At 35.0% G+C, this 144,179-nt stretch overlaps 5 protein-coding genes across 10 annotated transcripts in view; 4 read left to right on the top strand and 1 right to left on the bottom strand.

Annotated features, from left to right (window-relative positions):
- Positions 1-2,820, top strand: part of LOC127877872 (uncharacterized) — a 7,558-nt gene extending 4,738 nt beyond the window's left edge. For 2 of the 3 annotated variants that reach the window (XM_052424174.1, XM_052424176.1), the window contains 6 exons: positions 1-171; positions 398-496; positions 989-1,025; positions 1,176-1,234; positions 1,397-1,458; positions 1,762-2,820. The exon at positions 1-171 is cut by the window's left edge and continues 117 nt beyond it. In XM_052424174.1, the coding sequence (XP_052280134.1) occupies positions 1-171; positions 398-496; positions 989-1,025; positions 1,176-1,234; positions 1,397-1,458; positions 1,762-1,848 (515 nt within the window). In that variant the 3' untranslated portion in view covers positions 1,849-2,820. The remainder of the gene's footprint in view (positions 172-397; positions 497-988; positions 1,026-1,175; positions 1,235-1,396; positions 1,459-1,761) is intronic. The other variant, XM_052424175.1, reaches the window with a different exon arrangement.
- A 26,354-nt stretch (positions 2,821-29,174) lies between these two features.
- On the top strand, positions 29,175-46,230 carry LOC127877877 (3-hydroxyacyl-thioester dehydratase X-like). 2 transcript variants are annotated; one of them, XM_052424190.1, is made up of 7 exons: positions 29,175-29,506; positions 29,752-29,900; positions 30,436-30,532; positions 36,957-37,096; positions 43,191-43,394; positions 44,472-44,757; positions 44,821-46,230. In XM_052424190.1, exons 1-7 carry the CDS (start codon positions 29,217-29,219, stop codon positions 45,005-45,007), a joined length of 1,353 nt encoding a protein of 450 aa, XP_052280150.1. In that variant the 5' UTR covers positions 29,175-29,216; the 3' UTR covers positions 45,008-46,230. The 2 variants fall into 2 exon arrangements, with proteins under 2 accessions (XP_052280150.1, XP_052280149.1); XM_052424189.1 differs by having other exon boundaries at positions 29,176-29,506; positions 44,472-46,230.
- A 2,279-nt stretch (positions 46,231-48,509) lies between these two features.
- On the top strand, positions 48,510-58,583 carry LOC127877889 (uncharacterized). Its single transcript, XM_052424210.1, has 6 exons — positions 48,510-48,719; positions 48,915-49,042; positions 55,251-55,428; positions 55,912-56,094; positions 57,005-57,139; positions 58,266-58,583. The coding sequence occupies exons 2-6, from the start codon at positions 48,935-48,937 to the stop codon at positions 58,364-58,366; spliced, it is 705 nt and encodes a 234-aa protein (XP_052280170.1). The 5' UTR covers positions 48,510-48,719; positions 48,915-48,934; the 3' UTR covers positions 58,367-58,583.
- A 7,563-nt stretch (positions 58,584-66,146) lies between these two features.
- Positions 66,147-67,608, bottom strand: LOC127877888 (uncharacterized). The gene is made up of 2 exons (XM_052424209.1): positions 67,554-67,608; positions 66,147-67,242 (listed from the first exon to the last, which is right to left on the bottom strand). Exons 1-2 carry the CDS (start codon positions 67,554-67,556, stop codon positions 66,496-66,498), a joined length of 750 nt encoding a protein of 249 aa, XP_052280169.1. The 5' UTR covers positions 67,557-67,608; the 3' UTR covers positions 66,147-66,495.
- Positions 67,609-72,348: 4,740 nt separating this feature from the next.
- LOC127877892 (thioredoxin-like) lies at positions 72,349-103,737 on the top strand. 3 transcript variants are annotated; one of them, XM_052424218.1, is made up of 5 exons: positions 72,349-72,624; positions 97,300-97,404; positions 100,371-100,430; positions 101,607-101,672; positions 103,398-103,737. In XM_052424218.1, exons 1-5 carry the CDS (start codon positions 72,601-72,603, stop codon positions 103,458-103,460), a joined length of 318 nt encoding a protein of 105 aa, XP_052280178.1. In that variant the 5' UTR covers positions 72,349-72,600; the 3' UTR covers positions 103,461-103,737. The 3 variants fall into 3 exon arrangements, with proteins under 3 accessions (XP_052280178.1, XP_052280177.1, XP_052280176.1); XM_052424217.1 differs by lacking the exons at positions 97,300-97,404; positions 100,371-100,430; positions 101,607-101,672; positions 103,398-103,737 and adding exons at positions 75,392-75,496; positions 77,600-77,659; positions 78,940-79,005; positions 80,692-81,031 and having other exon boundaries at positions 72,366-72,624; XM_052424216.1 differs by lacking the exon at positions 72,349-72,624 and adding an exon at positions 93,071-93,393.
- The last annotated feature ends 40,442 nt before the right edge of the window (positions 103,738-144,179 follow it).

Raw genomic sequence — 144,179 nt, forward strand, 5'->3', positions numbered from 1 at the left:
CCGAAAATGGAAATAAGGAATACGCCGTCTGCACTTTGACTTCAGAATGCGTGATTCAGATTAATGCATCTGTTGTTGAAAGACAGAACACATTTGAATGTGTAGCAGTCAATATTTACGGGGAAAGTAGAAACAGTATAACAGTTGCTGCAAGTGATACTTTTACCACAGGTATTGATTCGACAATTAATTTGTCGCTCATTAATAAAGCATAAGTGTTATATATAATACAATATATTCAAATATTTACAGTCATGTATTGGGAATCAAATGTTTTTATATTGACTCATAAACAGTTATATGTAATTCACAAAAATAGCTCTTAAACACATCGGTTTCTGTATTGATTTTTATATAGCAAGTTACGTCCCATACTTGAAGCACAAATTTAATTTAGTTACAGCACTCACGCTGCCATGGATGTACATTGCGGCTGGTCTAGGCGCTGTAGTAATACTGGGATGTCTGGTCATAGCAATCGTTGTCGGCATGAAGCGTATGTATATGTAAACATAATCATAACAATCTTAATAGTTTAAAAACGTCTTTCGAATGCATTTGTTTTCAACAAAACAATATAATCATATGTAAATATCTTACTGTGATGTAACTATTACGTACGTTGAATCAGAACTGCAAATGAATAATGGTGCTTTCTGTTTAAATGTTTAATTGCTCGCAACGTTTAGTAAACGATATGCACCGACATGTTTATACGAACATTGGAAAAGGACAAGCGCAGAAGCGCTTGAAGTCTGTTTTCATATCTGACCACCGTATCAATGCAGGGTTGTTAAACTATTCCTTTTAATTGGATGTTGCAAATGGTCATTTTTGTACTAAAAAGTCTCCATACCCAAAAAATAGGTGCCTTGTCGAAGATCTGAGATTTAAACGAACGTTTAAAGCTTACAACAAATGGAAATAAAGGATTTATTTACTAACATTATTTAACAGAAAAGGCAAACGATCACTATTCTGATTTCAGGTGTCTCCAAACCCAAAAGAAAACACCCGCTAAATAAGTAAGATGATAGAATGTTAGAAATATATTTACTGTTACAGTTAACATAAAATTCTCTATGCTCGACACAAATATAATTTACTAAATGTAAATAGTATAACAATTTAGCTAATTATAATGAAGCTATTAACGAAATTGTAATTACATTTAGGGTTGGTGATCAAGATGCAATGGTATTGAATGACATCCCAGATCACAGTTACAGACCAGGTTTGTTTTATTTCAATTCCATTTCTTTGCATTATTGTATACTTTGCAAGACTGTTTTGTCTCGGTTAAAAAAATCAATTTAAGATATATTCAATTTTGAAGTAAGTTATTGTATTTATATATACTATGTTGAACTTCTACTCGCACTCTTTGAATGACCAGAAGCTGAATACGATGAAATCGACGATCCTTTGAGTACCCTACAGGCGGAGGTATTTGTAGAGGTAGGGTTTGTAGTGTATTTGATCAATTTAAGACTAATTCATAAATTAAAAGTTACATAAGGTGGAAAGATTTAAGCTACTGCGACATTAACATTGACGCTTATACTTTCATGAGAACTGTACATTTAAACAAATATTTATTACGTTTTATCGATCTTGTGGATACATTTGATTATATTAGAAAAAGATTATTTAACGGTATGGAAAGGTGAAACGCGATCATCTTCTCAAAGGCTTTTTTCATCAACACAAGATAGCACAAACTCGAAAAAAAGGAAAAAATAAATACGCTTTGTGTTACAGACAAGAAGTCATCCAGTCCTTAAAACATACGAGGATCTTCGAAGATCGAGCAGTGATAAGACAGAGCAATATACGAGCGTAAAATGAATGTGTTCAATATGTAAAGAGATGTTGATAATACATTTCTCCGTTATAATTATGTCTATATTCGAACACATTTGTTTAAAATAAACATTTATAAATTATGTTTCAATCGCAAATTAAAGCCCAACGTATATGAAACAATGTTCTTATACGTACCGTATTGAAAGTGTGTGGCGTATATCTACGTATGATCAACGAAAAACTTTATGAACGGCTTGTATCTTGCGTACTTTGTGTGTATTTAATGATTGTGAACGTAGTTAAGCTCGTTACCCTTTCGTCTTGGTAAAGACAATATGTCCTTTAATGCTAATTTAAGTATATTGTTCATTTGCATTCTTTTGCATAAATCACTATATGTTCACTGGAACGACAGCTGATGGATTGCAATGTAAATAACTAACGTATTAATTTTCATAAGCAGTATTTTTAATGTTAAAACATGTTTAACATGACAACCCTCAGTAAATGTTGTACTTCAGTGATATACCAGTTTGCCAGTGATTTTGAAATTACTAAAAAAATATTTTATGGCTGGATACAAAGCTGTAGCTGTGCCTGGAACAGGGACATCCTATCATCAGTACGATGCTCAAAATTTAAAATTTAAAAACACAATTTAACGTTATCTCGACATATCAAATCAGCACATATATACGGTTACACCTCTTTAATACTTTCATTCAAAGAACTGGTGGTTTACGCCTATTTACATTGGCCGAACTTCAAGCTGTTCCCAGATTTATTAACACAATATTTCATGTTCAGCTTGACCGAATTGTTAAAGAATTCATACCAAACAGCAATAATATAATTTTCATTCAAATTTAAGTATCGTATAAGGTTTTAACGGTCCTATATATACCACAATTGTATGGATTGTATTGAAATTGTATAAGTACAATCTTACCGACATCATATGCATATGTATATTGTTCAATACTATCGAATTTGTTTTAATAAAGATTAAATATTTGAATTTGGTAATGGTTTTATTTGAAATAAGATCCAATGTTTCTACGTGTTTTAAAGTGGATGTGTAAAGCATTTCTCTCCTGATGCATGCTTTTCACGTTTCATAAATTATGTGCTTTTGTCTTCAAACATTCTGTCTGTTAAGCTTTCCTCGACCTTAAGTTCTATCGCGGCATTACTTTGATTTTTCCAAAACTATTGAAACGTATGTTCGCATATTTTTAGCTATTTGTACCACTTCAAATGATGGAGTGGTCTAATAGAAACAATAAATTGAGCTTTTAAGCGTTAAAACAGCCTGTAATCTGCTCCCAAAATATTAACGACATATTGAGATCTTGGTTTGATTTTGTACGCAGTGTACGTTTAGAGAAAATGCCTGGCACAGTGGTAGTGCGTAAAGATTGTCCACAAAAAGTACCAGGTTGAGAATCGCGATCAAAGCATAACATGTTTCCACGCTTGATATAGTAATTATTTTAAATCATGCCGGACTAAGTTTTAATTTGTCCTTAAACAAAATTTAATTAGTATTTATTTCATTTGTATTACTTGAGGATTGCACAACCCGAACCAATAAGCAGTTGCTTTACTTATCGTTGTGCTGCTCTTAGACTTTCAATCTCACATCAATCACGATATTCATATCAGCTCGATATTCTCTATTCAATGTAATTCTTTTCAACAGCGCTGGTCGCAAAATTCAGACTGAATATTTTCAATTTCGATCTTAGAGCTATAACTATATTTGTACTAGCTAATTTGACATTTGACTTTTAAGTGTGACATTGCACTTTAAGATTACACAAGTTTAGTGCCACACGTGTCACATTGTCTTGAGATGGTTTACATGTGTGCAAAGGTAATTAAGAAATCGGTCAATACAAGGGAAATAGATAGCTGAGACAGGAATTGTCAAGCTGCTTAATAACACATTTGACTTTAAAATTTGGCCTTGACATACAATCGTGGGATACCAGTGTGACACTCAAAACGTCGTCTTATGATGATTTACTTGTTGGTCAAGCTATTTTAATAAACTTCCTGTCATATTTACGTTTGGTTGTCACACAATACACATCTGCAAGCCAAGCAGAAGTGTATATTTTCTTTTATAAAGAGTAAAACGTTACACGATTGAAACAATTTATTGTTTTTTCGTCTTTCCTAACCGTTTCTTGTCGTTTTCTTTACTAATAGTTACTTTTCGGCCTATAAATTCATTTATGTATTGTCCTCGGTGGTAATGAAAAGGTCATAGACCGGACGGACTCGTATGACTTGAAAGAAAGAACAAACACAATATTGTTGATTGAAAACGGGCATTTATTATAAAATGCCATAAAAAAGATAAAAATAGAACAGATTCTTTCCAGAAAGGCATAATGGGTGGTAAAAACACGCCACGCGTATATACACATACAAAAACATGAATTTGAATGAGATGACGGCGGGAAAAACACGCCCAAAATAAGTATAAAAGAAAAATATTTGATGCGTATAACAGTAAAATAAGAAACAAATGTGTTTTACACACAGGTAAAAACATACATAGTACGGGAGTCAAAACCTTATGGCGGAGAAGGGGTGGAGGTGGGTTGTTAATTTCGACCATATTGGATTCCTCGTTAGTCTAAAAGGATACAAAGGGCCACAATGGCCAACACTGAATTTGATTGGTCAAAAGAGCCCATGTGACCGCACACTGAGGTTATACGCAAGTAATTAAATATAAGGCTTGAACCAATATAATGTTCAACAATTAAGAAATCGTACAATGACATAAAATATTTTATGTGTGCATAAAATATTATTTATGTATTGTCCTCGGTGGTAATGAAAAGGTCATAGACCGGACGGACTCGTATGACTTGAAGGAAAGAACAAACACAATATTGTTGATTGAAAACGGGCATTTATTATAAAATGCCATAAAAAAGATAAAAATAGAACAGATTCTTTCCAGAAAGGCATAATGGGTGGTAAAAACACGCCACAAAGGGGACCGGAACGGGAACCCCGAATTAAAATTGATAGATATTACACTTATGAAGCATTAATGAAAGTATAATAATGGAAAATAGTTTGATAAATAAAAATGTAGAAAGAAACTTCAGCAAGTTTTTGGCATCATAAAGACACGCTTTTTCATTAACTGAAGGATACGTGAAAGGATATTTCTGTTCTCTGGCTCGGGCTGGGGGATTCTGCAGCTACCGGTCACCTTTACGGACACTCCTTGGGTATAACCTTATGTGAACTATTGTGACTACAAGTCACAAATAGACTGACCAGATGTGACTACAAGACAAAACTTGAAGGTTAAAATTACATTGTGACTATAAGACACACCACACCACATACAAATAAGATATATATATATATATATGAATATGAAGCTTTTAAGAATATTAAAATTACTTATAGTTTTTAGTAGTTACAGACTTAACAAGGATATGTTAATGAAAATATTACGACCAAATAATTGCCATAAAGAAAACATGAACAACAATAGCACAACAAAACACATCACAAGAATTTTAAAATACACACGTTGACCATATAAATGAGGTATGGTAATATAGACTAAAATGAAAGGGTGTTTCATTGTTTATTTCATAAAAACGTGAAGACATCTGTTAATGTGACAGTGGGAAACCCAGCTAAACTGACAATACAAATGTGTCGTAAATATTCATAAAGTATAAGCCCAGGCTGAACTTTAAATTAAATAAGACAATAATAAATATACAAGATATATAGAGCTGACCCGAATTGATCATCATTCTTAAAAAGGCAGAAAAAATAATAATTTAAACAGCCAGAACTTAAAGTCAGGCACAAATGTTAACACGATATTTGAATACTTATCTGAACTGAATCAGTATGACTGATACAGGGCAGCGACAACTGTGTAGCTGATCAGCATAAAAAAAGTGACTGGCGATATGCGCTAATTACGCTGTGGGCGCCGCCATCTTGGAAACCTTTCACGGTAGACTGCGTATACGTCGCAAAGTTTTCTGCACACGGCACTGATAGTGATAAGCATGTGTACTCGTTCAACTGCCCTTTAAACTTAGTATCACACGGGATAACACCATTGGTGTAAGTCTTCGTACAACGAGAGATAATCCTTCACATAAACGGAATGAAACGGCATCATATCCTATTAAAATTCATCCTTGGAAGTATCGCCTAAGAGCGTAATTGTTAATTTCGACCATATTGGATTCCTCGTTAGTCTAAAAGGATACAAAGGGCCACAATGGCCAACACTGAATTTGATTGGTCAAAAGAGCCCATGTGACCGCACACTGAGGTTATACGCAAGTAATTAAATATAAGGCTTGAACCAATATAATGTTCAACAATTAAGAAATCGTACAATGACATAAAATCTTTTATGTGTGCATAAAATATTATTTATGTTTTAAATCAAATGCAGAAACAAAAAGCGGTAAAAGAATCAATATTTTACTGACTTCGTAACATTGAGTACGATTTTTGTGTTAAAAAAATATCCAACATATTTAAATATAACATATTACAGGATATAGCAATCGAGCTGGTGTATTTATAGTGTCAAGTGTTTCAGAAAGAATATGAGAATCTGCGAAAGTCGCTAACTATTGCGCAATACCTATTTTGTTAAATATATTGTCGTGTTAACTCCAGAACGTTTTTATCCGTTAAAGATGTCGTGTAACTAGCCATCTACAGGTAACTTAAATGCGTAATACCAGGCTAACAGTGATTTAATAACATCATACAACAAAGCCAACAAATCTTGATTTGGCGTTTTATCACTCGTTTAGACAATGTGCTGACATCTACGGATGGCGCCGTTTGCAAGTCTCTGAAAAATTGTTTTCTTCAATTTACAGGCAAAAACTTGTTGCACGAAGGGGAAATGCAACTGTAGTCATGGGTGAACAATATCAATATTGGCAATGGAGCGTATATTTAACTACTCATGTGCACGTAACTTTGAGCTCCCCAGAAGATTTAGCATCATGGTTAAATCATATTTCTTTTTAAGCGACTTGTTCACAGATGTTGCCATGTTTTAAATTTTGTCAGTTAACTCTTTAAATTGATAAAACTAGAATAACATTAAAGAAAGAAAAAATGAGCCATACCTGACCCGAACCACAGACCCTATGGGACAAAGTAACGCGCTTAAACAAGCCGGTTTAGCGTGAATTTCGCGCAATCGTGAATAGTGTCAGATAAACCGGGAGTCTGAATATACTCACAGTACCCCTGTGCATTTGTTCAGATCAGTGGTCGTGAAATATGTCAGATCGATGCACATTAATAATTTAAGTATTTGTTTTCTAATACAAGTCGATTACGCGAATAACAAAGTGTAATTATGATCTTGTAGTTATTTTCGGATATCTGTACGTTTTGGACGTTGAACCTTAAAACGTTTTGGCAACAAAAATAACAACCACGACAATAGTTATAACTATATGCAAACCCCAATGAGATTTAAACGAATTTCGTGTGACATTTTATGAACTCGATGGTATATCTGTGTTTTATTGTAAATACATATTTTAATTCGTCATTTACAGTGTATTAGTGTTTACATAAACGTATCTTCAGCCAAATTAGTTTATCATTATTTAATTATTTATTACTTGCAGATATACACATACACGGCCGTTAATCACGGATACAACCTCTTTTTTGCGAAGTATTAATACATGACCCAATTCTACTTTCAAAGTGGCGCTTAGGACTGGACCTTTTGAAATTTCACGGATAATTTTTCAGGGCAGGTGTGTTTTATATGTTTTTTCCAACATATTTTCCATTATTTAAAACAAAATCGGGCGATGTAGTGCGATTCAGCGTTAATTAATTCATCCACACATTTGCAGGAAAAAAAAAGTAATACATACAATACTTATTGAGGTTATTCCGTTGGTGTCATGTATGACAAGCACAAATGATCACATTATTATTATTAAGAATCTCCAGTGTGGTACGTATTTATTACTGGCACTTTAATATAAACATGTCCATTATTTTTGCCAAAAAGTGTGTTTAGCAATTTTAAGACAAACTTTATTTCTTGGCGCACAGATCAGCATTATTGTTGTGGATAAGATTTTATATAAAATATAATGATTGAAGTACCTGAAATAATTGGTGTTGCTGTATTTATGGCTTGCACAATGATTTACATTTGTGTTACACTTTTTCATGAGATTTTCGGAATATGTACGAACTACTTACATATTTGTTTCATTAGTTTAAGGCCAAGAAGGATCATATAAGTATTTTATGGAGTTCACTCATTATTGACGAGGGATAAAAACAATTTTCCAGCAAAAGGTTAATAACAAATATCAATGATATACCTTTCTTTTATTAAGACATCAACAATATCAAGCAGATGCAAACATTCATTAATTTAGAAATGCTCAAGTTGTTTTATACTTTCAAAAAAATGTGTCATTGTTTTTGAAATGAATGAAACTGTATTTTACTTCAATATCAAGATCTGTTTCATATCACGGTATACATGTAGAACGAATACTAAATGCTTATACATTATACCGGTACTGTTCTGTTCCTGTTACAGCTACAATTATTTTTCTGTTCCCATTATCCTTTCTATAAACATATACTTTTTATAACAGTGACTCACAAATGTGTACCCTAATAACATATTGTTATTACCAATGTATGTTGCATGACGATTTATTTTTTATATTTTTCCTGAACATCTATTAAGAACAGTTGAAAATCAGAAATGCATTTCTCGTTTGTATCACACAATGTTTTAAAACACATCATTTGAATAAAATTATAAATAGAGAATAAAACAGTTGAAAACAAATAACTGTGCCTGTGTGTGGGGTGTCTCACATTTATACATTTCGCATATAGGACAATTTTAAACATACTTACCGGATATTACATATTATTAATATACGGGTATCATCATTTGCCTTCGATTCAATCTTTCTTGAATAGTTTTTTTTAATTAAATCACAATTTCACAAAAACACTCAATTATTACACATTATTAGTATTGTACATTCAAGTCGTATGTATAAACCTTGACATCAACTAAATGTCGGAATCAATATCTTCTTAAAAACCATACATATTCAGCAAGATTGAGTGTAAACACAAAAGAAGAGTTACCCAATATGCATATCAATACCATGAACCCAGTTTCTAACATTTGATAAGTTGTTCTATAATTTAAGTAATTTATAATTTAAATAATTGTGAAATCCCAAACCCTGTTCACAGCTTTGCAACGTACGCACACAATATCGGCCCCCTTACAAACATTTTTTTTTCTTTATAGTACAAGTAATCTTGATCTTATTGGTTCACACTAAGCCAAGCTAGGTAATCGTGCAAGCAACCAATACTAAAAGTAAGCACGATACCACCTTCAAAACTCAAGTTATTGAGTTCAAATACTTTCATGTTCAAGTTAAAAAAGAACTAATCACAGATTTGCTTATTTTTATAAAATGTTCAGAAATATATTTACTAATAAATCTATAATGTGATGAGTAGTTTTAACTTACCTTAATACAAAGGAAAAAATGTTGATTACACATTTTTGGCATCCCAAAGATATGAACCAACGGAAAACATTAAAGATATCTTATATGTGTATTTTACAAACTATCAAGGCAAAGCATTGTTATTTGAACGACTATGAATGATGATCATCCATTAATGAATTAATATTTTAAAAACATATAATTTTTACAAGCATACGAAACTATGACAATAATTTTGAAAAATAATAATTTTACCAAACTGTGAGGGAGTCCATTAAATTCTGTCTTTCTTTTACATTGCAACTATAACGTGCAATTCAATGATCGCACACAAATCAATCGTGTGATTTAGGGTATGAGATGCAGACCATATGGCGCCAAGCGTGTCACAGGATACCCAGCATATTGTACTGTGAAGATTTTTGCAGTTGACTAAGAAACAAACATATGGTTGATGCCTCAATAAACAAGAAGTCTGCATTTCACATACTCCCGAAATAATCTCACCTGTGGTTGTCTCGATATTGTGAGGTCAAACATTTCAACACACTGGAAACAATAAATTAAAATTCATAATAAATTTAAAGAAAACAACAAGGTAGGGTTATGATAACTAAAAAAGAACAACTATTTGTATAGGCAATAGGTTTAAGAGTGAAACGTATAAATGTATTATGCATAATAAGTATACCATAACAGTATGACACTAACGAAACTTTTACTACAAAATAATTGAATGGAGAAAGGAGAATGCTTTATTTCATTATATGACACATACATTTATTTCACATGTAAACTCGTTCTGTTTTACCTGATTTTCAAGGCCAGTTGACAAAGTGGTACTCCATAACACAAATCAATTCGTTTCTGTTCATGTTATGGTGATTTATATCATGCTTTATATATAATATGAAAATGTCAGGCTCTTAAAACCTATGCATGAACTGAACGGTATATTGACAATGCTCACACATTTCCCAATTATTGTGTTAAATTAAATTGAAGTCATTGAAGATCTTCAGATATAATAAAAATATACTTATCAGTTTCAGGTTAATTTATTACCAGCAAAGCAAATTCCCATTGCGCTGTCTGTTGCTATGTGATGATTTTGACTCCGATGTGTTCAAGAAATCTTCAACAAAATTTGCCCTGTTACGCATGAACATGCTATTTTGTTGGATAAATCCGACTAATGTTCTTACCGAAGTTCACGAAGATTAGACAAAGTAAGTTACTTCGAGAGTATTTACATGCTTATTTCATTTAACCTAGTGACCATTTTATGTTAGCTCGATTGTCAGCATAGAAATGATAGTGACAAATGTTCAAACCAAGTTTCGTTAAATTTGGCAATTACCAGCAGTGCTTTTACAAGGTTTCACCATAGCCATGTCAGCAAATATGCACCCCTGGCAGCCATGTTTTCCGAGAAAATGGAACCATTTTTGGAATTTCAGACAAGGTATATATAGAACTAATTACCTGACCAAGTTTCATGAAGATTGGAATGAAAATGTGATCAGAGTGTACTAGAAGTCACACTGACAGTCCAATCTTCTATTCTTTATTATAGCCATATGACGAAAACTGCCCCAACCCCTGGCAGCAATCGTTTTTAATGGACCCCAACCATTTTTAACTAGGCCCAGATATAATTAAACCAAGCCAATTCGTTGAATTGATATTCCCCACCATATACACTTTTTGGATCGGTGCATATCCCTTGATATACAGTAGAATCATTAAGTTTAGGGTTATAATTAATAGGTAATACTTAAGTGCAGGGTAATTGTTATTATGAATTACAAGTCACCTCATTATTGTCTACTCTACCACGAAGTATCATGTTGAAATCGTGTATTGTACCTGAGATAAACTTGAAAAGTTACGTTTTGGTTCCAAAACCAGCATGTTACATAGCGTATGTAGTAGTCACGACTAGTCCGCTGGGTGTCGCGATCGGTACGTCCGACTCGAACAACGTTACTGTAGCGGTGTCGTCTGTGATCGTCGGTCGTCTCTCGGTTGTCGAGGCGGCGTGGTAGACGCAGTTGCGTTTGTTCACGTTGTCTCGTCTAGTCTTTGAATATAATCTTGGTCAACTGCGCAAAATCGTTTTTTCCTGCTGTGTTGCCACTTGTCATTGGCTAAGAACAGTGCCCTTATCGCGTTCGATTAGGTTGGTAATTGTGTACTTCGTAGAATATTGAAAATGTTTATTTGTTATAAATTACATTGCATAGCTTAGTGTAAGTCATAAAGCGTTCGTTTTCATGACTGGGTTGATTACTGTTGACATGTATATGCTTTTGGCAGATAGTATATTGAAGGAAAACAACGATCAATAATGTTGAAATCGTTCTAGTTTGTTCCCCGTATGAACTTTATTACACATATATAAAATGCCCATTCGCATTCTAAGCTACTAAAACTAAAATGTTTTATGAACTTACATGAAGATCATATTTATATAAATATATGTTTTATTAATCAACACGATATTAACGTTATATCATAAAGACAAAACTACAAAGGCACAAAATAAACTGAATCTTATCTTACGTTGTAATATAGTCGTTTTGTTTTAATTCCCTATTTCGACACAGGAAATAGTCCTTAGCATTTCTATAACAAAATATTGCTATCTTGCTCGATGTATAAACATTACAAGTGTCAAACCTTGAGATCGATAAAATCGATGCCTTTTTAAAACATCATCATCCTTTATAATATAAAAACAATAGTTCTGATAAGCAGGTATTTCTTTATGCATAGTGTATCTACAAAAACGTCTTTTTTTTAACTCGATGTTATGACTGGAAAATTAAAATAAAAGCCGCTTTTTTTGTGAATGCCGTTTCAATATGCCAAAAAGGCTTTTACGAAAAAGGAGAAAATGGATTGTTTATACAGACAATTTAAGCGTTCCTTATATTTTATAACAAAAGTTGGAATATGTGTGTATGATTCATTATTCTTTGATTTGCGTGTATGTATTCGTATGTTAAATATTATCAATATGGTTATCTGTTAACAATTGGATTTTTTAAGTTTTGCAAAGCTATTTCATGCTTGGAATGTCGATTGTTCAAAATGATAAGTTAAAACAAGTTAAAAGCATTTTACAAAGAGGATGCGTTTTTAGTTTAGATAAATGAAATTCTCGAAACCCCTCTTCTCGTTTTAGCATACTCCACCCACTATTCAAGTTATACAGCATCAGTAATGACCACGTAAACTTTTGAAATTTACTCCGAAGTATGTTAGAACAAACTTTATTTTAACCAGAAAATACACACTTTTATGTCAAACAGATAACAAGTTAAAACTGCTTGCATCAAATGATATAATTGGCGAATTTTGTTGTCCTCAAAGCATCCAAGGTAACGGACATCTTTTAGGCAGAGAACTTTGAGAAGCATTTATCCCAACTCTCTCCTTCATTAAATTGTAACGTTAATTCTTAGTTGCATTAATACATTTTATAGTGTTTCGGTCTTTTACATTTATTTGGTCGGGCTAATACCTAAATGGAACGGTGGTATATCAACGCAACTTTGTTGCAATTTTATTCATGATATGTGTTGATTCCATATTCGTTCAAATATTTAATATATGAATCTGAATAAAACAATGTTTGTCTTATGTATTCCTTGAATAATAAACAAAATATTATTTTCAATATACTTTTTATGTAGCATTAAGTATAAAAACCACACGTGTAACTTCCGTTAGCTTTAAATAATCGCGATAAGGTAATATCAATTATATATATTAGTACGCTATATGTCAAAGGCGATTTCTACTCATGTGCTTGGCAGCATTGTTGTTTTACCCAGTTTTTGACAAACAATCAAAAGACGTAATTTTAACTTCTGACTATAAGTACTTAAATCAGGTAAGTTCATATTTTAATTTTGTTGCGAAAACAATTTTATCAAACTTGATTTTGCACTGTTAAAGTCCTAAATACACGATTTAGAATTTTATTCTATTATCACATTATATGCGATTATAAATGAATAGTTGTACACGTATTTGTGAATCAACTTCTTTTAAACCACATTCCCTGATTTAAGTCTCCTCTCACAGAACGGTACGCTACATAAAAGAACCTCAATGACGTCAATGACTTACGATTCTGGCAGAAACGTCCGTCATATCCTGGTGCACATGTGCAGACAACGTCTACACAAAAGACGACATCAGTACAATGTTCTCCATTTAGGCAAGGATTAGGTACACAACCAGCCAACACACTGATCACGATGCAGGATGCAACGATAACGTGAACAAAAATCTTGAAACTGAAATACAATCCGTACATTGAAATGTATAGTTTTATTTTTTAGTATCTAAAATAAACATTGTATGCTCACACACAATCTCTTTATGTTGTTGTCTTAACGATAAAGATGTTATTTCAAAATGTCTTACATTTACTATAACATTGGTCGAAGATTTCAAATCGAAAAGAGTAAACGTTAAGAATAATAAATTAATGAACGATATTTTAATAAGTAGTTTCAAATAAAACACCACTTACCTTATTACTTCATAAGTAACGCAAAAGAGTGTACATTAGTCTTATTGATGACTGGCAATATATACTCGTCGATAGTGTTGCGTAAGTGTGTTTTACATAACACATTTTTATCGATTTTACGATTATTTTATGTTTTACAAACGTGAATACAATCAGCTAAATTAAAGTGGATTCACATTTTTGAAATATGTAGTTCACGAGTGGCACAAATAAACACGAACTGTGTAACAGCATTTCAATTAGAAAATATGTCCCGTTAAATCCGCTTTAAAAGAATGGTTGGTCAAGTGTATAGTGTGTTTGGTCAAAAGCTGTTTTATTATATCAAGGCCTCTACCCATTTCATCCTAACGCGGTTCAAAAAACCTACCATAGTTCTAACATGGCTTACAGAGAGGCAAAGGTCGCAGTAATTTTCGGGACTTGCATTTCGTCTTCATATGTATTTGAGTGTTAACGTTAAACGTGTCACGGTTATAATGCCTTATTTTATTACTTTTAGGTCGCTCTGATCTCATCCCTCATCTTCGCTCTTTCGGGCGTCTCTGTTCTGTGCGTGTCTCTTAAGATGTCGACACGTCTTACCCATCTGCTTTGCATCGCATCCAGGTCATGGCGCCTTGTTTTTCTACACCCTTTTCTCTTCCTTTTTTCTTTGGGGCTCCAGGTGAGGGATTTCTTTACGTATTAAATACAAACCTGCTCAGGTTGTGACATATCCATCACCAAAGTCTTAAAGCGGGTATATACGATTTTTATATGTGCTGAATTGTAAAATATTGATACAAATATGTTATAATAACACACAATATGCAAGAAAAATGATACATTTAAGACGAATTTCATAAAATACAGCAAATACAAATTAGCGCCCCGAGCCGATTGTGACGAAGATAATTCGTAATTATTTTCCTACAATAACCGATGCATTCGTCTTTTTAGTAAGTGTTCGTGTGTCGTATGAATCGATATCGCCGCAGGAATTTCAAATGAACCGTTAAACTAAATTTAGATTCACATCGTACATGCATGATATACATGCTGGCGAATTCGGCTGTACAGCCTTTTTCGATTTCAGAATTAAATATCTGGCTTATTTAGCATTTTTCGACACATGTTCTTCTTAACTTTTATTTTAGTTTATATTGAAATATATGTATAATAAGTTTTTACACATTTTATATTAATAAATAAATATTTGACAAGATCGTATATACCCGCTTTAAAATGTAAACTTCTTCAGCGCGCTGCTTTTTAAAAATAATTCTTCGTTGGCTATCTATTCTGGCCCGTAGATCTCAATGATCTTTCAACTTTGTGGTTTTCTAAGTCGCTGCTCTCTGCCTCACGATGCTATTAATTTTGATGGTTATTCCTATCGCTGGATCTCCAGATATTCTTCAGCTGATACAGACTGCCCTCGCTTTACCGGTCCTGGTTCTGACGTCCCTTACTTCATGGTTGTCCAGATGGCTGTCAAGATTGGTGAAGCTTTCACATCTTCCAGCATCTCGCCTTGGTCTGAGATAGTAGGGCTCGGTCCAACTGAGATGTCCGCAACCATATGTGTAAGGTGCTACATCGGTTGTTTGGTGTTAGAGAGAAGAGCCAGTGTCCACTCGATTCCGATTGGCTTCTTGTCTGTAGAGGACTGCAGTATCTAGTCTATGGCCAGGAGAAACAGGACAGGTGCGATTAAGCAGCCTCGCTTCAATCCGTTTCATACTTCGAAGGTGTCGGCGAGCTCTCTGCCACAAACGATTCTGCGGGTAATCTCTTCATAAGACTTCATGATAATGTGTGTTATCTTCTTCTTGCAGTACGCGGTATCTAAATAAAAGTAACTCCAGAGAAACTGCAGGTCTAGGCTGTCAATTGCCTTCCCATAGTCGACTCCAGGGATTGTTCAAGAATGACGTGCAGGGTTGTGAGCCGATTCATCAATACTTTCAAATTTCGGAAGCTTGCTGGCCACGGATATGACAGACTAAACCGTCTTTCATTCGGTATAGCAGAACGCGTTAAAACACCTTTTCCTGTGTGGACAACCGCGTTATCTCTATCTCCAGCGCTTCTACCGGTATGCTTTCAGGTCATGCAGACTTACCGTTTTTAAATTGCTCGATAGCTATGTGGATAACTTCCTTCGTGGTCATGTAGAACGTTATTGGCATATACATGTAGCTTGTCTGTATCCCCGATGGGGTCGCAGGAGTTCGCCTGTCAAGTAGCTCCGGAAACTGCTTGATGCGCCTTTTCTTTTTCTTCGTTATATTTTATCACCCCTACGTTCTTGTCCATTTGGCTTTCCAAACATTCCTGCTCTTTTATTGGTGGTTAAGTACGGATCCGTGGTAGCTGTTGGTCTGCCTCTTCTGCTTTAGATCCGTTTTTTACATAAAACATCCAGTTCATGGACCAACAAATTACGCCTCATTATTTAAGGACAGTGGCAATTTAACCATAATTGTATAATAGGCCAGTACTTTTTTAGCACAAAATTCTATCAGTTAACAAAACAATAAAAGTTTTTTCAGTTGTTGATCTATTTGTGCTTTGTTCAATTTTCAAACGTTTCATTAAATTCCCCAAGGAATTAGATATGTATCAATTTTCAAAATGTTCTCACCGTTTGTAGGTTTTGCGGGCCTTTGTGTGAATATTTAGTGTGCTCAAAACAAACTGTAAACGGGCATTTGGAGCAGTTTCGATCAGTTCAAATTTTACCCATTATATTGGCATAGGAAGACGTTTTAAGTATTTTCAAATATTGTTTACAGATAAAGAGGTATATGCACATGCACAAAAGAGGTCGATTTAATTTTAACCACAATACATAATGCCATGAATTTATGTATTTTTATATGTGTACACTTAAGACGAATTTCCATGAAATGCCCCAAGGAATTAGATATGTATCAATTTTCAAAATGTTCTCACCGTCTGTAGGTTTTGCGGGCCTTTGTGTGAATATTGAGTGTGCTCAAAACAAACTGTAAACGGGCATTTGGAGCAGTATCGATCAGTTTTAATTTTACCCAATATATTGGCATAGGAAGACGTTTTAAGTATTTTAATATATTGTTTACAGATAAAGAGGTATATGCACATGCACAAAAGAGGTCGACTTAATTTTTACCACAATACATAATCCCATGAATTCATGTATTTTTATATTTGTACACTTAACACAAATTTCCAAATAAGAACTGTTGTGTTTATGTTAAGGTCAGAAAAAAAAAAAAAATAGTTTCATATAACCAAATAACTGGCATACGTTATTCAACTGAGCCAACATGTAAATCGAACACGTAAATAGATCAGAAATTGTTTTAATGGGTGATCTTTCAAACGCCCCGGGTCACCTCACATTACCTACATTGTAGCAACCTTTGTGTTCTGTCTTTATACAGGTAACAGGGGTTTCGCATGTATATATTTCAAACATTGTATTTGTTGGGAAATTATTATGATGATCGTTTTAAATATGTGCTTTACGGGTCGAGCAGATCTTGCTTTATCCAAAAAAGTTAGGAAACGAGTGATGCTATGCAGTGTCAATTCACTAAATAATTTCATCGCAGCCTTGTTTATGCGACCGGTTAAAGAAAGATCGCTCAACATGCATAACGTATACAGTACTGTTTCGATTTGCTGATCAATTCATTATAGAAAATATAGTATGTTTCGATGTATTTCTGTTCACATCAGTTCACACTTTGTGTAGTTAACTATGAGTTAACTACAATATTTTTTTAATGATCCGTTAATCTGCGAACTGTTCCTTACTTACATAAAAAGAGTCACGTGGCTGTATCAAAGTAAGCAACGATGTAGACGTGTGTGTCTTTTCATGTGCATCGCCGCGTAGCTTCATTGCATAACCATACGTAATTTTTAAAAGGGATAATACTCGATTCGTTTGACTGAATCGAGTTCAGGGAACTGTGCGCGCATCCGTACGGGCTTGAATTGTTGCCTTCATCATTGTTGTTGCCCTTTTCGTATATCAGCGTGCGCTCCTGAAATCTCGTGAAGTTAAAGATGTTATGAAGAGTCAAATAAAGAATAAGTTTATATACGTTTTGCAGATGTAGTTCACATAAATTTTGAACGCACAAGCACCGACGATTGGCGAAGGTCGGATTTTTAAGCTCACCTGTAAGTGAATAATATGTGGTATGAACAGACCGTGCTTTGTAAAAATCTTCAAGTTTAATCGGAGACGCCTTCATGGTGTTCTCAAAAAGCTTAGCATAGTTCAGATTAATTGTGTAGATACACATGGCTACCACTTTCAGTGTTAACGTTCACGGATTGACCACTACGTCAGTGTAGGTCCAAGAGAGAAGAGTATGTTTATTTTGGACGTAAGATGCGCCCTAATGCCAGACAGGAAGCTCTTTGTGTGGGTGAGGGCGTGATCGACACTTCGCCGTCCATTCACGGTTTTCGCGTAGCTCGTCGTCCGTTCGACCGTTCACCGTTGACCTGTGGATGATTGTCTTTGATCATGAATACTTCCTCGTCTACAATAGTATCAGAATGGTAAATTAATAATTTGTATTACCGTTAAACGCAAGCTTGTTATGCACTTTAGTGTAGTCTTTAAATATACTAGAAACACGTTAGAATCCGAAAATGTAATATATTTCATCTGATGTTACTTATTACGTTATCATTTTAAAAATGACTTGTTCCATGCTGCTGTTCAATTATGTAGAGAGTGATAATGACAAAACATGTCTCATTAATAAACATTTAGCACATGTCATATCAGTCCATAGCAGGACATGTCTCATTTGTTCCCGTTAAACACATGATTCGTTATTTCATGTTATGGAGATGCCCCATAAGTACATATTTAGCACTTGTCTCATTAGTTAATATCTATTATTTTACTCGTTATTTGATATTAAGGACTTGTCTTATTAATTATTTTTTCTACATAAATGCATTCGATCATATTTAGGACATGTCTCATTGGTTCATATATAGAACATATCGCATACATTCATAACCAGGACATGTCTCATGAGGTTTTTTCTAAATGTCTCATAAGTTAATATTAAGGACATTCCTTATTAGTTCATATTTTTGACATGGCTCAAGTTTTTTAGTTAACCTGTTGCAAACTACTGTTTTCCGTGTAATTCGGTTTGTTTACGTTTGTTAGTAAAAATCTGTACCGTGTAGTAATTTGATGATAAATCCAGATGTTTATAAATACTACTGCTATCCACTTCAATAGTTGCCGATGACGTCACTCGAGTACCTTTGGTGCGATAATTATCATTGACTTTCGGTTAGGCTTCGCTGTCACCATCGGCGGGCTTTCGCGGCTCTTTGTCGTTCTTCTCTACGTTCGGAATACGACCAAGATCAAGAAATAATTAACACACATTAAAATATATCTGTAGTTTTAAATTTTGGGGAGAAATTGTGGTACCGGAGAAAATAAACAACAGTAAAAACATAAGTCGAAAGTATGTTGTTAAGACAAAAAGGAAAACAAACTTGTGTAATATATCGTGGCTTATATTAAGATGCTGAATCTTTTTAATAAAAGCCTTGTTTAATTTTGCAAAGATATGCATTATAAAGTACTACTGGGCATAGTAACACGAGCAAACGCAAGTCGATTTTTGTCTCTACTTTTTTGCTTAATGTTTGAGATGAGTGTCAATACCTTGTCAAACCCTGAGTTTGAGCAAACAAAATATGAGACAACGTTAAACAATTGTAATATGCCTCAGGTTCTGAAGCAAAGCTCAAACATGGCCACTTATGATGAGCGCATTCAACGTGTGCGAAGGCGTCAGCCGATTGAACGCGTTCTTATTTTCGAACGGCAGAAACCCAATTGTAAAAAAAATCAGGTGAAGAAGTACAACAGAGAAATCGATTTCACAGTAGATTTTTAATTAAATTGTTGGATTTCCGATTCATGAATTTGTTTATCTGACACTATTCACGGTCTTACATAATTCACGCTACACCGGCTATCGGTTCTAATATAGTAATAAGTGTATTTTATACTTTATATAAGTAATTCTCGTAATGTCACAAAATATTCCGATTACCACAAAACGCTTCAAATTATTCAAACGTTTTGCGTGCGGAATGCTTTTTATCCCACTTTTACAGCGAATTCGGTTGATTAAAGCCCCGTTGATTAAATTTCATCTATAATCAACGGCACGGCTATAATCAATGGCACGAAATGACGTCATCAACTGCCGAACCGGGACTACTTTTTCCCACGCACCTCGTCACCTGTATTTGCCAAGTGCATCAATAATAAAAACACTCAAAAGTTTGTCAATCTTAATGACCTTAAAACAAAGAAAAGTAGCAAAAAAACGTGTTTTTTTTGTCATTTATTTTTATTAAAACCTCTAGTATTAGGTAAATTTAACAATATGCAAATAGGTTCTGTTGTTGTAGCTCCCCTTTGAAGAAGTCAGTTCGAGTTGCTCCCCTTTGACCGTAGAAAACAATCGTCTGGACCAAGAAATCCTGTGTTAATTTACAAGCTGTACTCGGATATGTGTCCATCTGATTTTTCTTCAAAGAATCTTTCCAATCTGGCAATACGCACAAATGACACTGCATCCCAGTGGTTCTTGCGTCAACAATTGGGGTGTCAACAAGCTAGGTCAGATGCTGAAGGCCATGGCAAAAGACGCCGGCTTTCTCAAGCACAAGAGAATAACGAACCACTCAGTTCGCAAATTCCTGGTCAAAAAACTTCGAAATGCAAACATTCCACCCACTGAAACCATGGCCATAATAGGGCAAAAAATGTCCAGTCCATAACCAATTATTCCAACATATCTGTTGAACAGAAGCAAAAGTGTTCATTCTTGCTCAGTCCAGTAAATGTAACAATCCAACAGATTCCTCTTGTTCACCTTCATGCACCGAAACTATGGCCATAATGCAGCCTAGACAACCACTGTCTACCGTCGAACAAGTTGATCTTGATGTTCGCCCCACCCAGTCACTTCACCAGCAAATGTCTTTCTCTAGTTCGAACAACTTTGCCTCACAATTCTTTGGTGCCACTTTCAACATTCAAAATGTATATAATTAGCTTAAATCCAAGTAATCTTTGTTATTTCGTCACGAAATAACCAATATTATAACAAAGAAGCAAATAGTGTGCACCTCGTGATCGACTTGATGGTTTGTTATCGAAAGTGAATTGTGTGTGGTGTTAGGCTACGTTGTAAACAAATGTAGTTCCTTGTATATAACAACCTAATGTCATATTGATATCATAAAACTTTAAGATTTGCAATTCAATATGATTAAAATTGTAATTAATAACCCTCGACACTTTGTTACAGAACGATATTCTGATTTAAAAAAAGATTATTTGATCAGCGGTTATTTTTTGAACGCGGAGTAATACACTCGCCTTGGTTACACTACAGTCATTATCAAAGTACGACAAACACTCATGAAAACTTATTTTGTTTAAATAAAAAAAGTTTACTGAATAAAAAGTGGGATAAATAGAATAATAGGTCAGTGTTGATTATAGATCAGGTTTATCATGCTTGGCACAAACGAAAAAGCACTCGCCAAGGCTCGTGCTTTGTGTTTTCTAAGCCTCGCATGATAAACCTGATCTATAATCAACACTAACCTATTATTCTCTATATAATTGACGGGTTTTAAATCGTTAAAAAAGGCGTAAAATGGGTATTTTAGAGCTTGGTAAATGTTCAGTTTGTACTTTCAACAACAAGTGGTTGGTTTCGAGCCTGGTTTTCCGGCAGTAGAATTAAATGAAATATGAAAAATATTATTAATATATATTGAGGGTGTAAAACATTTTGATCAATGAATTATAAATTATAACATATGTAAGTAAATAATAACCGCGAAGAATGCGAAATAGTTAACTTGTCAGAATAGTTATGTTATGTGTGATGTGATGGATGTGTTTCAATGTAAGGTTGTGCGGCCTTCGGAAACGGAGGAACTCCAGGCGGTTACCGGCATTCCTGTGGAGACAACTCCAGTGACGGCAGTTTCACACACTGACACTCGCGCCGAATTGGCAGGACGGTAGAGAATCGGACAATTAAATTATATGAAATTAGAAAAACAATGCTCTTAAACAATTACAAAAATAAAATAAGAACTAGAGAAACTGGTGATGCTAAACATAAACGAAAAATGACCTGTTTTGCTCATTCTAATTGCAGGCCCAGTTGCGGCAGTCAGTATCTTCTTACTTCTGTACATTGCATTCTACTTCCACACATTGTCATAAAACCGAAAAATAAAGCGACTTTTCTAGACTCGTAATGTGACCACAGTACAGACAGTACAAAATGCGAAAGCACCTCTTTAAAAACGACTTTGCGCACGAACAAGCTGACGCCGGAGCCTTAGACCCCTCGATCGTGTTTAGCAGACAATATTCCAAGAACAGCAACACTTGCATTAAAAGTACAACAAGTCAAACTAAAAGCATGCATGAACCACCGACGTAAAATTTGTCACAGGTTGTTCCCTCTGTGAGAATTGGTTCCAACTGGAGTGCAGTTACACACCAGGAAATCTTACATCGGGTGAGGCGACACACCATTTTGTTTGAAGAAAAAATGCAAAATTGCAAAAAAAATGTAACATGAAGTCACGTCAGTAAAATTGTAAAATTAATCAGATTGATTTCGTAATAAAAACACGTCATTTGAAAACATGTCATAACAAATAACAATGACAAGCTATACTATCATCTACCTATTTTATGGCGTAGATCATTGAATGTATTTCAACATTTTACAAAGTTAGTATATTGACTGAATATAAAGCATATTTTGAAAATATGTAAAAACCCAAACAGGTACAAAACAAAGAACGCGTTTTTCACGATATGGGTAAGCTATGTGGATCACTTCACATGAATAATTTGTCTTGCACATCTACACTTTATATTGTGATAATACAATGACATTATTTTAAATCAATCGCCTGAGAAATACAACTGTAGTTCGTTTCAGAAACTGTGAACATTTTATGCGGGCCAACAGACAAACTCACCAATCAGCAGATCGACCGTAAGCAAGACTCCTGTAAACCTTATGTCAAATTTCGTTTGCTGGGGTATGATAAATAAAATAGAGTCGATAGATTATTTGCAACTCAATCAGGATATGGAATACTTAATAATCTGATCAATCTCAATATCCCCTTTATTGCAACATTGATATATACAATATCATGAAGGAATGTTCTGTTCGGATCACATGTTTATATATGATAATATGGCTGGTGTAAAAACTTACTATCTTTACAAAGATCTTAGTCGCGGGTATGATAAAATGGTTTGTTCGTAACACATGGCTTGCTCTGGAGTACTGAAGATCTACTCAAATTATGTCTGCAGTCAATCAAGCAATAAAATGGATCATTAATAGTTCATGGACACGCGTTGGAGAGAGCACGCGAAACTGTGATGCGTCTCTTTGCCGTATTAACTTAAACCGTGACATTGCTACGAAACATATGTTCAAAAATACCTCGTGGCTTTTTCAGAATTAAATTACAAAGAGGTAACGTGTCTCAAATATGTGTCCAATTGTATCGTTGAGTATAAATATTGATATTGTTTCATAACCTGAATATTGTTACCATTAATATACATGTTTGCTAGTGTTATATGTAAGAATTATTGTTTGACATGAGGTTACGGCATTTTGGGATGAAAACAGTTGCATAGTTTTTAATTATTTTGTTTTTCATTTATGATGCAGTGCCTTATTAGCAGAGCTTTATTTTGGAACCAATTATTTTAAACAAAAAGTAATAAATTTTTAAAATAAACACACTCTGTTCAGAAGCATAATTATTTTCGTTTATGCTACATTTCTTTATTAAATATCATTCAATTATTTATCAAATTATTGGGGAAATCCAAAATTCCTTAGCGTGTTTCAATAAAATAATGTACCATCAATGTTTTCTTTCAACTTAATTTTGTCTTCGTGGAATATTCAACTCACAATTCGAATGGCATACAATTACTAAGTTTGAAAATTCTTTTTCAACCTACAGAGAAAACGTATTTTACAAACAGGGGTAAAACGTTTGAACCTAATCCGGCAACCTTTTTACATACAACATTTCTAACCTACATAAGCAACATTTTTTAAACATACAGGGTCAACATTTTTAATCTTCATGGGCAAAATTCTTAATCTTAAATCCGAGAGCTTTTCGTTCAAACAGTGGCCCGTCTCTTCAAGTGTTCTATATTTATTATACCTACCAATGTAGAGTTTTAGGAATTGTATATGAATAATTGTGTGTAGCATTATAAACATAATTATTATATAACGTTCTACTAATTGTATATATAATTGTTGTCAACAGATAACAAATGTATATTATTAAATCAAACCTTATTAGACTCTTATACCATGGAACGTAATTAAACGAAGTAATCATGTCACGCTAGTTAAATAAATGAACCGATTTCTATGAGAGCTTTGGGTTTAGATTGTGCATGAAGTTTTTCATCGCTATCATCATGCAAGGATATAAGTAATTCTAATTCGGTCAATGACGCAAAAGCCCAAGCACAAGATTATTGCCCCTGTTCTCTGAATCATTCTGCCTACATGTATATGTATGTACGTTTATTTGGGTCGCTAGGCATAGGTAGAAATATAAAGTATTAACATGAAAAATCGCCGAACATAAAAACGATCTAAATCAATAAAAACGTTCATCATAGATAAGAAGATATAAGATATAGAATACAGAGGTGGTCAATTTTTAAATATCGAAGCAAAGCACATGATGTGACCAATAAGTAATAATCCAATATTAACGTGGTTGCCGTTTGGCAAATGTCATTATTTAGATATTTCTTTTCAAATATTCATTGAAGAGTGTATGCATTTGAAAAAAAAAACTCCATATTTAATAACATGTTAAAACGATATGTTCGTTTTTTGGTAGTCATCCATCAAAATCTGGAAAAACAAATGTATGCGTTTGTAACGGTTTTTTATCGGTAATTTCGCAAAATGTGCATTACCTACATGTCTTACTGTAAAAATGTTCAAACATATTTCAAACACTGATTGGCTTTATGGTGAAGAGTAAGCTTTCCTTTTATAGGTTCCGTGTTCAAACTAAGTATCGCTTTTATTGTCAATATTAATATTAATATTACATCACATTCATTTAGTAACCTTTTTCAAAATTAAGAAAATTTCTGAATAAGTCCCTCTAATAATACATGCTAATTATTCTGAATTATATGTTTAAAATTTACAGTAAATGAAAACTTTGATTCAATCATGTTTAAATTGTGCGGGATGAAGTTATTCGAAATTTACTAAATTTAATGATACACGTATGTTCAATATGAACATGTACGCACAATGGTGAGTATTTTATCTGCATGAAAAATACGGTATTTACAGCGGGGTTACATTTAAATTATTTTAATTAAATTTATGTATAAACATTGTTTAAGTATTAAATTCATATAGTCGGTGTATAGAAATGAAATTTACACCAAATGTCGTATTGAGCAGTCAATAATCATGTGACACAATAACAAATAAGAATACAGAAAAACTTTGCGTTCATGTGCTCGCATTTTGAGAGATCCGTAGTGCTAAGCACTTTGTATATAAACGCACTACGACGTATTGCCATCTCAAGACATCCGATAAGTGAACCAGAAACAACATACAGCGAGCGGGGGAGTATATCTTTTCTGGCAACGATGATTGATGGTTGGCAGGCATCAGTCAATCAACAGGTCGTTAGCACGGCAGGAAGATGGTTCAATGACTAACAAACTTAGGTATGCAAGGCTTATATCTCCAAACAACAGTGGTCGAATCTATGGAATATGCAGGGGGTGTTATGATAGTGTAATAATGTTATGATAATACCTTAATACATAAATAAGGTGTAGCGAGTGATCGCTGCGCAAACTCGACAAAATAAATTAAATCTGTTTCACTTTACAAAATTTATTACATCAAGGCTTCGGGATATCGCAAAGAATCGTATTTGGCGTACACTTTTCGGTATATCATTGGAATAACTTGAAGATGATCGGTTACATGACTTCTACAAATAATATACCAGGTCGGAGATGATTAGTAACGTGACTTCTTTATATAATTTACGAGAACGAAGATGTTAAGTTACGTGAATTCTTAACATAGTAATATACGAGGAGGAAGATGGTTGGTTACGTGACTTATAAACATAATATACGAGGGCTAAGATGATTAGTTACGTGACTTATAAACATAATATACGAGGAGGAAGATGGTTGGTTACGTGACTTATAAACATAATATACGCGGGCTAATATGATTAGTTACTTGACTTATAAACATAATATACGCGGGCTAAGATGATTAGTTACGTGACTTATAAACATAATATACGAGGGCTAAGATGATTAGTTACCTGACTTATTAATATAATGTTAGAGGACGAAGATGATCAGTAACGTAACTTCTTAACATAATACACGACGGCGAAGATGAGCGTTTGCGTGACTTCTGAATATAATATATAAGGACGAATATAATTGGTTGCTTGACTTCTTAACATAATATACGAGGGCTAATATGATCGGTTACGTGACTTCCAAACATAATAGACGAAGGCAAAGATGACTGGTTACGTGGCTGCTAAACATAACATACTAGGGTGAATATGACTTGTTAAATTATTTCTCAGACTCAGGATTGTCTGGTCCCAACATAGGTGACCTAACGGACAACATACGAAAGCACACCGAATCCTAAATTATTTGGAAATAAAGCCTGGTTATGTAAATTCATTTTGTTAAACTATAACGATCCATAAATATATCAAGTTTTAAAGGGATCTTTTTACGTTTGTAACGCTTTATAATTTTCAGAGTTTTAAAGGAAGATTAAACGATTTTTATATGAGTTAATATGTTATATATTGATAAAAATATGTTACAATAACACAAAATAGGCAAGAAAAATTATACATTGAAGCCGAATTTCATAAAATGCAGCAAAGACAAATTAGCGCTCCGAGCCGGTTGTGACGAAGATATTTCGTACATATTTACCTACAATAACCAAAGCATTCGTCTTTTTATTAGGATCGGAGTTAGTGTTCGTGTGTCGTATGAATAGATATCGTTCCAGGAAATTAAAATGATCCGTAAAACTAAATTTATATTCACATCGTATATGCATGATATACATGCTGGCGAATTCGACTGTACATACATTTTCGATGTCATAATTAAATATCTGGCTTATTTCGCCTTTTTCGACACATGTTCTTCTTAACTTTTATTTAAATTTATATTTTAATATATGTATAATAAGTTTTTTGCACATTTTATATAAATTCATAAATATTTGACACAATCGAATAATCTCGCTTTAAATCGTCAAAAATGCATATACTGGATATTTTAAAGCATAGTAAACGTTCAGTAATTCTGTTTCCTCGCAAATATCACAAATACAACGAAAATTTGCGAATCTGAAACATTTTTGTTAATATGTCAATTTACCAAAACGTGAAAGGTCCCTTTAATACAGATACAAATAATCTAAGTACTATAGTATAATTGATACCTGATTGTTTCAAGCAAATTAAAAATTACTACAAAATTTTATTTCAAGTCAGCTATCATATAACTTACAGAAAGATGTTAGAACATTATAATGGATTAACATAATATCTTCATAGGAAATTGATAAAATAGTGAAATAATATTTTAAAAAACGTAAAATAATGCACATACTGATTACCATGCACCGTATGTTTTAATAAACAGAGTATGCATTATTGCAATTCTAGAAAATTGCGTATAGAAAATTTGTGTTCAATACACACAAGACAAGACAAGAAGACAAGATAAGACGAGATCAATATTTATTAAGACTTGTACAATGTACAGCGTATAAAACCATTAAGTTTACATGCATTAGGTTACACAATTGGTAACAGGCATTTTAGTAATTTAATTAATTTACGAAAGCTTATTATCTTTATTCTATGGAATGCAATCAAATTCGAAATAAATGACAAATACTATTATATTTTTATTTTTATATCAATTATTAGTGTAAGTATTGATTAATTTTACTTTTATTTATCTGGATTGTTGATAACACGCACGTTTGTTTTTTTTGTGGATAAACAATAAAGAATTTTCATTCTCTTTATATTTAATACATTTACTAATTTAAATATATTTGTTCGACTCAATGAGACGAAATATATTTTTCTCGTAAATCTGTTTAAAGATAAAATATAAGCACGAAATGGATTTATCATATATTTCGTTGCGGCTTCAAAACTCGAACTCTTTCTTCTCGCGCTATTTTACGATGTCTTTCTTGTTTGTGAATAGCGACAGTGTATGTCAACGGTGTATATGAGGGCACTCTGATTTGGACCAGGCTGGGCGCGCTTACTGATAGAGATAGTCAACTTATACTCTGACATTTCAAAGTTGTCATTCAAACTTTAAAGCATCGAAGAGCATTCGATTGCTCCATTGTTTTGCACAATTGATTCATTTATGTCTTCATGCGTGTTGTAAAGTCTATTGAAAATAAAGCATAAAGCGCCCAAGGTGAGCTATGTTGATACCACTTTGTCCGGCGTCTGTCGTGGTGCGTTGTGCGATGTGCGTCTTAAGCTTTCCAATCTTTATGAAACTTTGTCAGAGTGTATAGCTGTGCAATATCTACGCCGAGTTTGAATTTGACACACGTGCGTCTAAAAACAAGGTTACAATGTCAAATCTTAGAAAACCTTTTTATCAATCTAGAGGCTACAGTTATGACTAAATATTTATGAAAGTTGATCAGAATAACATAACACTATCGAGATCAATGAATCTAGAATCTAGGTCGCTTGCATCCAAAAAATGTAGGTCAATAGATTAAATGTTAAATTGTTATGCGTCAAGCTTTATGAAACTTACTCATAATGTTATTTTGACAAAATCTTTGTCAAGTCTGAATCTTCAACACCATATTTTAAATACACTAAAAATCTATCAATAAAGTTTATTAAAATATAAATGTGTTACACGTATGCACTATAATATAGGATTTAGATAACAATAAGCCCTTTTAGTGTAGTTATTTAAACCGAACATATTTACAAATTACAAGAAAAAAAACATGTTTAAAACTTAATATAGCAATACAAATGAGTCCATGGCATACTCGAATACACTTGGAAATCAGTATATGAGCCGTCTTTTACACCAAAGCACTGAAATCGAAAGGAGAAAAATGGCAGATATGTTATCACTTAACAAACTTGGACTATTGTGCGTACCTTTATCCGTTGTAGCAGCTATCGCAGTGTATGTTATCCGGAAGAAAGACAAAGATGTGTACGACTCGTTGACTGAATTTAAGTTCATTCAATTAATTGTTAACTTGGGATTTAAGTTGCTGAAGAACAGGAAACAAGGTGAACTGAAAATAAGGGACGAACTCGCTTACACAGCTAGTGGCGATGCAAAGTTCCCGCTGATTATCTCTCCTAGAAACCATAAAATTGGTGTTAAGCGAGTAAGGTAGTTATCTTCTTTTCTCACATAAAGTCAGCACTGTCGTTCTTTACCATATTTTTTAATTGACTAAGTAATAATTAAATTAAAAATGAAATCGAAAGTAGATCACCAGTTTCCCAAGCACTTTTGTTTTAGTTTATTATTGTGTTGTTATAATTGAACTTTCTACGTGCACTAAATACGATACTGTCTTTCGATTAAATACATTGATGAACAAGTATTTATGTATACTTTGTTATTTGATGCAGGTTAGACAGTGAACATATCGGAAAATATAAACTATTGTGCGGATACGATGCAAACTCCAATGTTATTCCGGTGTGCTATGCGGAAACAATATTTATGCCTGTTTTAATGACTCTTGTATCATCAGACAAATTCTGTTTATCACCTCTGGGTAAGAAACTTCGCCTCAATATTATGATATCATTGTTTATAAGCGTGTGAGTGAAATATTGCATTTACTCAGTTTTTTAACGGGCAGTTGACAGCATGTTAATGTTAGACATAAATAAAAGTCAGCTTTGAAGCAACGTAGTTAACTAAGCAAACGTTCGGAAGTTCTTTGAGAATACCTTTTTGTGTTTACAAAAGTATAGTTTTATGTTTTAACTTTATCACTTTATTTCCATAAATCCAGAAGTAAACGACCTTTGGCAATAGAATACATCGTCGGACACCGACCGATTACTAAATTGCGTTAATCTTCATTCCGATTGGTGTTTTATCCATGGAGCATATGATAGGAAATCTATTATAAAAAAATCATATCGTATTTCAAGATAAATAAGCACTGTGTATGTGAAAAAAACGTCTGGATTATGTACTAGTTCATCTTAAAATTTCTTAGCTGGATTATCATAGGGGTATATATGCGTCACACAGAAGTATTCTTCACTGCTGAATCAATATGTTGTTTCACCCATGTACAGGTCTGATTCACATAAAGCAGGAGATCTGGCAGCACGACGCCTTAGAAAAATTTCTCAACAAAGAACTATTCGCAGAAGCATATGTCACCCAATACAGGTAAGGAAATACTGACAAGTGAACTATAACCTGTCAAAACATATTATGTCAACTATATAATTCGAAAATAAAATTTAGTTGTGATCCATGCAAGTTATACATGAGATATGGTGCTGATTTAAATGACTTTGTGATTAAATAACGTGCTTTCGATGACCCCTTTTTTAAATAAAGAAGACAAGTGAAGGTTTGAGTCCGATTGGATTATCATCGGGAAAACAATTCCCGTTTTCAATATCGCAATGTATCACATTCTGTATGGATAAATAAGTTAAGTGTTCCTTATATGTGGCTGGAAACCAGATTTTGACCCATCCGGTCAAACAATGACTTTTAAGCTCCACTGGCCAGATGCCAGCGGGGCTTATGTCATGGTCCTGTGTCCGTCGTGCGTGCGTCCGTGCGTGAGTTAACTTTTCATTAAAACATCTCCTTCATCTAAACTATTAGTTCAATTCTGATGAAATTTCACAGGAATGTTCCTGGGGTGAACCTCTTTCAAATTTGTTCAAATTATACCCCTGGGGTAAAATTTGACCCTGCCCCGGGGGTCACAAAATTGAACATATGCTTATATAAGGCCTATTTTGTGAAAACTTTCAAAATCTTCTCGTCCGTAACCATTGGGCCTAGGGCTATCAAATTTGGTATGTAGAGACATTTAATGCTCCTCTACCAAATTTCTTCAAATAATGCTCCTGGGGTCAAATTTGACCCTGCCCCGGGGATCATAAAATTGAACATATGCTTATTTAAGGCCTATTTTGTGAAAACTTTCAAAATCTTCTTGTCCATAACCCTTGGGCCTAGGGCTATCATATTTGGTATGTAGAGACATCTAATAGTCCTCTATCAAATTTATTCAAATTATCCCCCTGGGATCAAATTTGACCCTGCCCCGGGGGTCACAAAATTGAACATCTGCTTATATAAGGACCTATTTTGTGAAAACTTCAAAATCTTCTCGTCCATAACCATTGGGCCTAGGTCTATCAAATTTGGTATGTAGAGACATCTATTAGTCCTCTACCAAATTTTTTCAAATTGTGCCCCTGGGGTCAAATTTGACCCTGCCCCGGGGTTCACAAAATTAAACATATGCTTATATAAGGCCTATTTTGTGAAAACTTTCAAAATCTTCTCGTCCATAACCATTGGTCCTAGGGCTATCAAATTTGGTATGAAGAGACATCTAATAGACTTCTACCAAATTTGTTCAAATGATGCCTCTTGGGTCAAATTTGTCCCTGCCCCGTGGGTCACACAATTGAACATATGCTTATATAAGGCCTATTTTGTGAAAACTTTCAAAATCTCCTCGTCCATAACCATTGGGCCTAGGGCTATCAAATTTGGTATGTAGAGACATCTAATTGTTCTCTACCAAATTTCTTCAAATTATGCCCTTTGGGTCAAATTTGACCCTGCCCCGGGGGTCACAAAATTGAACATATGCTTATATAAGGCCTATTTTGTGAAAACTTTCAAAATCTACTCGTCCATCAACATTGGGCCTAGGGCTATCAAATTTGGTATATAGAGACATCTAATAGTCCTCTACCAAATTTCTTCAAATTATGCCCCTGGGGTCAAATTTAACCCTGCCCCGGGGGTCACAAAATTGAACATATGCTTATATAAGGCCTATTTTGTGAAAACTTTCAAAATCTTCTCGTCCATAACCATTGGGGCCTAGGTCTATCACATTTGGTATGTAGAGACATCTAATAGCTCTCTACCAAATTTCTTCAAATTATGCCCCTAGGGTTAAATTTGACCCTGCCCAGGGGGTCACAAAATTGAACATATGCTTATATAAAGCCTATTTTGTGAAAACTTTCAAAATCTTCTCATCCATAACCATTGGGCATAGGGCTATCAAATTTGGTATGTAGAGACATCTAATAGTCCTCTACCAAATTTGTTCAAATTATGCCCTTTGGGTCAAATTTGACTCTGCCCCGGGGGTAACAAAATTGAACGTATGCTTATATAAGGCCTATTTTGTGAAAACTTTCAAAATCTGCTCGTCCATAACCATTGGGCCTAGGTCTATCAAATTTGGTATGTAGAAGCATCTAATAGTCCTCTACCAAATTTATTCAAATTATGCGCCCGGGGTCAAATTTGACCCTGCCCTTGGGGTCACAAAATTGAACATATGCTTATATAAGGCCTATTTTGTGAAAACTTTCAAAAACCTCTCGTCCATAACCATTGGGCCTAGGGCTATAAAATTTGGTATGTAGAAACATCTAATAGTCCTCTACCAAATGTCTTCAAATTATGCCCCTTGGATCAAATTTGACCTTGCCCTGGGAGTCACAAAATTGAACATATGCTTATATAAGGCCTATTTTGTGAAAACTTTCAAAATCTGCTCGTCCATAACCATTGGGCCTAGGGCTAATAAATTTAGTATGTAGAGACATCTTATAGTCCTCTACCAAATGTTTCAAATTATGCCCCTGGGGTCAAATTTGACCCTGCCCCGGGGTCACAAAATTGATCATATGCTTATATAGGACCTATTTTGTGAAAACTTTTCAAATCTTTCTGTGCATAACTATTGGGCCTAGGGCTACCAAATTTGGTATGTAGTGACATCTTATAGTCCTCTACCAAGTTTTTTCAAATTATGCCCCTGGGGTCAAGTTTGACCCTGCCCCGAGGGTCACAAAATTGAACATATGCTAATGTAAGGCCTATTTTGTGAAAACTTTTAAAATATTCTTGTCCATAACTGTATGGCATAGGGCTACCAAATTTGGTATGGAGTGACATGTAATAGTTCTCTTCTTAGTTTGTTCAAATTATGCCCCTGGGGTCAAATTTGAATTTTTCCCGGAGTCACAAAATTGAATATATGCTTATAAAGGTCTTATTTTTTTTAACCTTTCAAAATCTTCTTGTCCATAAACATTGGGGGTAGGGCTACCAAATTTGGTATGTAGTGACATCTTATAGTCCTCTACCAAGTTTGTTCAAATTATGCCCCTGGTGTCAAAATTGACCCTGCCCCCGAGGGTCACAAAATTGAAGATATGCTTATATAAGGCCTATTGTGGGAAAACTTGCAAAAATCTTCTTGTCCATAACCGTATGGCATAGGGCTACCAAATTTGGTATGTAGTGACATGTAATAGTTCTCTTCTTAGTTTGTTCAAATGATGCCCCTGGAGTCAAATTTGAAACTGCCCCGGGGGTCACAAAATTGAATATATGCTTATAAAGGGCTTACATTGTATTTTGTGAAAACTTTAAAAACTTCTTTTCCATAACTATTGGGTGTAGGGCTACCAAATTTGGTATGTAGTGACATCGTATAGTTCTTTACCAATTTTGTTCAAATTATGCCCCTGGGGTCAAATTTGACCCTGCCCCGAGGGTCACAAAATTGAACATACGCTTTTTTAAGGCCTATTTTTTGAAAACTTTTAAAATCTTCTTGTCCATAAACATTGGGCCCAGGGCTACCAAATTTGGTATGTAGTGAAATCTTATAGTTCTGTACCAAGTTTGTTCAAATTTGACCCTGCCCCAGTGCATCAAAAAATGGAAAATAAGCTTATATAAGGCCTATTTCGTGAAAACTTCAAAAATCTTTCTGTCCATAACCATCCAGCCTAGGGCTATCAAATTTGGTATGTAATGACATCTTATAGTCCTCTACCAAATTTGTTCAAATTTTATCCCTGGGGTCGAATTTAAACCTGCCCCAGGAGTCAAAGAATTGAACATATGCTTATATATTGCCTATTTTGTGAAAACTTATTAAAAAAAATTGTCCATAACCATTAGGCCTAGGGCTACACAATTTGGTATGTAGTGAAATTGTATAGTCCTCCACTTAGTTTGTTCAAATTATGCCCCAGGAGTCAAATTTGACCCTGCCCTGGGGGCCACAAAATCGATTATATGCTTTTATAGTGCAAATTTTGTGAAAACTTTAAAAAATCTCTTGTCCTTAACCATAGGCATAGGGCTACCAAATTTGGCATGTAGTGACATCTAACAGTTTTCTACCAAGTTCGTTCAAATTATATCCCTGGGGTCAAATTTGACCTTGCCCGGGGGGTCACAAAAATGAACATACGCTTATATGGGGCCTATTTTGTGAAAACTTTAAAAATCTTCTTGTCCATAACCATTGGGCCTAGGGCTACCAAATTTGGTATGACATCTAATAAATCTCTACCAAATTTGTTCAAATAATGCCTCTGGGGTCAACTTTGACCCTGCCCTGGTGGGTCACAAAATTGAATTAACGCTTATAAAGCGCCTATTTTGTGAAATCTTTAAAAGTTTTCTTGTTGAAAACCATTCAGACTATGGCTACCAAACTTGGTATGCAGTAACATCTTATAGTCCTATACCAAGTTTGTTAAAATTATGCCCTTTGGGTCAAATTTGACCCTGACCCGCGGGTCACAAAATTGAACATTATTTACGCTTATATCTTGCTTATTTTGTGAAAACTTTTTAAATATTCTTGTCCTAAACTCTAGGACCTAGGGCTACCATATTTTGTATGTACATGTAGTGAGATATAGTAGTCATCTACAAAGTTTGCTCAAATTATGCCCCTTTGGTTAAATTTGACAAAGCCCAGGGGGTCACAATAGTGTACATGTGCTTAAATAGGGCCTATATTTAACTATTTGCTCATGCAGAGAATATTTGTTTCAGCCTTTTTTCAGCAGTCGAGCGATACAGGGCCATCATGGCCCTCTTGTTCAGTTAAGCATATATTATGAAAGTGCTACATCTGAAAAATCAAAATCTGAAATTTGAGCATTGAATTCCTAAAGTTGTGTCATTTTTTGTATTGCATGTCAGAAACACTAATTTGCGTAATTTTGTACCAAATGACGTTTCAATACAACGAAATGACGTTGTAATTCTACCAGTATTAGTTCATGTAATGCTGATCAGTTTTAGTTGATAATCACTCAATTGTGTGTGTATGGTGATGACAGTCATTAACTATATCTTACATAATTAATTGTATTATTATAAAACATTTAACACTCATTGTTGCCATGGAAACAGACACTGTTCTTTTTTCAAATGTATTGTCATTTTAAAGAATTTAAGACTGAGAATAACAACACATCAACAAAATATCTTCTGGACAGATATTAAACATTACCAACATGTTTATAGTAAAATAAATGTATGAGCATTTTCTGAAAATAGGGGTGTATTCAGAAATTGAACATATTGTATAGCAACGAACTTGAAACTAAAATGAAAAAAAACTGACATGATGAATTTTTGTTAAGCATCTTACTGCCATGCATGGTTTATTAGCAATTGTATTTTATTCAAAGATTGATACACAATTAATTTTTTTTTACAACTTCCGGGTGAAAATTCCAATTATCGCATATAATCATGAATCGTAAAGCCAAACTAATCTAAACAGTGGTAATAAACACTAGACGTGGTTCAATCAACAGTGCTCCAGCTAGGCCTAAACCGAAGGGCGCCGCGCCCTGCCCTCCCGAACCTTCGCCCTGCCCCCCGAACCTCCGCCCTGCCCCCCCTCCCCCCCCCCCCCCAAAAAAAAAAAATTTTTTTTTTTTTTTTTACATATGATTATTCATAAATCTCTTATTACATTGTAATTACTTAAATCCTCATTGAAGACATTATACTGAATGGTTTAATAATAATGGGAATAATACAATTATTTATAACATATAAATTCACATGCAATAGGAAGCATTCCAGAAACATCCGCGCGCTCGTACGTGCCCTTTTCACAAAATACTGCGCGTCGAAAGTGCCCTGTTGACAAAATACTGCGCGTCGAAAGTGCCCTTTTGACAAAAAAGCCCCCCTGCCCTTTTCAAATCCTAACTGGAGCACTGAATTAATATGGGATACATCCTTTGCCGACTAATTTCACATTATTTGACGGGAAAACAACAAAAAAGAAAGAAAAAATAACCTTTTTGTAAGCAGGAAGTTTACTGCATCATTCATTGATGCAGTCATTCGGTGGCGTAGTGTACGATGGGTTATAAATCAGCTATGGTTAAACTATACTAATGTTTTCGTATAAAACCGTAACATAATCACTCATTGGGTAATTCATAAATTGTTTCGGAAAATAAATAAAAGAAATCAGATATTTATCGCAGTAAAAACGTGTGAAAATTACGCGAAAAAGTTGTCACGACTTTGTAACGTTTTTTCTCGTTAACGACGTCAGCGCCGAAAGGGTCAAAGTCTCGTTCCCAGCCACATATGTTATACTTTATGCACCTCTCAATTGCAATAGCATATCGTACCACTTCAAATGCACTATACATGTATATTCTTACATAAATATTCTCTTAATGTGAAGTGAATCTTAATCTCACTGAAATAATGTCATTCACACTTCTCACTGAAATGACGTAATTCTTATATTTAGACAGGGAGAGCGAGGCGTCGAGGTTGACGTCAAAATGCGTTTGATGGCGTCACGTCAGTTCTGCGTCTGGAAGTCAGTCATGACCTGTCTCTCAAGGTCATCCACTAGGGGTCAGAGGTCAAAAGAAAAGGAGAAAAAAGGTGACGGTGTGATTTGTTAAATTTCAGAAAATGCGATCTTGGTCTACAATTGTTCAAGGGGCTCGCCCATCGAGTTGTCTTTGTTATTAATTTGACATGCAATATCTTATATTGACAAATTTATCGGATAAGAAAGTCAAGTAAAATGGCAAAAAAAGAATAAAGCTGCTGCCTCCAAGGTTCGAACTTGGAACCTCTGTTTAAGAAAGCTTAAGCAGCTTTTCCAACTGTTTTTATGTGACTGCAGATTTAACTTTATATAAGCAATTTATGAGGTTTCAGTATTTTGAACAATAATAACAAAAGTAATCCAAGCTAAATCAGTTTCAACCGATGATGCCCTCATTAACAAAACGGTATTTATAATACATATCTTTGTCCTTATTTTAATTACGTTCCTTTATATACACTGTGATTTCAAAATGGAAATATGATTGAATCTGTAATCAGGTCTCTTTCATTCTGAACGCGACTATAAACAATCTATGTAGATTGTAACTATCGGTGCTCACCCTAAGTAGGCGTTTTACATTAAACATACTCGTTGTGCTTTTATATGTACCGGGGTGCGGTATATAAAAATTAAGGTTATCACCGATCCTGGAAAACTGGCAAACAATAAAAACTAAATAATAATATCCCTACATGGATCATATGATTTTCAAAATTTTGCGACATCGGATAATATTCTTATAATAAAACGCACAACCGAGAGACTTTAACTAACACGTTAAGGACAAATCTAAAAAAGAAGTGGGGACTACAATTTAAGATAATAATAAAGCAAAACACTCATCGTATATGTTAAGAATCATAAGTTAATTATTATAAAACTGCCTTCAAGTGGATAATGGCGTAATACTGTTGAAGCAATCGCCACTTTGCTATAATTTGTTGGTTATTTAACAAATGCCAACGCACGGAAATATTAGCGAAACATTAGGGAATTTGACTTTTTGAATTTTAAAGGCTATCATGAATTATTTTTTTATTTTATTTATATTATTTATTTTATGTCAATTTCTTGTTAAATGTATCTGATTGTGGATGCACATCACAGTTTGATACAGTAACGCACGAAATCGATTGTAGTTTCTGTCTCGATTACATCAATTTACACGAAATCGACATAAGCGACATATCACATATGGTTTAAGATCTGGTGTCTTTTCTGGTGCCTAAAAACTCAGAATTTGTCAGACATATATCAAGCTAAGGATTTTCTGCAAATATGTAAGGACATAAAATGCATATTTTTAATGACTAGCAGCCACTTTGGAAACTAATTATGCAAATCATATGCAAATGAGCGACGAGTATGCATAGTTTATGTATTAGTGGCATTTGCATAATGAAGATGAGTATAGAAAACAACACATTTGTCATTCCGGAAAAAGAAAAGGAAATAGACGTCAAGACCGCATGTAATGGATAACTGTTTTGATACTGGGTTGATGTCAAATTGCGATGCAACACTGCATCTATGAAACTCACGCTAAATTGATTTAAGCATACGCTGCTTCCAAATTATTTTTTTGTGTCAACAGTTCTCAGGTCGCACAACAACGTGTATGTAATTATACCCCCACAAACGAAGTTTAGGGGGGTATATAAGAGTGAACTTGTCTGTCGGTCGGTCGGTCGGTCCGTATTAAGTGTCTGCTCTCTAATCCAAGTAGTTTTCATCCGATCTTCACCAAACTTGGTCAGAAGTTGTATCAACATGATGGCTAGGCCAAGTTCGAACATGGGCCTTGCCAGGTCAAAAACTAGGTCACGGGGTCACTTAGTGCGTTTTAATCATTCAGCATGTTGTCCGCTCTCTAATTCAAGTAGTTTTCATCCGATGTTCACCAGACTTGGTCAGAAGTTGTATCTAGATGATGGCTAGGCCAAGTTCGAACATGGGCCTTGCCGGGTCAAAAACTAGGTCACGGGGTCACTTAGTGCGTTCTCAACATTCAGCATGTTGTCCGCTCTCTAATTCAAGTAGTTTTCATCCGATCTTCACCAAACTTGGTCAGAAGTTGTATCTACATGATGTGAAGACCAAGTTCGAACATGGGCCTTGCCGGGTCAAAAACTAGGTCACGGGGTCACTTAGTGCGTTTTAAACATTCAGCATGTTGTCCACTCTCTAATTCAAGTAGTTTTCATCCGATCTTCACCAAACTTAATCAGAAGTTGTATCTAGATGATCTAAAGGTCAACTTCGAACATTGGCCTTGCAGGGTTAAAAACTAGGTCACGGTGTCACTTAGTGCGTTTTTTAACATTCAGCATGGTGTCCTCTCTTTTATTCAAGTAGTTTTCATCCGATCTTCACCAAACTTGGTCAGCAGTTTTATCTAGATGATCTGAAGGCCAATTTCAAACATGGACCATGCCAGATCAAAAACTAAGTCACAGGTTCACTTAGTACGTTTTACTTTTACACATTGAGCATGGTGTCCTCTCTATTTCAAGTAGTTAAAATCCGATCTTCACCACACTTGGTCAGAAGTTGTAACTAGATGATGTGTAGGTAAAGTTCGAAAATGGGCCATGCCGGGTCAAAAACTAGGTCACGGGGTCACTTAGTGTGTCTTAAACCTCACCATGTTGTCCGCTCCTTAATTCAAGTATTTTTAATCCAATCTTCACCAAAATTGGTCAGAAGTTGTATCTTGATAATGTCTAGGGCAAGTTTGAATATGGGTCATGCCGGGTCAAAAACAAGGTCGCAGGGTCACTTAGTGCGTTTTAAACATCACAATGTTGTCCGCTCTCTAATTATGGCCCCCTTCGAAGAAGAGGGGGTATATTGCTTTGCACATGTCAATTTGTCGGTCGGTCGGTCGGTCCGTCCACCAGGTGGTTTCCGGATGATAACTCAAGAACGCTTGGGCCTAGGATCATGAAACTTCAAAGGTACATTTATCATGACTCGCAGATGACCCCTATTGATTTTGAGGTCACTAGGTCAAAGGTCAAGGTCACGGTGACCCGAAATAATAAAATGGTTTCCGGATGATAACTCAAGAACGCCTAGGCCTAGGATCATGAAACTTGATAGTTAGATTGATCATGACTCGCAGATGACCCCTATTGATTTTCAGGTCACTAGGTCAAAGGTCAAGGTCACAGTGACCCGAAATAGTAAAATGGTTTCCGGATGATAACTCAAGAACGCTTATGCCTAGGATCATGAAACTTCGTAGGTAGATTGATAATGGCTGGTAGATGACCCCTATTTATTGTCAGGTCAAAGGTCAAGGTCACGGTGACCCGAAATAGTAAAATGGTTTCCGGATGATAACTCAAGAAGGCTTATGCCTAGGATCATGAAACTTCATAGGTACATTGATCATGGCTCGCAGATGACCCCTATTGATTTTCAGGTCACTAGGTCAAAGGTCAAGGTCACGGTGACCTTAAATAGTAAAATGGTTTCCGGATAATAATTTAAAAACGCTTATGCCTAGGATCATGAAACTTGATAGGTAGATTGATCATGACTCGCAGTTGACCCCTATTGATTGTCAGGTCACTATATCAAAGGTCAAGGGCACGGTGACCTGAAATAGTAAAATGGTTTCCGGATGATAACTCAAGAACGCTAAAGGCTACGATCATGAAACTTCATAGGTACATTGATCATGACTCGCAGATGACCCCTACAGATTTTGAGGTCACTAGGTCAAAGGTCAAGGTCATGGTGACCCGAAATAGTAAAATGGTTTCCGGATGATAACTCAAGAACGCTTATTCCTAGGATCATGAAACTTGATAGGTAGATTTATCATGACTCGCAGATGACCCCTATTGATTTTCAGGTCACTAGGTCAAAGGTCAAGGTCACGGTGACTCGAAATAGTAAAATGGTTTCCGGATGATAACTCAAGAACGTTTATGAATAGGATCATGAAACTTCATAGGTACATTGATCATGACTGGCAAAACCCCTATTGATTTTTATGTCACTAGGTAAAAGGTCAAGGTCACAGTGACGAAAACATACTCACACAATGGCTGTCACTACAACGGAGAGCCCATATGGGGGGCATGCATGTTTTACAAACAGCCCTTGTTCAAGTAGTTTTCATTCAATCTTCACCAAACTTGGTCAGACGTTGAATCTAGATGATGTCTAGGTCAAGTTAGAATATGGGTCATGTCGGGTCAAAAACTAGGTCACGGGGTATCTTAGTGCGAAACCTCACCATGTTGTCCGCTCTCTAATTCAAGTAGTTTTCATCCAATCCTCACCAAACGTGGTCACAAGTTTTATCTTAATGATCTCTAGGACAAGTTTGAACATGGGCCATTCCGGGCCTAAAACTAGGTCTCGGGGTCACTAAGTGCGTTTTTTAACATTCAGCATGGTGTCCGCGCTCTAATTCAAGTAGTTTACATCCGATCTTCACCAAACTTTGTCAGAAGTTTTATGGAGATGATCTTAATGCCAAGTTAAAACATGGGCCATTCTGGGTCAAAAACTAGGTTAATGAGTCACTAAGTGCGTTTTAAAAATTGAGCATGGTGTCCGCTGTTTTGTGTGAAGACGACATGCACAATATTATATGTCAAGCGGCATGTGGGGGTATTCGTCACGTCTGTGACAAAGCTCTAGTTGTTTTTGTTATTGATAAATAGTTATTAAAAAAAATAAGTACCACTATCGAAATGGACACATGTCAGTAAAACAAAAATAGAACACTTGTAAATGAATGTTTGCTTCATTGTTTGTATGATCTAGGAATTATTAAAACGTGTATGTGTTTAACTTCGTTCTTGTGAAATACCACACGTCAATCACTGTGGGTTTTTTTTACAAGTCAGACTGTTATGGCATCTACTTTTACAAAGTATCTGGGCCTTAAACACTTGCATCGCTTAGTCTGGCACCGTCTATTCCCAAGGCTACAGTCGCAATGAAAGAATCCTGGACCACCCGAATCTGTCTTCCTGACAGCTTCACGAAGTATTTTTTTTCTGTGTCTATATCCAAAACTGTAAGAAGGCGTTGCGGGCAGAGGTCATATTGGTTCTTGGAATATCTTGTACGTAAAACACCCGACTTCATGGCAATTCTGTACGTGTCATTTTCATCCCGGCAACAAAAAAAAACAAGAATGTTTCTAGGATCAACTCTGTCTCTATCAACTACGGGTATCGGAATCGCAACGTTATCCTCAGTTTTGCCTGCCTTTAGTTAGTTTAAACCTATTTATTCTAGCTTGATTGCATCGAAAGCCTAATGCTTATATAAACGTGCTCGAGACCGTTCCCTGGGCCTAAAACCAGTACTTGTTGAGAATCGAACCCGTGAGCACCCGGTTGCTAGGCGGACACCAGATCCACTACAACACTGCGACATTTTCGCATGACGCGGTTCATATGGCAATAGCTATAAGATCATATAAAAACTTCAAAAAACAAAACAACAGAAAACAAAAATATAATAATGAAATCATTAAAATCAAACAAGGACATTTCACACATTTCCTGAATCCTCTTAAGGTCCTTTAGTAAAAATGTGTCACCATTTTCAGTCATTTCGCGTAATTCCTGAGAAATTTGGGTATTTCGTGAAGTACCTAAGTGTAACGTTCATTTCACGAAAATCGTAAATCGTTTAGGAATTTCGTGAAATTCGTAGTTTCGCAGATTTACTGTAACATAAAGACGCATACCTCAAATGGAAACAAGAGCGGTTAAATACTGTCTGAAGTTGCTTTCTTTCATTTGCTGTCCTAATAGCATTTGTGCACAAAACGCTGTTACATAGCTTTATGATGCTATTTTTACATGCGCTGTACATTTTGTAACAATTTAACCGTCACGGAGAGCGTACATTGTGGGTTATAAATAAACTTAGACGGTTTTGTTCATGATGTCATTTCCGATTGCATTACGAGCAGTACTTTGATGTCACTGATGTTAAATAACGAGGCTAAACTGAGAGTAGTTACAAATAACTTTTATACAGGATTGTGTTTGTTTTTTAAAACTTTATATCGCGTCTATTTTAAGTACCATAATTGTGTATGAAATTTTGGTGAGAATCGTGCAAACCCGTTTAAAAAAATATTTCTCTTTTTGCCCACTCTAGACTTTTCCGCAGAGAACTCCTACCGCTACCAGTATTCGGACTATGTCGACGTTTCGGGCGACTGCGGCTTATCGTATGCCAAGCTCTCGGGCGACTGGAACCCCCACCACCTGTACACTTGGAGCGCTTGGCTGCTAGGCTACAAGCGTCCGATCGCCCATGGGATGTGGACGCTGTCAAGGGCGCTGGCAGTTGTAGAAAAAAGTAATGTTCGAAATATATAATAATCGAAATAATTATGTCCCTTGATATATCGTCCTTTGCTTGATGAATGCTGATATGCCACTAAGTCATTATCGACTCGGGTACTACTTTAATGTGTATGTTCCACGGGTACATTTAAGTGTACTTTATGTACCCGGGTACGGAAAATACACTAAAACGTAACCGGGAATACTAACGCTAAATTTGCCGTTCTCGGCTTTTTTCAAATTAATTGTGTTAATATTTTTGTCAGTATTCTGTAAAATGGCCTCTATACTGTCAAAACGTATACTCTAAAAGCATGCTGAGACAAGCTTTGTTAAAAAAGAATTGTGTTCGTTTTATGACATCGAATTTTGGGCGGGAATATAACTCGGGTACAGTCTAAATTGGCTGCGTTCGTTTTAGTATATTTTCTGTACCCGGGGTACATTTTAGTATACTTAAGAGTACTCGGGGTACATTTAAGTAGCATCCGAGCCAACAATGACCAATCGAGCGCCAATAAGGATCTCAATGGTCGACATTGTTTTCCATTTTGTTTATGTATTTTTTTCCATGAACTATTTACTGTAATATATAAGACAGTCGTAATGAGCGTCGAAATTGTTTGTGTATTATCGCAACGAATTAAACTATGTTCTGAATAGTGTTTTAAGAATTTTCCCGAATGGTTTTGCATAGCGGAGGGAAACGTTTTAGAATTGAGCGACTATATATTTAAGTTATTTGTAATGCCATATGTTGTTTTTTCGCCATGTGCGTTCCATTACAATCAGCAGTGTATTCCAGCTGGTTCAAATATATCATACTTGGCAATGGTGCTCAAAACGCGATGCAGTTATTTTCAACATAAATGCAATAACGGTAATGCAAGCATGGTCAAAGAAGTACACGTTCATTGCCATTACTTAAGACACGCTTACTACATTCATTGGTACCTTCTCGACCGTTTAGAAAAGTTATAGAAATTCGATTTCAGAGGTGCAGCATTAAGAAAAATTAACGGACAGACGAGCAGCAATCGGACAAACAAAACAATTTGACATATAGCGATCAGATCATTCTTTCTTTCAGATGAACTTTCTCCACTATCAGACAAGCTGCACGTAACGTGCGAGTTCAAGCGGCCTGTGTTCATGCCAGGGCGTATGCGCGTGCAACACGACGATCTGGCGTCCAAGGACTATCCCGGTGGCTGTAAGATACTCGTGCAAAACGCGGAGACGGACGAACCCCAGCTTGTAGCATCCATCAGTGGGATAGCGAAACGGGAACCAGAGAAAGGAAAAGAGTCCCTCTACTCGGACAGATGGTCACGCGACACGGACGTAGGGTCACGTGTCTCCGACAGAGGGTCGCATTACTCGCTTAGAGAGCCACGTGACTCGCACATAGGGACACGTGACTCCGACAGAGGGTCACGTTACTCGCTTAGAGAGTCACGTGACTCGCAAATGGGGTCACGTGACTCCGACAGAGGGTCACATTACTCGCAAAGAGAGTCACGTGATTCGCACATAGGGTCACGTGACTCGGACAGAGGGTCAATTGGGACGGGAAGAGGGAGGGACAATAGAGGCGGAAGAGGGTTTTACAATGCAGACCTTTGAATAAAGTTTCATTTGTTGCACTCAATTATATTAATATATCTTCTTAAAAACGTGCACGTAAATTTATAAATGAGTGGTATGCTTGTGTGTTTTTTCCGCGCCGTATCAATTAGTTTGACATTGTATGAGATATGTTTGTTACTTCCTGTGTGAGATATATCTTATATAGATATAAAGCAGCCTAATGATATTAATAAATATGTGTTCCCCCTATATCAAATTGTTTACCATGATCGTTTCAAGCTTTATCGCACTAATCAGCCGAGCGTCCAGTTAGCCAATAGAGTTTTTATCGATCAACATTTTGTGGCGATTTTCCGAAGATACCCGGACTTGAAGCGATAAGTGTATAGCTTTATTATAAACAATCAGTCATTGAACATTCCGTACTGTGAAGAATTAGTTCGTTATACGTGTTTTAGGACTGACATGCGTGCTATATGTGGTGCACACTCGACAAACACAGTAACGAACGTCAGTCCGTCCGAAAACTTTTAACATTGGCCATAACTTTTGCAATATTGAAGATAGCAACGTATCCTCACGTATTTGAAATTTAGATTCTTAACATAAGTTTCTGAGACACGTGGCTTCGTGGAGTCGATAAAATAGTTTATCCTTTGTGGAGAAAGAAATTAACTGAAAAATTTGAGATTTTTGCCAAATAATAAGAAACTTCCATCTGAAAACAACATGAACCTCATGACCAGTACACATTTCAACTAAATAAACACACTTAGTAATAATGCAAGAAAGTGTTTGCTATTTGAGCATGTAGAGAAATTACCTCGCTTCCAATAATGAAATGTTGATAGTATTCAATTTAATATGAACGACTATTTAGCATGTTTTAAAAGGTTTTTCGCATGATGTTGTGGAACTTAGATTGCCGATACAAGTCGACTTTCAACAAATTCGGCTCTCTGATAACCGGGTACTCTAATAACCGAGTTTTATACTCTACTTGAAATGCGTGTATTTAATATCTTGACTATTCTTTCCAAAGGGTTTTCTATTCTAGAATGTAGAATAATGACTGTGCTTCACATATTGAAATTTTGATAGTATTAATTGAAATATTAACGAATATAGAGCATGTTTTGATATGTGGTATGCATGATGTTGTAGATATAATTAGGTTGCAAGTATATATATTCAACAATGAATATAAAGATGTGATACTCGTGTGTTTAAGAAAATCTGAATAAAGTTCAACAAAACACTATTATATGTGATGCTATAAGTGTAAACAATACAACATACATAGAGAAATGTGGTAAAGGCAACATCATAGCAAACAAATGGCATACGACCGCTCCTTTTCCGATTTGATATAGTGTGATCACACTATTGTTAAACAAAGGATGTACATACGGACTGACGGACACGTCTAATGCGTACTGTCTCTGCTTAGCATGTGTAACCAAACGACGATTGTGGGTGGAAATAACACAGTCTATGGACACTGTTACCTATACAAAGCACCTAGTACCTCGTAATTTGACACAGTGTTATTATAGTCAAGACAAAGGGGTTAAATTAGTTCAAAATAGCGGAAAGTCCATGCAGTAAGTGAATCAATATATCACAGATTCGGCATTCTGAAAGTTCATTCGAATGAACAGTGCTTCTTTAATACCGAAAAATGTTGTGACTAAAATCAGCGCAAGAATAACTAGTACATTCAAAACATTTTTTATCAAATTCGGCCATTATTGTTGGAACAACTTCGAAATTAAATTTTTGATTAAAAAATAACACATTGCAAGTGTGATCGCAATTAGTGTGAATAACCTAATCTTTTAAATATCATAACGTATTGCTTGTCAAACTATTCTAAAAGAAATGATTTCATCAAACGTTTTTATGTTGTCTATCATATTTTGTTTAACATACATATTAGCAGTTGTTATTATTTAATAAGGTGTTACATGAAAACAATATCAATTTGGTGTCCGTGTCGCCCATATCTGTTAATTAGGAAGTTAATCGCTAAATCACTTCTCGATCCTGCCAATTTAAGACTCTGTCCCGATGCCGTCACCCCTCGTTGTTTGTGTTGATACACTCGACAAATATTGTCACATCGGTCCGCTAATCTATTAAGTAAATCGAATGGGTTATCATGGGCGTAATTGACAATTCCAATATAATTTGAAATGTCTACATTATAATTTGTCAGAAGACGAAAACGGACTGAAACAAATGTTATTGATGTCCAACAAACGTTATGCGGGAAGTAATGAACATGTGGAGAAAATTATTGTGCGTCCTCGCTATGTTTCAAGGTGAGATTAATTTATCCAAATAACGTTCGTAAAAAGTGATTTTTAATTGGAGTATGTTATCGACAAATGGACACTTTTTTAAGTCGTGCAGCGCATGTAAGATAAATCGATAGTGCTGGCTTATTTTTCATATATTTATTTATATATGAAGTCGGTACCATTGATTCTCGTACAAAATAGTTCAGAATCCTCCAACTATGTACATGTATAATTATTTATACTTTAATGTACAAATACATTCTGCAGGAACGATATCTCGAACTTAAGTTTACATGGTAATATTTTGTATCGATATTTATTGCTTGAAATCTATAGACGGTGCATCTACTTCGTTTTCAATTGAACACTTCGTTGGTCGTGTAATGATATGAATAAAATAGTTAATGTATAAACTTCCGCGTTAAAAGCAACAAAAAAACTATTTAATTGTATGTACGCAAAATTGTATTCGATTAACACTTACGCTCTCGCGATAAAAATAGGAAAATTCAATTTTAGTATAATAAAATACACAGAAAGTGGCATTTCATCTGCAGAGTTAATTGATTTTATTTTGAATATTTATCATAGTGCTAGAACCCAAAAAGTGAATAAAACATACGAAGTGCGTTAAATTTCTTAATCTAACAATTGAAACAAAAATTGCTCTTATAATTATAATAACCGAGTTGCTAGTGTAAAATCTGCCAGATACTAGTGCTGCAACAATACGCAAAAAAAAACGTATTGCAATATATTGTCAGTTCAAAAACTAGTATTGCAATATGTCGCAATATATTGATAACTTGTACCAGAATTACAACTCGCCAAATACCCGATAATCCTGTATATTCCAGTTTTAAAGCAAATTCTCGTAAATATTTACTATAAATGTGCTCAAGATTAACAGGAAACACAAACATTCGCAAATTTTCTTAAGTATCAAAAACATTATGGCATTTGTTACTATTTAAAGATGTGATGAAATAACGTCCAACCGGGACGTTTTTGTTTTTACTGAACACGCGTAATTCGCCTGACGTGATGTTTCCGTTTTTATACAACACAAATTACACCCATACTTTCCATGCGACGTTCTACATGTCTGCATAATTTTCGCGCGCTTTTTATTGAGACAAAGGGTAAAGCACTTTTTATTTGACGCTATTTTTTATTGTCGCGTAAGCATTAACATTTGGAAGCGTGTTTCCGAAATTCGGATTACAAATTAAAAATGCTCAATTCAGAATCGAACGAAACATTTACAGTTGTGCGCAATTAATTTAACGATAATCTATTCAAAAGCATCAACGAATGCTCCAATGTAACAACGCTACTCCGTATAATACACTTTTTAGAATGCTATTTTTACGTAAAAATTTATTTACACCGCTTTGCTTTGTTTACCTTGATATCGTATTTCGGATGGCTTTTCTGGACGAAATGTAAATGAATTTTTGTAAAATTTTCGTACCGGTATGATGAAAATCGTATCGCAATACAATATGCGGATTGCGTATTGCAATATATACCGATATACCGGTATATTGTTGCAGCACTACCAGATACCCACCGTCAATATTCCTTCGAAAAGTATCGTCGTATAAAATGCTCCCATATAACGTTGCATATTTCCCTAGGTGACGCCTCCTATGCGGTAATGATCCGAGTTCCACCTAGCAACCAGACCGCCGTTGCTGGCACTGACGCGAGATTTACGTGTCAGGTGTCGGAAAGGCGAGACATTGATTATGTGTTTTGGAAGAAGGTACACCGTTGTTTTCTTTACTTAAATATTACCATGCATTATTTAATTGTATACATTTAAGTTCTTGTAAATAACTACACTTCCCGTTCTACGAGTTAAAATGCATTTTAATAAAACATAAGAGGTTCGGGATTTTAAAAATGAAATGTAAGAGAACATCTATGTATATTCATTATTGCATAAACTCTATCTATAATGACCTCTGGCGGGGTGCAGAAACTTGGCAAAAGGAGGGCTTGAACGGGAGAAATCGTGTATTAACAATGCTATTCACGTGCCGTTCACGCCCTGATATGTGTTTTTCATATCCATAAACTGGTCCACGCGCAGTTACTTCGATCCCTTACTTTCCTGAGCTTTGTTTAGATCTATATTTCCAGCCTTCGACCATTGTGTACACACCGGTCTTACTGACCTTTGTACTAACGCGAAGGGAAATGTGGGTTGCACTTCATTGTGTCACACCGGTCTTACTGACCTGTGTGAATGCGCGCTAAGCATTGTGGGAAACGGACTTTTTTCCATCATGGCGTTGGTAAACATAATAAACACGGAAGTGAAAAATGGTAATTAATTATTATCAAAAACAGGCCCCATCAAACCGGGACAGCTGTAATATATACATGGAAGCAGTTGATGCTTCAAAAGGAGCCACTTTTCATGTCAGTCTATTGTTTGTAAGAATCACTAAACACGTAACTTAGACTAACTAAACACGTTGCAAGACTCAGACTGTATCTTCGAAATAGTAAATAAATCAAAATCATTAATAAATATTTATAATTAAATACCTGCTGAAATTTGAGAACGTAAACGATTTAAAATAAACGCTGTGAACATTACAAGGAATCTTACATGTAGGCCTCATGTGTGAGAGGATTAATCAGGGATAAAATAAATGGAGTTCAAAGGATCTAACATTTTGAGGAGGACGTCATAGTATCTTGGACATTTGGCACTTTCATATATTTATTTAGTAGATACTGAAAATGCTGAATGTGCTAATTGCAACATCAAAGACGAGCAGGTGAGATTTTTACAGCTTTATTCTTCTTGACATAATGTTGTATGTTTTCCATTTAATTTATATGGCGCTCTAGTCTTATTTATAAGACGCGCAAAGAATTTAGAGATACTTTTTATATGGGCTAAATTCTTTGCTCCAAATATTACCCATATAAAAAGTAGCTTAATATTTAAGAGCGTCAAAAATTTGGACTAATGACGCTCAATTTTAGCTCGGCTGTTTCCGGGGAAAACCCTAGGTATTGTCATAGCTCGTCGTCAGATGTCCGTGTCATGCTAAAATCTTTACATCGGCTCTAAAATCAAAGTGCTTCCACCTATAACATTGAAACCTCACATGTATATGCACCGTGATGATTTCTACACACCAAACCCATTTTGGGGTCACTCGGTCAAAGGTCAAGGTCACTAACCTCTAAAAATTCTTTTAATAAATTTCATTTATTCAAAACTGCACCGCAGCCTAGCTTGGCACCCATAATGTGGTGCTCTTGTTTATATATAATTTTAAAAATGTATTAATAACCAGAATAGTTTATGCATGTATAAATAAAAAGATACAGCCATGAACAGTGTGTTTTAATTTTTAATAAATATGCTTTGATTGCGTATATGCAAAACAATGAAGTCCATATATTGTTAACTGATTTTTAAAATGTTGAATGTCACACATTACGTACCAGTCCGTTCATGTACCGACACTTTATGTACCACTATCTGACACTTTAGTACCATATTTATAATATAAAGAGATAACTAATTTAATATGAATGTGTGTTATTGATGAAATGTATTTTGTGTGATAGTATTTATGAATTAAGACTTATATATTGGCCATAGATTTTATATTTTGTCAGATTGTCTAAGTGTCACTTAGTGTCTAAGTTTAATTTATTAGCCCAAGTACATGTACTACTTAATAAATGATTTATTAGTCTTACCTGAAATTGAAGTAAATTATAAAAATTCATTTGTCTCTTATCTTATCCTGACTAAGGATTATAAAGTCTAAAATGTTTGTATTATATTGTATAATTGAAATGTGATACTTTGAAGAGTAGAGAGAATGACCATAATGTTCAAACTGTAAAAAAATCAAATTATTTCCTTCTTTAGACTTTAATCATTTTTAGAGAATGACCTTAATTCATTAGGACTGCTATGAATAAATGGACAATAACACCTATATTTTATGTAGGTGGTACATAAAGTTTCAAAGCACCGGTAGTACATAAAAGGTCTGGTACATGTACATAAGGTGTTACACCCTAAAATGTTCATGGTATCAGTGTTTCAATAATGTAGTGTTTCTTATTATGTATTGCTTAGGTTGTTTTGTTTCAAATTTCAAATTTGCATTTATTTTAAAGCATTTTAAGTCATTTTGTGAATTCCATGTTTTTTGTAATAAGGTGAATTATGATATACATGGCGTCAAATATTAATTCATGGTCGCTATGGTGTAGAGAATGATGTCCGCTGGGCGTGGGTTCGATCAATACTCTGGAAGTTCTCATTATCGTCTCCATGGACAACACGTTCTGGTGTACCAAGTAGTAGTAGTAGTAGTAGTGGTGGTGGTTGTGGTGGTGGTGGTGGTAGTAGTAGTAGTAGTAGCAGTAGAAGTAGTAGCAGTTGTAGTAGTAGTAGTAGTAGTAGTAGACTAGTGGTAGTGGTAGTAAGATCAGTAGTAGTAGTTGCTGTTCTTGTTGTAGTAGTAGATAATTAATTAATTAGTAGCAGTAGTAGTAAGAGTTGTAATGGCTGTGTTTGTATTTGTATTTAATTCTGATAATACAACACAATGATGCTGCTGCTAACGATGATGATGATGATATGATAATGCTGCTGCTGATTGTGATGATGATTATATGATGGGACTTTGGTATTATAAAATTTGTGAGGTTCAAACACAAAACCTGTTGGATAATAAAACTTCTCATTTTATGACAAAAGAGCTAGAGTGTAGAGTAAAAAATAAGTATAAAATTCCCTAATAAGAAAGCTACCATTAAAGGACCATGACTTGTGGGCTTCACCAAAAGCAATGCATGAAACAGTTATATCTCTTTCAAATGCACTCAATATTGCTGTTCCAATTGATATGCTCAGAAATGCTTCTGGATGGGCATACACCAATGAGTACTTTCCTTCAGTTATTTCTTCTAAAGACACATTAACAACACTGTCGCCCTTAGCAGGAATTCCGGACGCCCCCCCTAAGATGTTCCCTCCCCAGACATTTCCCCCATTTTAGTTTTAGTGCTTACATTACCCCCCCCCCCCCCCCACCCACACCCCACAATAAATTTATAATGGTTTGGTTGAAGTATAATCTTGATTTATTATAAAATGATTATTTTGCTTATGTAATATTTTTATATGAAGCAGCTTGTTTGTTGTTTTCTTTGGATTAATCATTCATTATTTTTGTTAAACTGTTTAAGGAGTGCATGTAAATCATTAGTAAGACCTGCATGTTGGTGTACTAGAGGAATACTAGGGGAATACATGGGATATTCTCAAAATCTTACACATGTTGTTTTTTATATATTAAATAGGATCAATTGATGAATTAATTCCGCTTGAGTCAACATGGGCTGGGTTGTGGAACTATAGTTATTTGTTGTTTTTAATCCAATTACATAGGGTACTATGTAACTGTCAAAGAAAATATGCATTCATACGCATATAAGCCAAGTGTTGGATGTCACTGATATTTTCAATTTTACTAGTACCTAATTAAGACTAATTAAAACAGAATTGGACTTTCCTTGCAAAGTATTTATTATTAATAATAAAATAAGCTAATGTAATCAAAACATATTGATATTTTAATAATTTAATTCAATGATATTAATAATATTTAAATTTGCCCCAAAAAACTAGGGCAGGTAGATAGGAAGGATTTTTTTTTGAAAACCAACAGTGTTGTCAGTGTAAAATATTTGTAAAGCTTCTTCAATTTCAGTTTTACATTTTATGACCTGCAACATATTCTATGCTACTTTATTTTAATATGGTAAGTCATTAAAGTGTTATTTATTTTTCAACTATATAATGTGCTAATCTCATATAATGAATAACTACCCCATTTAAAGATGACACCTAATCTAAATTCATTAATACAATAGTTATAATTGTTTTATTGTAACATACTATTCCACTAAAAAATGACCATCATAGAACATCAATGCTGTGCTTTTACTAAAATTTTCATAGATCTCGTTTATTTAAAGAAAAAAATATCTCAGGCACTTTAAAAAAAATATATAATTAGGGTGTCAAAATTTCGAGGGGTGAACGGAAGACTGTTGTAACTCATATTAAATAAAGAAGGAGATACTGCAGTTTTCCGTTAAGCCCTCGATTCAACAAACTGAACAAGTCAATTTGAACTTCTCTTGCAATGCAAATGGAGCCACTTGAAATACCAAATTGTTCCCATACTAGTCGGCAATATAGCTATGACATTGTGTCTATTCATAACACGCATCAGATACACCTTCTGAAACTTTTTAAGCGGTTTTGAAAACGCTATTTCACTGCAAACTTTCGTCAATAAAGGATACATGTTGTTATACAACCGAAAGTGAAAGTACAGTTTAAAAAAATGAATAAAGAGCGAAATTGTTGAAAACTTACGAAAATTTTAATTGATACTAACATAAGACCGTAAGACTGAACAAAATTATACTTAACTTTTAAATCATAACATGAAAGTTTACTTATAAAGCAAATTCTTCATTCATCCGCGGACTTCTTTGTGTCGTAGTCATAAATGCCTCCAAATGGAGGTGCGTGATGCGTCTAAGTATAGAGGTGACAATAACGTAGTGACGTCACCATTTATGTATAGAATGGGTTGCACTTCTTTTACAAGTGAAAAGTGGAAGCAAAAGTTGGTCAGGTAATCGTGCTTCTGATAATCGCTATCAGTCTTAATAGAGATTCAAAATCACATTTAAACATAGTTGAATAACATTTCTTTAAACTACATTCCGTTTTAAACACACAATAAAAAAACTCGTTTTTTTCATTATTAACATTTTCATTCCTACGCAGAACTACTTTGGTGGAAGCATAATTCCCCAAACCAGGGGAATGTGATGCGTCTTAGTATAGGTGAGAATCACGTAGTGACGTCACCATCTATGTACAGAATGGCCTTCGACGACTTTCCAAGCATAAATGGGGAACTGAATAAGCACCAGTTTCCTCATGCATGCAGGGATAAAGGCAATGAATATTTCAATCCACTTTTCAAATTTTATCATCTGCACTCTCTTGACAACAGCTTTATTTTATTGGCAACGCCAATGAATTAAGTTAAGGTTATTTACTCAACATGCTCAACACGCTCAACATTTTCAATCAAAAGACTATGCTGTAAATGTAAGTGTTTAATTATGTACCTTCAACGTTCCTGCTTTATGCTTGAAATACTTCAGTGACAATATGTTAGCATGATTAACTTTTTAAAAATTTAGTCGGAACGAAATAAGATAGACCTGTACGAAAGAAACATCTATGAAAACAATTAATTACTCTGACGATATATTTATCCGTCACGACCAGTAAATTCCAAGATAATTCCTCATTTCTTACTTTGTGCGGGTGCATTTCAAACTTGCATTAATCCACTGTTTAAACACATTTAAATTTGAAAACTGCTTCGTCATTTCTGATGATGACCGAGTGAGGCATATGTAAAACACAACCTTGAACTGTATGACGTCATATGAATTAATCGAATTATTTTGTCGATGTCGCGTGAACATGACATATTATGTTCAATGTTATTTTAATTTATTTTGGTATGTGTGATTTTTTTATGCAATTATAGCGAAAATACACATTTTCTCGGACATGATCATCTGCGGGCGCTTTCAAAATCCGTTCCTGACCTCGTGATGCGCACTCGGGCAGGAACGGATTTTGAGAGCGCCCGCAGATGATCATGCCCTAAAAAACGTGTATTATCCCTATAAAACACCACATTTAAATACGTGGTTGCCAAAAAAAGTAAGTTAGAATAGTGAATAAAATGTTGAAATAATCGTGTGTTTTCTTAAGTGTTCGTATAAAAGTTCCAATAATAGAGCTCTATGTATAACAGTGTTAAGATTACTATTGATCTTTTTTGAATGTCATTCACAACTTCTTAATATCATTTTACCAGGTTACGGTCGATGGATTTACTGATGTAATTTCATACAATCTGAACTTGCTGAACACGAGTAAGTACGCTATCGAGGGCGACTTCACGTTACAGGTACGAAACGTACATGTTCAAGACGAGGCTTGGTACGAATGTCAGGCTGGAGTCGACCGAGCGCGAGCGCATCTCGCGGTAGAAGGTAAACAGTTCTATGATTCGGTGCTCTTTTTCAATAAGACTATAATTAAAATATGATTCATAACACCGATTTGACTGAATTAACATTTTTTAATTAATTAACATAATCGAATCTATATAAAGTCACAAAATAACGATGGCCAATAAATGACGATTTGGAAATCCGAAGCCCGTAAACCCATCAGCACGACAAAGAATTGTTTTTAAGTCCATAAAAACGATAATGGAAACAATATTTGGATTCTTACATGATCTGATAAAGATCATCATATAAACACGAAATATCGCTATGCTGCTCATAGGATATGGACATCGGTTTGCGATGCGTATTTGGACAGTTTAACTACTAGAATTTCGTAGGACCGTTCAGCCAAAATTTGACATACCCAAATATAAAATTGTCGGCTATGTTTCTTCCATTAATATAACAGTATCGTATTACATCTATTTAATGCCATACATGTTTCTTTTACTCTGTTGCCAGTCATGGCAGCAAATATGACTTTGGTCGGATCACCGGAACCTCCTTTTAAGAAGGGAGCCTTCGTAAACATCACATGCAGCGCCTACCACAGCCGTCCGCCGGTCCACATCCGGTGGTACCACGGACGCAGTGACATCACGAGTTTGGCCGCCCACTCGTGCAGTCAGATATATGGGCCCGAAGGTGAGTTACTTGAAACACCCCGGATATATATGTGAACTGACCTGAGGACATCTGTGAACTTTATCAATAAAATATCACGTTAGTTCACTGGTTAATTTATGCGCTTCTCACTTTAGCGGCGCGGGTTAAATCTCCCGGTGAGCACGATCTTGGTTAGTGCTCACCATACCGGACGGTTTGGTTTCGTCGGAGTACGCCGGCTTCGTCAGAGGCACAAGACCAACCGAAAATCAAATATTTTCAATAACAACTAGCTGGAATTGAAGATATAAATCATATACTTCAAAATTCGTCCCAACGTTAGTAAGTCTTGGAAGTTAATTAGGTGCGAGTGCTGGGTAAATAGCCGATTCCTCACATTATGCACCTGCAGGATCGGGATGACCTTATAGACTTAAACAAAGCACACAATTTTACAAGTACTGAAATATATTCGAATAGCGCCGTTGGTAGAGCGATGTACAATATATCCGATGACCGCAGATCCGATTATTGTTCTCATAAGTTGTATGGGGATTGGTCGTGGCATTATTCCTAAGGACATTACCCCTTGGATGTCAATCAATTAGGGTATTTTTTTTTTGTATAAATATTAAGAGCTTAGTACTGGTCAATCGTCAACTGTTCAACAAAAGATATGGTTATGCTATATGCTAAATTCCTATTATTTTTATATTTGTAAAAGGGCTTGAATCAGATTTGTTATTGATTTTGTGATTTTTTTGTTCAATATAAGGGAAGCAATGTATTGAGGCGGTTTATAAACAAACATAACCAGTTATGTTTCTTTAGTAGCAGTGGGTCTCCAGTGAGTCTGGTAAATGGTAGGAATATTGTTATACAGAACATAGATTGATGCATACGCCTTTGGGAACAATATTTACATGTTAAATGTTATCACTCAAATCAGGGTTCAGTGATACCACTAGTATGCTGACGATTACGGTCACCGACGACAGGCACTCCATCCGATGTGTGGCGTCACTTCCGGGAACCAATATTTCGCGGACTGAATTTTGGAACCCGCTTATCGACTTCGAAACATGTAGGCAGTATATTACATTTGAGATTGCTCTTACTCACAAGTCGACGGTAATGTATTTATATTTTAAGAAAGCATCAAATGTATTCTCAGCCGATGTGTTTTTAAATTAAAAGGTTCCAAAGTCCTCGAAGTAAAACTCCCCGAGCGGTAACCGCTATGTTCACTAGTAAAATCCTTTAGCCGATATTCACCTTCATAGTCTAACACTTATTAAATTATTAGAAATTAAACACAGTCTTAGAACTATGATTGCTAGTTCAGAAAAAGGACTTTATATATTTCTTAAATAATGAATTAATTGTACATAATCATAAAATTTGTATTTAGAAGTATCAAACTCTAAGAATATATTTTTAAGACTATGTATTATTTTAAGACTTTAGTCTTAAATTGGTTTGTGAATGCGAATCCTCGGAAGAGTATCGGTTTCTAACGTTGTACTGACAAAAGTCGTGTTTAGCACACACGTCATTAATCTCATTAATGCTCCGGATTGAATCGACATGTACATGAAGACAGCTTTTATTCAAGTTTTTTGTTTTCGTTTTGTCTGTTTCTATTCTCTCCCTAACGCCGGTATACGTGAGCTGTTTTTCTCAAATCTATTAAATGTCTGTTAACGCTAGCTAGCAATTGGTACTTAATCATCGAGGTTTTCATGCCATATTAGCAAACCATATATCACCGAAAGGCATTACAAACGCTGTATTATTTTATCGATTTCGATTGGAATTTTTACATATTTTCTTCATGCTTTCAAAGCCATACATGTTCTATTGCTTGTTTGAATTTATGACATTTTAAGTGTCATTTTGCTAAAATGTCAACAAGTCCCGTACATGTACATATTTATTGTCTATTTATGCAAATCACATTGATTTCGCTCAATATATTTTTTTATTTAGCAATGTAACTTCCAATCAAAACTTTGAGTTGATGATTGTCTTGAAATTTGAGCATTAAACCGCGGGTTTCGTTTAGTTGTCGAAAAGTAAAAATGTCACTATAATCATAAAATAGAAATTTATTATAATATTGATTAAAATTGACAATAATACTGATGGTACACAATACATTAGAATTAGGACAGCTCAACCACGGTGCAATTATTTATATAACCCTTCAGCTGACGCCACACGCTCATCCCGATATTCGTCTCTACTGGGAATGTCCGTCTCGGCCATCTGTGTCTTAGTATACGTGGTCACGTGGTCAGATGTGCAATGAGACCTTGACCTTGTGCCAACAGGTACCCGTGACTTTGATGAGAAATTCACCAAGAATGCAGTTGTTTTACGGATTTGCAAAATGATTCCAAGATGCGATGCATGCTTTTTTATTTATCTTAATCGTTATCGTCCAATATACACACTATGTATTAAAACAAATACAATTTGGAAATTAATTTTGGCACTTTGAATATACATTAAGTTTGATAATTTTAACTGCCATATTATTTATTTCGTTGATTTTTTTACTGTGTATTTTTCATTGTAAAATTATTTTTTTAATCTCATAAAAATATTCTGAAATTGTGTACAAATAGTGTTGTGCTTCAATATATCCGACAAGAGGCCGTCCCCCTTTCTGCTGGGTTGGGTATAGTCGCCTTTACACATACTTTGGGACAGTCCAGCCCAGAAACAATACCATATGTTCAGTTATTAAGTCGGTCTTGCACTGCCCATGGGAATCTTTACCTTACAATATAATCTAAAATATATAAGAAACCAGCAGCACAGTATTAATGTTTCTGTCAAGTAATTGGCCGTACAGGGCTCATTAAAAATTATTATACCTAACACATGTATAACCATGTATTTTTAAACGAAACCTTCCACAGAATGTCTGACACTCTTTAATTGCTTTTACAAACCGAATTTTCGACAATGCTACAGATCTTGCTAGATTTAACCCGAAAGTAAAAGTACAATCTAAAAAAATAGTAGTAATATAAATTTTATTATTGGATTTTCAAAGTTAAGGCCAATATAACATAAATTAAGCGTAAATAACTACTAAAAAAATTATATAATAAGGCTATTTTGTGGGTTTATACAAAATCGCCATTCTTCAGTGGACGTCTTAACGTTTGACATTGTAGATTAAAATGGAGGTTAGGAAAAATGTCGTACTTTAGGTTTACATACATTTTTTACAATTCCCATATGGTCCCAATATAAAACTTCAACTTTCAAACTGTTGTTCTTGCCTTAACTATATTTCAAATTTTGCAAGCCTTCTTCCAATTCAAAAGATAAATTTGTCATCTTCCTTTAATCGCAAAACAAATATACGTTCTCACATTTTCAAAGAAAGTAAATCTCCACTAATGCATACACAGTGTTTTCTCAGCCTAATTGCGACAAAAGCCCCATCAAAAGACATACAAAATCAGGCGCATACAGCAAACTAGAAATAAACCACATAAGACATGTCTAATAGTGTTACCGGTAGATATATTTTATTCAATAAAATAAAAGAAAATATGCACTACTTTCAAAAGGACCACGGAAGGATACTCAACATTTTTAGAGAAAATATTTTTGTTAATTTCTTAATTTTGTTAACAGTGTAGCAAAGTCAAATATTTCTCGCTGTTTTTATTATTTAAAGGAACAGGATTACACATTGTTATGCTGTGCTTTGAACAGCTGACACTTATAACAATATACATGAAAATGTGCATGGAACATTCTATACTTTAAACACCATGTAATAACTATCAGTTTTTGCTCGCGACTCTTTCCTGTGAACTGAACCTTTAATTGGACTTCATGCCGACCAATTTTGCATGATAATGGGTTGTCATTTTTTATGCAACAATTTCCTGTCAATTGGACTCTAATTGTGATAAAGTTCTTGGTAATAGCGGTGATTGGTGATATTTCTATTGTTACACAACACAAGATAGTGCGTGCGTTCTCTCATTATCAATATATACAATCCCATTTTAATGTCAAATTTGACCACGACCAATCTACAATCCAATATAATTATCAATGTACATACCAAGAAAGGTAAATTCATATACTAAAATATTATTTTAATAATTTCTATACTTTGTATATTACTATACATGTATTTCCAATATTTTTCCAAGCAAACAGGACAAAATTTTAACATGATTCTTCAACGGTTTGTTAATTTTAAATGTTAACACAAATGTAAGAGTAAATGCAATAAGTTGTATTTTTGTGTAAATCAAATGAATGATGTCATTTGCAGTTGCCAGTAGCCCGTGTATTAAGCTAATAAAACAGTGATCATCACAGCAGGTCACTTACCGGTATACACACTATTGATTACCGCTGTTTTGTATATTGTTTGGTTTTTACATATTTATTCAAGAATGTGTTTACAACATAAGTTACAAACATCTTAAGTTTATAGGATTGGAACGCTTGCTAAGATAGTAAGATTCCTTTCCTCAGTAATATATTTAGAAACATAGTGACGGTAATTGCATTTTAAACACAAAACAATGAAAGATGATTCGGGGTTAAACAAATGTGTGGGTGTAATTTAATAAAAATTGTTTTAACACTGTTGAAACAGTGTATTAAGAAAACAAATTTTGATGTAATTATAATCTAGTTTTTTTTGGTAAAAAAATGTTCAAAAATAGAGAACCGATATCAATACCACTCTCAACCTTCCTGAGCCCTCGATGAAACTATGGACTGCATCTAACACAGTAAAATTATATAAGTTAGGGAAAGATTATCATCTCAATACAGTAATGTGCAGAGTGATGTATCCGTGTTTTGTTTTATAGTTCTCAATGAAGTAAATCTTAAAATTGCATTAATGGGCAGACCAGTAAAAAGAGAGTAGTGTCTTCTATTTTTCCGCATTGACAAAGTTGCGATGGAACCAGATCATATAAATGTTTATTAAGATAACTACAGTTAGTTCATATAGACGTGTGTGCAGCACTTGTTGTCTTCGCTTGATATTGTTTATGTTTTTTATTGTGGAAACGTATCAACTAAAGAAGGGATAAACTGCTAGGCTTTGGCGACACAGTGTCGAAAACAATAAGGAACTATTAAAAATACCCATAGTGCAGAATACGTTTTCATTTTTGTTCAGAATGTAGATGAGGAAATATAAATAACATGAAATGGCGTGGACATTAAAGGGGCCGTCCAACAGATAAAGCGTCGTATCGACGCGAAACAATATTTTGGGAAACTACGATTGCTTATATAGCTAAAATAAAACCTTCGCACTAAATGTGAGCGTGGGTGGTCGAGTGGTCTAGGCGTGTGGATTTTTACTCCAAGAATCCAGGGGTCAGTGGTTCGAGCCCTGTTGAGGGTTACTTTTTTTCCTTTTTTAAAATGTATTCTGCTTGTTTTACTGGAGATTTTTAGTTCAAATGTTTAAATTTATCAATATAAAGCATTTAATGACAAGCTTCAATAAATGCCAAAATCTGTTTGACGACCCATTAATCAAAACGATTATCATTATATGAATCTTTTTCATTTATCTTCAATGTAAGCAACTGAATATTTTAAACAAAAGAATTCCAACATCCTTTTAACTGATGTTTACTGAAAAACACTATTTGTCTTGATCTCTTATTATACAATGTTGTTTTGAATAAATATATACAATAAATCTTAATGATGTATATTAGTAGTGCAAAACGGTCTTAAAACTCATTTACATGTTTCCATGTGCTAATTATGTTAATGATAAATTATACGCTGTTCGCCTTTTTTCAACACTTAGTTTACCAACTAGAACAATACAAACCGCACATAGTTGAAGCGAGATAGAAGTGGCGTTTAGACTATTGATCCGCCTGGTTACTTACATTACATTTGGACCGTGCTCTGTGAAAAGGGGGTTTAATGCATTTGCGTAAAGTGTCGTCTCAGATTAGCCTGTTCAGTCCGCACAGGCTAATCAGGACGACACTCCCCGCCTAAACTGGATTTTTGCAAAGAAGAGAATTTCTGTAAACGAAAAATACATAAAAAGCGGATAGTGTCGTCCCTGATTAGCCTGTGTGGATTGCAGAGGCTAATCTGGGACGACACTTTACGCGCATGCATTGAACCCCCTTTTCACAGAGCTTGTCTCATTTATTTTTCAATGCAGGGAGTACCATATTAACAAAATAGTCAGACACGCAAATTTCAACTACATGAAAGTGCTTAAGGAAATCAGAAGAAATTGCAGTAATGAAACCCCTTTCACGATGCCATTTACTTTTATTGTTATCAGGAGAGCTATATCTGCGCTCTTCTTGTCAAATCTTAATCACCCCCATCAGGGTCAGTACTAGATGTGGTCGTCTGAATATTAAACCTCTCGTCTGCTCTAAACATCATCTGCTGACTCATTTTACCGGAATACGTCAATGAAGGTGATGCTGCCTCAATATTTGGTATTGGCTTATTGAGCATGTAGGGCGTGGGAGCCGAAGGTATCGTCTGTAGTACGAAGGTAACTTCGGCATCATTTGACCTTGAAAACACTGGGTACAACATGGCGACCGGATATAGAAATACATTCGGCATTGTAGGAGCGTGTACCGGGCTCGTCGATTTGATTTGGTTGTACGATGCCAGAGGTTTCTCTATTTGCTTCGAACGCGGTGCTTCTTTGAGGAGTGGAGATGGATCTCTCGTAAAAATCTGTAGCTGCGTTTCACACTGATCTAACATGACACACATCTGCAGGATGTCTCGCACAACATGGACCGTCATCTCCTCTATGCAGTTATGATCTAGCTAACTATAATACCCCTTCATGCGCGAGTTGGACAAAAAACTATGGCTTAGATAGTCGGTGTATGGAGGAAACATGTCGGCCATCGGAGAAGTACGTCGAAACATATTACATATGTTATTTACTATTCTTTCTGTGGCACTGGGGTTGACTCCACTGTTAACGGTGTACCCCGGGTCTAGGGATTTCCGGTCGCCCTGACTCAGCTCGTGGATATCGGCGCGCAGTTTGGCCGAACAAGTCAACGCTACTAGAGCGGAGAACAAGGTCACACGAAGGGCTGCGAACCATCTTGAACGTAACATACTTCTATCTGGAATGCAAAACATAAATGATAATGACATCAAAACTACTATTACTGCTTATGTTGATGTTACTGATTATAATAATAATAATAATAATATTATTATTATTATTATTATTATTATTGTTATTATTTATAATAATAATAATAATAATAATAATAATGATGATGATTTTAATAATAATTATTATATAATTGATATCTTACTATTTTTTTAACTCGCGTCCTTTCTCGACCTGTAAGACCAAACAATCTGGATTGACTAGTATTGCAAACGGTAGGTGTTGTACTAAAGATACAGTATCACTCTACTACTAAACTTTTAAGTATAGGGCGTATGGTCCATTGTTCGGTTAAAATATCACGTCCAAAGTCGGGTATGGTAAGCATTTATAAACGGTGTATCAATATTCATATTCACAATAAGCACGTGAATTATTGTTTTCGATCGATGCGTGACACCTTGCTAAAGTTTTAACATATTTTATAAGTGTTTATAAGTGTAATCAATTATAAAATAGCCTATTATCGCCGAGAAAGCCCATTTTTATTAATCTATTAACCTGTTCAAATCAGGTCATTGATTTTTTTTACGGAAAACGTATCGTCTTCAAGAAGTTGTGTACTTCATTTAAATCCTAAATGAGGAATATTAGGTATTAAGAAGTTTATTTGTCTACACTTCGAAAACTTTAATTATGAAGTCATTGTATTGCGCGTGGTTAATGTATTTTACATGGTATACAGTTTAATCCATACTGGTTTATTTCGTCAAAGCATGCTTGATGCTGGTATTGTAAGCTGTTTGATTTAATCTATAATTTTTAGGTAACATTGCATAAATAAATATCATTTTGCATACACATAATAAGTTTTGGTTTATGTTCAATATTTTCTTAGCTTGAGTATTCAATAATTTAATACCCATCTTGTGCCCACACGTTTTCAATTTCATGAACGGAAATATTTACACAATTTTTTGTGTATGATAATTCCTCTTAATTGCTCGTATCCTTAGAATTATGCTTAGCAAAGACGTAGTAGCTTTAAATAATGTTTAATTATGCCCGTACATATCTATTGATGCTTGTGTATTTGAAGTGTGGCCAGAAAGTTTTTATTTTAATTAAAACAAAGGTTGTCACGAAAATATGTTTAACAACCTGTCGAAGTCATTTTCGTTTTATTGCAATGTTGTAAAACATTTCCTGCCAAGAACTTTAATGATAAAAAGCCAACACTAACTAACAACGTGCTGCTTACAAGCGCTAACTATGGTAGCGTCAGTTATAAAAATTATACGCGCCGCCTGTTGAGAAAGAAGGTCCAATTATGGCCCATGCTACCGTTAATAATCAGAGGGAGTCACTGGTCTGTAAATAGACAGTTTCATGTCATTCGAGTGATCTTTCTTATTCTAATCGATTTTAACCCATTAATGCCTAGTGGACTCTCCCATTCTTCTAAAATGGATCAATTTATTTTCAACATTAGGGATGTCTTGTATATTTATTTTTATATTTAGAATATTTCTTTTAGAAATTCATTTAAGCAAACAGCAAAGACCCTGATGAGACGCCGCATCATGCGTTAAATGGGTTAAAGTGTGATTTCACAACCACTGCGGCGAGACAACAGATGACGAGAAACAATGCTCAGTCCTGTCTAAAGGGCATTTACAAAACCAACAAGAAATTGGATTTGGTCATTTTGGTACAGACGCCATTAAACATCCAGAGCATTTTTAATCCGATTCTGTTCTAACCGGCAACGTGTTTTCCAGGTGAAATTGCAAATCAAGTACGTTGACATAACGAAATAAAAAAGAATACAACAATGTATACATAAATGGTAATCCTTTTCGCACTGAGCTCACCGTACATCTTTGACAGCTTTACATTTTACGGAGCATAAATATATTGGTTCATCTTGTTTACGGAAAAAAACATATGCTTTTGTATTTCGTGACTGTGGCCTTAAGGAACTGTTGTTGTCAATTTTGCCTACACATCTACCGCTTGGTTATAGTTTTACAGGTTAGTTTATATATTTTGCCTCGGATTAAAACAACACAACTCAATATAGCCATAGTCAATATACGTGTTAGAAGAAACTGTAGCGGCCCGAACGAATTGAATTTGCAACACAAGGGAAATATTTATTATCAATGAGAAATCAATACGAACACATGTCTTCAAAAGTTAAAACTATTTAAACTATAATCAAATGCATTATATACAATTACTATTGATGCATTTCCCACGCTTGTGAAATATGTATTTCTCAATTTACTGAGGAAATATGTAACGGTATTTTCCCGACAGCAAACACGTATCCTTAGTTTATTTCGCTTAAATATAATTTTCAAGATTTCTAAGAAACAAAAAAGCATAACACTTTTTTTAAAAGGCTTCGGAACTACAATTGCGATTGCTACATATTATTGCCACATAATATTGCCACATATTATTGCCACATATTGTTGCCACATATTATTGCCACATATTATTGCAACATATTATAGCCACATATTGCCACATATTATTCCAGCGTTTGTGTTCAGGCTAATCAGTATTTTTTTCAAAAATATATTTGTGAAGTTCTTGCATCGTAAAAGCATGATAACGGTTGAAAAATAGGTCTGCGTTATCTATGCGTTTAAACGTATTATTTAGCTCGATTGCATTGCAATTATTATATATAATGGCATCACATGGCATTTAATGTCTTTAGAATTGATACCTTTATTTTCAATGGTATGTGAATTTACAGCATTTAATGTCTTTAGAATTGATACCTTTATTTTCAATGGTATGTGAATTTACAGCATACGCGCTTTGTGAAAAATTGGCCGTTACATATTGTGAAACTTCCAAATATAGTACAAACGATTGCCTTTGTTTGATATTTTTATTTTAATGATTTATTTTTACCAACAGCATTGTATCGACACATTATATAGCTACATGTTTATAGCGAGGTAGGTATTAAGAGTGAAACTTTTCAAATGTCGCATTCAATATATATATAATACACAGAATGAAAGGTCAACACTACTTCATCCGCCATCCTGGGAGATATGAACGGCATTTATATTGCGATGTCGATTCCCTTACAGAAACTGACACATGCCACACAATACTTGCTTTGTCCCAAAGCTCAACTCGAACAGCGCTGTGGACATAATCCGCACAGAAGAAATAGACACCAAATACTCAGAAAGGTTCCGAAACCGTCTGTCTGACATATACTCTGGATAAATGCTTTTCTAGCCAGCATCGATTGTTGAATCAGAAGCGATCAATTACGAGACATCTTCGAATGTATTCGAGCTTTCCTCGAAAGTCATTTCACTCCTATCCGTATCACCAGTATCGCGCTCCATGCCTTCCGTAGATGACACCACATTCTCGGCTTCTGATCTTTCAAATCCAGACCCAAGACCAACAGTGATTTTACCTTCAACTTCTACACCTGAACCAGTGATCTCTGTACTGTCCACTCCAGTATTAATCAACCCATCTGCGATTTCCTCCGTGCTTGTGTTTGTTTCCACATCCTGAACGTCAATGACACTTTCGGGTGCTTCTAACTCGATGCCATTCCATGAAACATCATCATTACCATCCATAGTTTCCAAACCTGACTCAGCGGCTTCACTCACGAGTTCTGTAATTTCAGCTGGAAGGGCACTCTCCGATTCTTCCGAACCACTTTCTGCCATAAAGAAATCTTCAATGGGCTCTTGTTGTTCTTGTTCTTGCTCTGTCAACCCATTTTCTGCTAGATCCTCAACAAATCTGTTATTCGAAGCTGCAAATAAGACTGGCTGGAAAAACCGCATCCAAGGTGCAATAAATGTGAAACCGCTAAGGTTGAAAAAGTTGGAAAAAGAAGATTGACTTTTCGGGTTCGTCACCTGCCTCATCGTCTGTTCTGAAGATTCTATTGAACGTTTGTGCAGAAATGTTTTGTTTGGAATCACTCGTGCATTGGTGATCCACGCCACGGTCAACAACGCGAGCAAATGTGTTATACGTCTGTTGGTAACCTTCAAAAACAATGAAATGCCAATAAATGAATGCTGTTTTTAAACAAGGATTTCGTCAAAAGTCAAGAATCACATTTGTAAACAATTTTTATAATGGCTTATTTAATGGCGTTGTTCTTAAATAAAACAAAATTACATTTGAAACAATGTAGTAAAGTTATATCAACATGTTTTATATTACATTTGTATCCTAAAGGGAAGAACTCGTTCATTGATGAGAAACAGTCAAGAAAAAAAATCAATGATAAAACCCAATAAATTTAAAAATTGCATATATAAAAGCATAGAATAAAAAAATATCCATTACCTACCATTTCGAGAGATGTAAGTAGATGGTTCACTAAACTGAATTCAAATGATTCCGGAACCGAGATTTTGTTGCTAATAAAGTGCGCCGCCGTAGCGCGAAAACACGAGTGCCACTCCAACTGAACACGTTTCGACAAGATGGATTAACAGGAAAACATGAATCTGTTGTCAGTTTTCTATTTTAAGAGCGTTCTACTTGTTTCCTCAATTAAAATTTAGATGACATGCATGTCTTAACACGGCAATGATCTATTTTAATAAGAAAGTTGATGTGATTTTCCTGTTCGCCTTATATAAAAAAAAGAAATTCAATGATGCAATACTATATACGTTAGACGTGCATGATGTTGTTCTTAGTGACGGTATTGCTGAAAAAAAGTTAATCATATTGGTGTTGGTGTTTTTTTGTGGTGAAGATGATGACGCTGATGTTGATGACGATTATTATGATGATAATGGTTATGATGACTTCGTGGATAATAACCGCATTTCCTTTAAAAAAATCATTTCAAAATACGAGACATATGCTAAACCTATAGTATATATCAGTCTACCGAATTTTGTGTTTTAATTTGAAAACTGTTCCGATAATTGTCTTCGTTTACTTTAACCTGACGAGAGGGTTTTGATAACAAGGGTGAAGGATGAACGGGGTTCACAGCGCTTTAAACACGGACAGATCAGAAAGTAAACACACTGTTAAGAACTTCACATAGCATACATCAAGTTATTGGAATAAATTGTTTTAAAAAGTTATTTGTCAAAAAGCTGCATTTACCGGCGTGTTTACATCTATTAACGTCTAATTTTGAACCTCACAAAGTCACGAAAAATATATGGGACGTGCTCTGTGAAAAGGGGGTTTATTGCATGTGCGTAAAGTACCGTCCCAGATTAGCCTGTACGGTCCGCACAGGCTAATAAGGGACGACATTTTTCGATTCAATGATATTTTTCGTTTTAATAAAATATCTTCTTAGTAAAACTGCATTTTAGCCGGAAAGTGTCAGTCCTGATTAGCCTGTTCGGACTGCACAGCCTAATCTGGGACGACACTATACGCACATGCATTAAATCCCCTTTACACAGAGCACGGCCCATGTGAAATGTGTGAGCCTTGCAGTTTGAGAGCAGATGGCCAAGAGCTCGCAAATAGCCTAGCACGTTATTAGGAAACGTTAAGAGATGGTAACGTTTCATATATTTTTTAAGAATGTGTATTTTCAGCAGAAGATTTCAAATGCATATTTTTTAATATCAGTGATATTTTAGCTCGCGCCGAAAAGATAAAATTGTACACTGCAATTACATTTCACAACAAATTTATCGATAAAAGAATGTAACGTATGTACAATTTTCATTCCAAACGATCTTATTAGTCCTTCTTATTTCCCCGCGCCCACTGAAAAGATTATTACAATTTAAAATCTTCATGACCGAACCCATTAATATATCTGTACCGAAATTGCTGCAAGTTATGTTTCTACAGTTTTAATCAGGCACTAAATAATAATAATTTTAGTTGTCGGTTTCACTAAATTAGTTTTCAATACGGAAAATTCTCATTAACATTCTTTGATAACTATATGTAGTTTTGTTTCCAATGTTTTGTTTATGAATCCAGTTAACATGTTTACAGTTTCTATGAATGTTTAACATTTCTTTTGTTATTACATTAATTTCATTTTCATAAATTGGAAAATGGGGGACAACTTTAACAAAATTTAACATAGCATTTACGAATTACTCTCCTTTTACTGCGATATTATGCATCCTAATACAGTGTACGTATGCATGTCATTTGCGTGTCTATTACTTTTTTCATTAAGTTCTATCGTATTTGTCTCTCACCAAGTTTGCACAAGTTTTATGAAATTGTGATTGTTGTGATTCAATAATATTTCCTCTGCTTGGAATTATTTATTACATGTAAACAATGTATTTTAAAGAACAGAGCCACTGAGATATGCAAGTTAACGTTATTTTAGGCGTTTATCTATATGCTCATGTATGTCAACTGTTTTTTATGTATGCATTTGCCTCCGGCCATGTACTGCGATGTCATGCGAGTATGGTCCAATTATAACGTGTGATATAAAATCAAAAGGTTTTTTATGTGTGAATATGTATCAGGTATTTCAAATATTAATTTTCAAGTCCGAGCTGTTTTGCTGAAAAAAACTTTGCATTTTTATTAGTTCGTTAAAAACATCATTTATTGACAAATTAAAAATGTAAATGAAAACTTATATACATTTGTATGGTCACGATTTAAACTTTTTAAATGGGTATCTATATTGCCATTTTTATAACAGATGAATCATAGCAGTAGATTGATAAACTTTTATTAAAGCTGGCGACACTCCCATGTGTTCGTGCGGGTATTCCTGCGTATGACGAGTGTACGTGAATGCATTTCGAACCTGGATTAACCCGATTTGTTGAAGACTCTGATGACGAGCCAACACCACAGCCTAATATTGTTTAAACTTTGATACATATCTGTAACCTGTGGATCTTTAATCTTTTCTACCTTTTGTTATTAGTATCTTTTTTAATTTCGAGTCGTCATAATTAAGTTGAGGTTTCATCGTGGCGAGTCATAGAAGCGAAATACCTGCCAGGTATGCTGCTTACAAACAAACGAACTCACACGCGCCGAGTAGGCTTGGGCACCATCTGCATAGATGAGAATAAAAAATACCAGACAATGAACAAGGCAGCTAGCCGTAGGATTCTTCAGTAGTGTCCTGCTAAAAGGATCGAACCAGGACAATGATTGAACGTTAGAAATAACCAGTTATTTCAAAATAGGAACAAGATGTCTAGCATATTCTCTCGGACAATGACAAACGTTTATTAAAGTTAATGCCATATTTAAATGCGTTGTCTTGATCTTATAAGCACGCGAAGTTTTATATAAACAGAAAACCTGCTAAAATTAATTAGAAAACACTTTATAAATGACATCAAGGCCCATGATTTGTTATTTAACATTACATTTCTGATTTCTTAAAATGGCATTCACAATGTGTTCACTTCAGAATAAAAATACAGCTCAACAGGTTAGCAATCCCTTAATGCCCCAGCCCGATGTCACAATATGAGAACGCGAGATCAGGCTGCGAGAACCCAATACTACAATTCGATATCAGGTAGTTAATATCGCGATCTGACATCTTAATATCATGTTCTTGCATTGTGGTTTTGCTTTATCGCCGTTTAAATCTCAAAACCCTTTAAAAGAAATCAAGACACGACATGAATAGACTGTATTGCGACATTACGATGCGAGGTGGCCAAAACACTATACCATATCGTTATAATTTAATCGCATCGTGATCACGCGTTCACGCCTTTCATTTCTTCCCCTTGAATAATGATCGTGCTCTGGTATTTAAGAGGTTTACAATGGTTAATGATGGACGGCTCTTACCAAATACCGTCGATGTATCTTTTTGCGCGATTTTTTCTAAATATTTATTACATTTAACTCCTCCAAGGCAACAGATATGACTTGGCGATTCAAATTTGCCTAGTGGTGTCATTAATCTACGTTCTTTGTAGGACTATCCTTGTTTAATGCATAAACTAGAATTGTTTTCTTAAATACGTTATGTTCAAACTATAAAATAGTAAGAACCTATTCGAAAAAATATGACACCAAGTGATTTCAATTTCAATTGCACGCAGGAATATGTGATTCAACTCGATCGAGAAACAACATTTATACGATATATGTGCATAAAATGGATGTGCAGAAGCAAAGAAGTATGCGGAAGTCACATAAAGTTGGCATCAAGCAGATGCATTTGCCGTTTTACAACACGAATGTTCTGGCGGACATTCTCTTGCATAGGAAGCATTCCAAAAGTACGAAAAATGTACCATATATTGATTTTTTGCAATAAATCTTCGGCTGATCCGTATTGGTAATAAATCATTTGTCGCCATATTGTAAACTTAAGTAGTTGAAGTCAGACTCGGGCCTATCGCGTTTGCAATCAACGACGGATATCCTTTTAATGATATTTCTTGTTAACATAGTTATTAAATAAGAATTCGTAAGATTGTTTATAGTGTAGGATAAATCAAATATCTATAAATACATAAGTGTTTCTTGATCGATCTTTGGATGAAAAGCAAGCCTCGCAGTGTAAAGCTCGCGTATAAACCTTTCTCGAACTTCTACGATAAATTTCAAGTACACAATGGTATAGTGTTCTCTACATTTTGACAAACAATACAATGCATTTGCAGGCCCAAAAATCACCCAATGATCCATTAATTAGCTATGTATTTACAGATCACCCAAGGATCTATTAATTAGCTATGTATTTACAGATCACCCAAGGATCCATTAATTAGCTATGTATTTACAGATCACCCAAGGATCCATTAATTAGCTATGTATTTACAGATCACCCAAGGATCCATTAATTAGCTATGTATTTACAGATCACCCAAGGATCCATTAATTAGCTATGTATTTATAGATCTTATGATCACCCAAAACTTCATGCAAATAACTCAGGCACGTTAGAGTTATTACGTCACATTGCTGTCAATGCTTTCGTACACAAGAATATTGATTTACTAACAATAATTGGACTAGAAAAATGCACTTCGTAATACGTTATAAGCATCTTTATCTCCAAATGCAGCCTATTTAGTATTAACCCGCGGTTGACCGTTACTCCCCATTTCTCACGTAAAGCTACGAGCATGTATATCAGCTACCATAATCTAATCCGATATCGGCTGGATTTTTCTATAGCGTGTTTTGACTACAACATAATTGGTTGCGTCAATAAGTTATTAAAAAGACTTACTGAAATAAGAACATGAAAACACGAGAATACCTCAAGCATATATCTTTACTTCAAGTTACTTGATATAAACATTACGGCTGGTACGATTTGCGCAGGCGCGTACTGTGTTGATCTGGTTACAATAACATAGTCTAGTTTCAATTCGATCTGACCGCTCACTTGCTTGACAAGCATACATTGGTGATTTTAATCTGGTGATACTTCTTTTAGGATCAACATGGTGAAATTTATTGAAAACCTGGTAAGTGTGTTGTTACATTCTGCTACGCAGCTTGAATTTATTAAATACGCTTGTAATTTTTAAAGCCTGTTAAAGCGTTTAATGTATGTTTTTGTATTTTCTTTGGTTTACGTTACAGCGTAGGCGATTGTACTTGCAGTTTACATTAATCGAGTTAACAGTTTGATTCCATGTTTTGTACTGGAAATAAATACGCAATTAATTACACGACGTTCAATTGAGAAATTTTGTAAGTTAATAAAGTAGGCATCGTGTCACGAGTTAAACATACGTGAACCACGTGTTTAAAGTTATTTATAGCAATGATAAAGCTAACGAGACCCATTTAATCTGGTTTCGTACATGAACTGTGAACTCTTCTTCGTTCAAATGGGTCTTCTGTCATGCGACTAGTGTAGTTTCAGACCAGCCAGTGCATTCGAAGTCTTGCGTCATAGCGTTATAGTTGACTTGTCTTCAGCTACGCTTATTTCCTATGGCACAAGACCCATTTTTGCATGACGCGAACATATAAATATAGATATGAACTCGTCTCTATATTCATATCGGGTTGTATTTAAATAGAATGTCATGAAATCCTTTTATATTGTATCACAGTCATTGTACCTATTGGGAGCAATTTTAGAAACGTGTGAATCTGTGTTTGTTGTAAGTTTTTTTTTATAAAAGTATGAACACGTGAAAGTTTATTTGCAATTTTCACCAGCCCGACTTGCGTAATGTTGTTTATTGTTGTTGTTTTTGTGTTTGTAAAAAAGTAACATCTTAGTTAGTTCAAGAGGCGTTAACTTTTCGTATCCGATAAACAATAGTTGTCATCGTCTGATTTCAATTAGATTGACCCCAGCCACTCCATTGTTGAATGCATTTGGGAAGTTTAAAATATGGTTAAATTCATGTGAAAACACCCCATCGACCGAATGGTTTATATTTATGGTATCGAGTGGAGAACATACATATGATAGCTATGCAACTGGGTAATATTGACCGGGATCATACATCGATTATGTGTGTACAGAACAATAGACGCTATCGATTGAAATTTCTTTCATTCATAAGGGGCGTCTTGCACTAAATAAACCGCACACGGGCGGGCTTTTTCTTCTTTTATTTATTGGGGGTGGGGTATATTTACAGCATTGTTTTGTTATCACATGGTATTTCGTAGGCTATTTCAGTTACTGCTTGTTAAGAACATAATACTGCTCTGAATTCTGTGCTATATTCTGCATAAGCATAACTGTTATAATCATCCCTGAAACATAGTGCAAACCAGTGCTGTAAGTTTCATTTTTGGGACTGCTAGGCAATCGAATTCCTAATTCATACATAATACGTTGTTGTGCAAAAATACATTCCACAAGTCCTGCAATACGCGTTTTTCTGTTGTTTGTTTATTGTAGTTTTTTGTGTTTTTGTTGAAAGCCGTGTTGAGTTTATCACTATGGATCCTGTTAACTTGCATGTGCTTCGAATGTTTCGATATATCTCAATTATGCGAATTTCATATTAAAATTAATGTACAATACAAAACATAACACGTTTAAATTCGTTGTAATCCGTACGTTTTACGTAAAACTAAAATTTTGTGTCATCGTGGGTTACTTTCAGTAAAGTGTTTGGTTAAGCAGATATACGCTACACAGAGAAGCATTGTGAACGATATTAAATACGGTTCACCATGGACTACACATGCGAGGATCGTTTGGTTACATTAAGGAACCTTCCACATAACTTTTGTGGGGCTTGTCTTGAAAGCATGTCTAGTGCCATTGGGCCGTTATCTTTGATTCCTAAATGGCAGTTCAATTTCAAAGCTTTAGCATGAGCACTTAAGGTTACATTACACTAAATCATTGTGTATCACTCCGTGGTTAAAGTAGTGCATGTTTCTGAAGATTTTTTTTAATTCTGATTTAAAAGCCATTTAGCGATTGCTTCCATGCTTTGATGGTTATTACCTGTATCCTTGCTGTGTCGCAATTTTTGGTACATTTCATTAGTGACAGTAGATTGAAAGATAAATGTTAAGAGTGCGTTTATTGAAGAACTGTGTCTATGTCGAAATCTCACTGCCTAAACCCTGTTTCCCCGAGGGTGTTTCCATTCGGGCGAATTTGATTTTTTTGTGCAATTATTGGAAGAGGACATATATGTCTTTAGAAATACTTTTAAAGTTGGCATGTTTGTAATGGGACCCTATAGGAACTGCTAGTTCTAATTCGCATCAGACAGCATTTAAGTATGAAACATTAACAATGGCAAGAACCATGCAAGTATGGTATCAAAGTTATGGCTCTTTTACTCTTTATTTCCAACAATTTACTAACACACCTTTAATATTTTGAATAATTATTACAACGAGAAGAAAATTTGCCTTACCTGGGATTCGAACCCGAGACGACTAAGTCTAATAAATTGTTGAAGTCACTTCCATTGAACAATTATAGCGATGGGGAGCAATTATTTATATTAACTGTTTTGGATGATATGTAATGATGAAGCGCAATTACGATAACGATATTAATATTATCACGATGATAATTATGGTGATGATGATGATGATGATGATAATGATGATGATGATGATGATGATGATGATGATGATGATGATGATGATGGTGATGTAGATGAGGATGATGATGATGATGATGATGATGATGATGATGATGATGATGATGATGATGATGATGATGATGATGATGATGATGATGATGATGATAATGATGATGATAATGAAGAAGAACTGCCATTGATCTGTTTTCAGGATGAGTTCAAGGATGTGATGAAGAACAGTCAAGGGAAACTAGTGGTGGTAGATTTCACTGCTTCGTGGTGCGGTCCATGCAAGCACATTGCTCCTAAGTTCGAGGTAGGTGGCCTACCAGTCAATGCAAGGTTGACCATTGCTCATGTAGCTAGCGCGCCAGTCCATGCAATGTTTACCATTGCTCATGTAGCTAGCACACCTGTACATGCTAGGTTTACCATTGCTCTTGTAGCTAGCGCGCCAGTCCATGCAAGGTTAACCATAGCTCATGGAGGTAGCGTACCAGTCCATGCAAGGTTAACCATTGCTAATGTAGGAAGCGTACCAGTCCATCTAAGGAATACCATTGCTCAAGTAGGTGGCGCGCCAGTCCATGCAATGTTAACCATTGCTCATGCAGATAGCGTACTAGTCCATGCAAGCTTAAGAATTGCTAATGTAGGTAGCGTACCAGTCCATCCAAGGAATACCATTGCTCATGTAGCTAGCGCGCCAGTCCATGCAATGTTAATCATTGCTCATGTAGGTAGCATACCAGTCTATGAGATGTTAAGAATTGCTCATGTAGCTACAGTACCAGTCCATGCAAGGTTAACCATTGCTAATGTAGGTAGTGTACCTGAGTCCATGCAGGGTTTACCATTGCTCATGTAGGAAGCATACCAGTCTATGCAAGGTTAACCATTGCTCATGTAGCTACCATACTAGTCCATGCAAGGTTAACCATTGCTAATGTAGGCAGCGTACCAGTCCATCCAAGGAATACCATTGCCCATGTAGCTATCGCGCCAGTCCATGCAATGTTAACCATTGCTCATGTGGGTAGCGTACCTGTACGCAAGGTTAAGCATTGCTTGTGGAGATACCGTACCAGTCCATGCAAGGTAAACCGTTGCTAATGTAGGTAGCGTACCAGTCTATGCAAGCTTTAGCATTGCTCAGGTAGCTACCGTACCAGTCCATGCAAGGTTAACCATTGCTGATGTAGGTAGCATACCAGTCCATCCAAGGAATACCATTGCTCATGTAGCTAGCGCGCAAGTCCATGCAATGTTTACCATTGCTCATGTGGGTAGCGTACCAGTACGCAAAGTTAAGAATTGCTCGTGGAGATACCATACCAGTCCATGCAAGGTAAACCGTTGCTAATGTAGGTAGCGTACCAGTCCATGCAAGGTTTACCATTGCTCATGTAGGTGGCGCGCCAGTCCATGCAAGCTTATGCATTGCTCATGTAGCTACTGTACCAGTCCATGCAAGGTTAACCATTGCTGATGTAGGTAGCGTACCAATCATTCCAAGGAATACCATTGCTCATGTAGCTTGCGCGCCAGTCCATGCAATGCTAACCATTGCTCATGTAGGTAGCGTACCAGTCTATGCAAGCTTAAGCATTGCTCGTGTAGGTAGCGTACCAGTCCATGCAAGGTTAACCATTGTTCATGTAGCCAGTAGGAAGCGTACCAGCCCATACAAGTTTAACCATTGCTAATATAAGTAACCTATCAGTCCATGCAAGATTAACACTTGCCCATGTGTTTTAATAATCATACTTGTGTCAACAGACAATGCATGAGTCCTCGCCTCGTTTTCAAGATAACATTTGCTAAATTTTCGTCAATTTATTTTTCATTTATTTGATTTAAGGCTGATATAATGACATCTTGTTTGAGTTACATACTTTTTTCCCCATTTCCTCACACTCAACGCGATCTGTGATGATGAAAACATGAATGAAATTGAAAATGCAGGTTTAAGGAGACTATGCCTGAATGACAAATTGAGTGTCGACAAGTTCATACTGTTTACAAAATTAGCAATAGGCGCACGGTTTCGGTCTCGTAAAATACATTCATTCAATATTGAATAAAAGTGCTAGCTTTGTATGGTAGAAGGATCTCATTTTTAAGTGTGCGCAATTGATGACAAGAAAGTTAGACATTGTCTGCCATGTTTTACTACTTACCCTTCAGCGTTCAATCATATTTACACTCAAACGGCATCAATCACTGACACCTTTGCAATCAGAAAAAGCCATATTATCTCGTATATAGCAGGAATATCCATTATGATGAATTTCAAATAGATTACAGCATATGCTATAAGCAACGTCGATGGATATGTTTGCCTTTACCCACAGCAATTATACTGCGACTGATATAATGCGACATGGCTTTATTTAATACATATCCATATTATTTTCAGCAACTTTCGAAGGACAACACAGACGTCCTCTTTTTCAAGGTTGACGTCGATGCAAATAGCGTAAGTAACATATATTACGCAAAATATGATATATATATATATATATATATATATATATATATATATATATATATATATATATATATATATATATATATATATATATATATATATATATAATCCAAAAGGACTGGGTGGATAAATGTTATATGAAAATCAAAAGGACTGGTGAAATATAACATCCATAAGATGCCAATATGGCATCAAATTTCTTTGCACATATGCTGACTGACCTCTTTAACTTTCAATTGGAGGTCATGTGTATATGCTTATTGTAAAAAATAAATTAAAATTGTTGCATGTTGATAATGGTCGCTTTCTTTAACAAAACTTATATTTTTTCAGATTTAATTATTTTTAACCTGTGATTTTTTTTTGGCCCAAAATAACAGTCTCTTACAGGCTGTTTCCCAACTGCAAAATGTAGAAAAAGGCTGTTTCCCAATTGCAAAATATAGCATTTTCCCCAAACATGTGACCAAAATTTCCCCCAAAATATGCCAAATTTTCCCAATAAACTAAATAATTGGTTTATTGAGTTTATTATACAGTAATTTAATTGCCTTACACTTTATACTATAAATTTTAGAAAGCATGCATTAAAAACAATTGGTATACTGTACTTTATGATCATATAAATAATGTTTAATTTTTCCGGTTTGCATGGACTACCGCGCTTTTTTCCCAATCCAAAAGGCACAGGCTATTGAATATAAACTTTAAAGGGACCGTTATCCGCGATTGACGGCAAAAAGTTCTAAAATACCATGTGTTTTTTTAATTATTAGTTTATACTGATTAAAATATCACGACTGGTATATTACATTACTTGAAAAAAAGTTAATATTTTCGGTATATTCAATAATAAAATTTCGCGATGTGAAATCGAAAGTACATCGCGAAAATAGGTGACATAACGATATACACACTACAAATAACGCAAGTACATTGATCATTTTATATATATAATATATACAATTCACTACGCATGTTTAATTTGCATTCCTGGCCTGGGTTTACCACTGACTATCACGATCAATCTACTTGCGTTATTTATAGTTAACTGGTAGTTACCTGGTACATGTACCCAGTAAAATTTATTACCGAATATACTGAAAATATGAAAACTTAACTATTTTTGTCCAAGTAATGTAATATACCAGTCGTGATATTTTAATCAATATAAACTAATATTTGTAAAAAAAATCGGTATGTTAGAGCTTTTCTTTTTTCGTCAATCGCGGATTACGGCCCCTTTAACACGCGGGACACTCTTGCAGGAGACATCCGCAGACCAAGAAATCAGCTGTATGCCGACGTTTAAGTTCTACAAAAACGGTGAAGTGGTCAGTATTCATGCACGCCTCTATGATTAATAAGTTGTTGTTTATCGTTTCTGTCATAATCTATTGCGATCATATAGTTGTGTCAATTTTAATTGTCTGAGTTTCACATATCTCTAACTTTAAAATGGAAAAGAAAAAATAAAGGTTAAACGTTCGCTTATTGGAAACTCACACTGTTGTTAATGTACAAATGCGTACTTAAATAGTGTAAAGAATTATATATCGGATAAAAACTACACATGTGCGTAAGTAAACGGCGATTATTTCTACAAAAATTATTAGAAATATTCTAAAAGAGTTGTCTGAAAAAAGAATTAATTTTTGTTGAACCCATACAAAAAAAGTAGAAGTGTTGCATGTCAATACCTTTATTTTCTTCAACGGTACAACTCCTTCTAACACTGACTGAGTTCATGGATGTGTTTTATGTAAATGTATGGGTTCGGTAGAAAACGGAAACAATTCTGTTAATTAACCAGTCAAATTCGATCCGTACCTTCTCTTGTAATAGTTTAATAAATGTTGACGTACCGGTACTCATTAAAAAAATTGGTAATTGAATTTTATTAATGTAAGGATCAAATGATGAAATGGACGTAATAGGAAGACGCCAGTCGGACGTATTGTTCAGATGTATTAAACTTGTAAACTTATATAATAATGTAACGCGATGGGTTGTTGGTGGTGGGGGGGGGGGCATTTTAATGGTTCCTACAATCATATAACGCATTTCTTAACGGGGCCTTATCAAAGATTTTGGTATGTTTTGAAGTTTGTTATTTAATGCTTTATATTGATAAATGTAAACATTGGATATAAAAAGCTCCAGTAAAAATTTTAAGAATAAAATTTAAAAAAGAAAAAAAAAGGTAACCATCAGCAGGGCTCGAACCACTGACCCCTAGAGTCCTGGAGCAAAAAGTCAGCGACATAGACCCCTCGGCCATCCTTCCGTATGCAATACCATATGTATTTTATACTTAATATAAATAATCCTCGTAGTTTCGCAAAATATAACGACAACAACAGAACTCGCCAAATTATTAATTCGTTTCGTGTTGCTACGCTTTATAATTTTCGGTTATTTAAATCGTCAAAAGATGCATATAATGGCTATTTTAGAGCATGATAAATGTTCAGTATTACTGTTTCCTCAAAAATATCATAACTACAACGAACATTTGCGAATCTGAGACAACTTTTTTCAGTTTTGTCAATTTACCCAAACGTGAAAAGGCCTCTGATTTGTGTGTGTTTATTATTCGACGTTTGGAATAAGCATTAACCGATACTCATTTGGTGATTGAATTTTCATAACCAAACGCGGTAACATGCACTTGGTTTGCGTCCGTCTGTGCTCATATGCGTGCGTCCGTCCGTGCTCACATGCGTGCATCCGTCCGTGCTCACAAACGAGCATCCGAACGTACAAAGGTCCCAACAATTTTTATCCACTGTAGAATGTGTCCAAAAATTGTGTGTGTATAACTTCCCTTTTACTTTTGGTTGAATCTTCAACGAAATATAGAACTATAAAAAACATATACACATTTTAGATATGCGTGTTCCACTTTGTTTTTTTTCTGGATCTGCCATTAATTAATCTTGAAGTAAGTAGATGGTCAATACGAGACGATGAATGCAATTCAATCCTAAGTTAACGATGTATTCCGATGTGTGTTCCAGCTCCACGTCATGGAAGGTGCCGATGAAAAAGGGCTCGTGGCAAAAATCTTGGAGCTGAAGTAATCAGCAGCCGTCGTTATGGTGACAAATGGCAGCCTGGCTCTGTGCAAGTCCTTCAGAGGTCTTTATTGAATATATTTGTATAGACTGATGACTGTATCTCCTTTACTTTATGTCATGAAGCTGATTATTTAAGTTGATTTATTTATTGAGATGGCCCTATATTGTATATGTGATGTGTAAGGTTATGTTTGACAATGTCGTTTTATTTTCATATCACATTTCATTATTTTAAATTCAACTGTAAAACTTGGTGTATCAAAATAGAAGTCTTTTTTCATCTAGTTTTGTTATGAATATTTTGAATGCATGGTGAACGGTGTGGCGGGAAAAGGTATATAGGATAAAGAAGGTGAAGCAAAACAACTTGGACGCTTATACTGGTGCTTCTAAAACGCTGGAAGCTGTACAACTAAAGATCAAGAATTACTAACGTTAGTTTTAGCTCACCTGAGCACAACGTGCTTATGGTGAGCTTTTGTGATCGCCTTTTGTCCATCATGCATTGTCCGTTGTGCGGCGTCAACATTTGCCTTGTTAACTCTCTAGAGGCTACATTTAGTGTCCAATCTTCATGAAATTTGATCAGAAGATTGGTCTTAATTATATCTTGTATGAGTTCGAAAATGGTTACGTTTGCTTAAAAAACATGGCTGCCAAAGGGCGGGGCATTTTTCCTTATATGGCTATAGTAAAACCTTGTTAACACTCTAGAGGCCACATTTATTGTCTGATCTTCATGAACTTGGTCAGAAACTTCATCCCAATAATATCTTGGACGAGTTCGAAAATGATGCCGGTTGGTTGAAAAACTTGGCCGCCAGTGGGTGGGGCATTTTTCCTTATTTGGCTATAGTAAAACCTTGTTAACACTCTAGAGGCCACATTTATTTTCAGATCTTCATAAAACTTGCTCAGAAGATTTGTCCCAATGATATCTTGGATGAGCTAAAAAATGGTAACCTATGCTGAAAAAACATGGCTGCCAAGGGGCGGGGCATTTTTCCTCACATGGCTATACATGTATATAGCTATAGTAAAATCTTGTTAACACTCTAGAGGCCACATTTATTGTCCAATCTTCATGAAACTTGGTCAGAAGATAAATCCTAATAATGTCTTGGTAGAGTTCGAAAATGATGCCGGTTGGTTAAAAAACATGGCCGTCAGGGGGCGGGGCATTTTTAGCTCACCTGTCAAGAAGTGACATGGTGAGCTTATGTGACCGTGTGATGTCCGGCGTCCGTTGTGCCCGCATGTGTGCATGCGTGTGTCCGTCAACAATTTGTTTGTGTAGACAGTAGAGGTCACAGTTTTCATCCAATCTTTGTGAAATTTGGTCAGAATGTTTATCTTGATAAAATCTGGGTTGGGATTGTATTTGGGTCATCTGGTGTCAAAAACTAGGTCACTAGGTTAAATAATACAAAAACCTTGTGTAAACAATAGAGGTCACAGTTTTCATCCAATCTTTATGAAATTTGGTCAGAATATATTAATTGATGAAATCTGGGTTGGGATTGTATATGAGTCTGATAGAATTTTTGTTGATGTAGCAAGGTTAGTCAGATGAGATTTTTCCTTATATGGCTATATATGGCTAAAGAAAAATCTTGTTAACAATCTAGAGGCTACATTTATTGTCCGATCTTCATGAAACTCGGTCAGAAGATTAATCCCAATAATATCTTGGACGAGTTGAAAAATGATGCCGATTGGTTGAAAAACATGGCCACCACGGGGGTGGGGCATTTTTTCTTATATGGCTATTGTAAAACCTTGTTAACACTCTAGAGGTCACATTTATTTTCCGATCATCATGAAACTTGGTTAGAAGATTTGTCCCAATGATATCTTGGACGAGTTCGAAAATGGTTTTGGTTTCTTTGAAAACATGGCCACCAGGGGCGGGGCATTTTTTTCTTATATGGCTATATATGGCTATAGTAACACCTTGTCTCGATGCCATATTCATTGTCTAATCTTCATGAAATATGGTCTTAATGATATTTTGGATGGGTTTGAAAATAATTATTTTTGCTTGAAAAACATGGCTTTCAAGGGGCGGGGCATTTTTCCTTATATGGCTATAGTTAAATCTTGTTAACACTCTAGAGGCCACATTTACTGTCCGATCTTCATGAAACTTGGTCAGAAGATTCATCCCGATAATATCTTGGACGAGTTCAAAAATGATGCCGGCTGGTTGAAAAATATGGGTGTCAGGGGGCGGGGCATTTTTCCTTTTATGGCTATAGTAAAACCTTCTTAACACTCTAGAGGCCACATTTATTTTCCGATCTTCATGACACTTGGTCAGAAGATTTGTCCCAAACATATCTTGTTATCTCAGGTGAGCGACTTTGGGCCTTTTATGCCCTCTTGTTTAGTGATTGTTAAGCTAAGCACATTTTCTAAAGTTGTGGGGACACTGGTATTTCCATGACATTTTCACGTCAAGAAGATGTATTATATGTGTATATCTTCATAATAATTTTGCTTGACATCTTACAACTTCAAGAGTGATGGAAAATCTCTGAAATGTGAAAACTACCAATGATAATTGATAAATAATTTAGGGATGCAAGAGGTTACAAAAATCATTAACCGGTTAACCTTTTTCCGTAACCGGTTATTAACCTTACCGTAAGTAGTTAAAATTATTTAGAGTACATAACAAAGTCATACCGCTCCAGCCGCTCTGTCGAAACAAAAGTAATTTCATATTTAAACTCGCTTGCGTTGATAACATGCTCGTTTCGTAATAAAATGTATTATACAATTAACTAACATAATTTTGTAAATGTATGCTACACATATTATTTATTTTTCCTGCGTAAATGCATAGGAGAAAAAACAACACTACACAATGTTCATTGTCACTTGTTATTAACTTAGTTTTGGTAGGGCCGCTTATATTACGTTCGCGTCATATCGCTCACAAAAATGGTGTGTTCCTTTGTTCATTCTGTCTTAATTTTTGAAGCTCAGATTGGCTTAAATTTAAAAATGATTTTCCCTTTCAATTCGACGTAAAGCGGGTCATGTGTGTTCACCGAATCCGCATCTCTTCTTAGTTGATAATTGCATATTTTGTTGTTTGCATTTTAGCGTTGGTAGCCGAAGTAGTATCGTTTGATTTTCATTATACAGTTTAAAATGTGGGTCAAATAAATGACACGAATACAAATTAAATTAATTTTGAACAAAAATATAAGTAGAATATTTAATAAAATCAGTATATTTATTTATTTAATAGCGAAGCAAGTAAGTATTATGATCCCAAATACTGCTAGTAACGTATGTTTGTTTACGTACCATTGCGCGCAAATAATAAGCAATTACACAAATACTAAATTTAACTGTTTTATATGCTTAATATTTTTAATTTTACCCGCTCACTGGGAAATGACGCATACGAGATGAAGGCTAAATAGGCTGCATGCACGGGGCCGATCCTAATTAAAAGTCCCGGCCGAAACTAGTTCAGCCCGATGGGCAGTCGACGGCTGGTCAGCGTGCACTAGGTCTCTTCCGGGGGATAACTCTTGTTCGTCCGAAAGGGGCCCTTAAGGGACATACCCGCTCACAGGCAAAAATGTCGCGTAATACGCTAAATAGGTTGCACCTGGCTCCGATCCTAATTAAAAGTCCCGGCCGATACTAGGTCAGCCCGACAGGCAGTCGACGGCTGGTCAGCGTGCACTAGGTCTCTTCCGGGGGATAACTCTTGTTCGTCCGAAAGGGGCCCTTAAAGGGGCATACCCGCTCACTGGGAAATGATGCATACGAGATGAAGGCTAAATAGGCTGCATGCACGGGGCCGATCCTAATTAAAAGTCCCGGCCGAAACTAGTTCAGCCCGATGGGCAGTCGACGGCTGGTCAGCGTGCACTAGGTCTCTTCCGGGGGATAACTCTTGTTCGTCCGAAAGGGGCCCTTAAAGGGGCATACCCGCTCACTGGGAAATGACGCATACGAGATGAAGGCTAAATAGGCTGCATGCACGGGGCCGATCCTAATTAAAAGTCCCGGCCGAAACTAGTTCAGCCCGATGGGCAGTTGACGGCTGGTCAGCGTGCACTAGGTCTCTTCCGGGGGATAACTCTTGTTCGTCCGAAAGGGGCCCTTAAAGGGGCATACCCGCTCACAGACAAAAATGTCGCGTAATACGCTAAATGGTTGCACCTGGTTCCGATCCTAATTAAAAGTCCCGGCCGAAACTAGGTCAGCCCGACAGGCAGTCGACGGCTGGTCAGCGTGCACTAGGTCTCTTCCGGGGGAAAACTCTTGTTCGTCCGAAAGGGGCCCTTAAAGGGGCATACTCGCTCACTGGGAAATGACGCATACGAGATGAAGGCTAAATAGGCTGCATGCACGGGGCCGATCCTAATTAAAAGTCCCGGCCGAAACTAGTTCAGCCCGATGGGCAGTCGACGGCTGGTCAGCGTGCACTAGGTCTCTTCCGGGGGATATCTCTTGTTTGTCCGAAAGGGGTCCTTAAAGGGGCATACCCGCTCACAGGCAAAAATGTCGGGTAATACGCTAAATAGGTTGCACCTGGCTCCGATCCTAATTAAAAGTCCCGGCCGATACTAGGTCAGTCCGACAGGCAGTCGACGGCTGGTCAGCGTGCACTAGGTCTCTTCCGGGGGATAACTCTTGTTCGTCCGAAAGGGGCCCTTAAAGGGGCATACCCGCTCACTGGGAAATGACGCATACGAGATGAAGGCTAAATAGGCTGCATGCACGGGGCCGATCCTAATTAAAAGTCCCGGCCGAAACTAGTTCAGCCCGATGGGCAGTCGACGGCTGGTCAGCGTGCAGTAGGTCTCTTCCGGGGGATAACTCTTGTTCGTCCGAAAGGGGCCCTTAAAGGGGCATACCCGCTCACAGGCAAAAATGTCGCGTAATACGCTAAATAGGTTGCACCTGGCTCCGATCCTAAACAAAAGTTCCGGCCGAAACTAGGTCAGTCCGACAGGCAGTCGACGGCTGGTCAGCGTGCACTAGGTCTCTTCCGGGGGATAACTCTTGTTCGTCCGAAAGGGGCCCTTAAAGGGGCATACCCGCTCACAGGCAAAAATGTCGCGTAATACGCTAAATAGGTGGCACCTGGCTCCGATCCTAATTAAAAGTCCCGGCCGATACTAGGTCAGCCCGACAGGCAGTCGACGGCTGGTCAGCGTGCACTAGGTCTCTTCCGGGGGATAACTCTTGTTCGTCCGAAAGGGGCCCTTAAATGGGCATACCCGCTCACTGGAAAATGACGCATACGAGATGAAGGCTAAATAGGCTGCATGCACGGGGCCGATCCTAATTAAAAGTCCCGGCCGAAACTAGTTCAGCCCGATGGGCAGTCGACGGCTGGTCAGCGTGCACTAGGTCTCTTCCGGGGGATAACTCTTGTTCGTCCGAAAGGGGCCCTTAAAGGGGCATACCCGCTCACAGGCAAAAATGTCTCGTAATACGCTAAATAGGTTGCACCTGGCTCCGATCCTAATTAAAAGTCCCGGCCGAAACTAGGTCAGCCCGACAGACAGTCGACGGCTGGTCAGCGTGCACTAGGTCTCTTCCGGGGGATAACTCTTGTTCGTCCGAAAGGGGCCCTTAAAGGGGCATACCCGCTCACTGGGAAATGACGCATACGAGATGAAGGCTAAATAGGCTGCATGCACGGGGCCGATCCTAATTAAAAGTCCCGGCCGAAACTAGTTCAGGCCGATGGGCAGTCGACGGCTGGTCAGCGTGCACTAGGTCTCTTCCGGGGAATAACTCTTGTTCGTCCGAAAGGGGCCCTTAAAGGGGCATACCCGCTCACAGGCAAAAATGTCGCGTAATACGCTAAATAGGTTGCACCTGGCTCCGATCCTAATTAAAAGTCCCGGCCGAAACTAGGTCAGCCCGACAGGCAGTCGACGGCTGGTCAGCGTGCATTAGGTCTCTTTCGGGGGATAACTCTTGTTCGTTGTATGTTTCAACCAATGTATGAAATAGGCTAAATAGGCTGAAAATGCTATTAAATAGGCTAAATAGACTAATTAGGATGTACCGTATGTTTCAACATTTGTACTACACTTTCTAAATAGGCTGAAAGGCTGTTTAATAGAATAATTGGCTTAATACGATGTATGTTTCAAGCTATGGCTTAATAGTTTGAAAAGGCTGTTAAATACGCTAAACAGGCTAAATATGATTTATGTTTCAACCTATGTTCTAAACTTTCTAAATAGGCTAAAAAGTCTGTTAAATATGCTAAATATGCTAAATAGGATGTATGTTTCAACCTTTATACTAAATAGGCTGTTAAATAGGCTAAATCGGCTAAATAGGATGCATGTTTCAACCTATGTACTAAACAGGCTTAATATGCTAAATAGGCTGAAAATGCTGTTAACTATGTACTTAATAGGCTAAATAGGCTGAAAATGCTGTTAAATAGGCTAAATATGCTAAATAGGATGTATGTTTCAACCTATGTACTAAATAGGCTAAATAGGATAAATAGGCTGAAAAGGCTATTACATAGGCTAAATAGGCTAAAATAGGCTAAATAGGCTATATAGGATGAAAATGCTGATAAATATGCTAAATAGGCTACATAGGATGTATGTTTCAACCTATTTACTAAATAGGCTAAATAGGCTAAAATAGGCTAAAAAGGCTGAAAAGGCTGTTAAATTGGCTAAATAGGCTAAATAGGATGTTTGTTTCAACCTATGTACTAAATAGGCTAAATAGGCTGAAAAGGCTGTTCAATAGGCTAAATAGGCTAAAAATGCTGTAAAATAGGCTAAATAGGATGTATGTTTCAACCTATGTACTAAATAGGCTAAAATAGGCTTAAAAGGCTGAAGAGGCTGTTAAATTGGCTAAATAGGCTAAATAGGATATTTGTTTCAACCTATGTACTAAATAGGCTAAATAGGCTAAATAGGCTTACTTCACACACGTCCACACATGCCGCGTCTGCAACGTTAGATGCTGATTGGTGTAGGGCGGGGTTAACCGAAGGTTAGCATAATTATGACTGACGGCTGGACATTACAACGTCTATTAACGTCTAATTTTGAACCACACAAAGTCACAAAAAATATATTGGACGTGCTCTGTGAAAAGGGGGTTTATTGCATGTGCGTAAAGTACCGTCCCAGATTAGCCTGTACAGTGCGCACAGGCTAATAAGGGACGACATTTTTCGATTCATTGATATTTTTCGTTTTAACAAAATATATTCTTAGTAAAACTGCATTTTAGCCGGAAAATGTCAGCCCTGATTAGCCTGTTCGGACTGCACAGCCTAATCTGGGACGACACTATACGCACATGCATGAAATCCCCTTTACACAGAGCACGGCCCATGTGAAATGTGTGAGCCTTGCAGTTTGAGAGCAGATGGCCACGAGCCCGCAAATAGCCTAGCACTTTATTAGGAAACGTTAAACGGTGGTAACGTTTCATATATTTTTAAGAATGTGTATTTTCAGCAGAAGATTTCAAATGCATATTTTTAATATCAGTGATATTTTAGGTCGCGCCGACAAGATAAAATTGTACACTGCAATTACATTTCACAACAAATTTATCAATAAAAGAATATAACGTATGTATAATTTTCATTCCAAACTATCTTATTAGTCCTTCTTATTTCCCCGCGCCCACTGAAAAGCTTATTACAATTTAAAATCTTGATGACCGAACCCATTTATATATCTGTACCGAAATTGCTGCAAGTTATGTTTCTACAGTTTAAATCAGGCACTATATAATAATAATTTTAGTTGTCTGTTTCACTAAATTTGTTTTCAATACGGGAAATTCTCATTAACATTCTTTGATAACTATATGTAGTTTTGTTTCCAATGTTTTGTTTATGAATCCAGTTAGCATGTTTACAGTTTCTATAATTTTTTAACATTTCTTTTGTTATTACATTAATTTCTTTTTCATAAATGAAACATATGGAACATGGGGGACAACTTTTATCAAAATTTAACAAAGCATTTTCGAATTACTCGCCTTTTACTGCGATATTATGCATCCTTATACAGTGTACGTATGCATGTCATTTGCGTGTCTATTACTTTTTTCATTAAGTTCTATCGTCTCTCATCAAGTTTGCACAAGTTTTATGAAATTGTGATTGTTGTAATTCAAAAATATTTTCTCTGCTTGGAATTATTAATTACATGTAAAAAATGTATTTTTAAAACAGAGCAACTGAGATATGCAATTTAACGTTATTTTAGGCGTTTATCTATATGCGCATCATTTATGTCCACTGTTTTTTATGGTGCATTTGCATCTGTGCCTCCGGCCTTGTACTGCGATGCCACGCGAGTATGGTCCAATTATAACGTGTGATATAAAATCAAAAGGTTTTTTATGTGTGACTATGTGTCAGGTATTTCAAATATTAATTTTCAAGTCCGAGCTGTTTTGCTGAAAAAAACTCTGCATTGCGATTACTTCGTTAAGAACATCATTTATTGACAAATTACAAAATGTAAATGAAAACTGATATACATGCGTATGGTCACGATTTAAACTTTTTAAATGGGTATCTATATTGCCATTTTTATAAAAAAAAAATGAATCATAGCAGTAGATTGATAAACTTTTATTAAAAACTGGGGCGATTTAGCCTTTTGTGACGTATAGTCACGTATTTAGCTGGCGACACTCCCATGTGTTCGTGCGGGTATGCCTGCGTATGACGAGTGTACGTGCATGCATTTCGAACCTGGATTAACCCGATTTGTTGAAGACTCTGATGACGAGCCAACACCACAGCCTAATATTGTTTAAACTTTGATACATAGCTGTAACCTGTGGATCTTTAATCTTTTCTACCTTTTGTTATTAGTATCTTTTTTAATTTCGAGTCGTCATAATTAAGTTGAGGTTTCATCGTGGCGAGTCATGGAAGCGGAATACCTGCCAGGTATGCTGCTTACAGACAAACGAACTCACACGCGCCGAGTAGGCTTGGGCACCATCTGCATTAGATGAGAATAAAAAATACCAGACAATGAACAAGGCAGCTAGCCGTAGGATTCTTCAGTAGTGTCCTGCTAAAAGGATCGAACCAGGACAATGATTGAACGATTGCAGTAACCAATTATTTCAAAATAGGAACAAGATTTCTGGTATATTCTTTCGGACAATGACAAACGTTTATTAAAGTAAATGCCATATTTAAATGCGTTGTCTTGATCTTATAAGCACGCGAAGTTTTTAATTAGAAAACACGTTACAAATGACATCACGGCCCATGATGTGTTATTAAACATTACATTTCTGATTACTTAAAATGGCATTCATAAAGTGTTCACTTCAGAATAAAAATACCACTCAACACGTTAGCAATCCCCTAAAGGGATGTTTTCACGGTTTGGTAAATTGACAAAATTGAAAAAAGTTGTTTCAGATTCGCAAATTTTCGTTTTAGTTATTATATTTGTGAGGAAACAGTATTACTGAACATTTACCAAAGTCCAATATAGCCATTATATGTATCTTTTGACGATTTGAAAACCTAAAAAATATAAAGCATTGCAACGCGAAACGATTGAATAATTTGAAGGGTTCTGTTGTTGTCGTTTAAATTTACGAAACTACGAAGATTGCTTATATAAGGTATAAAATACTTAACTTGTGTAAACCCGGCGGAATAGCCGAGAGGGCTAATAAATTTTTACTTCAGACTAACTCCAGGACTCCGGGGATCACTGGTTCGAGCCCTGGTACCGGCTACTTTTTTTCCCTTTTTTAAATTTTATTCTTGATTTTTTACTGGAGCTTTACATTTATCAATATAAAGCATTTAATGACAAACTTCAAAATATGCCAAAATCTGTGAAAAGGCCCCGTTAATGCCCCACCCCGATGTCACAATATGAGAACGCGAGATCAGGCTGCGAGAACCCAATACTACAATTCGATATCAGGTAGTTAATATCGCGATCTGACATCTTAATATCATGTTCTTGCATTGTGGTTTTGCTTTATCGCCGTTTAAATCTCAAAAACCCTTTAAAAGAAATCAAGACACGACATGAATATACTGTATTGCGACATTACGATGCGAGGTGGCCAAAACACTATACCATATCGTTATAATTTAATCGCATCGTGATCACGCGTTCACGCCTTTCATTTCTTCCCCTTGAATCATGATCGTGCTCTGGAATTTAAGAGGTTTACAATGGTTAATGATGGGCGGCTCTTACCAAATACCGTCGATGTATCTTTTTGCGCAATTTTTTTCTAAATATTATATTACATTTAACTCCTCCAAGACAACAGATATGACGTGGCGATTCAAATTTGCCTAGTGGTGTCATTAATCTACGTTCTTTGTAGAACTATCCTTGTTTAATGCATAAACTAGAATTGTTTTCTTAAATACTTTATATTCAAACTGTAAAATAATAAGAACCTATTCGAAAAAATATGACACCAAATGATTTCAATTTCAATTGCACGAAGGAATATGTGATTCAACTCGATCTAGAAACAACATTTATACGATATATGTGCATAAAAGGGGTTACAGAAGCACAGAAGTATGCGGAAGTCACATTAAGTTGGCATCAAGCAGATGCATTTGACGTTTTACAACACGAATGTTCTGGCGGACATTCCCTTGCATAGGAAGAATTCCAAAAGTAAGGAAAATGTACCATATATTGATTTTTTGCAATAAATCTTCCGCTGATCCGTATTGGTAACAAATCATTTGTCGCCATATTGTAAACTTAAGTAGTTGAAGTCAGACTCGGGCCTATCGCGTTTGCAATCAACGACGGATATCCTTTTAATGATATTTCTTGTTAACATAGTTATTAAATAAGAATTTGTAAGATTGTTTATAGTGTAGGATAAATCAAATATCTATAAATACATAAGTGCTTCTTGATCGATCTTTGGATGAAAAGCAAGCCTCGCAGTGTAAAGCTCGCGTATAAACCTTTCTCGAACTCCTACGATAAATTTCAAGTACACAATGGTACTAACAGTCATAGTGTTCTCTACATTTTGACAAACAATACAATGCGTTTGCAGGACCAAAAATCACCCAAGGATCCATTAATTAGCTATGCATTTACAGATCCCCCAAGGATCCATTAATTAGCTATGTATTTACAGATCCCCCAAGGATCCATTAATTAGCTATGTATTTACAGATCCCCCAAGGATCCATTAATTAGCTCTGTATTTACAGATCCCCCAAGGATCCATTAATTAGCTATGTATTTACAGATCCCCCAAGGATCCATTAATTAGCTATGTTTTTACAGATCCCCCAAGGATCCATTAATTAGCTCTGTATTTACAGATCCCCCAAGGATCCATTAATTAGCTATGTATTTACAGATCCCCCAAGGATCCATTAATTAGCTCTGTATTTACAGATCCCCCAAGGATCCATTAATTAGCTCTGTATTTACAGATCCCCCAAGGATCCATTAATTAGCTCTGTATTTACAGATCCCACAAGGATCCATTAATTAGCTCTGTATTTACAGATCCCCCAAGGATCCATTAATTAGCCATGTATTTACAGATCCCCCATGGTCCATTAATTAGCTCTGTATTTACAGATCCCCCAAGGATCCATTAATTAGCTATGTATTTACAGATCCCCCAAGGATCCATTAATTAGCTATGTATTTACAGATCCCCCAAGGATCCATTAATTAGCTATGTATTTACAGATCCCCCAAGGATCCATTAATTAGCTATGTATTTACAGATCCCCCAAGGATCCATTAATTAGCTATGTATTTACAGATCCCCCAAGGATCCATTAATTAGCTATGTATTTACAGATCCCCCAAGGATCCATTAATTAGCTCTGTATTTACAGATCCCCCAAGGATCCATTAATTAGCTATGTATTTACAGATCCCCCAAGGATCCATTAATTAGCTATGTATTTACAGATCACCCAAGGATCCATTAATTAGCTATGTATTTACAGATCACCCAATGATCCATTAATTAGCTATGTATTTACAGATCAAGGATCCATTAATTAGCTATGTATTTACAGGTCTTTTGATCACCCAAAACTTCATGAATTTTGATCTACGCAAATAACTCAGGCACGTTAGAGTTATTACGTCACCTTGATGTCTATGCTTTCGTACAAAAGAATATTGATTTGCTAACAATAATTTGACTAGAAAAATGCACTTCGTAATACGTTATAAGCATCTTTAACTCCAAATGCAGCCTATTTTGTATTAACCCGCGGTTGACCGTGACTCCCCATTTCTCACATAAAGCTACGAGCATGTATATCAGCTACCATAATCTAATCCGATATCGGCTGGATTTTTCTATAGCGTGTTTTGACTACAACATGATTGGTTACGTCAATAAGTTATTAAAAAGACTTACTGAAATAAGAACATGAAAACACGAGAATACCTCAAGCATATATCTTTGTTACTTGATATAAACATTACGGCTGGTACGATTTGCGCAGGCGCGTACTGTGATGATCTGGTTACAATAACATAGTCTAGTTTCAATTCGATCCGACCGCTCACTTGCTTGACAAGCATACTTAGCTGATTTTAATCTGGTGATACTTCTTTTATGATCAACATGGTGAAATTTATTGAAAACCTGGTAAGTGTGTTGTTACATTCTGCTACGCAGCTTGAATTTATTAAATACGTTTGTAATTTTTAAAGTCTGTTTAACTTTAAGCGTTTAATGTATGTTTTTGTATTTTCGTTGGTTTACGTTACAGCGTAGGCGATTGTACTTGCAGTTTACATAAATCGAGTTAACAGTTTGATTCCATGTTTTGTACTGGGAATAAATACGCAATAAATTACACGACGTTCAATTGGGAAATTGTGTTAGTTAATAAAGTATGTATCGTATCACGAGTTAAACATACGTGAACCACGTGTTAAAAGTTATTTATAGCAATGATAAAGCTAACGAGACCGCTTTAATCTCGTTTCATACATGAACTGTGAACTCTTCTTCGTTTCAAATGGGTCTTCTGTTATGCGACTAGTGTAGTTTCAGACCAGCCTTTGCATTCAAAGTCTTGCGTCATAGCGTTATAGTTGACTTGTCTTCAGCTACGCTTGTTTCCTATGGCACAAGACCCATTTTTGCATGACGCGAACATATAAATATAGATATGAACTCGTCTCTATATATCGGGTTGTATTTAAATAGAAATGTCATGAAATCCTTTTATATTGTATCACAGTCATTGTACCTATTGGGAGCAATTTTAGAAACGTGGGAATTTGTGTTTGTTGTAAGTTTTTTTTATAAAAGTATGAACACGTGAAAGTTTATTTGCAATTTTCACCAGCCCGCCTTGCGTAATGTTGTTTATTGTTGTTGTTTTTGTGTTTGTAAAAAAGTAACATCTTAGTTAGTTCAAGAGGCGTTAACTTTTCGTATCCGATAAAAAAAATAGTTGTCAACGTCTGATTTCAATTAGATTCACGCCAGCCACTCCATTGTTGAATGCATTTTGGAAGTTTAAAATATGGTTAAATTCATGTGAAAACACCCCATCGACCGAATGGTTTATATTTATGGTATCGAGTGGAGAACATACATATGACAGCCATGCAACTGGGTAATATTGACCGGGATCATACATCGATTATGTGTGTACAGAACAATATCAATACCATTAACGCTATCGATTGAAAATTTCTCTCATTCATAAGGGGCGTCTTGCACTAAATAAACCGCACACGGGCGGGCTTTTTCTTCTTTTATTTATTGGGGGTGGTGTATATTTACATCATTGTTTTGTTATCACATGGTATTTCGTAGGCTATTTCAGTTACTGCTTGTTAAGAATATAATACTGCTCTGAATTCTGTGCTATATTCTGCATAAGCATAACTGTTATAATCATCCCTGAAACATAGTGCAAACCAGTGCTGTAAGTTTCATTTTTGGGACTGCTAGGCTATCGAATTCCTAATTCATACATAATACGTTGTTGTGCAAAAATACATTCCACAAGTCCTGCAATACGCGTTTTTCTGTAGTTTGTTTGTTGCAGATTTTTGTGTTTTTGTTGAAAGCCGTGTTGAGTTTATCACTATGGATCCTGCTAACTTGCATGTGCTTCGAATGTTTCGATATATCTCAATTATGCGAATTTCATATTAAAATTAATGTACAATACAAAACATAACACGTTTAAATGCGTTGTAATCCGTACGTTTTACGTTAAACTAAAATGTTGTTTCATCGTGGGTTACATTCAGTAAAGTGTTTGGTTATGCAGATATACGCTACACAGAGAAGAATTGTGAACGATATTAAATACGGTTCACCATGGACTACACATGCGAGGATCGTTTGGTTACATTCAGGAACCTTCCACATAACTTTTGTGGGGCTTGTCTTGAAAGCATGTCTAGTGCCATTGGGCCCTTATCGTTGATTCCTAAACGGCAGTTCAATTTCAAAGCTTTAGCATGAGCACTTAAGGTTACATTACACAAAATCATTGTTTATCACTCCGTGGTTAAAGTAGTGCATGTTTCTGAAGATTTTATTTTTTTTATTCTGATTTAAAAGCCATTTAGCGATTGCTTCCATGCTTTGATGGTTATTTCTTGTATCCTTTCTGTGTCGCAATTTTTGGTACATTTCATTAGTGACAGTAGATTGAAAGATAAATGTTAAGAGTGCTTTTATTGAAGAACTGTGTCTATGTCGAAAGCTCACTGCCTAAACCCTGTTTCCCCGAGTGTGTTACCATTGATTCGGGCGAATTTGATTTTTTTTGCAATTATTGGAAAGGACATATATGTCTTTAGAAATACTTTGAAAGTTGGCATGTTTGTAATGGGACCCTATAGGAACTGCTAGTTCTAATTCTGCATCAGACAGCATTTAAGTATAAAACATTAACAATGGCAAGAACCATGCAAGTATGGTATGAAAGTTATGGCTCTTTTACTCTTTATTTCCAACAATTTACTAACACACCTGTAATATTTTGAATAATTATTACAACGAGAAGAAAATTTGCCTTACCTGGGATTCGAACCCGAGACGACTAAGTCTAATAAATTGTTGAAGTCACTTCCATTGAACAATTATTGTTTTAAAGTTTTAACAATGAAGTTTAAATGCTCAGGGTTCGCACAGGGCTTGAAAAGTGCTTGAAAACGAGTCCTAGGCTTGAAAAGCTCTTGAACAAAGGTTGGCCTTAAAAAGGTGCTTAAAAAGTGCTTAGTTCATGTAAAAAAGCCTTGAAAATGTTTATTTCTGCTCAAAATTACTTTTATCATGGCTTTAATTATAAACTTAAATCGTTCTTATGGGAAATATTACGAAAATGTATCATAGATTCCTTCGCGCAAAAAGTTGAGTACGAAATATAAGTTTCGTACACTATTGAGAACGAAATGTTATGTGTACATGTCACAGATTATGTGTGCTACATCAGAGGTTCTCCATTGTGATCAATTTTCGCGAGTGAAAACGCAGCAATGGGGAAGTGTCGTTTCAAACCAGGGTGGTTAACTGAATATTCCTGGGTACAGAAAACAAATGACATTCGAAAAGCACATTGTTGGGTCTGTATGAAGACCATTGATGTCGGGGGTATTGGGGAAAGCGCTTTGAAAAGCCACAAGAAAGTGAAAACCCTCAAAGAAAACATGAAATTGAGAAGCAAACAGGGTTCCTGCGATGTGTTTTTTGTTAAACAGGAAGGTACTATTGTTCAAACTGTTAAATCTAAAACAGACATAAAAAACAACAGCCCATCTGTGTCGAACCAGGAAGGCATAGCCACATGCAGAGAGTGTGCAGATAGAAGATTCAAATTCCAGGACCTTCGCAACTTTCAGCTGTAGTATCAAACTCGCAGACATCCATAGACAAATTCGTTTAAAAAAATGATATGTTGAACGCGAAAGTATTGTGGGTATTTATACCGTTTGCACACAACCATCATTTAATTCCAATAAAAACATTACAAAGTTTTTTCAGGTTGTGTTCCATGACAGTACCATAGCAAAGCATAATTATGTGGCTGTTTTGGGGCTAGCTGAACATTTCAAAACTGTACTTGATAGTTCTATAACTTAATTAGTGGACAGTACTCAGTGTCTCAGTACTCAGTGTCTTTTGATGAAAGTTTAAACAAGAAAGACCAATCCAAGCAAATGGAAAATGCATTTTTTTAAAGGAAACTACAGTTTACGGATTTGAAAATGAATATTTGGCCTTGGAAAGTCCTTGAAAAGTGCTTGAATTTAGGTTTGAGATTTCTGTTTGAACCATGATGCTGTAATGTGCATGTAAATAGCGATGGGTAGCAATTATTTATATTAACTGTTTTGGATATGTAATGATGAGGCGCAATTACGATAACGAAATTAATATTATCACGATGATAATTATGGTCCTGATGAAACGCAATTACGATAACGAAATGATCATGATGATAAATATTGTGATGATGATGATGATGATGATGATAATGATGATCATAATGAAGAAGAACTGCCATTGATCTGTTTTCAGAATGAGTTCAAGGATGTGATGAGGAACAGTGAAGGGAAACTAGTGGTGGTAGATTTCACTGCTTCGTGGTGCGGTCCATGCAAGCACATTGCTCCTAAGTTCGAGGTAGGTGGCCTACCAGTCAATGCAAGGTTTACCATTGCTCATGTAGCTAGCGCGCCAGTCCATGCAATGTTTACCATTGCTCATGTAGCTAGCGCGCCTGTCCATGCAAGGTTTACCATTGCTCATGTAGCTAGCGCACCAGTCCATGCAAGGTTAACCATAGCTCATGGAGGTAGCTTACCAGTCCATTCAAGGTTAACCATTGCTAATGTAGGTGGCGCGCCAGTCCATGCAATGTTAGCCATTGCTCATGCAGATAGCCTACTAGTCCATGCAAGCTTAAGCATTGCTCAGGTATCTACCGTTCAAGTCCATGCAAGGTTAACTATTGCTAATGTAGGTAGCGTACCAGTCCATCCAAGGAATTCCATTGCTCATGTAGCTAGCGCGCCAGTCCAGTACCTGAGTCCATGCAAGGTTTACCATTGCTCATGTAGGTAGCGTACCAGTCTATGCAAGGTTAACCATTGCTCATGTAGCTACCGTACTAGTCCATGCAAGGTTAACCATTGCTAATGTAGGCAGCGACCAGTTCATCCAAGGAATACCATTGCCCATGTAGCTATCGCGCCAGTCCATGCAATGTTAACCATTGCTCGTGTGGGTAGTGTACCAGTACGCAAGGTTAAGAATTGCTCGTGGAGATACCGTACCAGTCCATGCAAGGTAAACCGTTGCTAATGTAGGTAGCGTACCAGTCCATGCAAGCTTTAGCATTGCTCAGGTAGCTACGGTACCAGCCCATGCAAGGTTAACCATTGCTAATGTAGGTAGCGTACCAGTCCATCCAAGGAATACCATTGCTCATGTAGCTAGCGCACCAGTCCATGCAATTTTAACCATTGCTCATGTGGGTAGCGTACCAGTACGCAAGGTTAAGAATTGCTCGTGGAGATACCATACCAGTCCATGCAAGGTAAACCGTTGCTAATGAAGGTAGCGTACCAGTCCATGCAAGGTTTACCATTGCTCATGTAGGTGGCGCGCCAGTCCATGCAAGCTTATGCATTGCTCATGTAGCTACCGTACCAGTCCATGCAAGGTTAACCATTGCTGATGTAGGTAGCTTACCAATATTCCAAGGAATACCATTGCTCATGTAGCTAGCGCACAGGTGGTTAGCGTGTGGCTATGATATTAATTAGTGAAAACATCATTTTGAATGATAAATAATCATATTATAACGAAAAATTAACTTTTCTGAAAAAAAATATTTCACTATCAAATATATATATAACAAGGTATGCAACTCAAAATCAGCCCAACACGGGGTGCATCGCTTTGAACAGCCATATCTTCATCAATTTTGCAGCGATTTTCACGATCTCGGTCTTATTCAACGCAGAAATGAATTTCCTTTCTGGAAATGTATATGTCTTGCAATATTTTTACAAATGCTGGGTCAACTTTTAAGAAATAACACGATACACAACACGTATGACCCAGTTGACAGTGATCATGTATTCTTTATGAATGAAATCTCCAGTTGTAAAGACACACCTCCGCATTGGACCAATGAAATCACTCGTATGTTTAAAATGTCAGTTAGTTGAAATGTATGTAAACAAAGGTTTCAAACGGCGCTGGACAGTTTGTCTTGATGCAGAATGTAACGACAAGAACGGTAATAAAGTTTTTTCATACGTTTTATTGAATTATGGTATCGAACTACATGAACTTTGTAGGGAAGTTGCCCTTTACTCCGTGAAGATTTCAGTCTTAAAGACAGCATGATCACTGTCAACTGGGTCATGCGTGTTGTGTATCGTGTTATTTCTTAAAAGTTGACCCAGCATTTGTAAAAATATTGCAAGACATATACATTTCCAGAAAGGAAATTCATTTCTGCGTTGAATAAGACCGAGATCGTGAAAATCGCTGCACAATTGATGAAGATATGGCTGTTCAAAGCGATGCACCCCGTTTTGGGCTGATTTTGAGTTGCATACCTTGTTATATATATATTTGATAGTGAAATATTTTTTTTCAGAAAAGTTAATTTTTCGTTATAATATGATTATTTATCATTCAAAATGATGTTTTCACTAATTAATATCATAGCCACACGCTAACCACCTGTGAGCTAGCGCGCCAGTCCATGCAATGCTAACCATTGCTCATGTAGGTAGCGTACCAGTCTATGCAAGCTTAAGCATTGCTCGTGTAGGTAGCGTTCCAGTCCATGCAAGGTTGACCATTGTTCATGTAGCCAGTAGGTAGGGTACCGGCCCATACAAGTTTAACCATTGCTTATTTAAGTAACCTATCAGTCCATGCAAGGTTTACACTTGCCCATGTGTTTTAATGATCATACTAGTGTCACCAGACAATGCACGAGTCCTCGCCTCGTTTTCACGATAACATTTGCTAAGTTTTCGTCAATTTATTTTTCATTTATTTGATTTAAGGCTGATATAATGACCTCTTGTTTGAGTTACATACTTCTTTCCCCATTTCCTCACACTCAATGCGATCTGTGATGATGAAAACATGAATGAAATTGAAAATACAGGTTTAAAGAGACTATGCCTGAATGACAAATTGAGTGTCGACAAGTACATACTGTTTACAGAATTTGCAATAGGCGCACAGTTTCGGTCTCGTAAAATACATTCATTCAATGTTTAATAAAAGTGCTAGCTTTGTATGGTAGAAGGATCTCATTTTTAGCTGTGCGCAATTGATGACAAGAAAGTTCGACATTGTCTGTCATGTATTACTACTTACCCTTCAGCGTTCAATCATATTTACACTCAAACGGCATCAATCACTGACATCTTTGCAATCAGAAAAAGCCATATTATCTTGTATATAGCAGGAATATCCATAATGATGAAATTTAAATAGATTACAGCATATGCTATAAGCAACGTCGATGGATATGTTTGCCTTTACCCACAGCAATTATACCGTGACTGATATAGCGCAACATGGCTTTATTTAATACATATCCATATTATTTTCAGCAACTTTCGAAGGACAACACAGACGTTCTCTTTTTCAAGGTTGACGTCGATGCAAATAGCGTAAGTAACATATATTACACAAAATATGATATATATATAATCCAAAAGGACTGGGTGGATAAATGTTATATGAAAATCAAAAGGACTGGTGAAATATAACATCCATAAGATGCCAATATGGCATCAAATTTCTTTGCACATATGCTGACTGAACTCTTTAACTTTCAATTGGAGGTAATGTGTATATGCTAATTGTAAAAAATAAAATAAAATTGTTGCATGTTGATAATGGTCGCTTTCTTTAACTAAACTTATATTGTCTCAGATTTAATTATTTTTAACCTGTGATTTTTTTTGCACAAAATAACAGTCTCTTACAGGCTGTTTCCAAATTGCAAAAAGAAGAAAAAGGCTGTTTCCCAATTGCAAAATGTAGCATTTTTTCCCAAACATGTGACCATAATTTCCCCCAATAAACTAAATAATTGGTTTATTGAGTTTATTATACAGTAATTTAATTGCCTTACACTTTATAATATAAATTTTAGAAAGCATGCATTAAAAACAATTGGTATACTGTACTTTATGATCATATAAATAATGTTTATTTTTTCCCGTTTGCATGGATTACCGCGCTTTTTTCCCAATTCAAAAGGCACGGGCTATTAAATATAAACTTTAAAGGGACCGTCAACCGCGATTGACGACAAAAAGTTCTAAAATACCATGTGTTTTTTTTTAATTATTAGTTTATATTAATTAAAATATCACGACTGGTATATTACATTACTTGAAAAAAAGTAGATATTTCGGTATATTCAGTAATAAAATTTCGCGATGTGAAATCGAAAGTACATCGCGAAAATAGGTGACATAACGATATACACACTACAAATAACGCAAGTACATTGATCATTTTATATATAAAATATATACAATTATCTACGCATGTGTAATTTGCATTCCTGGGTTTACCACTGACGATCATGATCAATCTACTTGCGTTATTTATAGGTAACTGGTAGTTACCTGGTACATGTACCCAGTAAAATTTATTACCGAATATACTGAAAATATGAAAACTTAACTATTTTTTTCCAAGTAATGTAATATACCAGTCGTGATATTTTAATCAATATAAACTAATAATTGTAAAAAAAAATCGGTATGTTAGAGCTTTTCTTTTTTCGTCGATCGCGGATTACGGCCCCTTTAACACGCCGGACACTCTTGCAGGAGACATCCGAAGACCAAGAAATCAGCTGTATGCCGACGTTTAAGTTCTACAAAAACGGTGAAGTGGTCAGTATTCATGCACGCCTCTATGATTAATAAGTTGTTGTTTATCGTTTCTGTCATAATCTATTGCGATCATACAGTTGTGTAAATTTTAATTGTCCGAGTTTCACATATCTCTAACTTTAAAATGGAAAAAAATAAAGGTTACACGTTCGCTTATTGGAAACTCACACTGTTGTTAATGTACGAATGCGTACATGAGACTAAAATAGTATAAAGAATTATATATCGGATAAAAACTACACATGTGCGTAAGTAAAGGGCGAATAATTCTACAAAAATTATTAGAAATATTCTAAGAGTTGTCTGAAAAAAGAATTAATTTTTGTTGAACCCATACAAAGAAAGTAGAAGTGGTGCATGTCAATGCCTTTATTTTTCTTCAACGGTACAACGCCTTCTAACACTGACTGAGTTCATGGATGAGTTTTTAAGTAAATGTATGGGTTCGGTAGAAAACGGAAACAATTCTGTTACATGACCAGTCAAATTTGATCCGTACCTTCTCTTGTAATAGCTAAATAAATGTTGACGTACCGGTACTCATTAAAAAAATTGGTAATTGAATTTTATTAATGTAAGGATCAAATAATGGACTTAATAGGAAGACGCCAGTCGGACGCATTGTTCAGATGTATTAAACATTTATATAACAGTATTTAAATTAGACATCAACGCGATGTGTTGATGGTGGTGGGCGGGTCATTTTAATGGTTCCTACAATTCTATAACACATTTCTTAACGGGGCCTTTTCACAGATTTTGGTATGTTTTGAAGTTTGTCATTTAATGCTTTATATTGATAAATGTAAACATTGGATATAAAAAGCTTCAGTAAAAATTCAAGAATAAAATTTAAAAAGACAAAAAAAGGTAACCATCAGCAGGGCTCGAACCACTGACCCCTGGAGTCCTGGAGCAAAAAGTCAGCGACTTAGACCCCTCGGCCATCCTTCCGTATGCAATACCATATGTATTTTATACTTAATATAAACAATCCTCGTAGTTTCGCAAAATATAACGACAACAACAGTACTCGCCAAATTATTAATTTGTTTCGTGTTGCAACGCTTTATAATTTTCGATTGTTTAAATCGTCAAAAGATGCATATAATGGCTATTTTAAAGCATGATAAATGTTCAGTATTACTGTTTCCTCAAAAATATCATAACTACAACGAACATTTGCGAATCTGAGACAACTTTTTTCAGTTTTGTCAATTTACCCAAATGTGAAAAGGCCTCTTTAAAATTTAAGCTACACATTGCAAAGTGACAAAACTGATTTGTGTGTGTTTATTTTTCGACGTTTGAAATAAACATTAACCGATACTCATTTGGTGATTGAATTTTCATAACCAAACGCGGTAACGTGCACCTGGTTTGCGTCCGTCTATGCTCACATGCGTGCGTCCGTCCGTGCTCACATGCGTGCGTCCGTCCGTGCTCACATACGAGCATCCGAACGTACAAACGTCCCAACAATTTGTATCCACTGTAGAATGTGTCCAGAAAGTGTGTGTGTATAACTTCCCTTTTACTTGTGGTTGAATCTTTAACGAAATATAGAACTATAAAAAACATATACACATTTTAGATATGCGTGTTCCACTTTGTTTTTTTTTCTGGATCTGCCATTAATTAATCTTGAAGTAAGTAGATGGTCAATACGAGACGATGAATGCAATTCAATCCTAAGTTAACGCTGTTTTCCGATGTGTGTTCCAGCTCCACGTCATGGAAGGTGCCGATGAAAAAGGACTCGTGGCAAAAATCTTGGAGCTGAAGTAATCAACAGCCGTCGTCATGGTGACAAATGGCAGCCTGGCTCTGTGCAAGTCCTTCAGAAGTCTTTATTGAATATATTTGTATAGACTGATGACTGTATCTCCTTTACTTTATGTCATGTAGCTGATTGTTTAAGTTGATTTATTTATTGAGATGGCCCTATATTGTATATGTGATGTGTAAGGTTATGTTTGACAATGTCATTATATTTTCATATCACTATTATTCATTATTTTGAATTCAACTGTAAAACTTGGTGTATAAAAATAGAAGTCTTTTATCATCTAGTTTTGTTATGAATATTTTGAACGCATGGTGAACGGTGTGGCGGGAAAAGGTATATAGGATAAAGAAGGTGAAGCAAAACAACTTGGACGCTTATACTGGTGCTTCTAAAACGCTGGAAGCTGTACAACTAAAAATCTAGAATTACTAACGTTAGTTTTAGCTCACCTGAGCACAACGTGCTCATGGTGAGCTTTTGTGATCGCCTTTTGTCCATCGTGCATCGTCCGTTGTGCGGCGTCAACATTTGCCTTGTTAACTCTCTAGAGGCCACATTTAGTGTCCAATCTTCATGAAATTGATCAGAAGATTGGTCTCAATGATATCTTGGATGAGTTTGAAAATGGTTACGTTTGCTTGAAAAACATGGCTGCCAAGGGGCGGATCATTTTTCCTTATATGGCTATAGTAAAACCTTGTTAACACTCTAGAGGCCACGTTTATTGTCTGATCTTCATGAAACTTGGTCAGAAGCTTCATCCCAATAATATCTCGGACGAGTTCGAAAATGATGCCGGTTGGTTGAAAAACTTGGCCGCCAGGGGGCGGGGCATTTTTCCTTATTTGGCTATAATAAAACCTTGTTAACACTCAAGAGGCCACATTTATTTTCAGATCTTCATAAAACTTGCTCAGAAGATTTGTTAAAATGATATCTTGGATGAGTTAAAAAATGGTAACCTTTGCTGAAAACACATGGCTGCCAAGTGGCGGGGCATTTTTCCTCACATGGCTATACATGTCTATGGCTATTGTAAAACCTTGTTAACACTCTAGAGGTCACATTTATTTTCCGATCATCATGAAACTTGGTCAGAAGATTTGTCCCAATAATATCTTGGACGAGTTCGAAAATGGTTTTGGTTGCTTTAAAAACGTGGCCACCAGGGGCGGGGCATTTTTCTTATATGGCTATAGTAACACCTTGTCTCGATGCCACATTCATTGTCTAATCTTCATGAAATATGGCCAGAAGATTGGTCTCAATGATATCTTGGATGAGTTTGAAAATAATTATGTTTGCTTGAAAAACATGGCTTTCAAGGGGCGGGGAATTTTTCCTTATATGGCTATAGTTAAATCTTGTTGACACTCTAGAGGCCACATTCTCTGTCCGATCTTCATGAAACTTGGTCAGAAGATTCATCCCGATAATATCTTGGACGAGTTCAAAAATGATGTCGGTTGGTTGAAAAATATGGCTGCCAGGGGGCGGGGCATTTTTCCTTTAATGGCTATAGTAAACCCTTCTTAACACTATAGATGCCACATTTATGTTCCGATCTTCATGAAACTTGGTTAGAAGATTCGTCCCAAAAATATCTTGTTATCTCAGGTGAGCGACTTTGGGCCTTTTAGGCCCTCTTGTTTAGTGATTGTTAAGCTAAGCACATTTTCTTAAGTTGTGGGGACACTGGTATTTCCATGACATTTTCACGTAAAGAAGATGTATAATATGTGTATATCTTCATAATAATTTTGCTTGACATCTTACAACTTCAAGAGTGATGGAAAATCTCTGAAAGGTAAAAACTACCAATGATAATTGATAAATAATTTAGGGATGAAAGAGGTTACAAAAAATTATTAACCGGTTAACCGAAACGCCTTACCCTAAGTAGTTAAAATTATTTTGAGTACGTAAAAATGTCATACCGCTCGATCCGCTCTGTAGAAACAAAAGTAATTTCATATTTTAACTCGCTTGCGTTGATAACATGCCAGTTTTGTAATAAAATGCATTATACAATTTATAAACATTATTTTGTAAATGTATGCTACACATATTTATTTTTCCTGCGTAAATGCATAGGAGAAAAAACAACACTACACAATGTTCATTGTCACTTGTTATTAACTTTTGGTTTTTGTTGGTTGGTTGGGCCGTTTATATTAAGTTCGCGTCATATCGCTCACAAAAATGGTGTGTTTCTTTGTTCATTCTGTCTTAATTTTTGAAGCTCAGATTGGCTTAATATAAAAATGTTTTTTCCCTTTCAATTCGACGTAAAGCGGGTCATGTGTGTTCACCGAATCCGCATCTCTTCTTAGTTGATAATTGCATATTTTGTTGTTTGCATTTTAGCGTTGGTAGCCGAAGTAGATTCGTTTGATTTTCATTATACAATTAAAAATGTGGGTCAAATAAATGACACGAATATAAATTCAATTAATTTTGAACAAACATATTAGTAGAATATTTAATATAATCAGTATAATTATTAATTTAATAGCTAAGCAACTTAGTATTATGATCCCAAATACTGCTAGTAACGTATGTTTGTTTACGTACCATTGCGCGCAAATTATAAGCAATTACACAAATACTAAATTTAACTGTTTTACATGTTTAATATTTTTAATTGATGTTCAATTATTTAATTGATTAATAATTTGCCTTATTAAATAAAACTTGCATCGGACGTTAATGGTGAAATCGTTGGACGTAAATTATCATAATGATATTAAATTTTCATAAACAAAAACGACGTTACCTCGTCAGGATTTTAACTACGAATGCAATTCTTGATAAAAATTGTTACTTATAAACACGGTATTTTCGCGAGCAATCAGTGTTGGATATTGGTTAACAAAACATCAAAATAAGCTGTGCAATGTATCAACTGTTTTTTATCGCGAGTTCAATAAACTTGTCAATTACGTCTTCGCTAATAGCTCTGTAACAATCCGTTGGCAATAAACCCGTTTTGCAATAAATTTATTGCAAAACGGGTTGGAGTGTCTTATTGCAATTTGATTTTTTTTTACAACAACCCGTTTTGCAATAAATTTATTGCAAAACGGGTTGGAGTTTCTTATTAATTTCAAATGGATTTGAAGAGTTAAAAGGGAGTTTCAAGTGTTGTATTTTAATAAAATTGTTATAAAAATAGACAAAACTGTGAGTTAAGACTTAAACTGCATGGAAGATGATGCATTTCGATATTTAATACTAATTGTTTCATATTGATTTGAAACGGTATAACGGAAGTTTTAAAGTAGTCTCTAATGTAAATATGATAAAACAAGGCTGAATGTTTATATAAAGTGATGTTCACCAATTTGGGAATTAAGTGAAGAATACCCAGAAGTGCATAATTTTATTGCAAAACGGGTTGCAGTGATTTATTGCAATGGGCATTTTTATAACAACCCGTTGTGCACTAATCTCTTTTTGCAATAAAATCATAACACATGAACTTATTGATTCAAATTGATTTGAAACGCTGAAAAGAAAGATTCAAATGTCGTAAATAAGGAGTTTGTATACAAATAAAATGAGAGGTGTAAGAATCGACCTAAAATTAACAGACATTAAAAGTGACCAATTTCATGAGTAAATCTGATAAACAAACACAGAATGTATATTAATAATGATCTTAACAATTTCATGATTAAGCGAATTTAACCCAGAAATCCAATAATGTTATTGCAAAACGGGTTGCAGTGTCTTACTGCGATGTAAAAAAAGAATTGAGTGGACACTTTTCGAGGAAAGTCTCAAATGTTTTTTATAAGGGTTTTTTTTATCAAAATAAGACAGAGGTGTAAGGTTCGACTAACAAATTAAAGGCAGTTAAAGTGATCAATTTCATGAATAATGTGATACAACAACACCGAATTGGTGTAGAAAGTGATTTCAACCAATGCAATACTTAATTGAGGAAAACCGAGAAATGCAATAATTGAATTGCAAAACGGGTTAGAGTTTCTTATTGCAATTTGAAATTTTCATAACAGCCCGTTTTGCAATAAACCCGTTTTGCAATGAATTTATTGCAAAATGGGTTGGAGTGTCTTATTGCAATTTGATTTTTTTTACAACAACCCGTTTTGCAATAAACCCGTATTGCAATAAAATCATCGCAAATTGATTTGCAATAATTTAATTGTAAAACGGTTTAGAGTGTCTTATTGCAATTTGATATTTTTATAACAACCCGTTTTGCAATAAACCGGATTTGCAATAATTTTATTGCAAAACGGGTTATAGTGTTTTATTGCAATTTGAAATTTTCATAACAACCCGCTTTGCAATAAACCCGTTTTGCAATAAAATAATTACACATGTATGAATGTATTCAAATGGTTTGGAAACATTAAAAAGGAAATTTGAAATCTCGTATTGAATTAATAGTATTTCCAAATATAGACAAAACTGTTAATTTCTACTAAAAATTAAAAAGCATTGAAGGCGATGCATTTAAAGATTTAGTACGATAAAACAACACATAATGTATATAGAAAGTGATATCAACAAATTTGGAGCTTAAGTTAAGATTGTGTGTAACAAACCGTTTCGCAATAAAACCATCATATATATGCTCATTGTTTTAAATTGATTTGAAACGGTATAAAGGAAGTTTCAAATGTCGTCTCTAAAGTGAATATGATAAAACAAGGCTGAATATATTTATGAAGAGATGTTCAGAAATTTGGGAATTAAGTGAAGAATACCCAGGAGTGCATTTTTTTATATTGCAAAACGGGTTGGAGTGTCTCATTGAATTTGATTTTGTTTACAACAACCCGTTTTGCAATAAACCCGTTTTGCAATAAAATCATCGAACTTTTATTTGCAATAATTTTATTGCACAACGGGTTTGAGTGTCTAATTGCAATTTGATATTTTTATAACAACTCGTTTTGCAATAAACCCGTTTTGCAATAAATTTATTGCAAAACGGGTAGGGGTGTCTTATTGCAATTTGATTTTTTGGGATGGTTTGAAATTCGCTATGTTAATTAGAGGATCTAGTTATCGATGGCTTTGAAATGAAATGTTACAAACAGAAACCTGTCAGCAAGAAGCAAGTAGGAGAAATAAATAAATTTCTAAATTTCGTTGTCTCAAAAAAGGAATCAGCTAATCGTTAACATATATGCTTTGGTGTTTTGTTCCACTGTTAACAAAATAAAAATAAATAAATTAAAAAAAAAAACCACAACCTTCCAATGGTTTTCGACCTTGACGTGGTTTGCAGGCTTTAAACTAACAGCAAACCAAGACATCCTAAACGTGTGTATGAGTAACTCAGCATTAAAGTAATTTATTATGTGCATCTAACAGTATATGCTATGTTTATAGGTGTTTATCGCAACCGTTGTTCATTTTTATTGTTTTCAATTCATTTACACTTATATTTGTTAATGCAGCATCAACATACTAAAACAATATCCCGGAAAGAGTAGAATAATGCATTTGAATATGAACCGTACTACGTTTTGACGCTAGAAATGATTCGATGTACGATGTGATTCTTAATCTAGTTTAAGTGCAGATTCGTACATACGACACAAAGGCATACATTTGTATTACGGATCACTTTAATTTCCTTCAACGATATATATTCATACGACACACGAACACTAACTCCGATCCTAATAGAAAGACAGTTCGCTCGGCTTAGAGGACTGGGACAGTCATGTAAAATATCGAATATAATATATATATTTTTTAAACAACTGGAAGCATGATGAGTTGCACATAATTAGCCAGTTACCAAATTTTAACTAAGTATTTTGACCTGTTAATTCTTTTCAGCTCAATTAAACAGTGACACAATGCGCATAATATCACTTTAGACAAGAAGCAAATGTTTGGACAGTGTAAAAAGAAATGTTAATTTTCTTTTAACATATTTAACATGCATGTTTTGCCAATTGGTAAATCAATTGACGTGTGATGAGTTTATTTCAAAACGTGTGTATTGCAAAAAGGGGTTATTGCAAAACGGGTTGTTAAAAAACGTACATTGCACCAGGAAACTGCAACCCGTTTTGCAATAAAACTATTGCATTTCTGGGTTTTCTCCGCTGAAGTATGACATTGGTTGAGATCACTTTATATATAGACATTATGTACATGTTTTATCACATTGACTCATGAACTTGGTCACATTCTGTATTTATAAATTTTTGGCCGAATCTTACAACTCTTTCTTATTATATACAAACTTTTTACAAACGACATTAGAAACTTCTTGTCAGCGTTTCCAATCAATTGGAATCAATAAGTAAATGTTTGAGATGTTTATTGCAAACAGGTTGTTATAACCTGCAACCCGGTTTGAAATAAAATTATAGCATTTCCAGGTTTTCTTTAGTAGTTCCCAAACTGGTAATATTAAATTTATATAAACATTCTGTTTGTTTTATCATATTTTTCTTGTAAACGACAGTTGAAACTTCCTTTATACCGTTTCAAATTATAATGTTTCAAATAAATGTGAATCCATTAGTATATATGTGATGGTTTTATTGCGAAACGGTTGTTACACAACATTGACATTGAATAAGACACTTTTTACAAGTTAATCAATACATTATTGCATTTCTGCGTGATCACTTTTAATACATATTATGTGTTATTGAATCGCATTAAGTCTCGTAATTTCACCGCCTTCCATGCCTTTAACTGTTTAGTCAAAGCTCACAGTTTTGTCTATTGTTTGATATAATAAATAATATTATTGAAATACGACACGTGAAACTAATTTTAATGTTTCCAATCCCTTTGAATTTATTTAAACGTGTGTAATGATTTTAGTGATGAACGGATTGTTGCAAAACGGGTGATTGGAAAGTTTTCAAATTGCAATACGACTCACCAAGTGAACCCGTTTTGCAATAAAATTATTGCAAAGCGGGTCTATTGCAAACCGGGTTGTATACAAATATCAAATTGCAATAAGACACCGCAACCCGTTTTGCAAGAAAATAAGTGCACTTCTGGGTTTTCTTTACTTCAGTACGAACTTGGTTGTAATCACTTTCCATACACTTTTGTAATGTTTCATCATATTTATCGAATCGATAACTTCCGATGTCGTTTTTGTTTGTCTGCACTTATACTTATATGTTATTTTGAAAAAGAAAATCCAGAAATACAACAGTTTTTTAGACTTTATTTTCACAGTTTTCTATCAATGCGAATCATATAGAACATGTGTGATGCTTTTAATGCAAAACGGGTTTATTCCAAAACGGGTTAATATTAAAATTAACAAATTGCAGTAAGACACTCTAACCCGTTTTGCAATAAAATTGCGCACTTTTTGGGTTTCTTAACTTAATTTCTAAGTTGGTGAAAATCACTTCATATAAACATCATTTGTTGCTTTATCATATTTTCCTTCTAGACTACATTTGAAACTTCCTTTATACCGCTTCAAATCAATTTGAAACAATTAACTTATATATGTGATAATTTTATTGCGAAACGGTTTGTTACACACAATCTTGACTTACGCTCCAAACTGGTTGATAAACTTTCTATATACATAATGTGTTGTTTTATCGTATTATTATTGTGAAACGGGCTTTTATTTCTTTTGTTTTAACTTCGCAATAAGACACTGCAACCCGTTTTGCAATAACATTATTGTATTTCTGTGTTAAATTCGCTAAATCATGAAAGTGTTAAGATCACTATTTATAAACATTTTGTGCTTGTGTATCGCATTTACTCATGAAATTGGTCACTTTCAAAGTATGTTAAGTTTTGGTCGAATGGTCACCTCTCTCTTATTATATGTATACAAACTCCATATATACGACATTTGAATCTTTCTTTTCAGCGTTTTCAGTCTTTTCAAATCAATTTGAATCAATAAGTTCATGTGTGTTTGAGTTTATGCAAAAAGAGTTTAGTGCACAACGGGTTGTTATAAAAAAGGCTCTTTTGAATAAAACACTGCAACCCGTTTTGTAATAAAAGTATGCACTTCTTTGTATTCTTCACTTACTTCCCAAATTGGTGAACATCACTTCATATAAACATTCAGCCTTGTTTTATCATATTTACGTTTGAGACGACTTTAAAACCTCCGTTATACCGTTACAAAACAATATGAAACAATTGGTATTAAATCTCGAAGTGCATCATCTTCCATGCAGTTTAAGTCTTAACTCGCAGTTTTGTCTATTTTTATAACAATTTTATTTAAATACAACACTTGAAACTCCCTTTTAAATCTTCCAATCCATTTGAATTAATAAGACACTCCAACCCGTTTTGCAATAAATTTATTGCAAAACGGGTTGTTGTTAAAAAAATCAAATTGCAAAGAGACAATCCAACCCGTTTTGCAATAAATTTATATAAAAACGGGTTTATTGCAAAACGGGTTGTTACATAGCTCCCACCCACCGCAGTTCGCAAATTTAATTTTAGCGGGTCAAAATAAACACAATAGTGTCAGTAATCAAAACATACCCCTTATTTGTTATCACAAAAGTATTTATTAATTGCTTTATTACTTTGATTGTTGGCACGTTATTTATTACCGTCGATGGTGCGGCATGTTGTTCTGACTAATCGCCAGAGCAAGTTGGCAGTATGTAACGCGAAAAAGTTAAATCGTACGAATTATTCCACGAAAAAAAAAACATAATCAAATATTTTTTGAAGGTTAACTTTTTCTCGAAAATGTAACCGGTTAACGGGTCGTTTCGGTAGGTTAACCGGTTAACCTCTTGCATCACCGTAAAATATGCATATGGTTGCTAGCCGAAGTGGCGTTGACCTCATCACGTAAGCTTAACCTTATAAGCTATAGCCTTGTTCATATTGAGACAAGCTGACATGCTGAGCCTTATTCATATTGCGACTGATGCATACGGGCACAGGCTATCACACTTTCTGAATACATCTTCGTTGATACGATATACACTCAGAAACGCACGGATTGTCATTACTTGGGTTGGAAATGTTTAAATCTATGGCGCGTTTGAACAAATAAACGCTAATACTCACCTTTGGCCAAAGAATCTGGCTTATGACGTTGCACACCAAATGTTTGATATAATTTGTTTCATTAACCGAAACAATGTTATAAAATGCCCTGCGTCATGCGAAAATGGGGTCTATGTCACTTGTGACCAGCGTATCTCGAGCCCAGTCTGTGCAATTGCGCAAGTCTGGTAAGGCTCTTCGCTACTATTATAAAGTCACGCAAAATTTCGTGTTCTCATTAGCGGATAAGGTAACTACTGACCAGACTGTGTGGATGACGTAAAATTGAAGAAAATGCATGGCAAAAAGCGTAAGATCGGAATATTATCAAATTTAGTAAAATGCGTTTAAACTTTCCATATTAAGTTTTATCAATTTGAGTAGTGTTCATTGAATATCGCCCGGAAACAAAGTATCGAATGGACGCATATGGAGTACCACAAATACAATTATTTGAAGGAAAAAATGTTTGTCTTGACAATGCAAACATAAAATGTGTAACGTGTTTGTTCTTTGGCTTTTCATCCTTGTTCGTTTGTGTTCCTTGGCGTTTCATATTTGTTAATGTGTTATATTATCAAAATAGAAAACGAGCACACATCATGGACAATACATGGACCCTCGGCTAACAAAAAACGGTCGATAACATAGTCATGCAAATTCTTCATCATTGCTTCGATGAGTAGTGTTTATCTGCAGTATTTCTTATACTTAATTCCAAAATAAGGGATGTCTAGTATATTTATTTCTATATTTAGAATATTTCTTACAAAAATTCCTTCACGCAAACAGCGCAGACCCAGATGAGACGCCGCATCAAGGCCTTTTTTCTAGACACCAGGCATAAATGGGTTAATGTTCACCCATGATTCGTCATTGTTTCTGAATGAAAACGAAAAATGAGAAGATGATAAAGACATTGTGACCGTCTTGTCGATAACGCTAGACAGATGTATATCAGAAACCTCGCACTGCTATGGTGCGGTGGACCAGTATATGTTTCGTAACCGAATGGCACGAGTTCGACACTTTATTTTTAATACCTGTTTACATTTAGTTCACTGTTGTTTTTTATGTATATAAATTTAAAGTATAAATTAAATTTGTATACAATAATTGAATTGTAATTGTTTTACTATGTATAAGATAGCGACGCAGGTAGAAAATATCTCATATTAATTTTTTGTCTCAATGATGTAAATCTGGCAAGAAGTATCGTATACGAACAATAATCATTATCATATGAAGCAGAGTTGTTGTTAACGCATATTTCTAAGTTGTATACCCCTAAACACACTCATTAATCCATACAAAAATATTATTAAACAGTGTCTGCTTGTTAGTTTTTATACACGGAATAATCACGAGGGCCAGGTTAAATATATCTTTTATATATTCCACTCCATCGTACAAATATTGGGGAACGTCGGCGAATTTTTACGCATAATTGTGGCCATGTATTTATGCGTTGGAATGAATCGCATTGAACACTTATTTACATAGCAGATATAATATGAGTCGACTTAAGCATTACACGCTTATCTTCACTTTAATATTCTAAAAAAGATACATAACATGAGAAATGTTAGATTGTAACAAGTGTATAATACTCATATCAATATATAGATGAAAACACTGTTCAGTTCATCGAAATTAATGTTCGTTCAGCAAAAGTATTCGATTGAAAACATACGCCATTAATACAACAAGAACAACTTTCCTTTATTTATTTGTATAGTATTGATCGTATAAGCTTAAAGGTATTTTACTGGATAATCTTGTCTACTGTAACATAACTTTAATACCTTATAACGTTAATACCCTTTCAAATAATACATCGATTATCTTTTCCTGAGATGATCCAATATCTGATTTGGAACGATCTCATAGTTATATATATTGTCTTGCAAATGATGATATTATGAAATGAAAACACAGTTTTTATAGCAATGTTTGAGCAGAATGTGGGAAATTTCATGGGAAAGTATTTCACTTGGATAACACGCATCACCCATTACTCGCTTGTGTGTGTATTTCAAAGAATAACAGTAACATAAAAGGATATCAGTCGGAACGCGCACAACGCCGAATGTCTATCAATTCACACGTTGTAATAACGCAGATGCGCCAAGAATGTTCATACTTCAATGCCTTAAAATATGAAAACCATGTGAATTAATTGTTCGATAGATCAAGAAAACAGAAGGCATTGCAATTCATCGGGAACAGTAGTTTTTACATGCGTTATAACGTCACCGTAGCATAAAACAAATTGAATGTATATCAGGCGAAAATTGTAATGCACATAAACATGTATATCAGGAAAAAATTGTAATGCACATAAACATGTATATCAGGCAAAAATTGTAATGCACATAAACATGTATATCAGACAAATATTGTAATGAACATAAACATGTATATCAGGCAAATAGTGTTATGCACATACTATTGTGTATATCAGGCAAATATTGTTATGCACATAAACATGTACATCAGGCAAATATTGTTATGCACATAAACATGTATATCAGGCAAATATTGTAATGCACATGATCATTTTCTTTTGGCATGATTGCCCGATCATATGTTCATAAATAAAGATAAAAATTAGTAGATTTGTCTAAATATAAAACATTTAACGACCCCGTATAATCAGTAGGTTAGAAACAACTTCATCATTTTAAGTTTATAGCTAGTATTTTGTTATATAGATATAGGAGAAGAACACAAATATATCTCCCGATTGAGTTTCTGGTATTTTATTTTTTGTTTTATTCAGTACGGTATCTTTATGCCCTTTGTTTAATGCGACTCTGAACGTTTTGTGGTTAAAGTTGAGGTCACCACCGTCCTTTAGGTATAAAATCACGCGTGTCAAGTAACTGTAGAGAAACTGCAAGCATTTAAAGCTGTATATTTCTGTTTTGTGTTTGGTTAACATAAGCACATTAAAATACATAAGTTTGATTATCGGTCTTGTGTTGTTAAGTGGACTCCGTGAGTTCGCTAACTGGGTTTTATTTCAGATCTGATTAAGACCTATACAAATAACTAATGTGATTTTTCTGAATGGTAAGAAATGTCCAAAAGTGTTATGCTTATTTCATCCAATAGTTGACATTCTGAAATTGTCGAAGAGTTTAATACATTTTTATAGTGAGTTTCTCGTTTACTACCAAGCTAAGGTAGTCTAAGCTCCGATTGGATCTCTTAAAGGTAACCAGAAAATGCCCCTCAATCGGGCGTTTTGATATCCTTATTCTAATTGCTTTCCACTAGTTCGGGCTTAAATTTTGTTACAAATATATCACTTAAAAGTATGGAGTTTGTGTTCAAGATCATGGCTTCTGATAAATATAAAGTGTTATGTTAAAGAGTCGCTTAATTATTTGTGTTCATATGTCTATGTGTTCGTTGCATTTTGGGATACTAAGAGGATTGCTTATATAAAGTATAAAATACACCACATGCTGTATGAGCACGGATGGCAGAGGGGTATACGTGATAGAATTTTACTCCAATGGAAAGAGGTTCGAGCCCAGTTTTATGATCTTTTTTCGTTTTTGAATGTTCGTCTGGTTTTTAACTGGAGCTATTAAGTATCAATGTTTACATTAATCAATTTAAAGCATTTAATGAAAAACTTGAATATATGCTAAAATCTGTGAAAATGTTCCCTTTAACTCTTCATACCACATAAAGTATTTGTTATTGCTAAATGCATGCTTATATGATATAAGAATAATATAACTTGACAGATAGTAGATAATTAACCGACTTGCTGTATAACATATGATAATGCACACAACACAACACACCATTTATACGGAAATCAGCATTCATCAATATCAATTCATTGTGAAGCAGGCACACAACACGCATTTGATTACATGTAAATAAGACGAACTGTTGCGATATTGTACTTCGTTTGTTCCCGGTGATTTAATATAACCTTCGTGTTGAATGATGGCGAACGCCACTCGAGAAGAAGGTCAAAATAAATCATTAAAAAAATGCTCAGAAATAATTAATACAATATAATGCTGCACACACAAACGTGCTCTCATAGGCGATACAAAAACATGCAACGCAATTTCATACTCACCTCTTTCTTGCGATGCGTTGATAAATAAGCCAATGCTACTTCTGAGGTGGCGCTTAGGACCGCATATTTTGAAATTTCAAGGGTAATGCAGCAGAGTAAATAGCTTAAATATGTTTTTATGCACCCGAAAGGGGGCATATAGTGATCGCACTGTCCGTCTGTCTGTCCTTCTGTAACACCTTTGCGTTGAGTTTTCGAAAAATGAACAAGGAAAAAAGGAACATAATTAATCAAATGTAAGTCATATATGCTGATTCATATGTCGTGCATAGGTGCCACCTCTTGCCCTAAGCGCCACCTAATTGGCATTAGCTCCATCTCTTTTGGAAAAAAATGTATTAAATCCGCAAGAGGCCAATGTGTTTGTGCATGTAGCATCTAGTATATGTTGGGCGCAATCGTTTGATGACATTAGTGTTTGATGACATTAGTTTGATAACATGCACAAACACATTGGCCTCTTGCGGATTTAATACATAATTTTGTATTTTTCCAAAGAAGATTAGGCTAATGCCAATGAGGTGGCGCTTAGGAAAAGAGGTGGCACCAATGCACGACATATGAATCAGCATATGACTCACATTTGATTAATAATGTTCGCTTCAGATGTAACCTTCATATTTGGTATGCATGCGTAAGGGACAATGCCTTTCCATACGCACAAAAATGTTGAACACTATGACATTGAACTAACACTAAGGGTCCGCGTTTAGGTTTCGAAAAAAGCGTTTTTCGGGGGCATATGTCTTCCGATGGAGACAACTCTTGTTTCAACAGGTTTCACATTATTTTTAAAATCGGGCAATGTAGTGCGATTAAATGAAGTTTAATTCATCCAAAAATGTAATGAAACATTCTTTTTGAAAGCAAACTGATGTTTTATGCCTGTGTGACGAGAAAATGTCCACCAGATTGATACACTAATGTCATCAAACGATTGCGCTCAACATATACCAGATGCTACATGCACAAACGCATTGGCATCTTGCGGATTTAATACATAATTTTGTATTTTTCCAAAAAAGATGGAGCTAATGCCAATGAGGTGGCGCTTAGGGCAAGAGGTGGCACCAATGCACGACATATGAATCAGCATATGACTTACATTTGATTAATTATGTTCTTTTTCGTATTTCTTTTCAAATTTCAACGTGTAAATGTAAACCGTACTTAATCTGTACAAAAACATATACACATTCTATAAAAAAGATGTAAATATATATATATATAAAATAACTCAATAAGATGTCGGCAACCTGAATATAATTTAAATATGTAACACTAAATAAATACAATAACACAATTCTCACCATTCTCAAAATATTTCATCGACAACAAATGTGTTTATACTGTAAAATTATTCACGAAATATTCAAAAAATGTTACTTCTGCTTGAAACGATGAGCTGTGTCCCATTATACAAATGCCTCTTTCACAAAACGACACAGCTAAAGGAATCTTAATAAGGCTTAAGTATATCGTTTTTCCCCAATTACTTCTGCAAAATAATTAGGATAGCTCTTTCTTTAACCGTTTACCTGTTTTATTATACTCAAGGTACTTAACATTTTTATAGCTTATTCAAAGACCGAAATCATCTAAATGTTTTTGCAACACAATTATGTTTCTTCATAATTATGTAAACTTTACTTGTTCGATTATATTTCACTATCATCCAATTAAGACAAAAAATATCGTTCAACCTGGAACACCACACATAATAAGTACGGCCGGTAACGACAATTTAAAAAAGTTAATTTGTGCATTTGCGCCACCTCCTGTTATTAGCGCCACCTCATTGGTATTGGCTCCATCTCTTTTGGCAACGTAAAAATTATCTATTACAGCGACTAGTGGCCAACAACTTGTATATGTTCAAATCAATGGTTCGATGCCGTTGGCGTTTTCATTGGATAGAAATTAGCTCGTGACAAAGGAAACAAAATCGATATGCATTCAAACACGCCACTATGACACAACTCATAAAGTCCTCACGTTTGCTAATGGGTTGTAATTTTGTTCTTCTGTACATGTGTGGATGGATTAATCTACCTGAAATCGCACTACATCGCCCTTTTTTTTAAATAATGCGTAATATGTTGAAAAACAATATAAAACTTACGCACTCTATAGAATTATCCGTGAATTTTCAAAACATCCGGTCCTTACCGCCACCTTGTAGGTAGCATTGGCTCATTCATTAATGCATCGCAAAAAATAATTAGGATAGCTCTTTCTTAAACCGTTTACCTGTTTTATTATACTCGAAGTACTTTACATTTTTATAGCATATTCAAAGACCGAAATCATCTAAATCGTTTTGCAACACAGTTATGTTTCTTCATAATTATGTAAACTTTACTTGTTCGATTATATTTCACTATCATCCAATTAAGACGAAAAAGATCGTTCAACTTGGAACACCGCACAAAAAACGCACAGTCGGTAACGACAATTTAAAAAGCTGAAAATATGCATTTGCGCCACCTCCTGTCATTAGCGCCAACTCATTGGTATTGGCTCCATCTTTTTTGGCAACGTACAAACTTATTTATTACAGAGACTAGTGGTTAACAACTTGTATATGTTCAAATCAATGGTTTGATGCCGTTGGCGTTTTCATTGTATAGAAATTAGCTTGTGACAAAGGAAACAAAATCGATATGCATTCAAACACGCCACTTTGACACAACTCATAAAGTCCTCACGTTAACTAATGGGTTGTAATTTTGTTCTTCTGTACATGTGTGGATGGATTAATCTTCCTGAAATCGCACTTCATCGCCCTTTTTTTAAATAATGCGTAATATGTTGAAAAACCATATAAAACTTTCGCACTATGTAGTATTATCCGTGAATTTTCAAAACATCCGGTTCTTAGCGCCACCTTGTAGGTAGCATTGGCTCATTCATTAATGCATCGCAAAAAATAATTAGGATAGCTCTTTCTTTAACCGTTTAACTGTTTTATTATACTCGAGGTACTTTACATTTTTATAGCATATTGCGCCACCTCCTGTCATTAGCGCCAACTCATTGGTATTGGCTCCATCTCTTTTGGCAACGTTCAAAATTATTTATTACAGAGACTAGTGGCCAACAACTTGTATATGTTCAAATCAATGGTTTGATGCCGTTGGCGTTTTCATTGGATAGAAATTTGCTCATGACAAATGAAACAAAATCGATATGCCTTCAAACACGCCACTTTGACACAACTCATAAAGTCCTCACGTTTGCTAATAGGTTGTAATTTTGTTCTTCTGTACATGTGTGGATGGATTAGTCTACCTGAAATCGCACTACATCGCCCTATTTTTAAAATAATCCGTAATATTTTGAAAAACAATATAAAACTTACGCACTCTGTAGAATTATCCGTGAATTTTCAAAACATCCGGTCCTTAGCGCCATCTCGGAGGTAGCATTGGCTCATTCATTAATGCATCGCAAAAAAGAGCTCGCGCCCGTGATAAACGGTCGTGGTTCTTGTATGTGCTTGTTTACACGCTAGAGTTCCTTAGCAACAAAATGTAATGCGTTACTCATCCTTTATGTATATTCCATGCAACGAAGAAAATCTAAGGATAATTTTAAAAACGTATGGTAAATGTTGATAACATGGAAGTTAAATTCGTCGGCACAAAAACGTGGACGATTAGCTAGACTCTTCTCAGGTTTCTAATCCGTGTTTAAAATATGGTACTGATTTTACCATAATTGATTATCCTCACATATATGCGCACCCTTGTTTATGGCAATATATGTCAATCAAGAAATAATAAACGTTTTCATCAAATTTAGAAAACGTCAAGTCTCGCGTTCGGTAAAACACGTGTTTGCGCATGTTATGTAGCTCTAATAACTGATAATGCTCCATTTAGCACTTTTTGTGTGTTAAATGGTTCAGCACTAACCACGCATCATCAATAAGCACGTCATCATAATATTTATATATACTAATTTAAAGAGTTATTCCGATATAATAATACGATAAGTAAATATGTGTTGACAAATGGGAACTTAACATATTTTTAATCAGGTTTTTTTTAAACAGGAATACAAAGTTGACGATACGTGTATAGCTGAATTTAAAGAGTTATTCCGATATAATAATACGATAAGTAAATATGTGTTGACAAATGGGAACTTAACAAGTTGTTTTTTTAAACAGGAATACAAAGTTGACGATACGTGTATAGCTGAATATATTTCGTTTATTCTGAATACATGCATTTTTTAATATAAATACATGTGCATGGAAAAATTAAAATGATGAGTTGGTAGTGCCCGTCATAACACTTATCCAAACATGCTAGGATTATACACTTGACTATGTCAATAATATTGATTTCAACTGTTTGTATCTATTTTTTTCGGAATATTCCCTATTCATTTTTTGTAATATAAATCTATATATCATAAACTGAACGTCAGTTGTGTGTGTCTGCCAAGATAAAAAGAAACAATTTATCAACGAAAGCGATTTACAGTTCTTGTTGCTGTATTTTTGTTCGAGTCGTTTACAGGTAATTGGTAAAACAAAATGGAAACCTGCATGTGCTGTATAAATATCTTAGAAATTTTAAAGAAATTAAATTTTGTTTGTTTCAATAAGGTGAACAACAGCATGCAATTGTTCAATTTTCAAATTATATTCATGTAACATATTTATTGAATACGTTGACCATGTCATGACATTTTAGGGATTCTTTAGTCGACATAAGTTTGAAAAATAAACCACTTGCCATTTGTATACGAAATTATAATTGCGTTTCAAGATGGAAATGCTTTCAAATTTGATTTCGGGACAAATACATTTTGAACGTTTTTTAAAAAGATTTTACATCGAATATAGTGTAGTTAGAAACATTAAATTGAATAGATAGTCGCCGTTTAAATTGTTGAATTATTGTTAAATAAAGTCATCAATCTACTTAAGTATAAAAAATTATTAAAACTTGTTTAAGCAAGAAGATATTTATGATCATACCTGTTTTTAAACTTCTTGCACTAACATTTAAAAGCAACTCCTGTATAATTCTGTCTTCTCCGCTATGTATTAGAATAAACTACTACATATTTAACTATATTCGTAATCTACGTTTTGTCGATAATTTGTAAGGATTGTTATATTAGAAAATGTGAAAATATTTTGGAGAATGTGTTCATTTATCAATTTTCCAACATTTAAATTCAATTCAGATAAGCAATATCTGAGAGCCAAAGGCACGAAACCTTTGGATAACCTCGAGTATTCTGGCGAATGATTCTGATTTACAGTTCATTAAAAGGCCGTTTCTCTCATAACTAATTGATTTCACAGGCTCGTGATAGACTTTAAACTGTGTATGGTTAATTAGAAATGAACATATTGTTGTTGTTTTATCATAAAGCAAACAAAGTTAATTGCCTTGAAATGATTAATGGTATTTTCGAATAAAAATACATTTTATACTATTGCGATGTTTGAAAAGCTTTTCTCTGTTCTTGCTAAATCTAGAATATGTTCAAGTTAACAGTAAATTTAAATGGTATATTTATAATGATGTATTTATCACATTAACATACATCTGCATAAACTGCTTTCATGTGTTCATGTTTAAATCTCAGGTTGCCGATTGCTAGATTACCAAATGCTAGTAGAGAGCTTAAGAGAATATTCGTATTTGAGGTCAAATGTCAGCCCGACCACAACTCTAACTTGTGTGTAATGATTTATCATTGCACTGATTCTACGTCCAATCTTCGCATGGGTGCATAGTACAAGAAGCAAACCAAGGGTCGCAAACCTTGCCGAGCGAACACGTTGACTTAAGATCGGACACGCTTAATAAAACGCGAATAAGAAAACTGTATTTGTATACATTTTGTATATTCAAACGTGGTATTGAAACAAAATACATTATGTTTTTCGTTTCATAAAATCAAATATTGAATGTCTTCATTGCAAAATATTTGTGTCTTTATAAAAAAAAAACCGCAATCAAAATTGTACTCGCTTTTGTGTATTGCCCTCCAACTATAACTATACGCTTGATGGATGAATACTTTTTAGAAGTGCATGAAAAAAGCACATAACTTTTAATTATGCAAATCGATTTCAATATGCATATTGTCAATGAAATGTCACTAACAAAGTATTTTTTTAATGATTAGATGTCCAAGTATTTAAAAATGAAATAAGAATATCATTCAAAACAAGTCGAGGTTACAGCATTATGAACAAAATAAATCGTGTAACTTCTTCTTTTTTTGCATAACGTCATAAATGCCTTACGACAAAAGAAATTTACATTTGTAATTTTGGCATGTTCTTTAAAGATGTTCGCAGAGTACATATGTGAAACAAATATGAATTTAACACTCTTCTAATAACCCCTTTGTGATGTTTCTTTTACTTTGGTTGATTCGGGCATTTTGATTTCGGTTTTCTCCTCTTGTAGTTTTTGAATAAATTTATAGGCCCTCACCTCACATTACTTATCAAATTATCGTTACTCACACACGATAAATTTAATACATGGTGCAACTTCGATTGTTTGCTTATTTGCATCAATTGAAGGCTGTATATGGAAATCAACAGCTCATAGAGGATAATGGATTTGGCATATTAAACGTTGTATATAAGTGTAAACAACTGGCGAAAGGCAAAGGATTTTGTATTAACTGCTTTTGTTTTTGGATGTGCCAGTATGTTAAAGTATTGGTATAAACACGTCAGTCTTGCTCGTTTATTGATTAAATTAACTTTAAAACATTATATTATTTACGGCTTAACTGTAACCACATATGATTACTGTAATTTGCCTGCTTTACAATTTTTATATGCATATGTCGCAGCAATTATTTTCGGAATAAGCACATAGCAAATGAAAGTGAAGCCTTAATCTTCGACGCAATGATTGTGAACATAACGAAAAATTTACGGTGCAAACATATTTTTATTTTAAAACACGTTTCTTATTAATGTTTTAAAAATTCCATTTTGACTCAATGCTCCGTATTGCACCGGTCTTTAATTAGTGTACCTATATTTGTCAAAAGGTCATATTTATAATTTAATGCATATAATGATTTCTCTGAGAAAAATGCTAACGAGCGGACCACAAACGAATCTAAATGTGAATCAACCATGGTATTACCGTATGGAAGTGTAAACACATGTCATTGTTGCAACTCTATGATAACCGAATAAAGAAACTCCCACATGAAAATAAACGCGTGAGATGTGTGGTAATTGATGTGATAGATTTATGAAAACTGCTTATAAAAATGCAATGTCATAGTGAAGTCTATACAAAGTGAAATATACCACGCGCCACCATTTAGCACTTCGCTATGTTTATTCTAATATTAGTACTATTGTGATAATAATACTAATTGATCACATTATTCATTATTGTATGTGCAACAATTATACACCTACCGTTATGCTTAACATTGACAATTTTGAGGTATAAGACCTGTAATTATTCATTATCATTTATTTTTACAGCATTACGGTTTAAGTACCCAACCGATGTATTAAGATTGTGTCACTTGTAAGTTAAAGGCAAATTTTCATATTCTTATAGTTTCAAGTTCAAGTTTTTTATTGGAATATCGGCAAAACGCCTTTGACTATTCGAATACAAGTAAACAAAGTATAGTCAAAGTGCATCGGAACAATACGAATCCAATCATGCAAATAAACACAAACTACAATATAAGTGTTCCATCATTATGAACAGACGGGGCATATAAACTACACAAACAAGAGTAAACAAGTAATATATAGACACTATATTTAGTGTTGCATACACTATTTATTTAAAGCAAATGCTTTTAATTTTTCTTCGCGGTGTTTTCATGACATTGGTTATGAATCTGGCAAAATTGTTAATGACTTTATAATTTTGACAAGGGAGTATGCTTTTAAATTTTAATAAATTCGACCAGTTTGATCGAATACAATATTTTGTTCGTAGATCTTTATAAGCATCGGCAAAAAATGAATCAGTTAAAAAAAGAGTGATTAACATATCGATTGTCTACGATACACAAGAAACATTATGTTTAATCTGCTAAATGGGCAAAGGAACTTTAAGGAACTATAAAAGAGTCATTCCATGCATAGTTAATACAACTGCGTTAAGACTTTGGAAGAAATCAAACGTTGTTGAACCTTTTTTTTTTGCATTACATGCTGGAGACTTTGGCTTTATTGATATAGTATTCATATGCCATTTTGTATATTGTGCCGTATTAAACTTTGGCATAAAGAAAGAGTTTATTTATTTTTCTCTTAGAAATATACTACGTTATTTTGAAAAGTAGAATTTGCAAAACAACATAGACTTGTGTCGTATCTGTCTTGCCACACTTATTACACTGATATCTAAAATACTAATGCTTCCAGATGAGCAAAAACCGGCTGGTATTGTGGTATTTCCGATACTGCAATTTTCTCTCTCTCTCTCTCTCAATACGCAAATTGCTGGAAAGTAATTCGTTAACCAATTCATTTGTGTACTCGACTTTTAACGAGCATCGGAATACAGACCTGTCTTCAAACGCGCCTATTTAATAGATGGTCTGAAATAGATAAGCGTTGTATTGTCACATCGCGACGAAGAAACGTTTTACATGTGCTTGAATATTTCATTAAATTAAATCCGGCATAATAATTATAATTGTTTTGAACTGTTTAACTGTTCTTTCATAGTAATATTATATAAGTAAAGAAGAGATATGAGCGTGTGTTCAGCTACAACGGCGGCTTCCTTCCCAGGAGAGCGCAAAGGGTCTCGGGGTTGCAATTCGAGAACTAGCGTACCGGATGTGCATTTCTATAACGACAAAGGAAGGCAGTTTGATCAGAGGTAAATCATTGTTTTTGCTTTTACCTGTCTTGATAGGTGCATGTTTAAAGAATTAATTATTTAATGGAATATATTGTGTATAGTTTAATGCACATGAATATATTCAATAAAGGTACCGGTATATGTTACAGGTTAACCTATACAATGGAAATATGTTATTGCATAGTAATTTTGACAGTTTTATTTAAGTATTGATTTGTGGTGAGTACAAGTACAAATAGAATAATGCCTCAAGATAAAAACAATTTGCTAATAATATTACATTTAATGGTCACAGTACTGTCAGCGATTGCTTTACTCAAAGTTGAAATATAAGGGTAAAATTATCAAATGCGCTAAGTGTATATGAAAAAAAAAATCTGAAACATGTTGCTTATTTAAATGTTGTTTAAGGTGTAAAATTTATCAAAGTCATGTTTATTGGTAAAGGCAGAACAATAAAATCTACAACAATTTACGCTCAATCTTATTTTCTATTAGTTAAAGATATGTCAAAAACCAACAACGTCAATTTGAGTAGAATAATGAAAGCTATGTATTTTATTATCAAAAACATATTCTAAATATTTAAACACCACTCAATCGTCAATGTCAAAACCATTTAGTCTAATGTGTTTGTAGTACTGTTTTAGATGTTTTCATGTTACAACTAAACACATAAGATCTGATGTTATATGTCAGAATGTGTAATACTCTAGCAATAGTAAACAACGTTCGAAGACATTCAATTATTGAGCAATGGTGGTTTCATTATGTTTCTTAAATGCCCCGTTCCGCAAAATATAAACCGCCCTGTGTCTTGGAGCGAGCTCAGGACAATTTTATTATAATGGAAATACATTTTGCGAAATATACATCACTTGTGTGTGAATGATAAGTAAACTAGTTTTATTTTCTGTCATGAACAAATATTCAATTCACAACATACCTCTTGATATGTTTTTTTTATATATAATGAAATGATCCTGATGTTCTAACAAGTAACCTGTGTAAATTAAATGTCCACGGTAAAAAAAATGTTTACAATAATAATATTTACACTTAAATTATTAATAATTTACATTTTCTTTTATTTCGTCTAACTTTGTGCTACGTCTTTGATCATATTATTTTTTCCATTAATACTTAACTTACAGGAAATACAGCGGCGTGTCATCTACGAAAAGCTCGAACTCAACTCTCTGTTGTGTCGTCTCCGTCGTCATGCTCGTGTTCCTCAGCTGGTTTGGACACTGCAGCGATTTCATTGGATGATTCGCACAAAGAAGCGATGTCATTGGATGAGACATTGGTCACTGTAACAAGAATGATTTTTAAATGGGGGGTTTATATGTGTTTTTCACCTGTTTTGTTAGACACTTGATTTGGCAGAGGAAAGTGTCGTCAGTGGAAGTGACAAATCAGACGATTTAACTTCGTATTCGAATTATTGGAACACTTTCTATATCTTTGGCGTATACTTTTATTTTAACGAGACTTCTTTATATTAAAAAAGAGGCTATGTTCTATGTAAATTGTAGATATGTCCAGGAAACTAAATTGAAAGAACTCGTGCGATTTCCCACTAACTGCACTCATGGAGAAAAGTATTTTGTGTTAAGGTTGTTTTCACTTGGGTTTTATTAACACTTAGCAGATGAGTGGTATAATGTTGTTGTTGTTTTTTATTACTGTACATACCTGCATTTTATTTGGGAAAAAATAAGTTATTGCATTTGTACGCATTATCGATCGCAAAGACAGATATGTATATCCATATAACCCAACATGATGCGTCTTTGACAACGTTTTTCAATTGTGTAATTTATTATTGAATATTCTACTGGGATACATCACATAAATGCAATGCAAGAATGAGGGAAATATTTGATTCGATAATATTGCTATTACGCTATATAAATATGATAGTTAAGTATAAAAAAGATTTTCTTTCATATTCAGGCATGCATTATTAAATGTTGTACAAACGATATTCTAAAACCATACTCAGGTATTTGTTCACGAACAATTTTAAAATTTAGATTGGTTTGCCAAATCCTTATCAAATCAGCTTACTTTTTATTTTAAGAAAGTGACTTTGTTGAGAATAAATAGAACAATCCGGTCAGTTATCAACTGATATTGCAGACTAATACACTAATGTTACGACCATGTCTAAGTATAACAAGTAACAGTGTTCACAATTATGTTCAGAAAATCATAAATTTCAGTTCATAGATACTCGATACAAAGCAATAGTTATTTTATGTAACCAGGTCTACATTAATATTGATTTACGCTAATGGCTCTAGTAACATATATTGAAAATGTAAAACCAAATTCTAGACTCAAATTTACCAGTTTACAAAATTCTCTTAATAAATCACACAGTATCTAACAAGAATCATGTATGTGTATGCGTGTATTTTGATAAGGTCAATAGAATCGGTATACATTGTTATACAAGCACGTAGTATGCAACGTGATTTACTGCACGCTTTTCGTCGTGACTAATTAAGTAAAAGACGTGGTGTAATATTCTTCAGATATACTCATATGCACAGCGAAATTTGTTCCAATGACATGCTTTATCTGTTCTAGGCTTTAAATATCTGCCATCGTGTGAAATATATATTCAGGTCATCAAGTGAATAAGAACTGCGTCAAAAGAGCTTAAAGAAAATTAATTATCCAGTATACACACCTTTGTGTGGAAAAGCTTTCTTCGGCAGTCAGTTCATTGATTAAAGTTACTCGATCATAGATGTTCCGCAATTGCCTAGGGGTTAGTTGTTGTTCATCATTATGCGATAACCACACGTAGGGAGATTACAAACTCGACGGTGACCGCATGATGGCGAGCCTCAACTACTCAATAACGTCTGTAATACTATTGTTTTCGTCTTAGTAGCATTAAACTGTGATAAGAAGCATTTTCAGCCAACGGTTCAATGTACGACAATCGAATCACAAAGAATTGAATTGTCATTCTTGGTTTGTGACTTTATTTCTTATTCACAAAAAATCCTCAATGGCATGTAAACTTTAAATGAACAATGAACAGGCTTGAACGTGGTAAAATCTTGGTTGGTTTTGTTGTTCGATCCGACTTTAAGACAGGTCGATTTTGACCATGATTAATCGTGATTTTAGTCTGGTCAGACTGTATAATTTGTCTATGGAATAATTGGCCATGGTTACACACAATAAAACAATGGTTGGCAATTTGGCAAAGTTGATGCGTGACAAAGAAGTTTGTTTTAATTACGATTTTAAATGATATGATTATGGTTAGACCATGATAAAACACAGTGCTTTCTAAACAATACAACATGGTAAATCTTATCCATTCACTAAACGTACCTTTTAAACATGCACTGTTAAACTAGTGTCTAGTAAGAAGTTTATTTTATGATAATATAATATTTGAATGTTGTTTACCATGGAATGTGCACAGTCTTCAAGATTATCTATGGCTCAAAATCAATAATGGTCACTGAATCGTGTTTGACCATTATAACACGTGACAACATTTGTGAAGGTCATAAATCCCTGAAAATCATAAATCAGAGATTTAGTACCCGTAAAAGGTACTTTCCAAATGTAAGACAAGGTAAACAATTCCCAATTTCTGTCTGAAAATTTTCCAAAAGGAATGCACATTCTGTCAATTTTGTTCAAAAAAGTGCATTATCTGTAAGTTAACAAATAACATGAGCACTTACACTGAACATTTGAAGCCAAAATGAATGTAAATCAGTATTTGGGTTGATTTTTACTTTTGATACCAAGCAATTAAAAAAACTATAATTCCCTAATGATAGATTTCACGACACGAATTTCCCCAATTTCAGGGTTTTTTGCGCTAATTTTTCCCAATTGGTATAGAGCAGGTACTTTTCCCAATTAGGGAAGAAAAATCACTGTCAATATTTCAAAAATGACAGCACACATAATCCTATGTCTGTTTATTTCCCAATATTTACTACAATAGACACATATTTTGAAGTATGTTTGCATTGATGCATTTTCCTATTTTTAAAAAAGGCATTGTCTTAACAGTAATCATAGCAGTTGCCATTTTCGGGTGTTACCATGAATCCCAGTCGTAAATAATTGAATAAATGTTTAGTATGACAGTGTTAAAAAATTATAATTCTACAAGCTATATGTTATCAGTCGATACCGTTTGATTCATATAAGTTCAAAAATCATAGAACATACGTCATCATCAAACGTTGATTATATAAAGTTTACCTACATACACGTGTTAAAGTGCATTGCTTTTCGTCGGTCTTTTTCCAAACTGTCCGGGAAGGGTATGCCACAGCGGAGAGCTGTGTTTGAGCTTTTTCAGATGACACGCGGTCATCCTGCCTAGGAAGACATTTATAATGTAAAGTATAACATTGACAAAAATAGGTGATATTGATCTAACTTTAATGAACTGAGTTTATTAAAGAGATGGACATGTTAGTATTAATATTAACATTGGCATTGTGTATCACAAAAAGAAAGTCATTTATAACAAAAAAGCCAACATCTTATGGATTATTGTTGAAAAGGTCACAGTTAAAATCTTGACGTGACACTTTTTGGAAAAGTGTTTTATAATTTGCACTGTAAAATGCAACGAAACAACATTCACATTTGAAATGATCTCAAGAGATTTATATTTCAGAAATGTTTAATAATACAACAACTATGAATGCGCGTATTGTATTGTGTATGTTTATATTAAGTAGATAAATAAATGAAACTACAAGGAGGGAAACTATTGATAATTTAAGCCAGCTCTCAATTTTGATGCTTTTAAAACCAAAATGAATATATTTTAGACATTATTTTTCACTGTTAGTTTGTATTTGGTCCATGCACTTGATCATGTTTGTGTTCTTGCATAAATAAGTATTTATATTGCTTATGTAAATATTTAACCTTAAATGAATTTAGTGTTTGCATTTTCTGATTTGAAACGGTATCTTTTCAGACTTGCCCCATCTCTCTGCTTTCATTTTCAGTATGTGGGTAGATACCCAATTACAATGAGTTAATGCAATTCTAAATGTTGATACATTTACTACACTATGGTTGGAACATAACGCAAATGTTAAGGCTTTACCTTCTACCTCTAGTTTTGCATTTCACTTGACCAGGTTTGCACAAACATATAAGATATTCGCTTTTTTATTTATGGATAAAGTGTATAAATATCTCGTTACTCTTGAAAAAAATTCTTTAAATACTAATCTGTTTAATTAATGCTTGGGACATTTGAAACAAGACCTTTTTTCTGGGTATATATATCATGATCACGTAATAACAGATCGTAAACTGAATGTATGTACTTGACATAATCAGATTGTAATATTTTATAATATATCATATTGATACATATATAATGTGCCATACCAGTAAATTCTTGTTAATATGATGCATTATATGGCAGTATGTGTTTCATGCTTTTTCGATTTACCAACAGCTATTTGTCTTTTATCTATATTATGCATGATGCTACTGTAAAATATTCAGAAATATTCATAGAAACGATTATCTTTTTTATTAAACTATGCTATACCACAACTATTTCTATTTTGATCTTTTCCCTATCTGTAGCCTCGGTCGAACATTGCCATTGGTGATGTTTTACTGGTGTTTGGGCACGAATCTATCATGCTGGACTCGACATTATGTAATCGTATTATTTTGTTTTCTTTATAGAACGCACACGGTCTGCACTTAATCTCCATATCAGTTTGATTCTACGGGTAAACCAACAGTGGTGTTGGCGTCCAGACAGCATCCCTAAAACCATTGTTTCATTGTATTTGTTGTGTTTTTTTATTAAGGACACCCATGTTCGATGATGCATGAGGATTTATCATTCGCTTTACCGATCCGACATATGGCACACACGTCTTTCACCATTCATATCTATTGTTGGCTGCTTAGAGTAGCTTATCCATGGTAAGAGAAGTCCACTCTTTTAAGTTGTTTATTTAGCTTTCTTTTGATACCCTCGACGGCGACCCCCTCCCCTTTTAGCGTACCCTTGAGCGCAGTCTTGTACAGATAGTCGTGCCTGGCGACGTATCAAAACAAATCCAACTTTAATCGTTTTATGGTCTCCATGATGTGCGGCTATCACGTTTCTGACGTACTCGTTGGTCTTGTGAGCAATCTTCGTAGACGCTTGTGTTCAAAGGTCTGTATCATGCGTTTTGTGTCCGAGTGAAGTGTCCAAGTTTCGCAGCCGTGAAGTACAATAGAGACTACGAGAGACGTGTAGAGCCCATGCTTGGCGTGTAAGCAGATGAAGGTGCTTGTCCGCAGCCTGCTCAGTCTGTCTATTGCTGCGGTCGCCATGACAATTTTCTTTCGGACCTCAGCGGTAATTGTACCATACTTAAACAGGGTTGCTCCCAAGTACTTGAAGCTGGTCACGTCTTTTAGCTTTTTGCTGTTCATGGGGATGTCTGTATTGATGTTGTTCGAGCTGTTCGAATTCTCCGTGCTGTCGTCCGTCCCGTATGCTCCTGGTCATTTTATTGAGTCTGTTAGTGAGGTCTTTGAATTCACTGCTTGTGCCATGAGGTCGATGTCATCAGCGTATCTCAAGTAAGAGATCGATCTGCAACCGAATGAGATGGATGTATGGTGGTCTCCAAGGGTCTCCTGCATTATTTTTTCAAGTAAGAGGAACGCCCACTGATGTTGTGAAGAAGTCAGAAGTGGGAGCAGTGGTCTAATGGTAGGACGCTGGGTTAGGGATCGAGAGGTCCTTGGTTCGAATTCCGCCCTGACCACTGGAATTTCCTTGAGCAAGCAATTTATCCCACACTTGCTCCCCTCCACACGGGTGTATAAATGGGTACCTATGAGGGAAATAAGCCAATGTACCGTGGCTGCATACTGCGCCAAGATGTTAACGGACGACTTATGGCCCAGTGATCAGGAAAAAATAGTAAAGCGCCTTTGAACACACATCTCGGGTATGAAAAGAGCGCTATATAAATGCGCCTTTGGCATTTACGTATAGTTCTTTGATGATTTGAACCAGCCCTTCGTAAATATTGAATCCTATCAGAACCTGCTATAGACCATCATGCCACATGCTTTCAAAAGCCGTTTGAAGGTCGATGATTGATGTTGTGGAAAAGCTCAAGTTGGTTTTGCATGTGTTTATTAATTATGACTTTCAGATGTAGATGAGGCTCAAATATAAATTATGCAAATACTCGAGTTGGTGTCCGAACATTGTAACCATGTATATTCAGAGGAATTTGTTAATAATATTTACTTAGGTTAATGATTAGGTTGATAAGATGTGGTTTAAATCATTCCTTCGTGTATTAGATTACTTTTATATGCATATTGGTGTAAAAATGAACGTTTGCATTCTAATTAATAAATCGGATATTATATGAAAATAAAGCTTTCTCAGTATTCTGTTCTTAGCAAATAGCTTTCTTCTTATATTTTGTTCCAAGTAAATTAAAAATTATAAAACAATTGAAAAAAAGGATTTTGTAAAATGTAAATTAATTCAGGATATATTCATAAAATCATGTCAGATTTATTATTAAAATAATGTGGTCAGTTTTCACGGGAATGCACGTTCTTGTTGTAAAATGCATCCCCCCTTAAGCACATACTCCAAACAAGTTATTTGCACTTCTTGCGAAAAATGTGCTGGGTCACGGTACGTTTCCTGTGTTTTAACTCAAATACAAACACAATATATTAGAAATAATTATTAATTATGGCGGCAAATTCATGACAATATAATAGAACATCTGATCAATATTTTAGTCGTACAATCTGTAATATTTACTAGCTTTAGTTTAAAATAACGTGATTTGTCATATTCAATTCACATCACATTTCCTATGCAATACAAAATCAAACATGTCAAGATTTAGTGTTAAGCTGTTTAGATGTTCATTAATCAGTTAATTGATTAAGTACTCAAATTGCCACTGATGATTGCATATCCGAATCAACGCCATCAGTTTAAGTTTTCATCACACCTGCCATAAACGCATTTGCTCCATCTGTGTGCAACCAGAGTTAAACATTTTTAGCGCATCTGGCATAACAGAACGTGAGAACTGATAGATAGTCGATGGCTTTAACATTCCGAATGAATGCATTTAAAAGTGTTGCTTTTTTTAAATTTATTTTTCTGGAACATAACATAGATGTTTCCGATATATACAGGATTGAGAATTCCCAGAAATATTACTTGTGCAGAAACTAGCTTCGATAGTAGCTTTCTGATTTTCTTTACGCCCGGGTTCTATCACTGATCCCTACAACAGGTTCCTACCACTGATCCCTACGCAAGAGTCTTTTTCTCATTTATTAATGCACTCTTATGAAGTCATCAATTACACAAAGTAGAAATGTACAAACATGAGTAGGTTTACGTTTTCATAAAGTACCAACTCTCTTAACCTCACACATGTACACACATATTAAAAAACACATACATAAATTTGCACACATATACAGACAAGAAAAAATAACTTATGACAGTAAATAACACAATTCAAAAAGATAAGAACATAGAAGAAGAATTAAACATTTCTCTTGTGATAAGTATACTTCCTTTCTCACATATGTTCATAAAGCACACACAATTATACACACACACACACACACACACACATGCACACACCTCTCACACACACAACATGTATTCTATGACATGTTTAACAGTTTGTATTATGGATAAATATAACAGTAGTAATTTCTTTCATGCTGTGTTTCTGTAATTTACAATTAAAAATACAGTTGATAAAGAACAAAACGAAAAGGCGAACAAATAACTACACCAGGGCACTACCACTGCTCCCTACACTAGGGCCCTTCTACCGATCCCTACACAAGGGCACCACCACTGTTCCCTACATCAGAGCCCTACCACTGATCCCTACACCAGGGCCATCCTACTGATCCCTACACCAGGGCCCTACCACTGATCGTCACACCAGGGTCTTCCTACTGATCCCTACACAAGCCCCCTACCACTGATCTTTACACCAGGGCCCTGCCACTAATCCCTACACCAGGGCCCTACCACTGATTCTACACCAGGGTCCTAGCACTGATCCCTACACCAGGGCCCTCCTACTGATACGTACACAAGGGCCCTACCACTGATCATATTACCAGGGCCCTTCCACTGATCCCAATAACAGGGCCCTGCCACTGATTTTTACATCAGGGCCCTACCATTGATTTCCACACCAGGGCATTAACACTGATCCATACACAGGGCCCTACCACGGATCCCTACACCAGGACCCTACCTGATCCCAACACCAGGGCCCTCCTACTGATCCCTACACCAGGGCCCTACCACTGATCGTATTACCAGGGCCCTTCCACTGATCCCTATAACAGGGCCCTGCCACTGATCTTTACACCAGGGCCCTACCATTGATTTCTACACCAGGGTCCTACCACTGATCCCTTCACCAGGGCCCTACAACTGATCTTTACACCAGGGTCCTTCTACTGATTTCAACACGCAAAAATGCACAAAACTGGGGTTTCAAGCTATTGAAAAAAAACAATCCGTCATAGTATTTTAATCAACATTTGTGTAACGTTCTGTTATTGCAGTGTTAAGCATCGCAACTTGCACACGAAGACGAATTTATCTATTGGCTTGTTTGATATTGATAACAGAATCGAATCGAATATTTCCAATTATGGATATCAAACTGGTTAATGGACCACAATACTTTCAATTGACCGTTCAAAGACGGTGACCCCAATTAAAATATGCAATCGGTCACTTAATCAAAATATAAATCACTATCTAATGGTAGAAGTATTTTCTCTCTTAACCAATGTTTATGAATTCTAATCATTTCCAACTGCTATTGTGATAAAAAGTTTTTTCTCGTTCATGTATAGTATGAAGTCAACTTTTGAACGTCTTTGGCAATTTTTTTGTAAACAGCAAGAGGCGGGTGTTTTTTCCATTTAGTGCTATAAAAATAACTGCATACATATTAGAATTGGAAATATTGGACCCTTAAAAACAAGAAATCGAGAATTTAACATTTCCCGACGTTATGCTAATGAATATTAGACCATTAGTTTGTTTTACATCACACTTAATTACTAGGTTATATTGTTTTTATGTCCAAAATATAATGCTACAATCAGTAATGTATCGTTGTTAGTTTAAATATAGCTAAGAACGTTGGAGATGTGGTCCGTTAACAACATGACACCTTTAAAATCAAAGCGCTGTAGGCGCTGAAGACCTGGGGCTAGATTTAGTGCGCTTGGGAAGAGGTATAGTCCGAATTTCTCCCTTTGTCCGAATTTATACGGATTGCAGAAGCTCAGAGACTGTTAGAAAAGACAATATTTGTACAAAAGAAAATTCACTTACTCTGATAAAGAACGCTGTACAAATTGTGTAATTTGTCTAATGTAGAACTTTTCGCGCTCGATTTGCGCGCTCGATCTGCGCAGTTAATACCATATCCGGTTACTTCGTCTATTTTCGAGAATGATCGTGAATAATTGTTGTTGTTTTTTCATTTTCTTTTTCCTGGAATGTCTTGTTAACGCAAAATAAAAAAACAATATTTTAAAATATGTTTATCAATACCAAATATAATGTCTTAAAAATATCTCACCAAAAAATATTCTTACTGTTTCCGTAAACACTCGTATCTTTTCGGCCTAGACCGTCGAGTGTGGAACTAATTCTCGCATGAATATGCAAACAATAAAAACTATGTCGTAGCCAATGCTTAGCAACACTTTTATGTTATATAGTGATGTTCTGTATTTACAAGGCGGGTTATTGAAATCTGCAAAGAACTGATTTTATTGCTTATGAATTAAGTGGTAAATCGGACTTTTGGGAATTTGGATTTTGGCAGCCAGCCAATTTGGATGGGCTCAGAAAATTGTTTCATTACTATGGCCTTCGGACTACGCCCCAGGCCAACAATTTGAGAGTCATATTGATGCTATTATAGGAAGAAGCTCTATAAGTACATTTTGTACTTGTAGAGCATTTGTGCGTGTAAATCTTTGGTAGAACTTTAATAGTCTATGCTGCATAATAATGCATTCTTTTGAACTATATCATAATATGTTTGCATGTGCTTTGTTTATAATAAAGTATTATATACTTTCACATTTCGTTCACATGAACTGAATATCGGACGATGGAATCTTCGATCGAATATTTGATTAATTTTATGGAAGGATGTTGAAAAGAAGTTTTACTATTCTTTGCAATAACTAATAAATCGTGTTGTCGTGTGATGTATTGGCCTTAAACCTTAAATATCAGACATGCGGAAAACTGTTTCTCCTGATAAAGTTTCTGGAGTTTCACTTCTTCCATATATGTCTGAATAAATTACGTGGAAGCGTGGCTTGCGCATGTTAACATCTAATAACACAATTGCATGTCCAACCAAAGCGTTAAGCATAACATGATTGACATTCGTTTGCTCTGGTAAACAGCGAAATCAAGTAATAATGCTATTATTCTAAATAATGAATATCCCATGCGACGGTGATCAATGAATTTGTAATATGATTAATTATTTAAAGAAAATTGTTATTTTACTGCTAGAATAAGAATAGAGAAACGCGGTAGAGCTGCCGAAATGCTTAGTGCTTGCAATGCTGGCAGGTATTAAACCCGGCGGCCAATACAATCGACATTTGATGCTTGCACGCCGTTCAAAATATCCGTAAATGCATGATTGTCGCAAAACATATCGAATGTACATAATTGGTATCATATGGCGCTCACACAGCTTATTAAAGCGTTATCATGGCTTCCTTACAAAATCTTACATTGTCCACTTAGCGTTCAATACGTTCTCTCGGGGCGACTAGAGCGGCATCTTTTATATACACTCTGCATTTGAACCTATCGTATAAAAACCAACTCGCTTTGTCTTCCGAAGTCGTCACATCTACACACTTCTTTGGGTCATCGCCTTAGCGCGCATACGAATGTTAAAATGTAACATAGTTCGTTTATTGTCATCACTGCGCGCGCCTGGCATTTTAGAGAATCACCATAGCGTTTGTAACAGCGTTCTGAACAGAATTTTGAAACCTATAATTCTTTTCCGTATGTAGACTTAGTGAAGATCTAAAACTGCAGACAGAAAACGGTATATAAGAGGGAGGAGATATAGAAGTATCACCACTAGAACCACGTGTGGATCTACATATTATTTAGTAGTTTGCGAATCATAAACCCTATAAACCCTAATACAGTTGTGCGTGACAGTATGTTCGGCATGTAAGTGACGGCTAGACGTCGAGCGTGTTCTACAAAGTGCATCGTTCTAAACAATTAAGTCGTTTGTATACATGTTTACAAAAATATGTACCAAGATATACGAAGTAAACGTTTTTGAGTAAACTTTTCTGCACTTTCTATTACATTGTGCATATTAAGTTTATTAATACATTTAAAAGATGTACCGTTATTTCTGGCTAACAAATGTATGACTTGTGCAGCATCGCTAATTGAAGTAGACGTTGTTATATAATTATTTGCTCCTGATGCCACTATACATATCTATATATAAGTGTGATTTTTCGTATTTTTATACGAATAAGTTATGTATTTACACCATCGGATTCAAAACATGATGTCGGGTGATCGCGATCATTTTAATATGTAACTGTGCAAGATAAGTTCTGCTGCAATATATAAGTGTGCGTAGTTTCGTCCATTTCTGGAAGAAATGTCGCGTCCATGTCTTGATACACTTTTACTGCATAGGGTCTAGACGTAATTATATAGGTGTCATACCAAGTGTGTCTTAAAAGAAAAAATCAACAAAAGATTCATTGCAACAAAACAAAAATAAATAGTAACAAATATGTTTGTTTTTGGATAATGGTTAAAAATGGCCGGGCATGGAATAAAAGGTGGCCGATGTCATGAGCATTCTTTAACTGAAAAAACGACGTCACTATGAACGTCAAAATGATTGCGGCGAATCATATTCCTAAAGTTTTAACATCATGCTTTTTTATTATTATGTTGCATAGTCATGAAAATGATAATATAGTTGATCTGTAATCATTTCTTGTTAATTGCAAATCTTTTATGCTGATAGTATGTAAAAAATACGCGTTTTAACCTGTTTACTTCTTATGCCATCAAGGTACCTGTCCTCCAAGACCGGCCAGTGTCCTTGACCTTTTCAATTTGTGATCTCACCGTGTTGTGTTCTTAGATTAAATTTACCTTGGCAATGTGATGGAAAGATGATTTAGACTGAAACCAGTTAAAACGAAGTCATTTTATATACACCATGCAAGCATGATATAAAGAACTCATTTAAACTGATGAAATACATAAATATTTCTAAAGTATGCTTTGCTGACGAGGATGTAATGAATAGGTTACAATAAGGCAAGTGCGCAATTGGCCTATAAAGGCACACTTACAACGGCAATTGTCCTCAGGCCAGTACTAGCGAACGTGTGCCTTTACTGCCTTTAGACACAAATATGACCTCCAGACGTTTTTATTGCATGTGACAATAATAATTTTGGCGAGATATATCAGGGTTCATACGGCAGTAAGACGCAAAAGCGATGTGTATCAAGAGTAGTCTGTTGAACTTGTTATTGTCATATACAGTGGTTTGCACTGTTTAGTTTGCAGCGCAACATAAGCAAGAAATAACATAATTACACGAAATACCTACGGAGTTGCAACATGCTACCTGTTGCGTTCAATTAATTGCAAACGTGATAAGTGATTGTGTGCTCTCACTTAGAAGTTCATGATCAAGTGCAATATACGCTTAAGGCGTTTAATCGCATTGTCAAAGAAACTTCCCAAGTCGATTACTTTACTTTGTAGACATTTCTTAGCATAGCTACACAGTGGTTTTGATTTGGGTTTTGCATGTCTGATTTCAAATGTATTTGGTATAACACGCCGATGTTTTCATAATATAATAAACTATATTTAGTTATTCTAACTATAAAGAAATATGGCGAAATGAATATTGTAGCATCAAAATTATAGCTAACTAATTAAGAAATAAAAAAAGATAAATAAAGCATGTCCACTTCGTAATTATCTGTTTTTAAAACAGCAGGATAATTGTTTTTAAATAATACATATATGGTTTAACAATTTAAACAATTTTCAGGACATGAACGAAAATACTAAACAGTAATTTAAATTGTTACATGCGCTCCAGACCTTAAATGTACTTGTTCAAATCTTAATTTAGTAAATAAACTAGACTTCAAAAATTGTGATCAATGTTGACAATGTTTCTTGACGTTGATTTATCTTGAAAGCCAAAAAAACTAAAAATCAACGAAATTTTCGTACAATATTTCGAAAAATGAAATTTAAAGCAAAAAATCAATGTTTTTGTTATATAGCAATGGCCAAAATTTCGTATTGCGTTAAATCTATGTTACTACACTACATCTAGCGTTGGAATTTTGGCTATTGCTATAGGGAACACTTTATGGATAAACTTACTTTACGAAATATGGTTCGACATATCTGTTGATTTTGAGTATATATGTTACTTAAAGTTAATTCCATCCGCAATACACTTGATTTTAATGTAGCTTTCGTTTCTGAACCACGAAGCTTTTGCGTTGAAATATAAAACTCTCACAGCCGTTACAGTTGAAAAATTACAATTTTCTCTTTATGAGTAGCCGTCGACATGCCTCATTCGTATGGGAAAACATTTTCGCCACGCATTTAAAATCATCTGTTTAAACCAGGTCTGATAAGTTCAATTGTAGATGAAGAAAACACATATGTTTAGGCGGTTCTACCGAAAGTTTTTGCGTTAACCTTAAAGACAGTATTTAACCCGTTTGAACTATTTGCAAATTGACATACATTTATTAATAAGTATGCATCTGTGTTTTAACATGCATCAATTATTTATTCAAAGATTACGTAAACTGTTGTTTTTTTTGTAAAACTGTGTTATTGTATCGGGTAAGTCTATATGTATGGACTCTTATTCTAGTGTATATAAGTTCAATAGAGTTACTTTACCATTTTATTATGTGCAAAAGCTACTTTCTTATCTGGACAAAAACGTAACTAATTAATAAATCAATTTGATATAAATCAAAATTGAAGAAAAGAACGTCAGTTGTTTGGCATATTGTTTGTTTATGCCAATATGAAACGCTTGAGACATACACAGATGAAATCTTTAGACAGAACTATTTATCAAAAGCAGTATTATGAACGTGCTGTCAGTACGATCGATTTTATATTTCAAGTTAACTGATGTTCTAACATATATATGTATAGCGAAAGGTGCTGTCGGACTTCTAAGCTCTAAAGGCAGGACATAATTGTACACATCGACCGTTTTCAGTAGAGTACAGGTTTTGTCACAATCAACACTTTTACAGTGAAAATAAACCTAAGAAACATGATTTCACAAATACAATATACACACAATATGAATGTAAATAAATAGGAAATACTACGTTTATTGATTATGCAATTGGCAAAACACTAATTTCAATATATCATGCGCGGGCTTTGAAATATATGCTGATACAAACATACAAGTCACGTCTATAACTATTTTATGTAGATAATACCTTTTATAATGTCGTTTTCATCACTTCTGTATTTTCCTGAATAGGTTGTATGTGTGAAGACTTTCTTTGTAGCGCAAATTGATACGATCAGACATATGACTAATCATATAAAAACAATTTATCATGAAAGCATTGCAATTTATTTACATCGTTTCAAAGTTTAGTCTTATATTATTTTTGTATAAAACAAACTTCCCTTTGCCTCTAACGTCTTTATAAGTAAATAAACACATGATCAACATTCCTGTGTGTATGCTTTTGAAAGCTCTTCTTGCATAAATGAAGAAAAAAACTAAAAATAGATTGCTCCGTAACGTTCGAAATACTGGCAAGCCATAGACATATGTGTGACAAGACGGTACTTGCGAAAAGTACAAACTTTCCAATCGTTATAGCAAACTGAACACTATTTCTTAGTATGTATGGATAACCCGTTAAAAAATACACAGCAACAAATATTCTGGGAATATGCGAATCTGTATGCCTTAAAATTTGAGCAGATCATTAAATATATTAATATAAACAACAAAAACACATAACACTTAAACATCTAAACATGTTGTAGTACTACACGTGTGAATTTTTTAAGTTAATCACAAATATGCTAGCTACAATTTACATATGACAACGTTCATAAAACAAGAATTTCAAACTTGAACCATCGTCAGTTGCTTTAGATTGTTCTCTATTTAATGTGTTCTGATAAAATGTTTTTCCCAGGTAGGTCGTGTACGATAAGAATGGAAACAAATATCATCTAATGTGACATACTTGTAAATGCATCTGTGTGTGCATAATTTAGATTTCAAATTTTTCGGTATGAACAGCTTTTTAATTTTTGTAATTCGCATAATGCTTTAACAGCGAAATGAACTAAACATCAAACATCTGTTTTAATTTACACATATAAAGATTGCAGAACGGCAAATCCCCAATCGGACGGACATCGGATCCTTTCAATTGCAAGAAACGTTTGCCAATAAAGTAATTGTGTTTCAAGAGCATTGTCATGTACTGGCTGAATTTGCAACCCACATGAAGACAATTTCCTTGTTGTAAAGACTTCTATCTCATCCATTGAAATCACTTCTGTGTCCAAACCATCCCTGGACAACAACGAGCATGACTACGGAAATGACACAGCAGAGAGCCGTGCTAGAGCCTTTTGTGGAAGACACGCTACTGTATTTCCTGTAGGAAAATCGAAAGGAAAAAATACAGATAAAATGAAAAAGTACACATTAAACGGAAAAAAAATCAAATAAAAATAGAGTTAATCATTTTGTCTTCAAGTCTGGCTTCATAAAGAAGACACTAAAGCCGCAACAGACAGAACATATGATTATGTTAGAAGAGTACCGTATCTCACTTAATACTCTTTTTAATAATATGTGTGCTAATTCAGTTGAATCACCTGGGAGAAAAAAATAAAATATATGTTTTACATCGTCACTTGCCTTTTATAAAATACTACGGGAGGTTTAAAAAATAATTTTCATCTTATAAAATCTCTGGAGTTCGATTTTTCTATATTTTAAAGCAATTTAAGTGAACATGAAATATGGCAGATTGTTGCTTGGTACGATTTAAGTACACTTGCGCGTGTCTCAATATTCATCACTTTTGCTCGTTAAGAAATGATCATACATTCAGGTGGGACTAAAACGTCATACAATAAAGTTTCTTGCCAGTTCAACGGTTGACATTTTACGAAGTGTTCAATTTATCGTATTGGCTCTCAATCAAATTCTGATGACTACAAGAATAACCATTTCACATAAGATAAACATTAATACGCTCGGGTTATTAAATAGTTTTGCATTATTCGTTTTGTGACATTAACTAAACATAACGTATAGAGAGAAAAATATATTGCTTAATACACATGAAAACATAACAAACTCGTAATATCTTTTTGTTTCATTGTAAAAAATCCAAAAAGTATTGTAGTTCGTAAAAGTATGCTTACACAATAAAATGAAGGAAGCAAAACAGTGATACAATATATTATCTTATAATTTATTTGTAATCCCCCTCAAGGTTTGGTTATATTGATTTGTCACAAACAATGAACACACATTAAGTTTATTCCCATACGAAAATAAATCAAATTACAACATTTTTGACATGTATATTTACCTGTCAACCTTTCTCATTCCCTTGTCATTATAGAAATGCACATCCGGTACGCTGGTTCTCGCATTGGAGGCGCGGGACTCCTTCCGCGCCCTCGGGCGCGAGGAAGCGGCCACTGCAGCAGAACAAACGCTCATCTTCACACTTCACAAATAGCAGATTAAATGTCAAGCAAATCCAAATAACTATTATAATTATTGTGTCGTTCTTTTGCAACCATTTATTTAATCAAATACTATTAATATTACAGCTTAACGGTGATATTTTTTGTGAGTTAAGTTGTTACACGCCACTCTGAATCAGAACTGCTATAACTATGAGTGTTTTGAACAACACTTCCGCATGGCATTGCGCGCAAGGCGTCGATGAGTCGAATAAACACTTGTAGCGGTTAACGACTGGCTGGCCAACTTCGCTTGTTTCTGTTGAGAGAATGCAGTATCGGAAATACCCCAGTGCTAGTGATTTGTAGTAGTTGATCAAGAGATATCGGATTGTCAGTTGTCATTGTTTTCACGTATCAAGTGCGCCGTTAAATAGGCATCACGTTTCAATATTTCTCTGTTTTAATGGAACGTGACATTTAAAATAAATCAAAGAACAATCAACCTTTGATAGTTTATCCACTATTGCGTTGTGTAGAACGCAAACAGCGTATTAAATATTGATGTGTCAGAAATCTGAATGTAATAACCAAAAGTCTTGATGCAGTATCAATTATTCTGATTATTCCATTGGATATACTACACACTGTTCTACGTCAGTCAATAAAACCTGATTAAAATATAAATAATAATATTTGTATGTGTGATTTTTTTTTCAATATTGATGACTTTAGTATAAACATTAAATGATGTTAACGTTTTAATAGTACTCGGCATTCTTAAAGCTCTTAAATGCGCTTATTATCGTAGATAATAATACTATCTCATTTAGTTCATTATTTATCGATTATTTGAAACCCCAGCTCTATCATCAAACATCAG

Source organism: Dreissena polymorpha, chromosome 4, assembly GCF_020536995.1.
Source record: "Dreissena polymorpha isolate Duluth1 chromosome 4, UMN_Dpol_1.0, whole genome shotgun sequence".
In the NCBI taxonomy this organism is placed as follows: domain Eukaryota; kingdom Metazoa; phylum Mollusca; class Bivalvia; order Myida; family Dreissenidae; genus Dreissena; species Dreissena polymorpha.

Excerpts from the sequence above, each read along its gene's own strand:
- LOC127877877 (XM_052424189.1), top strand. The coding sequence starts at position 29,217 with ATGGCAGATATGTTATCACTTAACAAACTTGGACTATTGTGCGTACCT. Across the intron at positions 29,507-29,751 it reads ATTGGTGTTAAGCGAGTAAG|GTTAGACAGTGAACATATCG; the intron begins GTAGTTATCTTC and ends TATTTGATGCAG. Across the intron at positions 37,097-43,190 it reads AAAAGAAAAGGAGAAAAAAG|ACTTTTCCGCAGAGAACTCC; the intron begins GTGACGGTGTGA and ends TGCCCACTCTAG.
- LOC127877892 (XM_052424216.1), top strand. The coding sequence starts at position 93,361 with ATGATCAACATGGTGAAATTTATTGAAAACCTG. Across the intron at positions 100,431-101,606 it reads TTGACGTCGATGCAAATAGC|GAGACATCCGAAGACCAAGA; the intron begins GTAAGTAACATA and ends ACACTCTTGCAG. Across the intron at positions 101,673-103,397 it reads TCTACAAAAACGGTGAAGTG|CTCCACGTCATGGAAGGTGC; the intron begins GTCAGTATTCAT and ends TGTGTGTTCCAG.
- LOC127877889 (XM_052424210.1), top strand. The coding sequence starts at position 48,935 with ATGATCCGAGTTCCACCTAGCAACCAGACCGCCGTTGCTGGCACTGAC. Across the intron at positions 55,429-55,911 it reads AGCGCATCTCGCGGTAGAAG|TCATGGCAGCAAATATGACT; the intron begins GTAAACAGTTCT and ends CTCTGTTGCCAG. Across the intron at positions 56,095-57,004 it reads TCAGATATATGGGCCCGAAG|GGTTCAGTGATACCACTAGT; the intron begins GTGAGTTACTTG and ends CACTCAAATCAG.